The 121,896-nt window shown below is 42.3% G+C and overlaps 1 protein-coding gene across 7 annotated transcripts; it reads left to right on the forward strand.

Moving 5' to 3' along the window:
• Positions 1-52,145: 52,145 nt before the first annotated feature.
• ADCY4 (adenylate cyclase 4) lies at positions 52,146-120,988 on the forward strand. Of its 7 annotated transcripts, none has more exons than XM_056528215.1 (26): positions 52,146-52,194; positions 74,885-75,249; positions 89,543-89,740; positions 89,826-89,990; positions 90,117-90,266; positions 90,589-90,734; positions 90,867-90,978; positions 91,061-91,188; positions 97,563-97,721; positions 97,816-97,948; positions 98,443-98,622; positions 98,843-98,886; positions 100,881-100,961; positions 101,050-101,119; positions 106,918-107,015; positions 108,401-108,485; positions 109,115-109,252; positions 110,070-110,159; positions 110,581-110,765; positions 112,547-112,631; positions 113,982-114,140; positions 114,244-114,390; positions 117,056-117,163; positions 117,254-117,368; positions 117,466-117,590; positions 119,455-120,988. In XM_056528215.1, the coding sequence occupies exons 2-26, from the start codon at positions 75,070-75,072 to the stop codon at positions 119,605-119,607; spliced, it is 3,234 nt and encodes a 1,077-aa protein (XP_056384190.1). In that variant the 5' UTR covers positions 52,146-52,194; positions 74,885-75,069; the 3' UTR covers positions 119,608-120,988. The 7 variants fall into 7 exon arrangements, with proteins under 7 accessions (XP_056384190.1, XP_056384176.1, XP_056384171.1 ...); XM_056528201.1 differs by lacking the exon at positions 52,146-52,194 and adding an exon at positions 52,433-52,612; XM_056528196.1 differs by lacking the exon at positions 52,146-52,194 and adding an exon at positions 52,433-52,604.
• Positions 120,989-121,896: the final 908 nt, after the last annotated feature.

The raw sequence follows: 121,896 nt of genomic DNA on the forward strand, positions 1-121,896 counted from the left end.
CCACCTCCAGGCTGTCTTATTCAGCCACCATATATTCTCCTCATGCTGCCGCCACCTCCAGGCATTGTCTTTCAGCCACTATATGGTCTCCTCATGCTGCCGCCACCTCCAGGCTGTGTCATTCAGCCACCATTTGTTCTCCTCATGCTGCCGCAAACTCCAGGCTGTGTCATTCAGCCACCATATGTTCTCCTCATGCTGCCGCAATCTCCAGACTGTGTCATTCAGCCACTATATGGTCTCCTCATGCTGCAGCAAACTCCAGGCTGTGTCATTCAGCCACTATATGGTCGCCTCATGCTGCTTGTACATTACTTAACATTTTTTTAGGTAGCACTACCTACCATAACTCTTCAATTTAAATTTGAAAATTCATCTTTTAATCTTAGGGATTGTGAAGCCCTACTGTCTCCTTATGCTGTCGCCAACTCCAGGCTGTGTCATTCAGCCACTATATGGTCTCATCATGCTGCTGGGACATTACCTAAACATTTTTATGCAATCACTAGCTACCATAAATCTTCAATTTAAATTTGAAAATGTATTCTTTTACCTTAGGGACTGTGAGGCCCTATGGTCTCCTCATGCTGCTGCCTACTCCAGGCTGTGTCATTCCGCCACTATATGGTCTCCTCTTGCCGCCAACAATTCCAGGCTGTGTCGTTCTGCCAGATTATGGTCTCCTCATGCTGCTGCCACCTCTAGGCTCAGTCATTGTGCCGCCAGGTGACATGTGACTCCTTGTGGATTTTGTAACCACACATTTTATTATTAAATCTTAAATTTAAAAAAAATTGAACGATAACAATGAACCATAACAGATTAAATGAAACATTTGCACTTTCACAGTCAGAGGGGGCGCTGAGAGGCAGTGGCTGGAATAGGTGGAATCTCACCTGGCGGAGGACTGCCAGCTTGATGCTCACCAGAATGGGTTTTAAAAAAATGTAAATATATTCAAATAAAATGAAAATTACGTAACAATTCTCTTTATTCTCTTCAATTTTGACGCTATATGGTCTCCTTGCTTCCACATCCAGATGCTCTGCGGCAGTGATTCTAATAGCACTGCCTGTATTCTGCATGTCATACTGAATAACCATATTATTTCACTAACACAGCACTCTCGGTATGCGTGTTGGGACAAGGAAAAGTGTTCTACACTTCTACCCTATTGAGGCTATATGGTCTCCTCATGCTTCCGCCACCTCCACGATGTGTCATTCAGCTACTATATGGTCTTCTCATGCTGCCGCCACCTCCAGGCCCTGTCATTGTATCACTCTGCGACAGTGATTCTAATCGCAATGCCTCTGATCTGCATGTCATACTGAATAACAGTATTATTTCACTAACCAAGCACATATCATATGCGTGTTACAGCAAGGCAAAGTGTTCTACGCCCCTATTGAGTCTCTCTGTAGGCCAGAAATAGACGTTTTTAATAGCGATTTGACGCAAATAAATTTGGACCGAACTGGGGGGCATGGCATGGGCGCGCTGGTGATGAGCCGCACCTAGTGAGAGCTCTGTGCAGGACTCTGGGATTAGGGCTGTTTTACCCGGCTATGGGAGGCAAAAGACGGGGAATCAAGAAGAAAGCCACCCCTCTCACCTCAGAGCCCTCGCAGACATCAATTGTGGCCTTCCTCCAGCTGCCGCCCGCTCTGCGAGCTACAACGCAGCCTCTCTCTTCACCTCCGCCATCATCCCCTGTGAGCCGCGTTACTTTGCCCGCACTGACTCCTCTCCCTGCCCTGAAAGCAGTAATGGCGGGGACACAGGACTCTGGCAGTGAACGCCGCAATGACAGCGCTGCTGGTGCGCAGGCTCCTGATCCTTTGGTGCCCCAGACGTCCGGACCGCTGACTCCACTTCTACCAGGGGACTCACGATGCCCGGAGCTATTGGAGAGCGGGTTAGAAAGGTGTGTCTAGAGCCAGGGGAGAGTGACCTCCTCCCTTCTTGTACCACCCATGGCAGGGAGTGGAGGCCCCCCTGGCTCTTCATACTCACAAGCTTCTGCATCTACCTCTGCCTCTATTGATCTGAACACATCCACAAATCTCCCTCACCTGCTGCAAGGGGTACAGATGCTCCAAAGGAATATTCATATGAGCCATCCTTCTTCTTCTCTGCTACAAACTGCGGCTGCTGTATGCCACACTACCTTCTCCCCTCACAACTCATGCGCTGAGACACTTCTGAAGCCTCAGGCACCATCTTATGCCCAAACTGCCGGACTCCTCAGGAGACACGTCACAGTACACCTACTTCTTCTTCTACTATCCTGATATCAGCTGACCCCAATGAGGCAACTTCTCCGATATTCCTGCCACCAGTACCGGGCCCTCCTGCAAGAGATGTAACTGACTGGTCTGCAGATATGGACTCTAGGTCAGACGCAGACCCCAGAGACTCTAACGCTGACAGTGACTCCCCTGAATACTGGAGTGCTAGTCCTCCGGTCTCTCTTTAAGACCCCCCTCAAGAATGTTGGGGTCCCTTGCCCGGATCGAGTCACTCTTCCTCTGACGACACACTGACAGACACCAGACGTCCGCCACGTCGCCTGCAGACACCTGAGCGCAGCCAAGCCTTGCCTCTGACTCAACTTCTATCTGGCCTACCCACCCCTGAAGCGGCTGCTGACACGCTACAACGCTTCCCAGAGCTTCAAGCCCTGCTTGCTCTACTACCAACTAATGCAGATATACAAACGATGGCCTCTGACCTCAAATCGGCCTGGAGACAGGACCTCAAACCCGTGAAAGCTGAAGTATCTCATCTCCGTGACCGTGTTTGCAGCTTGAAAGAATTCCACACCTCAGTTACTTGCCAAATTCTCACGCTAAGGTAATCCACAACGGCCCTACAATCTCATCAGTTGCTGGAAACGGAACACTTGGACGATTTAGACAACAGAAACAGGCAAAATAATATTCGCATCAAGGGTCTGTCGGAATCCATTCCACCTTCAGACAAAACCAGTACTCTTCAGAGAATCTTTAATGAGATCCTCAAAAGACCACAAGACACCCCTCTTGAACTTGATAGAGGGCATCGTGCGCTCAAAGCAAAAGATCCTGATCCTAAAAAACCCTGTGACGTCATCTGCAGAGTTCATCACTTCCGCATAAAAGATGAAATCATGAGGAAGGCAAGAGATCTGAAACAGGCCTCCTACAATGGTTCACCGATTTTTCTGTATCCTGATCTGTCCCTGCGTACCCTGAAATTGAGGGCGGCCCTCAAACCTCTTCTTCAGCTACTCCAAAATGCTCGCATTGTTTACCATTGGGGGTTCCTCTTTTCCCTGACGGCCAGACACAGCAACACCTCTGCATCGATCAGACGCCCAGAAGACCTGACGGCCTTCTTACAGACTTTCAAACTGCCACCTGTCCCCCTCCCGGAATGGAATCGTCTGTTCTTCCTGATACCTGCCCCCCTACCAGTGTTCCCTGCACAGCCTCTGCAAGTCAGCGACAGCAAATCACCCCGAACGACCGACCTGACGACATCCACCTACATGCGCAAAACTTGAACAGGCCCCTGCCTGGCTTCCTTTTTTTCTTACCCGCTGTGCCTTGCCTCCCCGAGGCTGTACTCCCAACCATAGGTCCATGGACCTTGTGCCGGAACCTGGATTCTCCAAAGTTTACTGTTGCATTTAAGTGCTTGTTTTTTCTTCTTCTCTTCCATGCTACACTGTCTTGCACCCAAGTTTCGTAACTATACCCCTCATGTATGACACCATTACTGTTTCTTTTCTCCCTGCCATAGTTTAACAGCATAGCTACCCTCACCTCCTACTGACACCGCTGAAAGGTGGCCTTGTGGCTGCCTCTCTTTTCATTGCTCAAGCCCACAACCCTCATGCACCCCACTATCTAGGGGGGGACATGATATATACTGATACCTGTCTTATCTACCCATAGACCTGTACCGTCACTGTCACCGGTAGACTCTGACTTACTGCATGGCCAGTGCTCCTTCCATGTTTCCCCACTTAGAGTAATGATTGGGTTGGTCCTAATCCAGTCATTGGCCCTTATGGCCCTCTCTCTTAGACCCTTTGCAACCATTCTCTTACGGATGCTCTCCACTATTTATTTCCATGTCATTACACTGTTCTCATCTGTTCTCTTTCTCCCCTTCTCTTGTAGGATACTCACCTCCTCTGTTCCCGTACCGTGCGGTCCTGGGACCCCTCTCCTCGTGACGCCATTGGTAAGTTGACTCCATCACCCTCCCCTCTCCATGGCGGCTAGTATCAAATTAGCTTCCCTAAATGTTAAGGGACTCAACATCCCAGAAAAAAGTGCCAAACTCTTCTCTCTACATAAACCGAGAGCACAAGTCCTGTCACTCCAGGAAACCCATTTCAGGGAGGGTCACGTACTAAAGGTCTCCACTAAATATTACTAACAATGGGTTCATAGTGTTAATCCTGAAGCTAGGACGAAAGATGTATCGCTTGCCTTCCATAGATCCCTTCCGATATATATTCTGTCTACTCTGATTGACCCTCAGGCCCGCTTTGTTGCAGTGTACTGTGAGATGGCTGGACAACCCCTTTCATTTGCTGCCGTTTATTCTCCGGACCATGATCAAATCCCTTTTCTTCTCAGAACCCTAGACACGCTTGTGACGTTTTCTACTGGCCCTCTCCTTATTAGTGGGGATTTTAACCTCCTGCTCTTCCCTCAAATAGACACTTCCTCCGGTAGTTCCGGATTGTCACACAGCAAACTCAGAGCTCTGAGACGGAAACTTCATTCACTACAGCTATGTGACATCTGGCGAGCCCTCCACCCACAGGAGAGGGATTACACATTTTATTCCCTCCCGCGCCAAACGTACAGTAGACTTGACTACATTCTCTGCCCCCACCTCCTCCTCCCATCCATCTCTCACACAAGCATAGGCACTATCACTCTTTCCGATCACGCTCCAGTCTTTTGCTTGCTGACCCTTCCCAACTCCTCTAAACCCCATTCCACATGAATGACTCCCTTCTACATGATCCCCTCTGTCTTCAGGATATAAAGATTGACATCTCTCATTTTCAGCAGCATCATCTGGCGGATCCCTCCTCTCCCATGATTAAATGGGGAGCACTAAAATGTGTCCTTAGAGGTGTCCTGATGCAACATGGTTCCAGATTGAAAAGGGAACGGTCAGCGAAGTTGAAAGAACCGTAGGCATGTCTCCATGATCTGGAATCACTACATAAACGCTCCGAATTAGATAGCATTTTTCGGGATCTGATCCACACACATAGTGAAATCCTGGAATATCTCTCTGCTCAACACAGATATTTCACGCAACTGACTGGGAAACACTACTATGAGTGGGGGAACAAATCTGGAAAACTGCTCGCGAGGGCCCTCAAGGATCGGAAGACCTCTCTCTTCTCTTTTTATACAGTCTATCAAATCCCCTACGGGCCCCCCCTGTTCTCTCACACCAGACATTTTAGAAGTGTTCAGACGTTAATATCAGGACCTATATAACCTTCCCACACTCCACAACGTCTCCTCCTGCAATCCCTGTATCCCCTCACTACATGATTACATTGCAGAGACAGCACTCCCCACACTACCTGATAATGTCATTCAGGATTTGGAGAGACTGTTCACAGAGGTAGAACTTGAATGTGCGATAAGGTCAATGCCTCTTGGCCCAGAAGGATACACCTCTAGTCTCTACAAAACGCTTCGCCCTAAGCTGTCTCTCCCTCTCTTCAATGCCTTCAACAGAATCTCCTCGGACTCACCCCCCCCCCCCCCCCCCCCGACTTCCTACAGGCACACATTACAGTTATACCAAAAGAAGGCAAGGATCCTCTTGTATGTGCCAGCTACCATCTTATCTCACTCATTAATACAGATGCAAAGCTTTTCGCGAAAATGATTGCCCTAAGACTTGCCCCCCACATGTCATTCCTAGTTCACCCAGATCAAGTGGGATTTATCCCAGGTAGAGAAGCAAGGGATAACACCCTTAGGGCCTTCTCAACCATTCACTACGCAAAACAAACAGAATCCCCATTATTTCTACTATCCCTAGATGCGGAAAAGGCCTTTGACCGAGTGAACTGGGATTTCATGAGGGCCACCCTCTCACAGATTGGTTTAAGCCAGAGAACACTCACATGTATCATGTCCCTGTACTTCAAACCACGGGCCCGCATATGGATCAACGGCGGTCTATCATCCCCATTTGACATCCTTAACGGTATGAGACAGGGCTGCCCACTATCCCCCTTACTATATGCCCTTTGCATGGAACACCTCCTGGTCGCGATCCGCAAAAACCCTAACATTAAAGGATTGCTGACACCCACGGCCCATTATAAATGCTTGGCCTACGCAGATGACCTCCTCCTATACCTCTCCTCTCCCCTTACCTCCCTTCCTTCCCTGCTGGCTGACATTCGTCAATATTCCTCTTACAGTAATTATAAACACAACTCCACAAAATGCGAGGCGCTTAATGTTTCCCTCCCACACCACCTCTTGCATTTCCTCCAGGAATCCTACCCTTTTAAATGGCAATCTAAGGCACTCAAATATTTAGGAATTCAGGTCCCGACTAATCCAGCTGACACCTACAAACTGAAATTCCCGCCCCTCCTCCATGCCCTGAAGGCAGATCAGTATAAAGTGTGTGTTTGGTGTGACTGTATCATATAACTGTGTGTGATTAAGAATGACTGTATTATATGGGGGGGTGGAGAAAATCTGCAGCCAAAATAAAAATGGGGGGGGGGGGCAAATGCAGTGCCCTGAACCCATAATAGGGCCCGGGTCACGCTGAAAAATTGCGACGGACCCTTGGGGACCTCTTCGGGGGACAGGGGCGGGAATTTTTTTCTTTTACTTTCTCTGGCTTTTATTCTGTCCCTGCTCTATGGGGGCTTCTTCTCTTCTGAGGGGGCTCCGATCTTGGCAGAGGGGAGGTCCCTGGCTTCCTCCTGCAGCTCTGACCGCTGTCTGAACTCAGCCAGCCGGCAGAGCTGCGGGGAAATGCTGTTAACCCCTCCCCTGCCGGCTGCTATTGGCTGGACGATCGTCCAGCATATAGCAGCGCTCCTGGGGGGTGACGAAATCGCCACCTCCCCATAGATGCAGTGGGTGATTGGGGGTGTATCCTACACCCCCGATCACCATGTATCTCCGGTTCAGCGGGTCACGCGTGACCCGCATCACCGGAATCGCCACAAATCGCCGAAATGGGGGCGTCTGATGACCCCCTTGGGCATTTGCACGGGATGCCTGCTGAAATCATTCGCGGCAGGGACCGGAATTGCCCATGATGTAACTGTCAGTCATGGGTCCTTAAGACCCAGGGTGCCATGATTTAGTGGTACATCATGGGTTCTGTAAGGGTTAAAGAGGTACTCCAGTGGAAAACTTTTTATTTTTTTTAAATCAACTGGTGCCAGAAAGTTAAACAGATTTGTAATTGACTTCTATTAAAAAAATCTTTACCCTTCCAGTACTTTTTAGCAGCTGTATGCTGCAGAGAAAATTCTATACTTTTTGAATTTCTTTTTTGTCTTGTCCATAATGCTCTCTGCTGACACCTGCTACTAGTATCAGGAACTGTCAAGAGCAGCATAGGTTTGCAGGCAGCAGGTGTCAGCAGAGAGCACTGTGGACAAGACAAAAAAGAAATTCAAAAAGAACAGAATTTTCTCTGTAGCATACAGCTGCTAAAAAGTACTGGAAGGGTAAAGATTTTTTTTAATAGAAGTCATTTACAAATCTGGAAAGGCAATGTGCAGCTCACAAAAAAAAAAGTCGAGGTGTGTATATGGTATTGTACTTACACCAAAAAAAGTACAATAAAGACAGAGATAATGGAAACCAACACCTCAAGACTAATATCAGATAAACTGATACATGATGAATTTGTACAAAAATTAGGAACCATGCTTCAAATTAATGATGATAGCAGAATAGATTTATTAAAACATAAGAAATTTATATAAAAATTGTATAAAAACCTCCTTACAGAGGGCCCCTGTGGGGAGGCAAATAGCTGTTTAAAATATAATATAGTATAAAACAATAATACCGCTCTATAGGGATATCAGAAAGTCCACTAGTCCAGCATCTATTAGTCCGGAATTAATCACAGTCCGAAATTATGATGAATGTAAATGAATATATACTCAATGTCCCATATATAGACAACAGTGTCAGAAGTATATATTTACCAGCTGATGATAATCAAAGTATCAAAGTTGTTCAAAATTGAAGCCAGCTCCCATTTATGACTGGGACTTGTTGTACTGTACGTCTGAGACTTGGTGCACTGTAATGGGCACTGGCGAATGTTCCAGCGGCTAGTGTGCTTGCCACAGACCAGTTGTAAAGCTACTACTCACAGAGATGGAAAATACAGCTGATGAAAAACTTGGTACGCTGTAATAGGCACTGGCGTGCGCTCCTGCGGCTGGTCCACCTGCCACAGACAGGATGGAAAGCCGCTGTTCACGGGGATGGAGAATACAGCTGAGAGGATAATGCAGCCTCGTGGACAGTCTTGGCATCTGACGTCAGCCAGGTGGAAAAGGCTGGTAGAGATAGAAAGGCTGGTGGAAATGGATAGGGATGGAAGAAAGATGGGACCAAGCGGCTGGATTAGGGATCGGTGTCAATCTTTGTAGTCATGTAGAATAGAATCCCAATTATAGATGCGGTAATGTTGCGGTAATTCCCTTCTAGATGCGTTTCAGGGTACTGAAAAAAAATGACCCTTTCCTCAGTAGAGAACTCTCTACTGAGGAAAGGGTCATTTTATTCAGTACCCTGAAACTCAGGAAAAATTCGATTTGCAACAAATGCAAATATTGCCGCGATCACGCAAATCCTTCATTAAACTCCATTTAGTGCGGTCAAGCTCCAGGGCACCTAAAATGGCGGATCCACATGTGCGGACATGGGGCAAGGAATCCAGGGAAGGCAGGAACAAGGGTGAGTGGGATGACCCTGAATCCCATGCAGCCTATCAGAAGCCAGTCACCCCAGTGATGTCCCAGCCCTATATAATCTACAGCTATATTGCGGCCAATCACTTCAGCCTTTCATTGCAGAGAGATAGATAGGGACAGACAGTGCTGTGTGTTGCACAGAAAAGCATTTTTCCAGCAGCGATTCACCTCCTAGTCACGTCAATGTTCTGTTGCACAGAGAGAGAGGGACAGACAGCAGAGTGTGTTGCACAGAAAAGCATTTACTGCAGCGATTCACCTCCCAGTCACCACAGCATTCTACTACAGAGAAAGGGACAGAGACCAGTGTGTTGCACAGAACAGCAGCGATTCAGCTCAAGCCCAAATCCTGCCTAGAAGCACTTATAGGGAAGAGAGTGAGATTAAGAGAGAAAGTGCAATTTTGGGTGTAGTACACAATTTGGGTGTGCTGCAGCCCTGGTGTGTACTGGTGGTGTTGTACACAAATACTTTGTATACAAATCCTTTTTTTTTTTTTTTTTTTAAAGCTTACTGGAGCTCATTGTCCTCCCCTCAAAAGTGCATACCACATCCGTACATCTAAGTGGTGTACTATATTGTTCCTGTTAAAGTCTTAAGGGCCTAGATACTGTAAAAGGCCAGCCAAAAGGAAACACCAGCTGGTGTTGTACACAAATACTTTTTTAAGCATACTGGAGCGCAATGTCCTCCCCTCATAAGTGCATACCACATACGTACACCTAAGTGTTATACCATTTTGTTCCTGTTAAAGTTTTAAGGGCCTAGTTACTGTAAAAGGCCAGCCAAAAGTATACACCTGCCCAAGAGTATACACCTGCTGGTGTTGTGGACAAATACTGTTTTAAGCATAGTGAAGCGTATTGTTCTCCCCTCATATACGCACTAAATATGTTAGGCAGAGAAGTGCCAGGACATGGACAAAGGAGTGGCAGAGGCCTAAATTGATCAGGCACAGGCAGAGGTCGCAGCAGACTAGGGGCGAGTGTCAGCAGGAGTCGCAGCGAGAGGCCTGAGCTCCTGGTGTCAGCTAGTGGTCGTGTCTTGACCAGCAACCCATCTGCTGTCATTGATTGGTTAACCCAGTCATTCACTTCATCACAAGTGACATCTGAAACCCCCAGTCAACAGTTTGTGGGTTCCTCAGACACAACCATCAGTTGGCATGATGCGGGAGAAGTCCCTATCCTCCAATTGCTTCTGGCCTATGCTGTTCCCACCCCCATAGCGCATCCTATGCTGTGGGTTCAGCTCCATTTTAGTCAGGATGATCTACTAGAGGATAGTCAGCAGCCCAGCCCAGAAGTGAAGGAGACATCTGCCGCTTCCTTTGCTAGGCGGCAAGTAGTGATGAGGAGAGTGGCATGGTAGGTGGTGTTGGGATAGTTCAGGTTCCTGAAGCACACACTGTTGAGGAACCTGAGGAGGACATCAGTGACGTGCTGACACAACTCGATGATGATGAAGCTGATCGCACTTGGGAGTCAGGTGCAGAAGGGGCTTCATCATCAGGTAAAGAGGGTGGCAGGTTGCTCATGAGGAAGCAGTTGAGCCAGCAAGGTGGTAGCATGGTTGGGAGTCAGCATGATGGCAGCAGTGAGAAGTCTGGAGGCAAACGTGCCCAGGTTAGACCGCCTGCCCAGGAGATAGTGGAACAGGGGTCCCTGGAGTCAGCGGCAGTAGCAGTCAGTCAGTGCAGACTGATGAGGGGTAAATCAGCTACTCTGCGGTGTGGCAGTCTTTCATCAAGTATCCGGAGGATGTTAACATGGCCACATGCATTTAAAAAAAAATTCTTTAATCTTTTAAATTGTGAAGCCCTTTCAGGCTGCCGCCACCTCCAGGCTGTGTAATTCTGTCACCATATGGTCTACTCCTGCAGCTACCATCTAAAGGTTGGTCATTCTTCCACATTTTGGTCTCCTCATGCTGGTGCCACCTCCAGGCTGTGTCATTTTGCCGCCATGTGGTCTCCTCATGCTGCTTGGACATTACCTATACATTTTTGTGGTTACATAGTTACATAGTTACATAGTTAGTACGGTCGAAAAAAGACATATGTCCATCAAGTTGCACTAGCTATTTACAATATATACTATTTAACCCCTTGGGGACGGAGGTTTTCCAGTTTTTGCACTTTTGTTTTTTCCTCCTTACCTTTAAGAAATCATAACCCTTTAAATTTTGCACTTAAAAATCCATATGATGGCTTATCTTTGGCGCCACCAATTCTACTTTGTAATGACATCAGTCACTTTACACAAAAATCTACGGAGAAACGGAAAAAAATATAATTGTGCGACTAAATTGAAGAAAAAATGCAATTTTGACGAGCCCTGAGATAGATTAGCTAGTACCATCCCCCCACAGTAAGAAAACCTTATGAGGATGTAACCTACAAGACCGTGCATGACCAAGAAGGAGGCAGTCACTCCACCTATATGAAGTGCAAAAAACAAGAAGTTGGCCAGCATATCAAAAACTAGTGAGTTCTCCTAACTGTGGTGGAATGGTACACATAATTTGATGTAGTGATGCACCAAGAACCTCAATTTCACCTGTACAGTAAATACAGCAGTAATGACATTCAAAATGAGTCACATTTTACATATATCTAAGTACTGAAGTGTGCTGCTGTAATCTTTGAGCAAATAGACTAAATACGAGCATTCATGCTTTATTGACTAAGGTATAAATTTGTGAGATATTTTTCAGATATGCGAGCTGGCTCTGGCAGTGACATGGTGTTGGAATAAAAGATGATACTGTTAAAATACAAGCTTGAGCCTAGGAAATTGTTTTAGATCCAGCAGGAAGAACTGAAATATTAGTTTGGTAAATAATTGTCACTAAAGCAGCGCTTAAAAAAAAAAAATTATTATTGGGAATTGTTAGAAGAGAATATGACAATTTCACAAGAATAAATAAAAATATTCCTACCAATGTGTTAAATAGTCTTTTATTTTCTTACCTACAATTTTCATTTCATGTCCATAGGCACAATAAGTTAATGTTCTTGACCCCTTCCTTAAAAAAAGATGGTATGTTACTAGCAATAAAAAAACAATTAACACTAATTAGTCAATTAAGGTACCATATAAAATGAGAACCAAAGGAAAGGAGAATGAATAGTAAATAACAATAGCACAGAAAGCTTATGCTGCCTACCAATATTGAGGAAACAAAGATTTCAGGTAAGAAAGTTGTACACTTTCCTGTATGTCCTATAGCAGCGCACAATGGGACAATGTAACAATGAGCATGGCAGGGCTGTTATGAAATTATTGCCTGCTGAAGGATTCCTCTGCCAAAAACCGAACCCTCTGAGGACAGCCTCTGAGTTCCATCTGTAATACTGAGGCCTAAGTGGCTGCTCTGCAAATGTGGTCAAATTGAATGAAGTTACATTCTGCCCATGAGGCTGAAGTTAAACTAGAAAAAAAGTAGTCTTACTGTCAAAGGAAGTTCTTTCCCTTCTAAAGTAGTACTTTACATTATTTTTCATCCCCTTTAAAAGGCAGAAAACCTTTATATAACTTGTATACTAAAGATGATACATTTTACAAAAGCTACTCATTCCGGTTATGGGAAGGTGACTTAGGATTAGACATAGGAACAGAAGACTGGCAATACGCCTTTAAATATATACATAAATCCTTTCAATGCTCTTCTCATATAGAATCCGCGTACAAAACCATCCTCAGATGGTACTTTACTCCTGAAAAGATTGCGAAAGCTTATCCTGGTTCTTCAAAATTTTGTTGGAGGGGTTGCGGTCAAAAAGGTATTCTCCTTCACATACTATGGAACTGCCCAATCATCCAAATGATCTGGTTAGAATGCAAAAATCTCTTGACATCTATATTTAACTGTTCCATTCCGTGGAATCCCCAACTAGCCGCCCTTCTTTATATAGGTTTACAAACTATACCCCTCCACTAAGAGAATTATTTTGTATTATCACGATAATTGCTAAAAACACGTTCTTGAGTAACTGTAAAACTCCATTGGTCCCCTGTTTTGATATCATCCTGAATAAAATAAATACTACATATTCATTCGAAAAGGTTATAGCTAGGGGTTCTGGAAAGTTGGACAAATTTAACATCAGATGGTCTTCATGGTCTCTGTCCTCTCATTGTAGAGATATTTAGATTAAAAGTGATTTTTCCACTGACATGATATTTACAAAACGACATTAGGTTACATGGGGCACATTGACATCCATTATTAGAGTTAAACCTTTTCATCATCTTGTTCTATAAGTAAAAAAAATAATAATTATATATAACATTATTGGTACGCACGCATTCTACTACGTAAGTTATCTCGGAGATGTTATATTTCCTTTATTTTTATTTATTTTACTTTAGTCTTTTATCTGTTTTCCTTTTGGTTTGGTTAAACAACTGCCTATCTTATATGTAAGATTGAATCGACAATCAAGTCTTCCTATATGCAGTAAACAAATGTTTGCTGTTTTTGGTGTTGTAAAATAATAAGTTGACAGCTGCGCCTGTCCTTTATACATGTTTGTTTTTATATTTTGGTAAAATTCAATAAAAAAAACTATTGAAAGAAAAAAAATGGTACGTTCACACGAGCGGATTTACAGTGTATTTTACGCTGCCGGTGATGGCCCGCTCTATGGTGATGTGCCTGCTCATAGCGGCAATACACCGCAACGAGCAGACACACTGCAGCGATGTGCACGGCATACTTGCACATCTTGGCCAATCTCCCTGCTCTGAGCTAGGCAGAGAGCTCCTGCGATGTGCGAGTATACTGCAACTCGCACATCGCAGTGTGTCTGCTCATAGCAGCGTATTGCCGATAGGCATCGGCCAACTGACTACGTAGGATGTCTCTGTAATAGGTCAGTTTGTCCTGCCTCTCAGTGGGTGTAAATAAGGCCCCCATTTTGTGCAGGAAGCAAGGGTCCAATTAGGTGGAGAGCTGGAAGTCATTCCACTGCTGAATGGTGACAACTCGGCAGTCACTATGCAAGCAACTGAGTATGCATCGTGCCATTTGTGCAAGTGACTCGGAGGGACTCCCTGCCTCCATCTACACTGCATACTGCCACGGTGTGTCTGGGTCCTCTGTCTCACCTTCCTCATAACCCTCTAGCTCCTCTGGCTGCTCCTGCTCCTCCTCTCCCATCAGATGACTGGAAAAACCACCTATTTCACGTAATCTAAACTGTGCTCCACTGTGCCCCTCCCCCTCCACCGCCTCCAGTTCAGCCCCCACAGGGCTCCAGTGCCCTGACCAGCCATTGTTTCCAACATGTGTTGTAGGAAATGAAGCAGTGGAATGACGTCATTCATCCCGTAATGCTGGCCAGATTAAACACGTGTGCCATGCAAGGCGCATGGCTCAGCCTTCCTTGTCGCAGTGTGGCCAAGATGTTCTTCCCGAAGTCGGTCAACATGGTTTCCATTTCCAGTTTTTGTGGAGTAAGCCATGCTCCAATTTCTTTATGAATGACTTTTAGCAGTTCCTCTCCTTCGCCAAGGCAAACTATGTGAAGAACAGCGTGACTCCGCTGTGCCCTGCACACATGGTATGCTGGAGGGGCACTGAGACTTGTCCGTGCAGTGGAGGCTGAGGACATTGTGGAGGATGAGGAGGCGGAGTCGCACACTGTCACAGGACCAATGGCGTGGAGGAGGAAGCGGCATGACCTGTCCAAGTTGGTGTTGTGGCTCTGCAGGAACCACATTCACCAAGTTGGCCATAAAGGACATGTATTGTCCCTGACCATAGTTACAGCTCCAGATGTCGGTGCTGCCATGCACTTTGGTACACACTGACAGGCTCAAGGACTGGCCCACCTTCTCTTCCACAAAATTGTGCAGGGCTGGTACTGCCTTCTTCGCAAAGAAATGACTTCTTGAGACTCTCCAACTCTGCTCGGCACAAGCCATCAGTTCTCTGAAAGGAGCAGAACCCACCATTTGAAAAAGGAGGGGACTGCAGCACTACCATCTTAGATAGGAGCACATTCAGCTTCTGCACCATTGGATGAGTGGGCGCATACCGTTGTCTCTTGGACATGACTTTGCCAATGGATTGCTGGGGGAATGACAGACTCAAAGTAGGAGGAGCAGGAGCATCTGGAGCAAAGTGTATGACACACAGCTCCCTTCGGCTGAGGTGGTGGCGCCTTGGTTGGCTGAAACATGGAGCAGCGTGCCACTGAGTGATGCAGCAGGCTGGACCACTACATGAGAGTCACGGTTCTCCAAGGCCACTTGATGGTGGTGCAGAATATGTTGATGCAGGGCCGTGGTGCCAACATTGGGACCCTGGCCACACTCAACCTTCTTCCGACACATCTTGCATGTGGCTATGTTAACCTCCTCCAGATGCTTGATGAGAATCTGCCACACCGCCGAGTAACTGATTTTCCCACCAACAGACCGCACTTATTGACTGCTACTGCCATAGTCTCCAGGAACCCCTGTTCCACTACCTCCTGAGAAGGTAGGCTGCGGCAAAGCAGGTGGTCTCCCCCAAGCCTGTTTGGCTCAAGACTTTCCACTTCTGCCACCATGCTGAATGCCAACCATGCTACCACCTTGCTGGATCAGCTGCTGCCTCACAGGCAACCTGGAATTCTCTTCTCCTGATTATGATGAAGCCCCTTCTGCACCTGGCTCCCAATTGCGATCTGCTTCATCATCATTAACAAGTGTCTGCACGTCACTGATGTCCTCCTCAGGTTCCTCAACAATGTCTACTTCAGGACCCTGAAAGCTAACAACACCACCTCCCTTGTCACTCTCCTCATCACTACTTGACCGCCTAGCGTAGGAAGTGGCGGATGTCTCCTCCACTTCTTGGCTGGGCAGTAGCTACTGACTGTCCTCTAGTAGATTGTCCTCACTGAATAGTGGAGCTGAACCCACAGCATAAGATACTTCTGTAGGGGAGGGAACAGCATAGGACAGAGGGAATGGGAAAACAGGGACTGCTCCTGGGCCATGCCAACTGAGGGTTGTGTCTGAGGAACCCACCGACTGTTGACTGGGAGTATCAGATGTCACTTGTGAGGAAGTGGATGACCATGTTGACCAATTGATGACGGCAGATGGGTTGCTGGTCGAGACACGACCACTAGCTGATACCGGGACATCAGGCCTCTTGCTGTGACTCCTGCTGCCACTTGCCCCTAGTCTGCTGCAACCTCTGCCTGCACCTGATGAATTAAGACCTCTGCCACTTTTCTGTGCACATCCTGGAACTTCTCTGCCTGACATATTTAGTGCATATATGAGGGGAGTACAATACGCTTCACTACGCTTAAAACAGTATTTGTCTAGAACAGTAGCAGGTGTGTACTTTTGGCTGGCCTTTTACAGTAACTAGGCCCTTAAGACTTTATCAGGAAAAAAAAATGGTACAACACTTAGATGTACGTATGTGGTATGCACTTATGAGGGGAGAAAAATGCACTACAGTACACTTTAAAAAGTATTTGAGTACAACACCAGCTGGTGAGTAGTTTTGCCTGGCCTTTCAAAGTATCTAGGCCCTTGAGAGTTTAATAGGTACAAAATAGTACACCAATTAGATGTAGGTATATGGTATGCACTTCTGAGGGCAGAAAAATGCGCTACAGTACACATAAAAAGTATCTGTGCACAACACCAGCAGTACACACCAGTGCTTCAGCCCACAGTCGCTGTGTACTACACCTAAAATTGCACTCTGTCTCTCTCAATCTCACTCCCTTTCCTATCAGTGCTTCTAGGCAGGAGTTGTGCTTGAGCTTAATTGCTGCTGTTCTTCTGTGCAACACACTGCTCTCTGTAATAGAACACTGTGCTTTAGACAGTGACTGGGAGGTAAATCGCTGCAGTAAGAATGCTTTTCTGTGAAACACACACACTGCTCTCTGTCCCTCTGTGCAACAGAATGGTGACTTGACTAGGAGGAGAATAACTGCTGGAACAAGCTTTTCTGTGTAACACACAGCGCTGTCTGTCCCTATATATCTCTCTGCAGTGAAAGGATGAAGTGACTGGCCGCAATATGGCTGCCGATTATATAGGGCTGTGACATCACAGGGCTGACTGGCTGCTGATAGGCTGCATGCTGCATGTGATTCAGGGTCATCCCGCCTACCTTTGTTCCTGCCTTCCCAGGATTTCTTGCCCCATGTCCTCACATATAGATCCGCCCTTTTAGATGCCATGGAGCCTGGACCACACTAAATGGAGTTAAATTCGTAACAAATTCGGATTCATCAGATTCGGTATGCTTATCTCTAATAGTAACAAAAAAAATTGAGTTTGGAAGGAAATGAACTTTATGGGAGCTTGGTCACCTGGCTCAAACAGAGATGATATAAGATGGTTTAGATCTAAGGCAAGATCCTAAGAGGCTTGGAAAATGCTGGTCTCAAGTTCTTTACCACCATGAAGAATTTCCTAACTACAGGATGTCCTGAAAAGGTCCTGTGAACATTTGAATTAATAGCTGAAAACTAAAACTTAGTTTAAGATTGTTATTAAACTTTGTTGCCTAAACTGTAATACTGAAGATAAGGTGAGGTCGAAACCATGCCCTGCGTGGCCAAAAGGGTAGAATCACAATGGCCTCTGCTTGATCTAGAATGATCTTCTGTAGGATCTTCATTATTAATGGAATTTAAGGAAAATGTATATTAGAACTTTGTACAATAGAATTGAAAGACTGTTGAATGCCTACGGGTGGTCCACCCTGTTTAGTGAGAAGAACTTCTTTACTTTTGTATTGTCCCTAGTTGCCATTTATGTCTGGGACTCCCACTCTGTGAGTGACTAGATAAAGACATGAGGATTTAGTGGGCCCAACGTCAGGGAGGTACAGCCAGTAGCCCAGTAAAAAACAGCCAGTACCCCTGCTGCACCCCCAGCACAGAAGGAGAAGACCGCTGTTTAAACAGCTGCCTACTGCTTCTGTATGTACAGTAAGCAAACTGTGTTCTTAACCCCTTGGGGACGAAGCCCATTTTAACCTTAAGGACCAGGCCATTTTTTTGCAAATCTGACCACTGTCATTTTAAGCATTAATAACTCTGGAATGCTTTAACTTATAACTTTGATTTAGAGATAGTTTTATCGTGACATATTCTTTATGTTAGTGGTAAATTTTTGTCGATATTTGCATCATTTCTTGGTGAAAAAACTTTGAATCTCTCTGCTTGTAAAGAAAATGGAGATACCAAATAAATTATATATTGATTCACATATACAATATGTCTACATTATGTTGGCATCATAAAGTTGAAATATATTAACTTTTTGAAGACATTAGAGGGCTTCAAAGTTTAGCAGCAATTTTTCACAAAAGTTTCAAAATTTGAATTTTTTAGGGACCAGTTCAGTTTTTAAGTGAATTTGAGGATCTTTATGTTAGAAATACCCCATAATAGACCCCATTATGAAAACTGCACCCCTCAAAGTATTCAAAATGACATTCAGAAAGTTTGTTAACCCTTTAGGTGTTTCACAGGAATAGCAGCCATGTGGAGGAGAAACATTTTTTTTTACAAGGGGTAAAAGGGAGAAAAAGCCACCAAAATGTGTAACCTAATTTCTCTTGAGTAAGGAAATATCTCATATGTGGATGTGAAGTGCTCTGTGGAAGCACTAGAGGGCTCAGAAGGGAAGGAGCAACATTGGGCTTTTGGAGAGCAAATTTTACTGAAATGCTTTTTGGGGGGCATGTCACATTTAAGAAGCCCCCTTGGTGCAAGAACAGCAAAAAAAAAAAAAAAAAAAAACACATGGCACACTATTTGGGAAACCATACCCCTTACAGAACTTAACAAGGGGTATAGTGAGCCCTAACACTCCACAGGTGATTGACAAATTTTCACCAAAGTTGGACATGAAAATGAAAAATTAGATTTTTTTCCACTACATTGGTGTTGCCCCAAATTTTTCATTTTTACAAGGGGTAATAGGAAAAAAAGCCCCCCAAAATTTGTAACCCCATTTCTCTCGAGTAAGGAAATACCTAATATGTGGATGTAAAGTGCTCTGTGGGTACACGAGAGGGCTAAGAAGGGAAAAAGTGACATTGGGCTTTTGGAGAGAGAATTTTACTGAAATGGTTTTTGGGGGGCATGTCGCAGAACAGCAAAAAAAAAAAAAAAACACGGCACACTATTTGGAAAACTACATGCCTCAAGGAATGTAACAAGGGGTATAGTTAGCCTTAACACCCACAGGTGATTGACAAATTTCTCCAAATTTTTTTTCACTAAAATGCTGGTGCTACCCCAAATTTTTCTTTTTCACAAGGTGTAATAGGAGAAAATGCCCCCCAAAATTTGTAGCCCCACTTCTTCTGAGTATGGAAATACCCCATATGTGGATGTTAAGTGCTCTGCAGGTGCACTACAGGGCTCAGAAGAAAAGGAGCGCCATTGGGCTTTTGGAGAGAGAATTTGTTTTGAATGGAAGTCGGGGACCATGTGCGTTCACAAAGCTCCCAGTGCTACCAGAACAGTGGACCCCCCCCCCCCACATGTGACCATATTTCAGAAACTACATCCCTCACGGAATGTAAAAAGGGGTACAGTGAGCATTACCACACCACTGGCGTCTGACAGATCTTTGGAACAGTGGGCTGTGCAAATGAAGAATTAAATTTATCATTTTCATGGACCACTGTTAAAATATCTGTCAGACACCTGTGGGGTGTAAATGCTCACTGCACCCCTTATTACATTCTGTGAGGGGTGTAGTTTCCATAATGGGGTCACATGTGGGGTGGTCCACTGTTCTGGCACCAAGGGAGCTTTGTTAACGCACATGGCGTTCAATTCCAGCCAATTCTCTCTCCAAAACCCAAATTTTGCTCCTTCCCTTCTGAGCCCTGTAGTTTGCCCGCAGAGCACTTAACTTCCACATATTGGGTATTTCCATACTCACTATACCCCTTGTTACATTTTAAGGGGGGTGTCGTTTCCAAAATGGAGTCACATGTGGGTATTTTTTTTTTTGTGTTTATGTCAGAACCGCTGTAACTCTGCCATCCCTGTGCAAATCACCAATTTAGGCCTCAAATGTTCATCGTGCTCTTACTCCTGAGCCATGATGTGTGCCCCAAGAGCACTTTATGTCCACATGTGGGGTATATCCGTACTTAAGAGAAATTGCGTGAAAAATTTTGGGGGTCTCTTTTTCCTTTTATCTCTTGTGAAAATGAAAAGTATGGGGCAACACCAGCATGTTAGTGTAAAAAAATTTTTTTTTTTTACATTAACATGCTGGTGTAGACCCTGACTTTTCCTTTTCATAAGGGGTTAAAGGAGAAAAATCCCCCCAAAATTTGTAGTGCAATTTCTCCTGGCCCTAAACTTTTTCTTGAAATACGACAGGGCTCCGAAGTGAGAGAGAACCATGCACATTTGAGGCCAAAATTAGGGATTGGATCGGGACAGACCCCGATGCAAGTGTGGTAGGCCTCTGGGGTAGGGGTAGTGTAGTCAGGGTTTTGCTTCAGTATATCAGGGGTTAAGGTTATTGTTCGTGGCGCCAGGCTGAGGGCTAGTATGCTGAGGTAATTCTCCGGCCTATCACCGCCCTTCCCAGTAACGATAGGTGCATGCATAAAATGACTGAAGGTCCACAAGGTAGTTGAACTTGAACTTGGATAAACTTTACTTAAAGACTTGCGGTACATCCAATGAACAGTAACAGTCTCATTAATACAGTCTCTATATACTTCAGTGACTGACAGTTGTTGCGGACCTTGACTTTTGTTATAAGTCTCTGAATTTAGGGTTAATTGCGAAGATCCGTCCAGATTTAGGGGTTAGATAAGGTCCGGTGATCTTGCAGAGTGCTTAGGGATTGATTACACTCACGGTTTTGTAAAGATCAGCCGTCGCTCGGGCCTAACTCACTGATGACAGCAGCGCAGATCCTTCCCTGTAAACAGCCCACGAGGAAAGAGAGTGAGTAATAGCCGCCGCTCCCTTATATGGGCAGGGCCGTTCTGGATTGGTCCAAGTCAGCTGTCACTCACCGTTACATAGCCTGATGGGTAAACACCTGACTTCCTCCAAAGGTCCTTGAACTACAAACCATAGAGTCTTTGGAACACATCACACTACCCGCAGGTCCTGCGAAGCTAACTAGGCAAGTACACTTACTATATAAATATATACATTATATTTAAATAATTTTAATTACAAAATGGGTGACAAGGGGCTAACTAAGGATGAGGACCCCACCTACACCTAGGGACTCTGATTTGGGGACCTCACCACAAGGCAACGGATGCAATCCGGTGCCGGGACACCACAAACCTCCTTACTTAAAATAAGTCGACCCCGACGCCTGTCCCAAAAGGCAGAGGGACTAGGACAGACTGAAGCAGGATCTCTAACTAGACAGAATCTATATCCTGACAAACTTTTATACACATTAGGTACTTTTAAACCTACTAGACATTTTCTAGGCATTTTAAACATTTTGTAGACTAGTAATCCTACTAGACATCTAAGAAGGCTTCTAAGACATTTATGAAGCTATCTAGACCTTTAGTTTCTAGCTTCTAAAACATTTTTATTAAGCTTACTATACATTTTAAAGCTTACTAGACAATTAGGCAGCTATCTAACATGTAGTTTCTAGCTCTCCAGGCATTTTATTAGCTCTCTACACATCTTTATGAGGCTAACTAAACATTAGCACAGCTCTCTATATCTTTAGTTTCAAGCTGACTAAACAATTTTATTATCTCACATTTTATTCGCCAACAATGAGTTTCCTGTTAGTACACATAAGGTATACTGGCTAGCCAGAAGCTAGGTCACAGTAAGGTTAACTGCTAGGGTCTATCGGCTACACGCTACTTACCCCTAGAGCACTTAACATAACCTACCTAGGTTACTTTAAGAATTACGTGTTTCATCTGTTAGCTCGCAAGAGCACCTACTGGCCAGGTAGAGCATCTCACACACGCAAAGAAGGAGAAGAAGAAGTGTACCTAACAGTGGCAGGAATTGAATTTCAATAGGCTACAATCCCTAAAGTGTTTTCTTAAGTGAGATATTTACTTTGGTGTATGTACTAGAGAAACTTGAGGTAGTACATTTAAGTCAGTTAGTTAAGGTACCATGTGTGCAAGTACTATTTTAAGGGCAATCTTCCCTATTATTTTTGTTGAGACAGGTGCTAGCGATGGGCGACAGCAATAATACTACCCTCGGAGGAGCCGGGGTGTCACCTATTTAGCAACTACTAAACACCTTTAGCATTCTATACATTTGTATGTACAAGAATCATTTACGTTTTTAGTGTTGAGTATACACGTGCAGCACACCGACTTTTTCCGTGTACAGCTCTGACTCACTTTTTATGTACACAGATATTAGACTATCTTTCTATGTACACCCTTACCTATTTTTTATGTACACAGACACAAGGATACATTCCTGTGTACAAGAACCATATACATATTGTAACGCCAAGCGCTCCGGGTCCCGCGGCTTCCCCGGAGCGCTCTCAGTGTTATGCTAACAGCAGCGCTCCGGTCTCTGTCTCTGACCGCGAGTGCTGCTGTGTTCATGCCGGCAGGGACGCGATCCACGTAGCGGGTCAGACCCACTCGCGGATTGCGCCCCGTTCTACTCACCCTCCTCCTCCTGTGGCTGTCTCGTCCCGGCGCGCGCACGCCGACGTTCTAAGATTTAAAGGGCCAGCGCACCGCTAATTGGTGCCTGGCCCAATCAGTTCAATCACCTCCCTGCACATAAATACACACTTCCCCTCCCCGTTCTTGCCGGATCTTGTTGCCTTGTGCCCTGTGAAAGCGTAATAGTGTGTTCCCAAGCCTGTGTACCCAGACCTTCTGCTGTTGCCCCTGACTACGAACCTCTCTGCCTGCCCTGACCTTCTGCTACGTCTGACCTCGCCTCTGTCTAGTCATTGTGTACCGCGCCAGTCTCAGCTGCCAGAGAGGTCGAGTTGCTACTGGGGAACACGACCTGGTAGTTACCGCCGCAGCAAGTCCATCCCGCTTTGCGGCGGGCTCTGGTGAACATCAGTAACTGCTTAGAACCGATTCCCCAGTACGACCCGCGTCATCGCTTCTCTGGCACAGAGGATCCACCTCCAGTGTCCTCACCAGCCGCTAGTCCGGATCCTGACAGTAGATCCAGCCATGGATCCCGCTGAGGTGCCGCTGCCAAGCCTCGCTGACCTCACCTCCGTGGTTGCCCAGCAGTCCCAGCAGATTGCCCAACAAGGACTACAGCTGTCGCAGTTGACCGCCATGATTCAACAGCTTCTGCCTCCACAGCCTCAACCATCTCCTCCGCCAGCTCGCGCTTCCCCTCCTCTCCGAGCTGCCGCTACCACAGCTAGAGTCAGCTTGTCTCTCCCGGATAAGTTTGACGGGGACTCTAAGAAGTGCCAGGGATTCCTGTCCCAATGTTCCCTGCATCTGGAGATGTTGTCGGACCAATTCCCGACAGAACGGTCTAAGGTGGCGTTCGTGGTCAGTTTACTATCTGGGAAGGCCTGGGCCTGGGCCACGCCACTCTGGGACCGCAACGATCCTGCCACTGCCTCCGTCCTGTCCTTCTTTTCTGAAGTCCACAGTGTCTTTGAGGAACCTGCCTGTGCCTCATCCGCGGAAACAGCCTTGCTGAACCTTGTCCAAGGAGATTCTACAGTGGGCGAATATGCCATACAATTCCGTACTTTGGCCTCTGAGTTGGCCTGGAACAATGAGGGTCTCTGCGCGACCTTTAAAAAAGGTTTATCCAGCCACATTAAGGATTGTCTGGCCGCACGAGAGATACCCTCCTCCCTGACTGAACTCATCCAGTTGGCTACTCGCATTGATATGCGCTACATTGAAAGAAGTCAGGAGCTCCACGAGGAGAAAGATCTTGTTCGTACCAGGCGATACCCACGCCTGGCTCCTCTCTTCCAGCATCCTTTGCAGCCTGTTACTGTGCCTCCCGCTGAGGAGGTCATGCAAGTGGATCGGTCTCACCTGACCCAGTAAGAGAGGACTCGCTGGAGGAACAAGAACTTATGCTTATACTGAGCGAGCTCTGAACATTTCCTAAAGGACTGTCCCCTTCGTCCTCAGCGTCAGGGGAACGCTCGCACCTAGAGGCGTCACTGGGTGTAAATTCTTCCTTTCCCCGCCTGACTATTCCAGTGCGGATTTCTCCAGCCGCTATAGCCTCCTTCTCTCCTTCTCATTAAAGCCTCCTTCATCAACCGGTTTAACATCCCTTTTATCCATCTTGTTAAACCCTTCTTCATTTCCTCGGTTAACGGAGAGAAACTGAATTGCACCGTGAGCTACCGCACAGAACCCATGCACATGACCGTGGGGGTTCTTCATCAAGAAACTATTGAATTTTTTGTTCTGCCTAATTGCATCTCTGACATCCTTCTAGGCTTACCCTGGCTCCAGCCTCAATCTCCTACCCTCGACTGGACCACTGGGGACATTAAATCCTGGGGCTCTTCCTGCCACACACGCTGCCTTAAGTCGGTACCTACTAGCCAAGTCTCCATCGCTTCTCCATTGTTCGGCCTTCCTAAGGCCTATCAGGACTTTTCTGACGTCTTTTGCAAGAAACAGGCAGAGGCCTTACCACCACATAGGCCCTACGATTGTCCTATTGACTTGCTACCTGGTACCACACAGCCCCGTGGCAGGATTTACCCTCTCTCTGCTCCAGAAACTAAGGCTATGACAGAGTACATTCAGGAGAATCTCAAGAAAGGTTTCATCAGGAAGTTTTCGTCTCCGGCCGGAGCAGGATTCTTCTTTGTTGCCAAGAGGGACGGGTCACTACGCCCTTGCATTGACTACCGCGGCCTCAATAACATCACTGTAAAGAACCGCTACCCTCTGCCTCTCATCTCGGAACTCTTTGACTGTCTTGCCGGAGCTAAGATTTTTACTAAGCTTGACCTCAGGGGCGCATATAAAATCATCAGAATTCGTGAAGGAGATGAATGGAAAACCGCTTTTAACACCAGAGATGGTCACTTCGAATACCTGGTCATGCCATTTGGTCTTTGCAACGCCCCTGCAGTCTTCCAAGACTTTGTCAATGAAATTTTCCGGGACTTATTGTATACCTGCGTAGTGGTCTATCTTGATGACATACTAATCTTCTCCTCCAACCAAGAGGAACACCGCCTCCATGTTCGTCAAGTGCTCCAGCGCCTCCGTGTTAACCATCTCTATGCCAAAATTGAAAAATGCCTCTTTGAACGTAGCTGTCTTCCTTTCCTGGGATACCTGGTCTCAGGACAAGGTCTTCAAATGGACCTCCAACCAAGAGGAACACCGCCTCCATGTTCGTCAAGTGCTCCAGCGCCTCCGTGTTAACCATCTCTATGCCAAAATTGAAAAATGCCTCTTTGAACGTAGCTGTCTTCCTTTCCTGGGATACCTGGTCTCAGGACAAGGTCTTCAAATGGACCCCAACAAGCTCTCCGCGGTCTTGGATTGGCCATGCCCCTCAGGACTTCGTTCTATCCAGCGCTTCCTCGGATTCGCTAATTACTACCGTCAGTTCATCCCCCACTTCTCCACTATTGTATCTCACATTGTGGCACTGACAAAGAAAGATTTGAATCCGAGATCCTGGCCTCCCCAAGCGGAAGAAGCTTTTACTCGCCTTAAGGCCGCCTTTGCCTCTGCCCCCATCTTGATTAGGCCCGATCGTCTGAAACCATTCTTCCTTGAGGTAGACGCTTCTTCAGTAGGAGCCGGGCGGTTCTTCTTCAAAAAAACGCTAAAGGAAAAAACGTCACTTGCAGGGTTTTTTCTAAAACGTTTTCTCCTCCTGAAAGGAACTACGCTATTGGTGACCGTGAATTGTTGGCCATTAAGTTGGCTCTAGAGGAATGGAGACATCTCCTGGAAGGATCCCTTCACCCTATCCCCATCTACACTGACCACAAAAATCTGTCCTACCTACAGTCCACCCAGCACTTAAATCCTCGCCAGGCCAGGTGGTCGTTGTTCTTTGCTCGCTTCAATTTCCAGATCCATTTTCGACCTGCAGACAAGAATGTCAGGGCGGATGCCCTATCACGTTCCACCGATGCCACAGAAGCTGAAGCCTCTCCTCAACACATCATCCCTCCCGAGTGTCTGATCTTTGCTGCTCCTGCTTCTCTGGTGCCTGTACCTCCTGGGAAAATTTTTGTCCCTCCACGTCTTCGCCTTCGGCTTCTCAAATGGGGTCATTCCTCCCACTTGGCGGGTCACGCCAGAATCAAAAAATCCATTCAGTTGATTGCCAGACACTATTGGTGGACTGCCTTTGAAAAAGATGTGACTGAGTTCGTACGGTCCTGTACTGTCTGTGCACGTGACAAAACTCCTCACCAGAGGCCTGCGGGTCTTCTCCTTCCCCTGCCGGTGCCCGAACAGCCTTGGTCACATATAGCGATGGACTTCGTCACTGACCTTTCTGTATCCCATGGCAACACTATCATTTGGGTGGTCGTTGATCGATTCTCCAAGATGGCTCATTTTGTCCCGCTTCTTGGCCTCCCTTCTGCGCCACAGTTGGCGAAGCAATTCTTTTTGCATATTTTTCTTCTCCACGGACTGCCTACGCATATCGTCTTTGATAGAGGCGTTCAATTCATCTCAAAATTCTGGAGAGCACTCTGCACTCAATTGAAGATTAAATTGAAATTTTCCTCCGCTTACCACCCGCAGTGGAGAGAGTGAACCAGACCCTTGGTGACTACCTGAGACATTTTGTCTCCTCCCGCCAAGACGATTGGGTCGACCTGTTACCCTGGGCTGAATTCTTGTACAATTTCAAAGACTATGAGTCATCCTCCAAGTCTCCGTTGTTTGTGGTGTACGGCCGTCACCCGCTTCCCCCCCTCCCCATTCCCACTTCATCTGGAGTTTCTGCAGTTGGGATTGGTGAGAGTGGCTTCCCAGGTAATGGTTGAAGTACTCTGTGCATGTACTCGATCAGCTCCGGCTCATCTTCGAACACCCATTGCGGTAATTTTGGTGAGCCCGGTCATGCACTTGGCAAACTTGATCGAGGTATGACCTCAGGGCTGGAGGAGAAAGAATAAGCCACCACCTCTGGCGGTGTACTCACTGCAGACTCCTCCGATGGGATCTCGGCCCACGAGCCCCAAGTTCTGTGGTGAGGGGACAGTCTCACCTGCGATGCACCTCCAAGTGTCCCTGCGCTCTCCACTGGAGGTGTCTCTGGCCAATCATCGTCATCATCAGGCAGTGGGGGAATATTGCAGGCCCCATCTTCGTCTAATGACAACCGCTGCAGACGGTCAGCAAGTTCTTGGAAAAGTCGGGCTGCGACTGCCACAACTTTCTGCTTTTCCGGCGCCATTTTGCTAACTTCACCACGTGGAATGCTGCTCTCCGCCATGTCTTTACTCTCTGGCTCTCTGTACAGACTGAAGAGGTCGCTGTGCGTGGCGTCTTTTATAGTGGGCTTCCCCAAAATGGCGGCCGGCAGGAAGGACGTTATCGGTGCAGCCCCGACTTCCGGTCCCTCCAGAGACGACTCCTGTATCTCCAAGTACCCTTTCGGCTGTGACACAGTAACTTGGCAGCCACGCCCAGGGACGGGACGGGGCGCAGCGCGGGCTTTCTTTGTGCGCTTTTCTGGCAGCTGTTCGGGTCCGCCTGTGCCGACCGGACTAGAGGATCGCAGCATGAACTCATTGCGCAGTTTACACATCTTAGTTGCAGATTAATTTTCGCCTCCCCCCTTACTTTTCTCGTGGCCCCCTTGTATGGTGCACCACAAGCACCGCTCCTGTACACAGCAACACGGTTTACAGGACATGAATAAAGTTTGTTTTCTGGGGGGGGGGGGGGGGGGAGAGTACACTTTCACTAGTGGCGACTGTAGTAGGCACACACCCGAATCCTGTTCGTGACTTTAAAAAGGCTTTGTGGTAGGCCTCTGGGGTAGGGGTAGTGTAGTCAGGGTTTTGCTTCAGTATATCAGGGGTTAAGGTTAACCCTATTGTTCGTGACGCCAGGCTGAGGGCTAGTATGCTGAGGTAATTCTCCGGCCTATCGCCGCCCTTCCCACTAACGATAGGTGCATGCATAAAATGACTGAAGGTCCACAAGGTAGTTGAACTTGAACTTGGATAAACTTTACTTAAAGACTTGCAGGACATCCAATGAACAGTAACAGTCTCATTAATACAGTCTCTATACACTTCAGTGACTGACAGTTGTTGCGGACCTTGACTTTTGTTATAAGTCTCTGAATTTAGGGTTAATTGCGAAGATCCGTCCAGATTTAGGGGTTAGATAAGGTCCGGTGATCTTGCAGAGTGCTTAGGGATTGATTACACTCACAGTTTTGTAAAGATCAGCCGTCGCTCGGGCCTAACTCACTGATGACAGCAGCGCAGATCCTTCCCTGTAAACAGCCCATGAGGATGGAGAGTGAGTAATGGCCGCCGCTCCCTTATATGGGCAGGGCCGTTCTGGATTGGTCCAAGTCAGCTGTCACTCACCGTTACATAGCCTGATGGGTAAACACCTGACTTCCTCCAAAGGTCCTTGAACTACAAACCATAGAGTCTTTGGAACGCATCACGTGACCCACAGGTCCTGCGACGCTAACTAGGCAAGTAAACTTACTATATAAATATATACATTATATTTAAATAATTTTAATTACAAAAGGGGTGACAAGGGGCTAACTAAGGATGAGAACCCCACCTACACCTAGGGACTCTGACTTTGGGGACCTTGCATCCGGTGCCGGGACACCACACAAGCATAACACTTGCCTCCGCCGCCAAATTACGCTATGTCAGCGTTTCCCAAACAGGGTGAATCCAGCTGTTGCAAAATTCCCAGCATGCCTGGACAGTCAATGGCTGTCCGGCAATACCGGGAGTTATTTTGCAACAGCTGGAGGCTCTGTTTTTGAAGCAGTGTTTTGTTTTGTTTTTTGTTCATTTTTATTGGGGGGAGGGGGGGGGATCAGTGTAAGGGGTGTAGTGTTTTACTTTATATTTTGTGTAGTGTAGCATTTTTGGAGTACATGCACACGGTCGGGTGCACAGCAAGTTTCCCGCTGGGAGTTTGAGCTGCAGCAGAAAATTTTCCGCAGCTCAAACCTAAATCGTGTGAATGTACCCTGCACTTCTTGGGGGGAGTTTGCAAAACTACAACTCCCAGCATGCACTGACTGACCATGCATGCTGGGAGTTGTAGTTTTGCCTCAGCTGGAGGCCCAATGGTGGGGAAACATTGGGTTAGGTTACAGACTAATTCGGTGCTACCACACCAGTGTGCCTCCATTAGTTGCAATACTACAACTCCCAGCATGCCCAGACTGTCCAGGCATGTTGGGAGTTGTAGTTTGGCAACATCTGAAGGGCTAGATTTTGCAGAACTACTACTCCCAGCATGACTGACTGTCTAGGCATGCTGCATTGTAGTTTTACAACATCTGGGAGGGCCATAGTTTGGAGACCACTGCACAATTGTCTCCAAACTGTGACCCTCCATATTTTGTAAAACTACAACTCCCAGCATGCACTGACAGTCGAAGGGCAAGCTGAGAGTTGTAGTTATACAACAGCTGGAAGAGGCACAGTTTGGAACCTAGTGTAGTTGTCTCATAACAGTTTGGAACCCAGTGTAGTTGTGTCCCCCCAGATGTCCCAATACTACAACTCCCAGCAAGCCCAGGCTGTCCAGGCATGCTAAGAGTTGTAGTTCGGCAACATCTGAAGTCGTAGATGTTGCAGAACTACAACGCCCAGCATGCCTGGCTGTCTAGGCATGCTGGGAATTGTAGTTTTGTAACATCTGGAGGGACACAGTTTGGAAACCACTGCACCTCCAGGTGTTGCAAAACTACAACTACCAGCATGTCCTTGGTCCTTAAGCCCTTCGTGCCCAACAGGTTAATGTATGTACAAACTACAGCAGTCTCCTGCTTTTGTATTGTAGTGGCGGAATTGGGATAAAGCCTTGTGGGGGTGTAGGGTAGTTAGGATGTTGTTGTTCAGGATAGTTAAGGGCGCTGTTAACCCTTGTCACTCATGATGCCAGGGTGAGGGTTAAATGCTGTGTTCTTGATAGGCCTATTGTCACCCTTCCCAAGAGCAATAGGTGATGCAGAAATAAAGGATTATCCACAACCACTGTTAACTGAAAACTTGCTGGAACTTTTACTGAAGAATTTCTGTACATGATGCAATAGGAACAGTCCAGATAACAAAGTCTTTATGCATATAGCTGAGCAGCGATTTACAGTTGGTTGGGATCAGATAAGCTCAATTTAGCTTCTTAAGGATTGTATAGCAGAGATCCCCTGGATTTAGGGGTGCGTTTAGGTCCAGTGGTCTTGCTATGAGTAGCGGGGAATTACTTAGTCTATCCGCTATGTTAGAGGCCTAGGCCGCAAGGCTTTGGCCTAGTAAACCGTCTTGTAAGCTGCGGAGGTCCTACCTCTTCCAGAATCAGCAACCCAAGAGAGCGATCAAGATGGCGCAGGTCCCTTATATGGGCAGGGGTTGGCCATTTTGGATTGGTCCGTAACAACTGTCACTCACCGTTACAGTGCATTGTGGGTGAACACGTCACGGGAACCTCCAAAGGTTCTGTAGCAAAACCATAGAGTTCTAACCTAATCACGTGACCCGCAGGTCCTGCTGCGCTCGAACAGGTAGGCAATTAAATATACACATTTTTATATACTTATACTTATATTGATATGAACTTCCATATAGTCATTGACTAACTGAGGGGTGACAAGGGGAAAACTACAGAAGAGGGACCCCGACGTCCTAGGGACTCTGACTATGGGGACCTCTATAAAGGTAACGTATACAATATGATACCGGGACACCACAGTATGTTCATTGCGTAAATAGTATACAGAAGCGTAGACTTATGCTGGAGGCCGTATGATGATGTAATTTCATCACATGGCTTGCCAGAGAAATCCTGCACTGCTCTGAGGGATCCAGGGAGCCCAGCCTTAATGCAGGATCAGGGGGAAAAATGAGAGGGATTTTTTATTTTATTTTTTTAGAGGACATATGGGGGAATTAACTGGTGGGGGCACTACCTACCTGGAGGCACTATCTACCTGAGGGGCACCCTCTGCTAGGGGCATTACCTACTAGGGCACAATCTACCTGGGGGCACTACCTACTGGGGCCATTACCTACCTGGAGGCACTATCTACCTGAGGGGCACCATCTGCTAGGGGCATTACATACTGGAGGCACAATCTACCTGGGGGCACTACCTACTGGGGCCATTACCTATTACCCACATATTAAGGGCAATACCTACCTACTGGGGGCATTACCTACTACCTACCTACTGGGGGCATAACCTACCACCTACCTACCAACTGGGGGCATTACCAACCTACTGAGGGCTTCTACCTATAAGGGGGAATTCCTAATAGGGGAGGTGAAGTCACCTACCTACCACCACCCCCAAGACACTTAACTACTTCCTCATACAGCAGGCGGTGCAGAATGGCATTATTTGGGGTGCTGAGGGTAGGGAACAGGTGAACAATGTGCTGAAAAGGTGTGGAGCCTAATATTTTTGTTGTCTGGCAGATTCTGTGGAGATCAGTCATGGTTGGAAGAAGACTTCCTAACGATCTGAGCAAGACAAAGAAGAAAAGGGAAAGAGAACAGCTCCAAGAAGACACCCCCTGTGAGTCAGTAGATTTAACTGCACTGCATTCACTTTTATAGTCTACATAGCATGTGTTGAGCCGGGGTCACCACTATATGGGCTTCTGGATATTGTTCTATGTTCACTGGTTTTTATACAGTCACTATGTGGCGGTAATGGTAGTGGTTATTGTGTGGCCGTATTATTATGAATTATTATTCTCCCTCGTACTGGTATTTTTATTGGTAATATTGGTCTCAGTATACTGGATTTGGTCAGTAACAGTATAATGGAAATATGTATGGTGATAATATTCCTTTCTTCCTCATTGAACAAAATGGCTCTCGTTTTCTTTTTGTCCTGTATTTTAAAAATATTTTTAAAAATAGGGAAGATAGTGGGTGGACTCAGGGGTGTGGGCAGTCTAGACCTTGAGCTGTGCAAGGGGCCCCAAAATTTCTGATGGAAGTCCTGGGATGTAGTCTCCACCTGTTTGGGCGAATAACATTACGGCTCAATCGGACTGCCCTGAGGTTGAAAGTTCCCTGGCTATAAAATGCCGTAATGCTGCACAGGTTTCTTTCTGCCCAACTGAAAATCCCACCTATGCTCAACATATTACTCTTGGTCCTTCCTTGTTTGTTGATGTAATACACAACTGCTAGATTGTTAAATTGAAGTAATACTTCAATCTTGACTAAGCAGAAGTGCTCTGAAGTGAAAAGTGTCAGCTTCACTACCCTTAACACTCTGAGATTGAAAGATAGACATTTGCCTTGTGTTGACCATATGCCAAGTCTAGAGACATCAGAAATGCAAACCATAGCCTGAGTTTGAGGCATCAATGGGGAGCATTACAGGAGGACAATGATGAAGACTCTAGCCTAGGTGGAGGCAATCTGGAGAGAGCCATCATTTGAGATTTTGGGTTGTGGCTGGAAGACTTTTGATAGGAAGATCAAAGGAATAAGGACTGCTGTCCCAGGTCGTGTGGATGATGGATTTAAGGAGACAGAAATAGGCTTTTGCTGACAGAACAGCATCTGTAGTTGAGGTCAGGAGACCTAGGACCCTCATAGCATAGCACATCATGATCCACTTCCTCTGGATAAGAACGGAGATGGCAGATATGAGATTGGGAATTCTTTCTTCTGACAGGGAGATAACCGTATTGACAGTATCAATCTGATACCCCGCGATCCTCGTTAATGGTACCAGGTGAGACTTCATGTAGGACACTGACCCCTGTAGTACCCCACTACTAACAGTGACACGATCAGAATATGTACCATTAATAACCACCCTCTTTTTCCTATCACTGAGCCAGTTACCCACTTGCACACATTTTCCCCCAGCCCAATCCTCATTTCATGCACCAATCTTTTAGGTGGCACCGTATCAAATGCTTTGGAAAAATCCAGATACACGACATCCAGCGATTCCCCCTGGTCCAGTCTGGAGCTCACCTCCTCATAAAAGCTGATCGGGTTAGTTTGACAGGAACAATCTCTCAAATCAAGGCTGATATGGTGTCATACATTTATTATTATCAAGATACTCCAAAATAGTATCTCTTAGAAAACCCTCAAACAATTTACATGCAATGGAGGTTAAATTATCAGGTCTATAATTCCCGGGGTCACCTTTTGACCCCTTTTTAAATATTGGCACCAGATTTGCTATGCGCCAGTCCTGGGGAACCATGTCACCTTGTCACTATAGAGTCATTGAATATTAGAAATAGGGGGTCTGTCTTTTACTTTAATTAACTCCCTTAGAACACGGGGTGAATGCCATCTGGACCTGGTGATTTGTTTATTTTGATTTTTTTTAGGCAGCACTGTACTTCTTGGGTTAGACAGGTGACATGAACTTCTTCCTGGGTTAGACAGGTGACTTGTACTGTGGAGTTTACCTTATCTCGCTGTATTTCACCTGGCATTTCATTTTCCTCTGTGAATACAGTGAAGAAGATTGTGTTTAACTCCTCAAGGACGGAGGGTTTTTCAGTTTTTGCATTTTCGTTTTTTCCTCATCAGCTTCTAAAAATAATAACACTTTCAATTTTGCAGCTAAAAATCCATATTATGGCTTTTTTTTTGCACCACCAATTCTACTTTGTAATGACATCAGTCATTTTACCCCAAAATCTACGGCAAAACAGAAAAAAAAGTAATTGCAACAAAATGGAAGAAAAAACGCCATTTTGTAACTTTTGGGGGCTTCCATTTCTACGCAATAAATTTTTCGGTAAAAATAACATTATCTTTATTCTGTAGGTCCATACGGTTAAAATGATACCCTACTTATATAGGTTTGATTTTGTATTACTTCTGAAAAAAATCATAACTACATGCAGGAAAATGTATACGTTTAAAATTGTTCTATTCTGACCCCTATAACTTTTTTATTTTTCCATGTACGGGGCAGTATGAGGGCTCATTTTTTGCATCGTGATCTGAAGTTTTTAGCATTACTATTTTTGTTTTGGTCTGACTTTTTGATCGCTTTTTAAAAAAAAAATTATGGTCTAAAAAGTGACCAGAATTTTTTTTGCGCATACGCCATTGACCGTGCGGTTTAATTAATGATATATTTTTATAGTTCGGACATTTATGCACGCGGTGATACCACATATGTTTATTTTTATTTACACAGCTTTTTATTTTATTGGGAAAAGGGGGGTGATTTAAACTTTTATTAGAGAAGGGGTTAAATGATCTTTATTAACTTTTTTTTTTTTCACTTTTTTTTTGCAATGTTATAGTTCCCATAGGGGACTATAACATGCAGTACACTGATTCAATACACTGATCACTGCCATTGCATTGCAATGGCAGGGATCAGTGTTATTGGCGGGTGATTGCTTAAGCCTGGATTTCAGGCTTGGAGCAATCAATCGGAGATCAGACGCTCAGGAGGTAGGTAAGGCACCCTCCTGTTGCGTTCTAGCTGATCGGGACATCGCGATTTTACCGCGATGGTCCCAATCAGCCCGACTGAGCTGCCTGGAAGCTTTTACTTTCACTTTAGACGCGGCGATCAACTTTGATCACCGCGTCTAAAGAGTTAATGCCGGACATCAGCCTGATCGGCGAGGTCCTGCATTAGCCACGGGTCCTGGTTGCTTATAGCAACTGGGACCCACCGGGTATGACGCGCACTCACCTGCTGAGCGCGCTTCTTACATCGGGAGCAGCACATGGACGTTTATAAACGTCCAGATGCGTTAAGGGGTTAATATATTTGCTTTTTCCTGATCCCCATCATATTTTTATGGGCTAACACTTTTTTAATTTTTTGGCTACTAAAGTAGTTAAAGGGGTACTCTGGCGATAAACCTCTTATCCCCTATCTAAAGGATAGGGAATAAGATGTCTGATCACGGGGTGTCCCGTTGCTGGGGACCCCCGCGATCTCTGAAGCGGCACCCCAGTCATCCATGCACGGAGCGAGTTTTGCGCCGGATGACTGATTACTACATCCGCCACGCCCCCTCCATTCATGCTCACGCCCCCTCCCTTAGACATGAATGGAGGGGGTGTGGCGTGATGTCATGAACATGGAAGCTCCAAGCTGCCTGCCCAGAGATTGCGATAGTCCCCAACGGTGGGACCCCCGTAATCAGGCATTTTTTCCCCTACCCTTTGGATAGGGGATAAGATGTTTATCACCAGAGTACCCCTTTAACCCCTTAAGGATGCAGGGTTTTTCAGTTTTTTCACTTTCGTTTTTTTTTCCTCCTTACCTTTTAAAAATCCTAACCCTTTCAATTTTCCACCTAAAAATCCATATTATGGCTTATTTTTTGCATCACCAATTCTACTTTGCAGGGAGATTAGTCATTTTACCCAAAAATTCACGGCGAAACGGAAAAATAATCATTGTGTGACAAAATCGAAGAAAAAACGCCATTTTGTAAATTTTGGGGGCTTCCATTTCTACGCAGTGCATAGTTCGGTAAAAATGACACCTTATCATTATTCTGTAGGTCCTTACGGTTAAAATGGTACCCTACTTATATAGGTTTGATTTTGTCATACTTCTGGAAAAAATCATAACTACATGCAGGAAAATTTATACGTTTGAAAATGTCATCTTCTGACCCCTATAACTTTTTTATTTTTCCACGTACAGGGCGGTATGAGGACTCATTTTTTGCGCCCTGATCTTAAGTTTTTATCGGTACCATTTTGTTTTGATTGGACTTTTCGATCACTTTTTATTAATTTTTTAATGGTATAAAAAGTGACCAAAAATACGCTTTTTTGGACTTTGAATTTTTTTACGTGTACGCCATTCTCCGTGCGGTTTAATTATATATTTTTATAGTTCGGACATTTACACACACGGCGATACCACATATGTTTATTTTTATTTACACTGTTTTATTTTTTTATGGGAAAAGGGGGGTGATTCAAACTTTTATTAGGGAAGGGGTTAAATGACCTTTATTAACACTTTTTTTTTACACAGTGTTATAGCTCCCATAGGGACCTATAACACTGCACACACTGATCTCTTATGCTGATCACTGGCGTGTATTAACACGCCTGTGATCAGTGTTTTCGGCGATTGACTGCTCCTGCCTGGATCTCAGGCACGGAGCAGTCATTCGTCGATCGGACACCGAGGAGGCAGGTAAGGGCCCTCCCGGTGTCCTGTAAGCAGTTCGGGACGCCGTGATTTCACCGCAGCGGTCCCGAACAGCCCGACTGAGCAGCCTGGTCACTTTCACTTTCACTTCAGACGCAGCGGTCAGCTTTGATCGCTGCGTCTGAAGGGTTAATACAGGGCATCACCGCGATCGGTGATGTCCTGTATTAGCCGTGGGTCCCGGCCGTTGATAGCCGCCGGGACCGACCCGATATGCCGCGGGGACACTGCGTGACCCCGCGGCATATCGTGGGAGCCAGCGGAGGACGTAAATATACGTCCTTGGTCGTTAAGGGGTTAAAGAACATTTTGGGTTTAGTTATACTCTGCTTGGCATTGAGTCTGTCTGTCTCCACTTTTGTGGCTTTTATCTGTTTTTTTCAACTACATTTTTCTCTATAGTTTTTTAACGCTTCTTCACTGCCATCCTGTTTTAGTAGCATAAATGCTTTATTTTTGTCATTTACTGCCCCCTTAAAATTTTTATTCATCCGCATTGGTTTTCTCCTATTTCTGGCTTTTATTCCAATAAGGTATGTACCTCTTGCAGTGAGAATTTAGAATATTTATAAAAGTCTCCCATTTAGTGTCAGTATTCCTGTTTTTGAGGACATTATCCAATTTTATATTATTAAAGGGCCTCCCTGAGTGGATAAAACTTTACCTTCCTAAAGTTCATTGTTTTTGTGTCCCCTCAAGAGATTCCCTTATTTCAGAACAAGTTATATTGTATTATATTATGATCACTATTTGCTAGGTGTCCTTTTACCTGCACATTAGTTACACTGTCAGGTCTGTTGGTTAATATTAAGTCTAGTAGGGCGCCCCCTCTGGTCAGGCCCTGCACCATTTGGGACAGATAATTGTCTTTAGCTATAGTCAGAAACCTGTTTCCTTTATGAGATTCACAGGACTCAGTCTCCCAGTTTATATCAGGATAGTTAAAGTCCCCCATTATTATCACCTCATTCTGATTTGCTGCCTTGTTTATTTGCCTCAATAATTGATCTTCTGCCTCTTCCATCCTATTTGAGATATTTTTATTTCCATATATTTCTACCCATAATGTCTCCACATTATCGTTTCCCACCCAAATATCCTCCCGCAATGCGGCCTTCAGACTGAATTTTACATAAAGACAAGCTCCTCCCCCTTTCTGTTTTGTCCGATCCTTCCAGAATAGACTATAACCCTGTATGTTGACCGCCCAGTCATAGCTATCGTCCAACCAAGTCTGTTATACCCGCTATGTCATAATTTTCAGATATTATCAACTCCAGTTCATGAGTTTTATTGGTCAAACTTCTGGCATTAGTCAACATGCAATTCAAAGGTGTATGTTTTTTGTTTTTTTTTTCCTATAAAGCCTATCCTTATTCTAACCCCTCCCTCTAACCGGTGACCAAAAAGACTAGATGGCTGAAAAGGCAAATTACAAACATTTATAAACTGTACATCTCCAGACCACAGCTTGATCCGCAAGGAGCTTCTTCAGAATTAGACAGAGTAAGGACTTTAGAGGCACAGTCTGCCGGATTTCCTCCCTGGAAATTCCATCTTGTAAATCTGGCATAGACATAGCTGAGGGCTCTGGCTACTAGTACTGGCGGAAGCGCAATTTTTGGTGTTGATTCCGGCTGCAGAAAAAGTTCTCCTAAGAAAGTATTTGACTCTTCGGTCTAAATGATTTTTTAATAGCGATGCCTCCTGCAAAGGAAAGATTTTCCGGAGAGTTTATTCACTACTAGATAAACTTTAGGTGCTTCCCAAGGAGAAAATGGCTTATGATCCACTTTATCCAGAATCTTCAACCTATGCACCAAATACAGTTTCTTGTCGGGCTTCTGCCATTCATTTTGTGTATACTACTGCAAAAGCTAATGTCCTGAAAAAACCTTTTCTTTGTTTAGAAGGAAACAGAATAAACAATCCTTATTTGATTTGTTCTCAGTATGTTTGTCGCATTCAAGTGTGTACTTACCTGCCTTAAGCAGAGAAGAAATCTTATCATTCTGAAACAAATACACATACCCAATAGAAAGATCATCAAAAGCCATCTCTCCATCATAAGAGACATAGGAGGAAGATAGAGAGCAATAGCCAGAGAGGGATCCCTACAAACCATTTTCGATTTCTTTTCATGGCTAGATGACAACTCCTTAAAGAGTATTCTGGTTTCAGAAAATTGTATTGAAATAAGACTATCATCCCAAGATTTATAACTCACAAATGTAGCGTTATCACAAATTGTACTGGCTTCAGCATGTTTACACATGATTCACCCCTGACAAGAAGTTGTGTAGTTCTTTCATTTTCCATGTGGTATTGTCTCCAGCTTCTCCCCGTCTCTGAAGACATCACATCATCCTTTGCGGTCTCTGAAGGTATGGCTGAATCTTGTCTCTGAGCTCCATCCCTGAGTGATGTCACCACTTCGGACCAGCCCCTACAGCTTACTTTACTATTTTCCTGCTATACACGCATACATCTTTATTTGGACATTGAGGACATTAGGAATGAGATGCGTTTCTAGCATGCTGCCTTGTGAAGAACGATGCCACGGGCAGAGATGCAGACAGGAAATGAATAGTAGGTGCTGCAATTTCACTGATGCAATACTCTGTTGTGAATGAAGATGTTCTGGGCATAGTACTGTGATAGGAGAGTAGGCAGGGTGGGAGGACTGTGATGAAGAGCAGGGTAAAAGCGATGCATCTTGGGATTTGTATTACTGAACGACTGCTATACCAGGAAGTACTCCCCGGAAGTACAGGATTATGACCAAAAACTCATCAAACCTTGGTGAGAAGCAATGTTATATGCCGCTAATGCATTTTTACACCTGATGTCAGAATACCCCTTTGAAGGTATCAGGCCAGGGATTAATGAGCTTCGGACTGCACATGCGCATTTAATTCACTAGGCACACATCCTGCACAGACATCTCCATCACCCCTCAGCTAGCGGCTGCTGCCTCACAATGCACACTCTGATGGGGAGATTTATCAAAACTTGTCCAGAGGAAAAGTTGCTGAGTTGCCCATAGCAACCAATCAGATTGCTTCTTTCATTTTTCAAAGGCCTGCTCAAAAATGAAAGAAGCGATCTGATTGGTTGTTATGGGTAACTCAGCAACTTTTCCTCTGGACAGGCCTTGATAAATCTCCCCCTCTGTGTCTGGCCTGGTGCTTTCTCTTTCCAGTAGACATTTCAAGAGCACAATTGAAAACCCCCAGACTACCGTTATACCAATGTTTAGCATATCTGTGGAGCACAGAATACCTCTACTACAGAGGGATCGAGAACTCTACAGCATCAACCTATGACAAAAGTGCTGAAACCTCACGATATCGAGCTGCTTCCGACCAGGCAATCCATCACATAAGTCAGATGGTGGCATGTAGCCAAGGACACCTATGTCCCAAACACTTACCACTGTGCAGTAGACCGGGAGCTGGGTCCAGTGTATACACAATCAAGTGTATACAGGCCCCATACATAGACTCACAGCTTCTATGCTGGGAAGCAGAAACAATTTAAACAAATAGGGGAGAATTTGTCATTGCATTTACACAGATTTTTGTGTATTTTTGCACTAAAATAAACTAAAAAAAATTAGCAAAACTCAGAACTCACAACTGAGAAATTAAGTCAAACGTGCTTTAACTTACAGTAGTAGCTGATTTATCAAATGAGACCATTCAAAATTGTTGAAAATGTTTGACCAATCTCATTACAGCCTGGACCACATTTCAAAACTTTTAATAAATTTAGGGGGAGGGGGGGAGCTACGAATGGCGGTAAAAAAATCACTTCAAACACACAGCGATAAATGTCCCCCATTCCCCTGTCCTTTGGTTACCCAATTATATGGTGCCATAATTGACTTATTGACTAGTATTAATAGTTTTTATATTGATATTAATATGTCATCAGTTTTCGGAAGGGGTCAAAACATTAACCAATTTTGTGCTGCCGTAGGACATTCGGGACCCAATATTTTTTTGGTGAATGTCATTGTTAGGGTGCATTGACACGCTCTTTGTTTTTCCGGGTTTTCTGCTGCGTATTTGAAAGGGGCAGGCTCTTCTCGGCTGTCCATAGCAGATTTTGTGCAGCGGAATTTACGCTGCGCAAAATCCGCCGCAGTCCCTACCGACTTCAATAGGGCTTGCGGCAGATTTTCCGCAGCATAAATTCCTCCGTGGAAAATCTGCTATGGACAGCCGAGAAGAGCCTGCCCACTTTCAAATCCGCAGCAAAAACAAGGAGCGTGTGAACACACCCTTAAGGTGCCAGCAGAAGATGCAGTAGCTGCATTGTAACTAGGCTAGCTGCGATGTTGTTCGGCACTGGTTTCACTTGCACAGCAGAACTGTGTCTTCAGTGGAAAGTCAGTTTCTTCTATTCATTAGTAAGGAACATACTGTTTCTTCATGGCCTGTTAGCTTCATCTATGACTATCAGAGCATACAGAATCAGAAAACATAACCCATGCAGCAAAATATGCAATGACCATATTATTAAGCACAAGGATATACAGTAACTATGCCTTGAGTGTTCGGAGCTGCCTGGCATCTTTCCTCGGAAGCAAAATATTTTATTCTGTCAAGGTCTTAGAAATTCCTAGGTGTTTGTTTCCCGCAGTATAAGAAATGTTGTATTGATTATTAACTGGGGACTTATTCTACGGTATTTAGCTCCAGTCTAGTAAGTAGAAGAAAACTCTATGCATGACATGCTAGACAAATACCGTTAAGGACCAACACAGAAGAGGAAGCTTGTCCTATGCTGCCAGCGTTCAAACAAAAACGGTGAGTATTTTCAAACAGGATATGTTCTATAAGTACACACAACAAGTTTCTGGGCTATATCAGCCCTTTCATGAGGTGCCTGATGAAAGGGCTGATACAGTGTGAGGGTGCATGCACACCACGTTTTTGCTATACAGTTTCCGTATATGGTTTTAAGTGAAAAACCGCACTGAGCCGTGTAGCAAACCGTATGCATTGACTTAAAGGGGTTATCCAGGAAAAAACTTTTTTTATATATATCAACTGGCTCCAGAAAGTTAAACAGATTTGCAAATGACTTCTATTAAAAAATCTTCATCCTTTCAGTACTTGTGAGCTTCTGAAGTTAAGGTTGTTCTTTTCTGTCTAAATCCTCTCTGATGACACGTGTCTCGGGAACCGCCCAGTTTAGAAGTAAATCCCCATAGCAAACCTCTTCTAAACTGGGCGGTTCCCGAGACACGTGTCATCAGAGAGCACTTAGACAGAAAAGAACAACCTTAACTTCCGAAGCTCATAAGTACTGAACGAATTAAGATTTTTTAATAGAAGTAATTTACAAATCTGTTTAACTTTCTGGAGCCAGTTGATATATTAAAAAAAAGTTTTTTCCTATATAACCCCTTTAAAGGGGTACTTTTTTCTTTAAATCAACTGGTGCCAGAAAGTTGAACAGATTTGTAAATTACATCTATTAAAAAATCTTAATCATTCCAGTACTTAGCTGCTGAATACTACAGAGGAAATTATTTTCTTTTTGGAACACAGTGCTCTCTGCTGACATCTCTGTCCATTTTAGGAACTGTCCAGAGCAGCAAATGTTTGCTATGGGGATTTTCTCCTACTCTGGACAGTTCCTAAAATGGACAGAGGTGTCAGCAGAGAGCACTGTGGTCATGATGTGAGCACAGATCTCTGTGTTCCAAAAATAAAAGAATTTCCTCTGTAGTTTTTAGCAGCTAATGAGTACTGGAATGATTAAGATTTTTTAATAAAAGTCATTTACAAATCTGTTTAAAGGGGTTCTCCACCATAAGGGGATTTTTGTACGTACCTGACAGGCAGTAATGGACATGCTTAGGAAGGATCTGCACTTGTCTTCGGGCTAAATGGCTATGTTATGAGATTACCATAACATTGTGGCTAACTTTTTGTGAACTGGTATTTCCTGTTTGATTTTTCTTTTTTTGACTACAAATCCCACAATTCCATTTTCCTCCCTCCCACACATCATCCACCCCACCCATTGAAATATAAATGAGCTGCATCCATTCAAAGACCTGTGGTTTTCAATCAGGGTGCCTACAGCTGTTGCATTAGTTGCAGATTGATCTCTCTCCCACCAAGCGATCCCTCCACCCATTGAAGCAGACAGGGTCCCTGTCATCAGCTGACTAGTGATGTCAGGTCTCGGCCGCATTGCAAGCTGGGAAAAATCAGGGACAACAGTCATTTTGTATGCTGATAAAAATATTGGGGTGAAAAATCACAGAAGAATTGAGAGTAAACTGTCACATACAGATACAGACACTATATTATGAACTACACTAACTTTACAGCCCCTGTAACATAGTCAAATAAAAAAAATCCTGGAATACCCCTTTAACTTTCTGGCACCAGTTGATAAAAAAAAAAAAAAAAAAAGTTTTCCACCGGAGTACCCCTTTAATATTGTAAACGTATGTCGAACGCATCATCAGGTTTACTCCTTTTTGCGTCTTATATAGTTTTGTCCGTTTTTTTACCCATACCCAAAACCATAGTCTACTACGTTTTTTTGTACAGGTAAAATCCGTATTAAACAATATACTTTTTTAACTTGGGAGTCAATGGGAATAGTATTTGCGTACGTTCCATCCAGTTTGCACCATACGGCTTTTGACTTTGCACAGTTTTTTTTCTTGAAATTTCAATGAAACTTTATTCAAAATGAAGTGAAAAGTTAAAAACATACTTTTTTTTCTTAAAAAATGGATGCAACCGGACATCATTTTTCAAACTGTATACGGGTTGAAATTTGTACACTCGTTTTGATACAGTTTAGTCAGGTTTTGAGGAATCCGTTTTTCATGAAAAACCTGATATGGTAGCTGTATTGTAAAAACGTGGTGTGCATGCACCCTTAGAGGACACATCACTACTTCATTGAGTCACACATTTTCTATAGACCTAGCACGATAACTCCACAATAAGTCAGCTCAGCATCTAGCTCAACCCCTGGTCAGAAACCACAATACATAAAATAGCAGTGCTGAAGAGTGTCCTATGGCTTTAACTGAAAATAGGAAACTCACAATCTTACTAGTATTTTATGTCTGATTTCTGATAAGTGCGTTATGGTTAATAGAACATTGCAACTTTTCTATGGTTTAAATACTTGCAGAGGAATGCAGTTTCAATCCTTTTAAATATCTGCAGATTATTCTAAATATCCCACTTAAGAATTCCATTGTTCTTTTCATTCTTTATATCTCATTGTGTAACAGTTCTGTATATTTCTGACTACACTAAGCATCAATACCTCATCATTACATGTACAATTCACTACAAAACAGGCAATCGAAAGCAGCGGGGAGGGCACCCTCACAATTTAGTACTGAAAAAGAATACATAAAATAGGTTTAGTACTGAAAGCTCTAGTAGTGCAAAGGTTAATGAGTGCTGGCAGGGGAAGCGGCAGTGATGCAGGACAGGCGTGTACTGATCACACACAATGACAGGAAGGACATAGGAGTCCACAAACCCCCACTCCCTGCTGAACCATCATTTATAGTTTGGGGGGGGGGGGGGGGGAGTTCAGAATATGCAGATCATTGCACCTTTTCTATCTTTTTTTATAGTTTTTATTTTCACTACCAGTCTACACTAAAATTCATACAGAATTCACTATTTTATGCTGGAGACGTGCAAGACCTTTTTTGACATTCATATGAGAAAAAAAATTATAGAAAAATTGAACCAAAAATAATTAGATAAGTTTGTACAATACCTGTAGGACAGTTTTTAGTACACGGCTTGAGACTATCAGTATCACTTTTTGAGATGAAATGGTTAAAGTACTTAGTGAAATGAAGGACTAAGCACATTTACATTCTGGTTTCAAAGACAGATCCAAACCACGAGGGCTTTTTCTCTCTCCACAGTGCTGGCACATTATAAATGATGCCAATTATCCCACTATTGTTCTGCTGATACCAGACTTGGCATACTAATAATAGCTTTCACAATCAATGTTACCATCTTAGCCTGTTGTCTGATGTTCCTTTAAACAGGAAAGAACCCCCCTCCACCCTGCCACATACTTTAATCCTTGTGAAACAGGGGTAAAGGTCAGATCCCACCTTTAGTAGGAGATCGCTGGGCGAGACGGAGAAATGCCACAAGTACTGTGCCATGAAGTCTTCACAGTTCTACTAGGAGTTCCTACATGAACATAAAAGTGTAAGCGATGTTAGTCTACACAGTCCTCCATGGTAACATGACTCTTTTGTACAAGCTTCCCTTTGGCAAAAATAGCTAAAACTATATTTACCAGATTATTTTTGTTCGGCTACAAAACTGAGTCTGCAGGTGACCATCAACTGCTAGTTACATGTGTCATGTTCCATATACAGTGACAAGCTATGTTGCTCCACATGACTTCACTTGGATGCCTCTAATGTAGTTAACTTGAGAAAAATTCCGAGTGACATTATTTACCAGCAGAGTTAAAAGGGGTTATCACCCATAAGGTGATTTTAGTATGTACCTGGCAGACAGTAATGGACAAGCTTAGGAAGGATCTGTGCTTGTCTTGGGGATAAATGGCTATGTTGTGAGATTACCAGAACACTGTGGCCAGCTTTTTGTGAACTGGTATTTCCTTTTTTTGAGTTTTCTTCTTTTGCCTACAAATCCCATAATTCCATTTTCCTCCCTCCCACACATCAGCCACCCCACCCATTGAAACATAAATGAGCTGCATCCATTCAAAAGACCTGTGGCTTTCAATCAGGGTGCCTACAGCTGTTGCATTAGTTGCAGATTGATCCCTCCACCCATTGAAGTAGATAGGCTCCCTGTCATCAGCTGACTAGTGAGTCAGGTCTCGGCCGCATTGCAACCTGGGAAAAATCTGACACAACAATCCTTTTGTATGCTGTTAAAAATAAATACTGGGTTGAAAATCACAGAAGAATTGTGAGAAAACCGTTACACACAGGTGCAGACACTATATTATGAACTACACTAACTTTACAGCCCCTGTAGTATAGTCAAAATTTAAAAAAAAAAATCTGCAATACCCCTTTAAGGAGAGATCATGCTGCAATGTTTGTATGGCCTCTACATCAATAAAGTAAATATTAAGAGTTAAATGCCAAAATAATAATAAACGTGTTTCAGGAACAATGAGTGCGCTGCATGTGTTGAAAGTCAAAAATAGATTTTTTGCTCTACCTCCTGTCATCACCTTCCCTTACTAGGAACTAACCCCCACCCACCTACACCGTGGGCCTCAGTGTGCCCTCTTCTCTCCCTGTACCATACAGTTACCGCTGTTTCTATATTCATTAGCAGATGGAGCCTGGCACAGCCTTCTGGGAAAATTCTCAGGCCTCCATTTGTGGAGGGACTTTAATTAGAGACAATTCCAGCAGTGAAAGAATAGAAAAGCAAACTCCCATGGCGAGTGGAATGAAACAGAAACGTCAGGGATAGAGGTGGCTAAGAGCTTTTTTGCGGTTTAGGCTGACATGACATGAACTAGTTAGATGAATTATTACAGATTATGTACATAAATCAAGTCTACAAGTAGTAATGCACATTTTCTATCTACTCCACACCTCAGATGTGACTTGGACATGGTAGTATAACTGTCCTCAGAGTAACTCACTTCTTCAGTGATAAGATAGAATTCCATTCCAGCAAAAATTTACGGACTCGCAAAATGAAATTATTTTTTTGTGCACCTTTATCGCTGAAAATCCAGTCTTCTTCAGACTCCACGGACAGGTAGGTACCTAAATATGTGTGATGCACACTTGTGGCTTCTGCTGTAAATTCCTAGAAATCATCTTAAAGCTATTTTGCAAACTATATTAAGGAAATGAAAGCTAACATAGAAAAGTCAACTGTAGAGCAGTAGAGGCAATTCCAATTTTTCCAACAGATCTCATTGTATCCTTCAACAGGAATGGATACAAAGAGATGGTTTGCAGTTTAGCACTCTGCAGCATGGGAAGTAATGGAAGACGTAAATCTGTGTTCACACTTTGTATTTATAACGCATTTTATTATTTTGCTGCCATTTTTTTTTTAAACTGTGCTATTACAGCAACATGTGAACAAAGCTTTAATTTCATCACATCAAGAAATGTTACACTAACACTGCTATGCATTTTGAGAAGGCCACCCACATTTTCATTAAAAAGTGGTCTTTTATAAGAGTGGTCTTCTTATAGATAATAGCAATTATGCATATTTTATGATGGACTAAAAATCTGTCACACAAAATCTGGTCTGGATAAAGGAGGTTATATATATATATATACACACACACAGTGGGACAAAAAAGTGTTTAGTCAGCTACCAATTATGCAAGTTCTCACACTTAAAAAGATGAGAGAGGCCTGTAATTTTCATCATAGGTATACCTCAACTAAGAGAGATGATGAGAAAAAAAATCCATACAATCACATTGAATTTATTTGCAAATTATGGTGGAAAATAAGTATTGGTCACCTACAAACAAGCAAGATTTCTGGCTCTCACAGACCTGTAACTTCTTAGTTAGAGAGTCTCCTCTGTCCTCCACTTGTTACCTGTATTAATGGCACCTGTTTGAACCTGTTATCAGTATAAAAGAATCCTGTCCACAACCTCAGTCACACTCCAAACTCCACTATGGCCAAGACCAAAGAGCTGTCGAAGGACACCAGAAACAAAACTGTAGACCTGCACCAGGCTGGGAAGACTGAATCTGCAAATGTGGGAGCAATTATTAGAAAATGGAAGACATACAAGACCACTGGTAATCTCCCTTGATCTGGGGCTCCACGCAAGATCTCACCCCGTGGTGTCAAAATGATCACAAGAACGGTGAGAAAAAATGCCAGAACCACACGGGGAGACCTAGTGAATGACCTGCAGAGAGCTGGGATCAAAGTAACAAAGGCTTCCCATCAGTAACACAATACGCAGATAGGGACTCAAATAATGCAGTGTCAGATGTGTCCTCCTGCTTAAGCCAGTACGTGTCTAAAGTTTACTAGATAGCATTTGGATGATCCAGAAGAGTATTGGGAGAATGTCATATGGTCAGATAAAACCAAAGTAGAACTATTTGGTAAAAACTCAACTCGTCGTGTTTGGATGAGAAAGAATGCTGCCTTGTATCCAAAGAACACCATACCTACTGTGAAGCATGGGGATGGAAACATTATGCTTTGGAGCTGTTTTTCTTATAAGGGACCAGGACGACTGATCCGTGTAAAGGAAAGAATGAATGGGGCCATGATATTTTGAGTGAAAACCTCCTTCCATCAGCAAGGGCATTGAAGATGAAAGGTGTCTGGGTCTTTCAGCATGACAATCTTCCCAAACACACTGTCTGGGCAATGAAGGAGTGGCTTCGTAAGAAGCATTTCAAGGTCTTGGAGTGGCCTAGCCAGACTCCAGATCTCAACCCCATAGAAAACCTTTGGAGGGAGTTGAAAGTCCGTGTTGCCCAGTGACAGCCCCAAAACATCACTGTTCTAGAGGAGATCTGCATGGAGGAATGGGCCAAAATACCAGCAACAGTGTGTGAAAACCTTGTGAAGACTTACAGAAAACATTTGACCTTTGTCATTGCCAACAAAGGGTATAAAACAAAGTATTGAGATGAACTTTTGTTATTGGCCAAACACTTATTTTCCACAATAATTTGCAAATCAATTCTTTTAAAATCAGACAATGTGTAGAGACAAGCTTTCGGGATTCCTCCCTTTATCAAGTCCAAAGCAAATCTAAGCAGAAGACACAGGTTACATCTCACAAATATGCAGGGGTTAAGACAATAGATGTGGAGAATTCACACTAAAATGGGCCATAAATTGTCCTGCTATGGGAACATAGACTAAATAGATAACAATGAGAAAAAGGGGGAGGGAGGGGGGAGCAGGGGAGAGACTGGTAATTAGCAGGACATAGTGAGATGTAAAAGAGAACACAGTGCAGATTATAAGAGAATACATTACAGCACAGGTTCTAAGAAATTTTGATATTACAGTGTTTGATATTACAATGTTGCAGTATTACAAGATACTGCAACATTTTATGATTTGCATCTGCACCACTGGACTAATATGGCTACTCAAATTTACTATATATATATATATATATATATATATATATATATATGCGCAACCATCTTTTTTTTTGTTTTGTATTTATGGTACGGTATGCATTACGGTATGCACCTGTGCGTTTGGTTGTTGCGCTTGCTATTCCTGTGGCTCTTGTATTCCAAGTGCCATGAACCTCTCCCTATCCACAAGGAGGTATTAAAAGTGATAGTGGATCCTGCATACACCAAGTTAGAGGTTTAATACCTGAAAAAGGCGAGTAGAGTGAGCATGTTAGGGTCCCATCCGAAATGAGGCCACCTCCGCTTGATGGATGGGGGACAGATTTTGATCAAAAAGTGCACTAAGGGCTTTAATTTTGGGATTAAATATACAGTGCCACTGTATTTCTCTGTTGAAAAGTAGTACCTGTACTATCAGATATCTTTTTAGTTCAGGATAGCTATGGTGTGTTTACATACAGTAAAGAAAAGTTCTATTTATGTCTTTTATATAACTTGTATATGACATTTTTCACCAGTTTTCCCCTCTGCATGCTCTGTCTCTAATTTTCAGATGTTTACAAGCTAGTGGGTTATGATGTCTACCATATACTATACACCTACAGAGGAGGAGGTTCTGCTTCAATATAACTCACATTCTGTCAGAAGCAGCAGCAGCATAGAGGACAATAAAAAGCAGTACTGAGCAGTGTAATCCTGCACTGGGGTGAGAATGAACACTCACTACAAGCTGCAGCCTTATCTCTGCTTTTGTTGTTCTCCAGTACACTGCCTGCTTCCCCTCTCCATATAGGCAGCTATAACGTGCACTTCAGTGAGATGATACATCTAGAGATGGATTTAATCAGTTTTTGTAGATTCCCATTACATTTTCAAATTAACTTTAATACCAAGTCTACATACTAGTTGTAATAGAGCCTGATGTTTAATATAGGATATGATATTTTGTAGGCACTACCGCAATAAAGTGAATTTCTGGACTGCAGAATGCTAATGCAAGCATTATCTTAAGGACACAATGTTTATCATACATTATTTATTAATTTTTTTATATGTCACTTCAATCTATTCTATCATGAGTTAAGTGTTTTAACAATTCAATCACCAGAAGAAATTATATATATATATATATATATATATAACATACAAGCTGTGTTCACATACTGCAGGTGTACTGAATGTTTTGCGACAGTCAAAAGTATCAAAACAAAAAGCACATCATTTAAATGGGCACTGTCAGATACAAAAACTTTTGATATGTTGTAAAGCATACATAACCAATAGGTTTTGCAATTGCTTTCATTAGAAAATGTTCAGTATTTTATACTGAAAAAGCCAGTCAAAACTGCCCTCCCTGCCTGCTTGGACACATACTAGTCCTGCTGTGTCCATGCATCCTCACCTACAACATGGACACACTTCCTTGATTGACAGCTGTGAGCACAGGGCTCACAACCGGAGGAAAAATCCTCCCACTGTCAGCTTGTGTCCCGCTACTGTCAGTGAGGACAAGCTGGGAGTTGTAGTTTTGCTAATGCTAGGGGAGATGTGAGCAGACAGCATACTGAGGGAGGGGGCGGAGAACTGCACAGTGAGGCCACGCCCCCTCCCTTTGAGAGGAATTCAGACTAGTGAGCTAAATTAAAAGTGTAATAAAAAAAAATGTGCTAGACACATAAAAGTTAGATGTGCATGGTCAGGATTAGGTACCGAGTGATATATAAAAAAAATGTTTTTTGGTTGGATATGACGGGTACGCTTTAAGTCTGTCACACATGTATCATGCTTATGTTTACAAAACAACTGCACATTTTATTTTATCAGTAGCCAAAATCCGGCCAATGCTCGATTTCGTTTCATGCAGGCGTTGTCAGATGTGAGGGTAGAAGGTTAAAAGGCAATACATAATCCTATAAGAGAGTTGCCCTCTTCTTTGTATACAGGATCACATGTATCTGCAAGGTAACAATTGAACACTGCAGATAGAAAGGAATTAACTGTGCTTACGACATCCTCTTCATCACTGAAGCAGCTCCACCTGTAATCTGTGGTAACCCAACACTCACCGTTCCTTGTTGCCTCACCACAACTGCTGACCTTTTCATGAATTCTTCTTGTCTGACAAAGGGTTAAAAATAGATACCAGAGAGGCGCTATAGTCTGTCTTCTCTAAAGCAGCGACTGGTTTTACCTCATTCCATAGGCGTCTGGCTGTCAGGTGTAGAGCAGATGATTTTTCTGACACCCTCACACAAACTTCTGAATTTAGACTGACTTTTTTCGTCCTGCGTAGACTAGACTGCGAGCTGGAAACCTGCAGAGAAAGACGGTGAATAGTGAAGAATAGCCTTATTCTCCATGGAAGGTAATCATAAAAGAACCCAACATATCAAACTAGAACAGGGCAGGGATTGAAGAGAAGAAAAGAACAGGGTATAGACGTGTGAAGAGTAATGGAGACCGGCGAAGAGACACATTCAAGTGCAAATAGTTCCATAAAGTGTTAGGACAGGCAAGCAGAGACAAGACGGTGGGAAGGAGGGAACAGAGTAGAGAATAGGAGGGAGATAACAGAAAGACAGGGAGCTCTCGTCATTCTCCTTTGGGATTGTATCCAAATGAATCTGGTAATTAAAAATCAGCAGAGATAGACTGGCTCTTCATGTGGCGCTCTGCCACCACCGTCTCTTCAGCACATGCTTGTAGTCATCAGCTCGCACCTCAGCCTGTTAGTCCCTTCTCCCTCCCATGCTCATACATGTCTTTGAAGTTTGCGGCACTCTTGTCTGTCTCTTTTTAGTTTTTTTCCTCCCTCGTGTGGCATTTTGTCTAATCCCCAATGTTTTACCTAGGTTAGCTTCTCCATTCCTCCGCCTCTTACCTGTCTCTCTGCCTTGCCTCTGTTAAGCTTCTGCGGTTCCTTGTCTGCCTTTATGTCTTCTGCGTTTCATGACATCTAATTAAAATGAAATCAAATGCCCCAGATAGGAAGATAATTATGGATTCCTATTGAGGAGCCTGCACAGTATCACACCTTCATTACTTTTAAGCACATGACCGCACAAAACTGGGCTGCATTGCTTTTTTTTTAACAAATGTCCTTTTTTTAACCCTTTCCATCCTAGGGACACATATCACATAACAATTTCCCAGCCAGTTTCCCTGGCAATTAACGGATTTTCTTACTGGCGTCACTGAGCGCCATGACTTGATGTTCTGCTGCCATGCCAGCTGTAGCACATCTGCTGACATTGTGTGCATACAAAACAATATAATTATTATTTGTGCTTTTCTGTTTTGCCATGCCAATGCCTAGCTGTAGCCAGCTTTTCGGAACTTGTGCTTGAACACCAGGGAGAGGGATTCTCGGCTGAAATTGTGGTTGAGGATAGTAAACTGAGAGAAGAAAGGGCAGGAAGAGTATAGGTGAGCTTGATAAAACTTTGCTAATGCCATAGAATGTATGGGGGGGGGGGGGCTACAATTAGTACAAAGGGCCTGTTTACAAGCATACAAAAGTAGATAGTATAGAAAGTGCTTGGCAGGATGAAGGTGTCATTCAGCACTGGAATAGATTGTGATGTGAGGCAGGAAGAAGGCGTCTGTCAACACACAAATAGCAGATTGGACTTCGAAACGCAATGGAGGTACATCAACCGAGCCCTGATTGCAACAGATTAGAGTGTTCTCCTGGACTCGCAGCAGGAAGAGTTAAAGGATACACAGGAAACCACAGGGTGGGTCAAACATCAGACAACAAGAAACAAAGATGGAAAATACTAATAAACTCTGCTAATGACAACTAATTAGCTGTGGAAGGGAAGAGGAGGGGGTGGCAAAGCAAGGAAGGGAGACAGAGACTGACAGGGACACACCAACTGAGACACACAGACAAGAGCCATACAGGAAAGGAAAAGAGAGTTGACACCCAGAGCAATGTGAGAGCGAAGGTTTAGTAAGGCAGAAGGAGGGATGAGGATTAGGGAGGGACTCTGAGCTTTGAAGATTCAGTCTAGAGGCAACCTGGAGGCAATCTCGGAAGAGAGGGAAGGAGAAAGAGAAAGCATTTGACTGAGATCTATTACCTAGCTGGTGTAAGAGGGACCAAGCAGATGCTGGGAGGACAAGGGCTGACAGCGCCTAACCGGTGAGAAGGTGTTGACAACTAATGAAGCTCTGTGGTGTTTGTGGGAAATGAGGATTCGTATGGGGTCCTGCACCGGTCTGTGGATGACAGTTTATTAGTTCATGCCACACAGTGGACTTCCCTGTAAAAGGGACCGCATGCTATTAGATTGTAAGCTCTTGCAAACAGGATCTTCGTTACCTTCTATCCTTCCTTTCACTCTACTTTTAGAGTTTGTTTTCCCCTCCTGACTGTAAAGTATTTGGAATATGTTGGTGCTGTATAAATAAAAGGTATGAAAAGAACAAGAAGGAAGGGTAGAAGACTATATGAACAGGACATGTGATGTGTGGGTCTGATGGTGGAGCAAGATAAGTGCTGAATGGATGAATCTACACGTCCATCAGCAGAGATTATGTCCTGTTCTTCTGTGCCACTCCATTTTTTTCTGCAACAGTTTCTAGCTACTCAATTACTAGGCTAAATAGCTAAAGCAAAAGGAGTCGTTCTTTTTAGAGTATGTTCACACGTTCAGGTTTTCATGTTTCTAATCCAAGATCAGGATGATAAAGGAGGACACATATAAAGGAAACACTAAGGACTTATCTTTTCATATCTATTTTGCGCTTTGTGTGAAATAATTGCAATTAAAACCTGAACAAGATTTTTTTGGCTCAGGGCTGGTTATTTGAGTTTGACAAAGACGATGTGAAGTGTTTCTGGCACCAAGGTGGGGACATAGTTTTTCGTTTCAGCCATGTAACATATGTGTAAGAATGTCTCATGGTGGATCAGGAATATCTCGCACATGAGGCAACTATTTGCTGTTGTACTTCTGTGTACTTGACAGTGTTGCAAAATGTTCAATGAATGTGTCACTCAATGACCAACACCTGTTAAAAAGCTTTTTGTTTGTTTGTTTTTGCTTGGAAGTGTCAGAGCAAGGTTACAATGTACATTAATGATAGTACTTTAGTGTTATAGTGTATCTTACCAAACTTTGTTTACTGTATCTAGTTTTGATAGCTGGTCACATCAGTCAACTCCAGAATGACTCCTGACTCCTAGACAGATGCATCAGGGGTGCTTACTCTAAGACTGTGTTCACATGATGCAGTAATGTGTCACATAAACATAAGCCGCATGATAAAACCTGCATAGTCAGTCATTGGCCACTCTGTACAGATGAAACCTGTTTCTTTAACCCCTTAATGCCACAAGTGTTTTTCTCCTGAATGACCAAGCAACTTTACATTTTTCCTAAACTTTATTATTTTTTTTTACTTTTTCCTCAACATATCTGTAGCTTGTTTTTGGCAAAATTAGTTGTATTTTTCAGTGGCACCATTTTTCTGATACATATACTAAAGTCTTTTTTTTTTTGTTTGTTTGTGTGTGTGTGTGTTTTCATTGCGGTAAATCTAAGATGTCAACTGGGGAGATTTATCAAAACCGGTGCAGAGTAAAAGTTGACCATAGCAACCAATCAGATTGCCTCTGAAAAATGAAAGAAGCGATCTGATTGGTTGCTAGTGGCAACTGATAGACTTTTCCTCTGCACAGGTTTTGATAAATCTCCACCAATGGTTATCTTTACTCAATGGGAATGTTATGGTTGTGGTATCAAATGTATTTCTTTTTTATGGGGAACTATATATATATATATATATATATATATATATTATATATATATATTTTTTTTTATAGAATACTTTGCTATACATACACTGCTCAAAAAAATAAATAAAAGGGAACATTTAAACAACACAATGTAACTCCAAGTCAATCACACTTCTGTGAAATCACACTGTCCACTCAGGAAGCAACACTGATTGACAATCAATTTCACATGTTATTGTGCAAATGGAACAGACAACAGGTGGAAATTATAGGCAATTAGCAAGAGACCCCCAATAAAGAAGTGGTTCTGAAGGTGGTGACCACAGACCACTTCTCAATTCTTATGCTTTCTGGCTGATGTTTTGGTCACTTTTGAATGCTGGCAGTGCTTTCACTCGAGTGGTAGCATGAATCGGAGTCTTCAACCCACATAAGTGGCTCAGGTAATGCAGCTCATCCAGGATGGCACATTAATGCGAGCTGTGGCAAGGAGGTTTGCTGTGTCTGTCAGCATAATGTTCAGAGCATGGGGGCGCTACCAGGAGACAGGCCAGTACATCAGGAGACGTGGAGGAGGCCGTAGGAGGGCAACAACCCAGCAGCAGGACCGCTACCTCCGCCTTTGTGCAAGGAGGAGTAGGAGGAGCACTGCCAGAGCCCTGCGAAATGACTTCCGGCAGACCATAAATGTGCATGTGTCCAATCAAACGGTCAGAAACAGACTCCATGAGGGTGGTATGAGGGACCAACGTCCACAGGTGGGGGTTGTGCTTACAGCCCAACACAGTGCAGGACATTTGGCATTTGCCAGAGAACACCAAGATTGGCAAATTCGCCACTGGTGTCCTGTGCTCTTCACGGATGAAAGCAGGTTCACACTGAGCACATGTGACAGACGTGACAGAGTCTAAAGATGCAGTGGAGAATGTTCTCCTGCCTGCAACATCCTCCAGCATGACCGATTTGGTGGTGGGTCAGTAATGGTGTGGGGTGGCATTTCTTTCGGGGGCCGCACAGCCCTCCATGTGCTTGCCAGAGGTAGCCTGACTGCCATTAGGTACGGAGATGAGATCCTCAGACCCCTTGTGAGACCATATGCTGGTGCGGTTTGCCATGGGTTCCTCCTAATGCAAGACAATGCTAGACCTCATGTGGCTGGAGTGTGTCAGCAGTTCCTGCAAGAGGAAGGCATTGATGCTATGGACTGGCCCGCCCGGTCCCCAGACCTGAATCCAGACCTTAATGCACATCTGGGACATCATGTCTCGCTCCATCCACCAACGCCACGTTGAACCACAGACTGTCCAGGAGTTGGCAGATGCTTTAGTCTAGATCTGGGAGGACATCCCTCAAAAGACCATCCGTTACCTCATCAGGGGCATGTCCAGGCATTGTAGGGAGGTTACATAGAGTCACACACACTACTGAGCCTCATTTTGACTTGTTTTAGGGACATTACATCAAAGTTGGATCAGCCTGTAGTGTGGTTTTCCACTTTGATTTTGAGTGTGACTCCATATCCAGACCTCCATGGGTTGATAAATTTGATTTCCATTGATAATTTGTGTGATTTTGTTGTCAGCACATTCAACTATGTAAAGATGAAAGTATTTCATATGATTAGTTCATTCATTCAGATCTAGGATGTGTTATCTTAGTGTTCACTTTATTTTTTTTGAGCAGTGTAGTATTTCAGAGCATTACTGCCTTTCAGTGTTATATTGACAGGCCTACCGAAAGGCCTCTAAAGTATGGGTTCAAACAAAGTATTTTGGAAAGTCTTCTTTGGCTGAACACACGGACCAAAATACTGTGTGTGAACCCAGCCTAAATGTTACTGTCTCATTTGACTTTGGGATCTAAGGCCCCCTTCACAAATGTCATCTGGCAGCATTTCCCTCCTGTGCTGTAGAAAAAGCATCAGAGGAAAACTGATGATAGAACTTATCCCATTTATTTGGATGGGAGAGTTAACATTCATCAAGTGGGACACCGGATAGTAGGAAACACCACAATGGCATCAGAGGGGGAGGGGCACGCATCTTGCTGCGAGTTTATTGTCAGCTTTGCAACATAATTTTGGCACACATTTTCATGTGCCAAAATTTCTGCATAATGCAGCACTTTACAGTAAGAAACATGAACCCTACAAATGACATTTTTAATGAAGTGGACGTGTCAACAGGTTTCTCTCAGAACCCTGAAGATTTATTATTAAAACCTCCCAAAAAAAAAAAAAAGTGCAGTTTTCTTAACAAATGTTAATGTGGTCAGAATAATCCAACAGAATTAAGTAAGTAGGAAAACTTACTGGGGGGTTATTTTTTTATTATAATTTTTCTGGTAAAGGTTTGTTTAAACCTAATTGTAGCGCAAATTAATAATCCTGGTGAAAATAACCCAGGTACATAAAATCCAAATAATAAAAAACACCAAAAACAATAGTAAATCAGGGGCCTTTGTCTTCAATCAGTGTCCTGTTGCCTAAAGCTGCTGGTAACAGCCCAGGCACTGCCAGTATACAGCGTATAGCACTGCAATCTTCTTCCAAAGCACCACCATAACAAGGTAGCGCATCAGAAGTCGTCCCCTGAATGGCCACCTTTAAAGCACTATGGGGGACATTTATCATTGTTGTTTTGGAAAGTGAGTTTTACATTTTTTTTATTTTTTTTGCTTTGATTTTGCTTATGTGCGACATATTTATCATACTATCACAGGGGGTTGAAAGATGTGGTGCACATAAGCAAAGAACAATAAATCCCTTTCAGAACTCCATTTTGTATGATTCCTTCTCTCCTCTGTGAGACTGTTCTGCACAAAAAAAAAAAAAAATCAGTTACAACCTTTTGTGTGACTTTTTATAAGTGCTCTCCAAAGGCAGTTTTGCAAGCCAGGTCTGACGTGGCCTAGGTTTGAGACTTTTTGGAGGGGTTTGAGACTTTTTGGCATGTCTATGTGCAACATTTGCACTTCATAAATTCAGGACCACTGCAAAGTAAAAAACAGAAAGTAAGGCTGTTTGGTACTTTCTGCCTTACCCACAAAAGTTGCAAAAAAAAAGTGCTTAGACGCATGCGCAACATTTTGTGTGCCCAGTTTAAAGGGTACCTCTCATCAAATAAACTTTTGATATATTTTAGATTAATGAATGTTGAATAACTTTCCAATAGCATGTTAATGAAAAATACGCTTCTTTCTATTGTATTTTTCCCGATCAGTCCTGTCAGCAAGCATTTCTGACTCATGCTGGAGTCCTAAACACTCAGAGCTGCCAGCCTGCTTTGTTCACAGCCAAACAGGCTGTGAACAAAGCAGGCTGGCAGCTCTGAGTGTTCTCCTTTGTGAACAAAGCAGATTGGCAGCTCTAAGTGTTTAGGACTCCAGCATGAGTCTGAAATGCTTACTGCCAGGACTGGTAGGGAGACCCCTAGTGGTCATTTCTTCAAAGTGGAAAATTAAATAGAAAGAAGCATATTTTTTAATAACATGCAATTGTAAAGTTATTCTGCATACATTAATCTATAATATATCAAAGTTTTTTTGATGAGAGGTACCCTTTAAGCAAAAAAAGAACAGCTCTAAATGCAATGATAAATCTTAAAAGCACACGTCTTAAAACTATGTCACAAAACTGCAGCAATTTGCAGGAAAATGGGTGTGGTTTAAATGCAGGATTTTTGACCACCCAGAATACTACCACAGTACTAGAATGCAGTCTAATAAAGGGAGACAAAGGGTATGACAGGTGAAATCAAGTTATTCTCCAGCTGCCACATATTACATTTTATATAAAAATTAAATTTTTATTATTTTTTTTAATCAATTGTCAAAAATCTAATGTCTATGGCCAATTGCAAATATAAAACCCTCATTGATTTTACACACATGAGATGAGATGAAATAGTAAAGATTATCTTACATGATAGCATTCCTAAGCTCGGCTATCCAAAGAAACTAGGACAGCAGATGACAGAAGAGCTGGAAATTGGGTTAGGAGACAAAATTACCTTGGAGGTAGCGTAAAGAATGTAACAAATGTGTGTGAAATTGAACATGAAGCTAAGAGATGGGCTATATCACAAATAGAAAAAATAAAATGGCTACATTTGATCTCACAGCTGGGATCACGGGGCCACAGCACACATAGCAGCTTAGATTTCCTAGCCCCTGTTACTTTACATAATGCTTCCTAATTTGTTTAGATGTCTGAGGGTTTTTTGCATTGGCTCAGTTTTATGGCGTGTAATTATATGGCGGTCAATTTAATGCTTGCTCTCCAGGATGAATGGACTATGGAACTCTGGCATTTAGTGTAAAATGACATGTTTGCACTAGCAAAAAAGAGGGCAAGCGCCTGACTGAAGGTCATGTGTCGAGAGAATTTATTTTGGGGGAGCCCTGTGTGGAGATATGGAGTGGAGGATATTCTATGGAGCATTTTTTATAACTTTGGAAAACCAGACCATCTACGAACAGCATGTTTGTTTCCTAGGTAGCAGAAATGCACACTGTGGGATATTGATTGTGAGATACTGTAAATGATGTCAGAGTAAACATAGCTGACACGCTATCCTGTATAGTTTATGCATCATATCAGAGTTGCTGCTTGGAGCCAGAGTATGTTTATTGAGACAAAGGCATCTGGAGATTATGCTAAATGCCTTGGTCTCCAAACTGTGGACCTCCTACTGTTGCAAAACTACAACTCCCAGCATGCTCGGACAGCCATTGTGTCTCCAGAGCAAGCTAGATTCCAAGCATATCAAAAGTTGCTGGGAAATTTCAACAGAAATCCTTGCCCCAGGGCAGTCATTAGAGGTAGCCTTTGAAGAAGATGTCCAGCAAAATAAAATTTATGCTAATGCCCGTTCCAGCACATCAGCTGGTCGAAACACACAACCGCTCCATTCATCTCAATGGAAGAGGCGGAGACACATGAATGCTGTCTCTCTGCCTCTTCCATACAGATTAATGGAGGGGGCATGTTCCGACCAGCTGATGTGCTGGGTGCCAAAAGTAATTTCCTTGAGCAGCTCCCCTGCGTCCAGACACTGCGCATAGGGGATAAATTATGTTTTGCTGGACATCTTCTTTAATGTAAATTACTAGGTCATGCAGATGCTTTACATGTTTTTTTTAGTGGTCTAGTTTCTGTAATTGGCTCACAAATCTTTATGTTTTGATGCTTACTCATTGTAACATCCACTGCTTAGGGAGGGACATGTCCAAAGCAAGCACTGAGCCCACCCTCACTCGTTATGCATTCACCTCCTCCCTGATTCTGCTGTGCTGTGCTGGGTCCCTTTATCCAATCACTGCATACTGCTCTATAACCCCCTCCTCTCTGTTCTCAGACAGGAGTGAGCACAGAGGGATGCTAGGTCCACCCTTACTTATTGGTCTTTGTCCCAGCCCATGTTTCAGCTGGGACAAAGATGATGCTACAATCAGACAGGATTATATTCTGGATGGGATAGGGAACCCTAGTGGTTTTTTATAAGCCATGATTTCTATAAAAAATTTCTTACGAAGTATATGAGAAAGGTTAATGTTTGGCCATGATGTTCTGCAGGTTACCTAGCCGCATAGGCATAGGTAACCCTGACTACAGGGGACTTAAGGGTTAAGAGCAATAGTACAGTCAGTTAACCCTCCCACTTTAGTTTCCTGGGAGGTGCTTTGGTAAGTACGACCATGGGATATATGAGTCTGCTTCCCCGGATGCTCCCCCCTCTTGTTCTCCAGCATCTCGAGGTCCCGCCCGCCCTCCCTGGTTTTTTCTTTATTTGTGTTTATGTTGTCTTTGGCCAGGCGTCCTGTTGTGGGACGTGTAGGTTTTTGTTACCCCTTTATAAAAAAAAAAAAAAAAAAAAAGAGGTTTCATCAACCTTGGCCACGGGGTGGTAGGATTCCTCGCTGGTCGTGGTGCTGATCTTTCTTTTCGTTACTGGAGTTTTTGAAGTCCCAGCTGGCGTGAAGGTATAACATTATGGGAGTTTTCAAGGTGCCGAAGGCATTTCATGCACGCAGTGGAGACGGCGGGGCATACTGCTTCGGATGAAGCAGTACTTCGGCAAGCTGATTAGTTCATGGTTACTGCTCTGCAGTGTTATATTTATTTACAGATTTGTTATATATATTTTAATAAATGAGCTGTGACCACCACCCAGCCCACTTAAAAGGTTACTTATGTGTCATTATTAGAGTGGGAGAATGCATAGTGATAAGACTCCGGTAAAAGGTTTGTCCAAGCAGTCAACATAGAAATGGGCACTATCAGAATCAAAAACATTTTATATCTATAACCCCTCAAGAGTCATAGAAAGATTTATTTTTTGTCACTTTGCTGGACCCCCATGATATTGGTGCAGCACCCAGCATTCTGTGCCGGGTGCCGCCTCCGAGACGGGGATGTGACATCACAGCCACGCCCTCTAGTGATGCCATGCCCCCTCCCATAGACATGAATGGAGGGGGCATGGCATGAAATCACTAGGTGTTGTGGCTGTGACATCACGTCCCCGTCTTTGAGGCAGCACCCGACACCCCATCTTGGTTTTATAACCATTACCTAGGTCAGCAATAGTAGCGGTCACAGGATTACTTATTCTGTCACTTGGTGACCTACAGAATCCTTCCCCTACCTTTACAGTTTGTCTATACTTTCGCCTTCCTTCACTGAACCCTAATTTATAGCCAATTTGGGTAGAAGACAGGCAATAAGAAATGTTGAGAAGTATCATATCATGGCGATATTAGTAACAGAAGTAGTAACTACCTTCTCTACTAAACTAGGTCTAATAAGGATGAATAATGAGGGATATAACTGCATTAAAAGCAATGTCCATTTTCAATGGACACATGAAGCAGGTTTAGTGTATATCTAATACAGATACCCTGAACAATTATGCTAAGCTTTCTGGTAATGAAATTCAATCATATACATAAATAATGAAAGTAGGAAGGAAGCTCTCTGTACTTCTGAATTTCATTACAATATTTTCTTCGTCTGCATTATGTACCTGCTGCAGAAATACCAAAGTTTGTTGTTGCAAAGACCAAATCATTTCTTTGCTGGTTCTATGCTGCTTGAACCTCAACCGAAGTGACTAGGAATTAATTTTGTATTCTCTACGAAAAGCCGAAGGCCAATGAATGAATGAAGGATTAGGAGCGTTCTGGATTATACAGGAGGCGATGTAAATGCCACCTCATATGAACGTGTTTCCCTGCCAGCCTGGAGGCATAACTGTCTTAACACCAAAGCTATTTAACTTGACGCTGACAGATAATTTGCACAGCACAATATGAACAGTGGATAATGTAAGCCACAAGATTGTTTGATTGTGACACTGTATATTACAGGAACTGCTGTGGCACTTCAGCGGTTAAACCCTGCTTGGGCTCTACAATAGCTGGAATGTCGCTACGACAATGATCTCGCATTGTAGTGACACAATGGTGTCAGTTTATTCCTGGAATGGTTCATTTACAGAACTGGCTTCCGTGGGTACAGGGTCGGTATAGTAATGAAGTCTAGTTTCGGACTGACTCGGTAAGTGGGCCACCATTTAATTGCTTGTTAGTTGAAGGAAAAGCTAATGCAAATAAAAAGTGTCTTATTAGAATAATTTAGCGATGATGGTGGGGGTGCTGGAAGTGTACTGTGACAGCTCTGCTGCAAGGAATGTGCTGGTTGTGGTATGGTTCAATAACCATGAGAAAAGTCCTCTAGCAATGCTACGCAGAAGTCTCTCATTAGTGACGGGGGAAGAGTAGGCACCCAGATCTCATTAGCTGGATAATATCACCGGACAGAGCCTGAATACATCCTTACACGTAACAGGGAACACCAACAGCTTTGGAAGCTTGCAGAACTACACAATGGGGGCCAGGCACTTCTACAATCGCTTGGAACGTTTTCAAGCAATTGCATTTACATATGGCACAAGAATGAGCGTGGAATATGATGAAGCTTGAATCTAACCACCTTAAAACTGCTGAGCATAAGGATAATCAAGACCGCACATGCTTAAAATATTAGGGCAGTGGTTAAAGGGGTATTCCGGCTTTATACATCTTATCCCCTATCAGCATTCTGTGCCGGGCGCTGCCTCCAAGACGGGGAGGGGACATCACGACTACATCCCTAGTGATGTCACACCACGCCCCATCCATTCATGTCTATGGGAGGGGGCGTGACAGGGTCTGTTTTACTGAGCAGAATAGCAGAACATAGCCTTAGATGCTGCACTCAGTAGGGACTGTGGCATCAATACAATTACACAAAAGAAAGTGACTCCTTCTGTCACAATGTCACTCCCATCCCAAATAGGTCGTTTTTGTAGTCAGTGGCTTAACAGTGTCCTCCAAGCCTGTACAGTGATCCCTCAACTTACAATGGCCTCAACATACAATAGTTTCAACACACAATGGTCTTTTCTGGACCATTGTAACTTGAAACCAGACTCAACATACAATGCTACGGACAGTCCAGATCTGTGATACCTGTCACAACTGGAGGAACGGATCAATCAGAATGGGCATTTTACTGGTAAATCACCTGTATTACTGAAGTGCATGCACTGACTGGCTGTATGGTAGTGCCCCCTACAGTACAGGGAAGAACTACAATTTCTGTACTACTCCTTACCTGTACCAGGGTTAGCTGCTCCTTTGGCCACCAAGTAAGAGTGGCTCCATTTGGGACACTGTGTGTCCTGTATAGGATCCTGAAGAAGAAGCTCCTGTCCTCTACATAAACCATTGTTTCCCAACCAGGGTGTCTCCAGCTGTTGCAAAACTACAACTCCCAGCATGGCCGGACAGCCAACGGCTGTCCGGGCATGCTGGGAGTTGTAGTTTTGCAATAGCCGGAGGCACCCTGGTTGGGAAACACTGACATAGACAGTGATTTACAGCAGCTCTTTCTTACTTTTCTATGTATGGAAAAGCTTTATCTCTATTAGTTATCTACTTTTTCTTTAATCCTCACTTTTGCCTTTTTTTCGGATGACATTTTGGGGCTTCAGAGCCAATTACCAAGTTTCCATAGAGTTATGGTCTCAACATACAATGGTTTCAACATACAATGGTCGTCCCAGAACCAATTAATATTGTAACTTGAGGGACCACAGTATCTTGTACATCTAAAAGACCCTGACATTATTAGAGCATAAAATAAAAAGCTAGAAAAAAAATGTAAAAGTGAAAAAGATTTGTAGATTTCCTCTTTTATGTGAAAAAAAGAATAATAATAAAACATGGGGAAAAAAACTATATAAATTTGGTATTGCTGTAATCGTACTAAAATGAAGAATAAATTTACCATAATATTTAATTTATACCACACAGTGAAGGCCATTCTAAAAAAAGAAAGTGTTGTATCAACTGATGGTGGCACAAGAGCAATAGATTTCTTTTCTTTTTGCAGAACTGCTGTCTTTTCCCATTCCACCCCCCCCCCCCCCCCCAGAAAGTGTAAAGTCAATCAATAACTTTTATCTACACCAAAAATGTTCCACTGATTGAACTGATTCTGCAGAAAAGAAGCCCTACAGCAAAGTCAATACTAAAATGAGAAATAAGAAGTTGGGGGTGGACAAACTAAAAAGATCTGCTTCATTATAAAGGCCAAAATTGGCTACACGCACTCCCAATACTGACCAAAATACTATGGGGGACATTCATCATTGGTTGTACACTTTTTTCCTTGTTTATTTTAGGCGCAAACATTTTGTGCAGTTGCCGTGGATGCGTTTTTTTTTTTTTTTAATGAAACATTTCCTCACCAGGTATACTGTTAGAGGCACCACGGAACACTTTATGCAATGAACATGAAGTTATTGGGGGAGATTTATCGAAACCTGTGTAGAGGAAGGGTGGTGCAGTTGCCCATGGCAACCAATCAGATCGCTTCTTTCATTTTTCACAGGTCTCTTTAAAAATGAAAGAAGCACTTACAGTAAAATCGATTCGTCACGAACTTCTCGGCTCGGCAGTTGATGTTATTCCTGCATAAATGAGTTCAGCTTTCAGGTGCTCCGGTGGGCTGGAAAAGGTGGATACAGTCCTAGGAGACTCTTTCCTAGGAATGTATCCACCTTTTCCAGCCCACCGGAGCACCTGAAGGCTGAACTCATTTACGCAGGATAAGTCATCAACTGCCAAGCCGAGAAGTTCGTGACAAATCGAATTTACTGTAAGTTCGCTCAACTCTAGTGTGAACCCAGCCTTAGGCATTTCTCCTGATACAAATAATGTGATTCATTGATCATGTGATTCAATGATTCTTCTTTGAACAGCATGGTTTGTAATGTGAAAAACCACATGCAGCAAAAACACCATACATTACATCACACAAAAAAATGCTACTGACCTCACAATCCCACAAAAATAACTATTGCTTGTTAAGTGCTTTATAGTTCATTATGTAGTTTCTGCTAATATCTGGCCACCACATTATTCATACATTGTGTTCACAGACAGTATTTTTGTGATAGTTTTTGTTCAGTTTTTAGAGTCAAAACCAAAATTTTGGGAAAATGGAATGAGACGTATAAAGGATGAATTTATACTTCTGTTTTTAAAAGTTGCAGCATGCTCAGACTATGGCATTTTTTTCAAGGAATTTGGGCATTTTTTTTCTCCTATAGACTTCTAAAGGAGGAAGATTCCGCCATGAAAAACACAATATGGGTTTAACATTGGCCTTTTTTTGTGGCATTTTTTTTCTATAAAAATCCTAGAGTCATATGAGAAGAAATAGATTCAATAGAACTGAGAAATATAAAGGAACAACTTAAACTTCTGCTGAATCCACTTCTGGCTTTGGCTCAAAAACTGTAGTGGTAAGAAAAAAATAAAATAAAAAACTTCCAAGTGGAAAGTGAGCTTTAGGGTACGTTCACATGAGTGAGATCTACTGAAAGTTTCCCTATGCAGGCTTGAGTTGTGGCAGATTTTCCGCAGTGGAATTTCTGCAGCATAAAATTTGCAGTGGAAAACTAGCAGTAGATTCTGACCATGTGAACGGCTGATTTCTTTATTTGTTTTTAAAGATCCGTTTGAACCCAATTCAGACTCTAGCTTAAAAAACTAAATGAACCACCCCCACCTATCTATGATGGCTGGGGTCACACACAGCAGTGTGGATTCAGTAGAAAAGAGACGTAAAACTCCTTCCTTTATATTTCTTATTCCTTTTGCATCCACTTATTAAAAAAAAAAAATGCTGTGTGTCACAGTACCCTATTCTTATTAGACTTAGTTTGGTTCCTGCACCAAAAAATAATAATAATCAAGTTGGGGGATCTGCTCAGCCTGGGGGGTTGGGGGAACCATATACCTACAAAAAAAAAAAAAAAAAAGACATATACTTACCTTCCCTGCTCCCGCTGCCACTACTGTTCTCCCACAGCTAGTCCCATTGCACAGCGCTTGCTGTGTTTGGGGTCGGAGTTCAGCTAGAAAGGTTCATGGTGTGTGAAGAAAGCCTAGTGAGGGGTGTTCAGATGTTGTATAGCTTTAGGTCTGTTGGGGGTAACCTCTGAGCTGTCCCAGTACCCTCAGTGATCCGCTTTGAATACAGCTGTGGGGCAGAGTTGTTCAGATCAAAGTTCCCTCCCAGAACCTGATCACTAGAAAGACAAAGCCCTGGGCCATGTAGGTGCGGTCATTACACAATGTGTGACTTGTTCTACATCAGAGGTAATTTATCTCCAGTGTACAATGGGGACAAAAGATAATACAGCTATGCTGTAAAATACAGAGGCCTATGGAGGATATTACCCATAGATTCTATACACCAACTGAAAATCATTTTTGGCAAAAACATAGAAAAAGTACCATAAGTTTAGCTGTTCTAGTGTAGCCTACATCATGTAAATATGGGATTACTGACCTCAGGATGAGCACTACAGCATGATCACTTATTTTGTTAGGCTGTGTTCACACTGCAGCCAATTATCAGTGCTGCAACTAACTACTGCATACTGTTTCCCCACAAAAGGTCCTTTTACCGGCATTATGCAAATTATGCGTCATTTGTACAAAGATATGTGCCAATTAGCTGCGTTACACAACTGCAGTGTGTGAACACAGCCTTAGCGGGGTAGGAGATGTTACAGTATTTTTATGTATCATGCAATTGCTAAGTAACTGCATTAAAGTTCTTCCATTACACGTGCACCATGGTATGAATATACCTCTGTGGTATTAGCAGGATGCATTTAGGTAAAGTGCGGATCACTGCGGGCTGAGTTGACTCTGTGTCGTTACCTTTTTGGCAGTCAGGTTGCTTGTATACTTTTGGCAGTGCTCCACAATTGTAGCCATCATCAGGCTTATATTGATGTGATATCTGTGAGAGGCGGCATGATGAGCATATAAGTTTATTACGGTTAGTTACATTGTCAAGATGATTATCCCCTGGGGAGTATAGTGCACCCTAGTAAAACGGGAGCTTCTAGGGGCGATGGTGGTGTTAAGTGGGGTAAGAGATAATGACACCTTATGTTGTGCATTAGTATATATTGTGCAACTGCTGGTTAAGCAATTTTCTTCAACTTATTCCTTCATTCACAAATCTATCAATAGTTTCCTATATATCTTTATGTTTGAATCGGTGCAGGTCTATGATGAAATACTGGGTAAATCCGGTTTTCTTAATTTTTTGCTTATATAGTGCAGCTTAGACTATAATATAAAGGTTGTGTATGAGCTTACCTCTTTAAGCTGACGTGGCAGGCATGAGAGTGAAGGTGTATATCAATTATATATCTTGACCCTCTCCCCCTAGAGATATCAGTATACCAATACAGATGGGTGGTGGCAGAGGTATAGAGGGTACAGAGGTAGCAGTCGCAGCCTGGTGCCTAAGGGGGGCCCCAAAGCACATCTGCCCCATAACCAGTATTATAATTGGCACATTGGGCCCAGAGGCTACAAGTTACTCTTTTGGGTGATGGAGATATCTTAGAGCAGCCAGGAGTGATCTGATAGGTAATAATGTCATGCTGTGGTTCACAGGAAGTCAGGTGACCCAGAACAGAGCACTTCCTCTGGCATAATGAAGAGAAAAACAGATCTGATTTTCAGGGGAAAAAAGCAGCTCCACACCTGTCCTCAGATGTGGCATTGGAGCCCTTTTCCATTGAAGTGAATGGAGCCAAGTTGTAATACCACACATAACCTGAGGGCAGGTGTGGTGCTGTTTTTGGAAGAAATTGGGCCAATTTTTCTCATCCTGAAAACCCTTTTAAAGACACTTGGTGAGGCTGGTGATCACATGACCCAAGTACAGTAATGAAATATACGGATGCAGCTGTCCTGTTATAAACCGGATGCGGATGCTGTAGGGCTGGTCATGGTGAGTGTGCATTATACTGGCAAAACAAAACTAAAAATCTGTAGTTTTGAATGTAGACAAGTATTTTGTTTGTGTAGTCTATCTCTATTAAGTGAAGCTGATGACACTTAGGCTAGGTTCACACTGTGGAATTTCTGCCGGAGATCGAGCCGGCGGCACTAGGACCACGCGGACTACATTGTCATCCCCATAGATGGCAATGCATTTCTGAGCAGATCTTCCAAAAGATCCACCCAGAAATGCATTGCAGTCTATGGGGGCAGCAGTCTGCTCGGTCCTAGTGCCGCCGGCTCGATCTCCGGCAGAAATTCTGCCCAGAAATTCTGCAGTGTGAACCCAGCCTTATCAGCCCCCGCCGCCGTCATAATGGTTGCTTTGTATGACAACATAGACAGGCATGTCCTGGGCTGATAGGTGTGTGCAGTGTTTTAAACAGTCTGCTGAGAGGCAACAGGCCACAACTGGCATCAGTGCCATGTGGACGTTACCATGACATGATCTGCTGTAATATTGCCACTGATTATTACTGTGTTGGGCATGGTAAGAATTGGTTTAGGCTTCCTAATAAATGTCTATGAGTCCTGCAATGGGACAGATGTGGCAGCCTGAGATTTGTCCATGGGACTATGGACTGTCAACTAGCCATCAATATGTCACTGTGCTATTATAGACTATGCATGGCTGATATTGTAAGAGTATCTCCGTGTGGACACTATCTTTAGCTGCACAAGTCAGCAACAATTGAAGGGATCTGGAGTACATGAGTGTTTTCTTGGGTTGGTTTCACACAGTAGTATGGGGGAGATTTATCAAAACCTGTCCAGAGGAAAAGCATAGCAACCAATCAGATCGCTTCTTTCATTTTGCAGAGGCCTTGTAAAAAAGGAAAGAAGCAATCTGATTGGTTGCTCTGGACAACTCGTCAACTTTTCCTCTGACCAGGTTTTGACAAATCTTCCCTATTTGACTATTTGTTGGCACCAGTATTTGTAAGCCAAGAGCAGGAGTGAGCCCAAAACTTGGAAAAGGTCCAAATCTTTCCATTCTGTTTTTTCTCTGCAGGTTTGATTTGTGATTTTGGCTTACAACAAATACTGATGCAAAATACTAAGCCAAATACTGCCATGTGAAACCAGCCTTAGACTGAGATAAACACACTTACCATGTGCCTAAAATAACTTGCAGAAAATAGTCTTGGCGCTGAACTATTTTGTGTATTTTTCATGCTCTCGTAGGCGTAATAATAGGAAGCAAATAATTTCGATGGTATTGGGATTTTGCTTATATTATTGCACATGAAAGGTGGACTTTTATTATGAAAATAGTGGTTTTAAAAAATACATATACGGTATCTTTACCATATCTTGGGGAAGAATACTACTCTAGGAAACACTTAGTTTAGAGTTTATCAAAGTCTGTGCACTGAATGTTATACAGTCACAAAGGTTTGCGCAGACCACATATATTGCTGCAGGGAGTATGGATTTGTGGGCCATATGTGAATGCTTGGATCTTCTAGCCAATCGGAGTGGACATTTCAATGATAAAGTCTGTATGGCTGAACTGCATGCACTGATTGGCTGTCTCATAGTACCTCTACTACATGTTTGGGCACTTGTGCCAGGATAAGGCTAGGTTTACATAGTGCACTCATTAGCGGTATCCGCTGGCATCTCTCTGAAAACAGGAGCATAGGACCCCATTCAAGGCCGCCATCAGGGGGGTACAACCAGTACTCCAGTAAGGGGCACTGGCTCCCAGGGAGCCCGGGGCCCCGCTGCTGCAGCCCCAGCACAGAGGCAGAAGATTGCTGTTAAAACGGCAGCCTCCTGCTTCTACAGGCAGCTACAACCTAATACTTACTGCATCTGTCCTCTCCTCCCTGTACGAGCAGAGGTTTCAGGCAGCAGCAGCACAGTGGAGCGATTTACTGCCGAACATCGGGCTGTGTATGGGATGGTAGAGGACCTTAGATGATGTGATTACCATGTGATCAGTCACATGGGTGGTAGGAGCCTCACTGCTGTGCTGTGGAGGCCCAGAAAGAAGTTGCTGTATAGGGGAATGTGTTTATGATGCATAGGTAACCTATAGTACATTCACACTTACACACAAATAACTACGGTATATCTGTGTTTTTCAAACAGTGTGCTTCCAGTTGTTACAAACTACAACTCCCAGCATGCACAGAGATCCAACGGCTGTCTGGGCATGCTGGGAGTTGTACTTTTGCAACAGCTGGAGGTACATTGTTTGGAAAACACTGCACTATAAAATTCACACACACTGCATTTAACACACCCACCACACATCCCCTTTTTTTTTTTTTTCCATTTTTTAAAATAAAATAAAAATCATGTGGTATCGCCGCGTGCGTAAATATCCAAACTATTACAATATAAGCCCACAATTACTAATTAAGTCATTTCATATACGATAAAAAAAATTATAAAAAATGATCGAACAGTCCCATCAAATATAAAAGATGGTACCAGTAAAAAGTACAGATCAAAGCGCAAAAGGTGAGCCCTCACACATTCCAGTATATGGAAAAATTCTAAAGTTATAGGGGTCAGAAGAGGATGATTTTAAGTATACAAATTTTTGTACAAAAAGCTATTTAAAAAAAAAAGTAAAATAAAACAAAGCCTATATTGGTGTAATCCTATGGAATTACAAAATAAAGATATCATTTTTACTGAAAAGTGCACAGGGTAGAAACGGAATTAAGTGGCACGGGGGGATCATAGGGGTTATATAAAGTGGCAAGGGGGGAATCAGAGGGGGGATATAAAGTGGCACAGGGGGATCAGAGGGGGATATAAAGTGGCACAGGGGGGATCAGAGGGGGATATAAAGTGGCACAGGGGGGATCAGAGGGGGGATATAAAGTGGCACAGGGGGATCAGAGGGGGATATAAAGTGGCACAGGGGGATCAGAGGGGGGATATAAAGTGGCACAGGGGGATCAGAGGGGGGATATAAAGTGGCACAGGGGGGATCAGAGGGGGGATATAAAGTGGCACAGGGGGGATCAGAGGGGGGATATAAAGTGGCACAGGGGGATCAGAGGGGGGATATAAAGTGGCACAGGGGGATATAAAGTGGCACGGGGGGATCAGAGGGGGGATATAAAGTGGCACGGGGGGATCAGAGGGGGGATATAAAGTGGCACGTGTGGGATCAGAGGGGGATATAAAGTGGCACAGGGGGATCAGAGGGGGGGGATATAAAGTGGCACAGGGAGGATCAGAGAGGGGGCAAATGATATAGCACAGGGGGATGATCAAGTGGGGAGGGGATAAAAATGCATGGGGGTAGCAGCCCGATTTGTTATGCTAATACTGGTAATCATGTTGTACGTCGTAGGGGTGAGGGGTGTCCAGGGGTGCCAGGACTGAGCTGTGTAAGGGGCCCCAAAATTTCTGATGGCAGCCCTGACCCCATTGATTCTAATAGCCCAAACTCCATTCGGAATGTATGTGCTATTTTAATCAGACTTAAAAGTGCAGCAGGCCGCTTAAAAGACTGCATATGGAGTCACTAGGTCACTCGGGCCATTGAAATGGGGTCCACTGCTCCTGTTTACTTCAATATTTGTTGGCATCCTTTTTTCGGAAGGATGCCGACAGATACAACTAATAGGAGCACTAACTTGTCTTAACTGCTTCTTTTGTACACCAGTTAACGGTGGATCCATTTTTCTGTTCTAGCACTTTGTATGTACTATACAGGACCCTTAAAGGGGTAATCTGCCCCTAGACATCTTATCCTCTATCCAGTATCACGGCCCCACCCCCTTTCTCTGTGCACCAGATGACAGGGGTACTGCTGGAGAGATTGCAAGGGCTCCCAGCAGCGGGACCCCCACGATCAGACATCTTGTCCCCTATCCTTTGGATAGGGGATAAGATGTCTAAGCACCGGAGTACCCCTTTAAAGGATCTGTTGCTGGTGCCACATACCTCAGACCATTTTGTTATGCTATAAGACTGATGTCTGAAGTCGGAGATGGTGACAGTAGGTGGGCTATTTTATTATACTCGCTATGGGTGTGGTATGTCTGTAGGGATCTATAACAAAGTACACAGCTGCAGCCCCCAAGATCATTGTTGTTTTGGAACAGATTGAAGTGACTATGTTATAAAGTGTGAGCACATTTTCTAGTGCCAGTTGTTTGGTCAGTACATAATGCACTAGAGAAACGGAAATGTAAAGCAAAGATACTGTTTATGATAAAACTTATGGCATATCTTGCTAACAAATCTCTATCTTACATATACTAAGTTGAAGCTATCCTCCAGTTGCAGTGGCAATAGAATTAACCGCTGGCATTGTATTATATTTCTATACACAATAGGCAGCAGTAGTCAATCACTTTGTTACACGCACCACCTCCGTATACTGTGCTGACGCCTATGATTAGACTGCAGAACACATCAAGAAAAGAAAGACATGTATAATAGTCGGCACCTCTCAATATAAATAGAAAGCCTTTTATTGAGGAGTTACACTATATAGAATTAATGAAAGGCAAGACTTTAAAAGGGTATTCCAGTCTAAAGCATTTTGTACCTATAAGCTGCTAGACAGGTGTGAGTCTGACTGCTGAAACCCCCACTATTCAGCAGAATGGGGGACTCTGGTCTATTTCCCTAGCTACAAGACATGTGATAGGAGTCTGAATAGAAGGGCAGTTGAGTATGTGCCCTGATAAAAAATAGCTGGGCTGGCAATTGGTGGGCTTCCCAGGGGTCGGACCCCCATGTAACTACCATTTATCACCTATTCAGTAAATAGGTAAAACATCCCTTAAGCTAGAATATTTCTTTAAAAATTGCTTGGATCATAAGCCCCCAAATGATGGTGATAAATATGACAGATATAAGGACACATTCATATGGTGTAACAGTCTACAGTTTAAGGATAAGTGCAATATATAGTGTATATGAGTGATACTATATTTATTGTAGCATTTGATGTATTACCAAACACTACGAATGGCTCATTTGAAAATAAAACACACAAAACAGATATGGTGTACCTATGGACTCGTGGGTTCAGCTGTTCATAGTTAATGGAAGTCTCTTCAGCACATGTACATCAGCCAACCTTTAACATAGCTCCACGTATTTAATGGAGACTGAACACGATTGCACAGACAGCAGAGGACCAGGTTTCCCAATTCCTAGGCTTGGTAAGGATCCCACCAGTCAGACCCACCAGTGTGCCATAAATGTTAATTGCAGAAGAAACCTATTAATGTATTACCAAATAGACATTCACCAGAATGAAAATCACAGATGCCCATAGGAGGAACATAACTGAGGGAAAGAAGTCTTAATCAGTCTAGCACCAAATGTTTACTAGATGCCAAGGATCCACTGGGTATTCCTCAACTAGACAAGTATCTTGAGATTTCAGCCGTAACCCTCCTAACGTTCTTCCCTCTTCTTTAAGTGACAGCCCTAGCAGTGTCATTGCTTGGGAATTGAAAGGGTCTACTACTGAATGCACAAGACACTTGCTTTGTTACTAATTAAAATTGGATACTGACACACACTCTTTATCTAATGTTTTTATTTGTTGATTCTATTTGCTGTAAATCATGAAGGGAGCAGCTGTTTTGAATGCATTTAATGGGGTTATCCAGGAATAGAAAAGCAGAACAAATTTCTTCCAAAAACATCACCATACCTGTCCTCAGGTTGTGTGTGGTATTACAACTTGGCTGTTTTTGTTTTGTTTTTTTAAACCAGGTCTGTTTCTAATCTTGCATAACCCCTTTAACAATAAGCTTTTTAGCTACATAACCATAGGAATCTGTAGTCTGGAGCTGACTTATTGACTTCTATGAGAGAGTGTTCTTGGCATGCTCAGTGACCTGTGCAGGGAGGGAGGGGGGGGGAGGAGAACTGTGACCATCATTGTCATACTCACCTCCCTTAGTACCCAGCAGCTCTCAGTTTCTTGCTTGTCACTGCTATTTCCTGCCCACTTAGCCAATCACTGGCTGCAGCGGTGTTCCCCCTCAGTTAGAGTTCGGCTGAGCGGCAAGCAGAGTGGGGACTAGATGACATCAGACAAGAAACTGTGAAGTATCAGGGCAGGAGAGTGTGAAAAAAAAAGTGTATATCAAACAAATTAGTGTATCCCACATTGTGAGTGCTGTCTATAGAAATCTCATGTATCAAAAATTTTCTACTATACAGTCAATTATGTTACTAAACCATGAAGTGCTGCAATCATAGAATACTTATTCACTTCTGTAAACCCACCCAACAATTAGGAAATGCCTACTTAATGTGTATTGTACCCATTTTAGCTTGTAAACTTAGCCTCCTTTCACACTGCCGTTAGGACACGTCAGGGGAGCCGGGGAGAATAGCAGTAGAAAAAATACTGCTTGGCTGCCTTCTTCTCCTGCTTTTCCTGACGGACGCCATAATAGTAAATGGGAGCCATCGGGACCCGTTGTTGGCCGTTAAAGTCTCTTTTTTTTTGTGGGCCTTTAAGGGCCGTTCTTGACAGGACGCAACAGCAGTGTGAAAGGGGCCTTACAATGGAATACACCTAAAAATACACTGTGTACACATAGCCTAAAAACTGAAAATATAAAACACTGGCCCTGAAACCAAAACTGGTCTTGACCATAACAACCAATCACAGCACAATTTTCATATCTTAGTGAACTCTGGTAAAATGAAAGCCGATCTGCTGTTATAGGCAACTATCACCAGTTTTTGTCTCCAACAGATTAATATATCTGCGCCATTGTGTGTGTACATAGCCTTACAGTTTAAGATGCTAGATCGGCCTTTGGAGAGCCAAGAAATAGCATCCACTCCTGAATAGCCATATTAGATTGTCCAGATCTTGGGTCAAATTGCTGGATTGCTGCTTCTTGTTTACACTGTGGAGGTCCTAATAAAACATGCTGCCCGATTGCATAGGAAAATAACAAATAAGATTATATTACAGGGTAGAAATTTAAATTGCACTGGAATAAAGTGAGGCGCTAGCGATCTTCAGGTTTCTAAAATACCATGACGCCTTCCACGTGTAGAACGTGTAAGCAGAAAATGGCAAAACTATATCTTACAAATTTTTTGCTGCTGCCTAGAAAAAAAATGCTGTCAAACGTGTTAATTTGATCCTATTCATTTTTCACTGGATAGATTGTATGAGGAAGGCGGAAGACCTTAGAAAGGTTAGACGAGTTGTTTCTTAGAAGGTGCAGTAGACTTTGTAATAGAGGGTTAAGAAACAAGGACATAGTTTAATTATTTTCTATTTTCTTTTCTTCTAGATCCTGTTTTTCTGTGTAGCTATATCCCGTGGAATCAGTGCAACATCATGTGCCATCTATGGAGATTATACAGCTCTGTTCTGAGAACTTTATAAAAGAACCTTAAACTATGTTTCATGTCCTTCTGCCGATTTTACTCTGCGCCTACTTTTTCCTGGAGCAAAAGACAAAACTAGTTGATACAGATGACAGAGAATAGCAGAGCTCACCTGGGCCCTCCACCACCAAGGAAAAGTGGAAAAGACGGTCTTTCCTACGAATCCCACTATCGTCTGAGCCAGCAGTACCCAGTGATCCTTCTCCTGCTGCTCATCGTTTTGGCAATATGCTGTGCACTTATAGCTGTTACCTTTGGCACTGGCCGGGTGAGTAGAGCATAAGACTTTCTATCAATAGTACTAAGTCATTGCCTTGGAATGAGCAAACACTTGATTCCTATGTGTGCATTGATTTCCCAGGGATTTTACCTTCAAAGAACTCATTCAGGACCAACTGCATCCCCCTTATTTATTTATAAGCCTATTAGAATGAGGTTTTAGGAAATTCATTTAAAGAAGTTGTGACTTCTCAAATGTTCCCTATGAATATATTGTATGTATTGTCTGATTTATCGGCCAGAAATTGCTTTGCGATATAAGATGTGTTATTTATGAAGTGCTTGTCACTGGTAGCGTTAGCTGACTTGCAGGGCTGGTGCAATGATTTTTGCCAACCTAGGCAAAAGTTAATTTTGCCGCCCCTTGACCCTGCCCATTGGCTCCGCCCTTTGTCATGCCCCACCTTACTACTAGGGTGACACACTGTAACATACCTCCTCCTTAATAAATCACCTTACTACTGGGGTGACACACTGCAACAAAACCACTCCTTATGTAATCTCCTTATTACTGGTGTGACAAACTGTTACAAACCCCCTCCCCCCCCACACACACACACACAACGGTATTCTGGCAGGGCAGGTGCTTCGGATGCTGGCTGGTTACTAACTTTCTTGCAGTGGGCAGAGCGGCGCCCCCATTAAGAGGGCGCTCAAGGCGGCAGCCTATTTTGCCTATGGGCTGAAAAGGCCCTGCTGACTTGCCAGCACCAGCACTGAGCCTCTTGAATAAAATGTTCTAAGAAAAAGGGATTTCTTAGAACTTTGACTTACGAATACTGATCCAAATTCTGACCCAACTACTGCCGTGTGAAAGTGACCTTAGCCAGTATTGTAAGTTTATGTAAAAGAAAACATAATGACAGCTTGGTGACTGTGTACAAAACATGAATAATACAAGGTTGTATACTACACCAACAAGTACAGTGGAGTTGTAACCCTTTAATGATATAGTAGCGGATTTATGAGTGGAGATATGCAGTTGCATTACTAGAGTTGCATGGGCCTTGCTACAGCATATGTTTATACATACAGTCATGGCCGTAAATGTTGGCACCCCTGAAATTTTTCTAGAAAATGAAGTATTTCTCACAGAAAAGGATTGCAGTAACACGTGTTTTGCTATACACATGTTTATTCCCTTTGTGTGTATTGGAACTAAACCAAAAAAGGGAGGAAAAAAAGCTAATTGGACATAATGTCACACCAAACCCCAAAAATGGTCTGGACAAAATTATTGGCACCCTTAACTTAATATTTGGTTGCACACCCTTTGGAAAAAATAACTGAAATCAGTGGCTTCCTATAACCATCAATAAGCTTCTTACACCTCTCAGCCGGAATGTTGGACCACTCTTCCTTTGCAAACTGCTCCAGGTCTCTCTTATTGGAAGGGCGCCTTTTCCCAACAGCAATTTTAAGATCTCTCCACAGGTGTTCAATGAGATTTAGATCTGGACTCATTGCTGGCCACTTCAGAACTCTCCAGTGCTTTGTTGCCATCCATTTCTGGGGGCTTTTTGACATATGTTTGGGGTCATTGTCCTGCTGGAAGACCCAAGATCTCGGACACAAACCCAGCTTTCTGACACTGGGCTGTACAGTGCGACCCAAAATCCGTTGGTAATCCTCAGGTTTCACGATGCCTTGAACACATTCAAGGCACCCAGTGCCAGAGGCAGCAAAACAACCCCAGACATAATTGAACCTCCACCATATTTCACTGTAGGCACTGTGTTCTTTTCTTTGTAGGCCTCATTCCGTTTTCGGTAAACAGTAGAATGATGTTTCACAAGGAGGAAAGAAAGAGGCTGCACTCACCATAGAAACTTGAACTGTGCTTTATTTGTGGCAGATCATGGGGTACATTCGGCGGGTGCGTTCAAGGAGAGCGACATATGTTTTGCGCTAATCCTCTGGCTCTTAGAATGCTTTGAATGCACCCCCTTTTCTGTGCTACTGTAGTTGCTGTTTGCTGCATCTTGCCACAGTGCTCCTTGGGAATTATTCTGGACTGTACTTATAGTAGAAGGGATAGATAGTAGTGCCAGTTCACCGTCTCCAACTTGTTATAAGTAGAATGATGTGCTTCACCAAAAAGCTCTATCTTGGTCTCATCTGTCCACAAGAGGTTTTCCCAGAAGTATTTTGATTTACTCAAGTTCATTTTGGCAAAATGTAGTCTTGCTTTTTTATGTCTCTGTGTCAGCAGTGGGGTCTTCTTGGGTCTCCTGCCATAGCGTTTCAATTCATTTTAATGTCCACAGATAGTTCACACTGACTCTGATACTCCCTGAGCTTGCAGGACAGGTTGAATATCTTTGGAACCTGTTTGGGGATGCTTATCAACTATCCGGACTATCCTGCATTGACACCTTTCATCAATTTTTCTCTTCCGTCCACGCCAAGGGAGATTAGCTACAGTGCCATGGGTTGTAAACTTCTTGATAATGTTGTGCACTGTGGACAAAGGCAAATCTAGATCTCTGGAGATGGACTTGTAACCTTGAGATTGTTGATATTTTTCCATAATTTCAGTTCTCAAGTCCTCAGACAGTTCTCTTCTCCTCTTTCTGTTGTCCATGCTTGGTGTGGCACACACAGATACACAATACAAAGACTAAGTGAACGTCTCTCCTTTTTATCTGCTTTCATGTGTGATTTTTATATTGCCCGCACCTGTTACTTGCCCCGGGTGAGTTTAAAGGAGCATCACATGCTTGAAACAATCTTATTTATCCACAATTTTGAAAGGGTGCCAATCATTTTGTCCAGCCCATTTTTGGAGTTTGGTGTGACATTATGTCCAATTTGCTTTTTTTCCTCCCTTTTTTTGGTTTAGTTCCAACACAATGTGAATAAACATGTGTATAGCAAAACATGCGATACTGCAATCCTTTTCTGTGAGAAATATTTCATTTTCTTGAAAAATTTCAGGGGTGCCAATATTTACGGCCATGACTGTATGTATGTGTATGTATATATATATATTAAATCATCTTTTTATATATAACTTTTTTTATCGTGAGTATAAATATATAATATTCATTGACAAACAAAAAAAGAATGCAACCAGATTTAAATGTCAGATTGATGCACAACTCCCCATGCAGTTATCTCTCAAACATATATGTAAATGAAAGTGGGAGACTACTTTAGGATAGTGTACTTCCTGGGGAGAGATCAGTGACCATTACACATGCCTCTACACACATTTAAAAGCATTTTTACCAGTTGGCAGAATTTGTGAGGGGGGACAACCCTGGACTGAGTGAAGCAGAATTGCCTTTTCAAAAAATTATTCACAACCAATAGTGTCGCACTCAGCACTGCCCACGTCTCCTCGGTAAACACCTGTATACACAGCTAGTGGTGCACTATATAATGGGAAGTCTGTAAGTGAGGGTCCGGGCGATGTGGTAATATGACAAGTCCATGTAGATCCAAATAACAAGAATAAAGGAAAAACGCACTCACCCTAGGTAGATAGTTAATTAGCAATTTCTTTATTCATCTCACGTCTTGTGTGAACAGAGAGCATAAGGTCACAACATCCCCGGAGTGCAGCGTGTAGAGCCATCTAGGCAGTTCTGACCAAGCTGTTTGGGGGTGTTGGGAGCAGTGGTTGTGTGAGGTCATGCATACCTGGAGAACAGGCTCCAGAAGGACCATACGGACCACCAATACAGAGAATCGTTTGATTTACCAACAAGCAGGTCCCACAGTTTCTTTGTTCACCATCAAGACACAGAAGGCCCCATCATACCCTGTATCGGCCCAAATAATTTCCAGGTGCTTAGCATGTCACACTACTTGCATCTGGAAGTGGATAACCCTGGCCATTCTGATTTCTTATAAGTCATAGGCCTAAAGTAGCCTGCAGACTATAGGAGCCAGTGACTGAACAGGAAGCTGATGTCTCTTTTTCTATTGTACTTTCTAAGTGCATGTGTGTCCTAGGGACACACACACAGTTGAGAGCAGTGCTCACAAGGTGGTCCGGAACATGTGCCCTGGATCACTGGACAGGTTCCCCATATGACATGTCTGTGAAATGATGGAATCCTAAAGACCTGAAATTATCTGTAGATGTTCTTGCATATGTAACATATTTAGTTCTATTTGCTACCATTAAAGATAAAGTTCATATTATGGTGTAATAGTATTGCAGCTATATATACATAAATGGTGCAGTAACACTGGTGTCAAATGATTAATAACATAAATTATGCTCCAATAAGAAATTCTGGGACATGCTAGCAGTTAAAGGAAAAATAAGTATCCCTGTTTACAGGTAAGGTTTCATAAGTTTGTAAACCTTGACCTTTACAGCTGCTGGGAGATTGTAATTGGTTTACTTACTTGGCTTCATCAATATAAAGAGAATGCTGGTGTAATATAACACAGAGGGATGAAGGCCAGGCTAAAGATGACAACAATCCTGGCAGAGAGAGTTCACAGTCCGTATTAGTCTACTTGGGCAAATTTCCTTCTGATGCAATAAATGACCCAGCATATTTTGTATGTGGACGGTGCTCGAACCTTCCTGTTATGTGTGTGTACAAAACGCTGGTGTGAATAGCTGCATTAAAGGGAAAATCTGGTGGAAAACAAAAAACTGGCTCCAGAAAGTTAAACAGATTTGTAAATTACGTCTATTAAAAAATCTTAAGCTTTCCAGTATTTATCAGCTGCTGTATACTACAGAGAAAGTTGTGTAGTTCTTTCCAGTCTGACCAAAGTGTTCCCTGCTGCCACCTCTGTCCATGTCAGGAACTATCCAGAGTGGAAGCAAATGCCCCATAGCAAACCTCTCCTGCTCTGGACAGTTCCAGACATGGAAAAAGGTGTCAGCAAAGAGCACTGTGGTGCAACTGGAAATAACTACACAACTTCCTGCGGCTACGCTCCGTACAGGTAATTAACCAATTATATACATTTGTAGAATTACATTTATATAAATCCTGAATAAACTGTTAGATTACTAATACCTAGATGAGAGGTGACAAGGGGCGGACTAAATAAGAAGGACCCTGACGTCCTAGGGACTCTGGCTATGGGGACCTCTATACAGGTACCGTATAGGATGCGGTACCGGGATACCACAGTATCACCTGCATATCATGTATAATTGTGCAAACTTCACCCAAGTCCAAAATTGCTCATTTTTGGTAACAACAAATGGAATAAAAAGTGACCAAAAAGTCACATATATGCCAACATGTTACCAATAATGACAAAGATCAAGGTGTAAAAAATGGGCCCTCAGCCCCATAGAAATGTAGGTGGCAAAGTAGGGCAATACATTTTAGGCATACTCCATGATTATTTTGTTCAAAATAAAAAAGGTAGATTTTTTTTTAAAGTAATACAATAATGTAAATATGGGTAGTGTTATAACTGTATTGACCCACAAAACAGATATGTCAGTTTTACTGTTAGGTTCACCTCCAAAAGTTGCAAAGTTGCTTTTTTTTTACTTACCCTATATAGATACATTTTAAAAGCATGCCTTTATATGGCTCTGTGGATTGAAAAATAAAAAAGTTATGGCTCTTAACCCCTTAACGACGCAGGACGTATATTTACGTCCTGCGCCGGCTCCCGCGATATGAAGCGGGATCGCGCCGCGATCCTGCATCATATCGCTTCGGTCCCGGCGCTCATCAGCAGCCAGGACCCGCGGCTAATACCACACATCGCCGATCGCGGCGATGTGCGGTATTAACCCTTTAGAAGCGGCGGTCAGCTTCTAAAGTGAAACTGACCGCCGCTTCTAAAGTGAAACTGAAAGTGACCCGGCTGTTCGGGACCGCCGCAGTGAAATCGCGGCGTTCCGAACAGCTGACCGGACACCGGGAGGGCCCTTACCTGCCTCCTCGGTGTCCGATCGACGAATGACTGCTCCGTGCCTGAGATCCAGGCAGGAGCAGTCAAGCGCCGATAATGCTGATCACAGGCGTGTTAATACACGCCAGTGATCAGCATAGGAGATCAGTGTGTGCAGTGTTATAGGTCCCTATGGGACCTATAACACTGCAAAAAAAATGTAAAAAAAAAGTGTTAATAAAGGTCATTTAACCCCTTCCCTAATAAAAGTTTGAATCACCCCCTTTTTCCCATAAAAAAAATAACTGTGTAAAAAAATAAACATATGTGGTATCGCCGCGTGCGTAAATGTCCGAACTATAAAAATATATCATTAATTAAACCGCACGGTCAATGGCGTACGCGCAAAAAAATTCCAACATCCAAAAAAGCGTATTTTGGTCACTTTTTATACCATTAAAAAAATGAATAAAAAGTGATCAAAAAGTCTGATCAAAACAAAAATCATACCGATAAAAACTTCAGATCACGGCGCAAAAAAATGATTCCTCTTACCGCCCTGTACATGGAAAAATAAAAAAGTTATAGGGGTCAGAAGATGACATTTTTAAACGTATAAATTTTCCTGCATGTAGTTTTGATTTTTTCCAGAAGTGCGACAAAATCAAACCTATATAAGTAGGGTATCATTTTAACCGTATGGACCTACAGAATAATGATAAGGTGTAATTTTTACCGAAATATGCACTGCGTAGAAACGGAAGCCCCCAAAATTTACAAAATGGCGTATTTTTTTTTATTTTGTCGCACAATGATTTTTTTTTTCGTTTCGCCGTGCATTTTTGGGTAAAATGACTAATGTCACTGCAAAGTAGAATTGGCAACACAAAAAATAAGCCATAATATGGATTTTTAGGTGGAAAATTGAAAGGGTTATGATTTTTAAAAGGTAAGGAGGAAGAAACGAAAGTGCAAAAACGGAAAAACCCTGAGTCCCTAAGGGGTTAAAAGGGGGGGGGGAATTAAAACTCAAAAATGAAAATTGGCTGTGTCCTCAAGGCCAAAATAGGTGGTGTCCTAAATGGGTAAAGTTAGCTTGTGGAGTCTCTGCCCATTTCATTCTTCACCCCTTCCATCTACATAGACTTGTATGGGTAGCATGTAATTTGATCTCCCAGTGATCTTTTAGTAGTCTTGAAAACAGACTGAATTGAGCTGTTTTTTTTTTTTTTTTTTTTTCATTTTTTACAGGTAATATACTTTTAGTAAAAGGGAGAGGAAAGAAGCTTGATATGATTAGAAAGAAGCATGCACTGCAAACTCTTATAATCTTTTGTATTATTGATTTATGGAAAGGTTGTTGAGGAGATGGTGACCATTCATGGATTGAAAAAATAAATGACTGCTTCCATTCTATAGAATAGCTTTTTTTTCTCTCTATTATGAATGCCATCACCCAAGCCTTTGACTCCAAGGAATGTGAATGTTGCTGCTTGTATATGAGATATAAATGGATTTTGTATTCCTCTGCCAGTTGCTATTGCTGACAATATGAGCGTACTGGAGAAAGCTGCTCAATTAGCTTCTAATTAGTTCCTTGTATAGAATAAGATGCTGCATCTGCAGCTCTGGAAGGGGCAGTTCAGCAAATACATGTCTACGGCTGTGTAAAGCTCTTAGTAACGAATCCTTGTAAATGATAGAAAATAGCTGTAATTGCTGCCGCTGTAATATTTCATACTCTTCAATAAACCCCTGGTTATCAGATTTAGAAAAAACTTGGGTTTAAACAAAGGCATATATTCATATTTAGTTGTGAAGTTGTCTTGCTGCTTTTCAGTTCGGCAGTTGAATCCCTCATTTGACTTGTGTAATGGCCTGGAGAGTTACCCTGGAACCTGCTAAGCTTACAAGAACTGCATGTATGGATTTAACATGCTAACATGTGGCTTATTTACTAAGTTCACTGAACATGTATAGTGCTCTGCTTTGTATGAAGGCTTGTGTTACAAAGTGGTCCCTGAGGGGAGGTTTCTGGAATGCTACTTGCAGAATGAGTTTGTTTACATACGCATGAGCAATTTGCTTCTGAGCATATGGAAACTAACTGTGCTGAAAGTAACAATCCTCAGATCTACCTTCAGGGAACACTTTACATTTAGTCATTTTATTATTGTAAAATTACAGCCAAATTGGCAAGTGTTTGCAGGATATGAGCAGAGGTACTTTTAATGCATTGACCCCATAGATGGCTACATTTTTCCTTTTTGAGTTATGTTTCAAATAAACTGACATAATAACGAAGAAAGGTATGAACAGAGCACTCACCAGGAATCAAGGTAGTGGTACAAGAAGGTATCTTTGTTCATCCTTCATGTGGAGCACATGGGGAGGTAGGAGATGGACCGGGTGGGGGAGCAGACGCAGACAGGCTCATCTGCGTTTGCTCCCCCACCCGGTTCATCTCCTACCTCCCCATGTGCTCCACATGAAGGATGAATAAAGATACCTTCTTGTTCCACTACCTTGTTCCCTGGTGAGTGCTCTGTTCATACCTTTCTTCGCTGCTATGTTGGATTTACCTGTATGTGTGCTCAGTGTAGTAGCACCACCACTTCAGCACATCAGCTTCCTCATATTGCCGGATTATTAGGATCGGCTGTGTAGAGCCGGATGGCTGCGCTTCCCCTCGCTGGTGCCATTGCTGGGTTTACTTAATCTTACTTATTCAAGTGCTGTGTGTTTCAAATAAACTGATGTGTCGAATATATTCTTCATGTTTCACCATTTAGTGTTGGAAAACTTGAAGAGATCTATTGAAGAGGAAGGACAATTCTAGCAAACATTTATGTCTTAGATCTAATAAAAAAAAAAAGGGGGGAAAATGTGTTGATTTTCATATTCTACTATACTATTATTATACTATCAATTTAATATAAAGTATTTTTCATTTAATTCAGGGCATCATTTAAAATATGTCAAGTCGACAGTAAACGGACCGTTTTTTTCATTGAGTTCCTAGAAGAAAGGAGTGTTAGGGAGTGTGAAAATCTATCTAGTGGAATGGCTATAGATTTTTCTCAATTGATCTTCACATCCGCACGATGCAAAATTCGGGAAATGTTTTCAAAGACCCTGAGGAGTTATTCAGGTTTTTTTTTTTTTTTTTTTCAGTATTAAATATTTTGTATTTTCAGTATAAAATCCTTTCACATGTTCTAACCCAGGGGTTCTCAACCGGTGGTACACGTACCCCCAGGGGTGCGCCACCGGTTTTGCAGGGTTATGCCGATGCACTGACAAATACCGGCTATACATTGGCCAGTATTTGTCAGCGCACAGCGGAGAATGGCCACAGCAGCTCCCTTTATAGTATCACGGATGGAGCTGCGGCTACTGTATGGGAGCTGCGTGGTTGCTGGGGAGACATATGACCTCCCCTGACATTGCGCAGGAGGACGTCAGTGCGGCCCCGCCGAACAGGATTCTGGGACGCGCTGTATACCCATACAGGCCACACGGGATGCGCTGTATACCTGAACAGGCCGAGTAATATAAAAAAAATAAAAAATAAGTGTATGGGAGGGAGGGAGGAAGGGAGGGAAGGTTTTTGTATGTGTATAGCTATACATATATAAAACTCTGTGTGTGTGTGTATGTTCCAGCATCACGTCCAAATGGCTGAAGATATTAACATGAAACTTGGCACACATGTTACTTATATGACAACAACAAAGATAGGATAGGTTAATTAACCCTTACTCACCCCTATTTGCCAGGATCGGGGTTTTTTGTTTAAAGTCCCATACAAGTCTATGGGAAATATATATTACTGCATAACTTCCAAACGGCTGGAGATATTTCGATAATACTTGGTCACATGTTACTTATATGTCCACTTAAAATATAGGATAGTTAAAGGGGTATTCCAGGAGAAAACTTTTTTATATATATATCAACTGGCTCCAGAAAGTTGAACAGATTTGTAAATTACTTCTATTAAAAAATCTTAATCCTTTCAGTACTTATGAGCTTCTGAAGTTAAAGTTGTTCTTTTCTGTCTAAATCCTCTCTGATGACACCTGTCTCGGGAAACGCCCAGTTTAGAAGAGGTTTGCTATGGGGATTTGCTTCTAAACTGGGCGTTTCCCCGAGACAGGTGTCATCAGAGAGGATTTAGACAGAAAAGAACAACCTTAACTTCAGAAGCTCATAAATACTGAAAGGATTAAGATTTTTTAATAGAAGTAATTTGCAAATCTGTTTAACTTTCTGGAGCCAGTTGATATATAAAAAAAGTTTTTTCCTGGAATACCCCTTTAATTTAACCCTTCACTACCCCCATTTGTGAGGGTCGGGGTTTTTGTTTAAAGTCCCATGTAAATCAATGGGAAATGTATGTACCCACATAACTTCCGTACGGCTGGAGATATTTTAATAATACCTGGTACACATATTACTTATATGTCAAATAAAAAGATATGATAGTTAAATTAACCCTTACCTACACCCTTATATAAAAGATGGGTTTTTGTTTCAAGTCCCATGCAAGTATATTGGACTTCCAGTACCCTACTCCACAAGCTCCGCTCTGCATCTCCTGATGAATGTGTCAATCCGGTTTGGATGCCACACTCCATCTCACAAAGAGAGGAGGTCAGGATAGGAGGTTGGGATAGGAGGTCGAGATATGAGGACTGTATATGAGGTCAAGATAGGAGATCATGATAGGATGACGGGATAGGAGGTCAGGATATGAGGATGGCATATGAGGTCGGGATAGGAGGTCAGGATAGGAGGTCAGGAAATTAGGATGGGATAGGAGGACAGGATATGAGGTCAAGATAGGAGAATGGGATATGAGGATGAGATGAGTATGGCATATATGAGGACGGGATATGGGGTCGAGATAGGAGGACAGGATTTGAGGTTGAGATAGGAGGATGGGATAGGACAGTATAGGAGGTTGGGATATGAGGATAGCATATGAGGACGGGATAGGAGGTCGGGATATGAGGAAGGGATAGGAGGTCGGGATATGAGGACGGGATAAGAGATCGAGATATGAGGTCGAGATATAAGGATGGGATAGGAGGTCGGGATATCACGCCCAGTCCCACAAAGCCCCGTCCCTTCTATTTTCAGCTTACAATACCTTCATCACAATTCAGTCCCACCTGAGGACGGGACGTGAGGACAGGACTTGAGGTCGGGATATGAGGTTGAGATATAAGAACGGAATATGAGGACGGGATAGGAGGTCGGGATATGAGGATGGGATAGGAGGTCGAGATAGGTCAGATTATGAGGACTGGATATGAGGTTGGGATATGACAGGATATGGGGTTGGGATATGACAACAATATACAGTGGGGATCAAAAGTTTGGGCACCCCAGGTAAAAATTTGTATTAATATGCATAAAGAAGCCAAGATAAGATAGAAAAATCTCCAAAAGGCATCAAATTACAGATTAGACATTCTTATAATATGTCAACAAAAGTTAATTTTATTTCCATCATTTACACTTTCAAAATAACAGAAAACAAAACAATGGCGTCTGCAAAAGTTTGGGCACCCTGCAGAATTTATAGCATGACTGCCCCCTTTGAAAAGCTGAGACCTGCCAGTGTCATGGATTGTTCTCAATCATCATCTGGGAAGACCAGGTGATGTCACTCTCAAAGGTTATAAATGCCCAGACTCATCTGACCTTGCCCCAACAATCAGCACCATGGGTTCTTCTAAGCAGTTGTCTAGAAATCTGAAACTGAAAATAGTTGACGCTCACAAAGCTGGAGAAGGCTATAAGAAGATAGCAAAACATTTTTCAGATGTCAACATCCTCTGTTCGAAATGTAATTAAGAAATGGCAGTCATCAGGAACAGTGGAAGTTAAAGCAAGATCTGGAAGACCAAGAAAATATCAGATAGAACAGCTCGCAGGATTGTGAGAAAAACAATTCAAAACCCACGTTTGACTGCCCAATCCCTCCAGAAAGATCTGGCAGACACTGGAGTTGTGGTACACTATTCCACTATAAAGAGATACTTGTACAAATATGGTCTTCATGAAAGAGTCATCAGAAGAAATCCTCTTCTACGTCCTCACCACAAAAATCAGTGTTTGAACATATAGACAAACCTGATGCATTTTGGAAACAAGTTCTGTGGACCGATGAGGTTAAAGTTTTACTTTTTGCCCGGAATGAGCAAAGGTACATTTGGAGAAGAAGGGGAACAGAATTTAATGAAAAGAACCTCTGTCCAACTGTTAAGCATGCAGGTGGATCAATCAAGCTTTGGGGTTGTATTGCAGCCAGTGGCACAGGGAACATCTCACGAGTAGAAGGAAAAATGGATTCAATAAAATTTCAGCAAATTTTGGATGCTAACTTGATGCCATCTGTGAAAAAGCTGAAGTAAAAGAGAGGATGGCTTCTACAAATGGATAATGATCCTAAATACACCTCGAAATCCACGGGGGATTACATCGAGGCGTAAACTGAAGGTTTTCCCATGGCCTTCACAATCTCCTGACCTCAACATAATTGAAAATATATGGATAGACCTTAAAAGAGCAGTGCATGACAGACAGCCCAGAAATCTCAAAGAACTGGAAGACTTTTGTAAGGAACAATGGGCAAAGATACCTCAAACAAGAATTGAAAGACTCTTGGCTGGATACAAAAAGCGTTTACAAGCTGTGATACTTGCCAAAGGGGGCAGTACAAGATATTAACTCTGCAGGGTGCCCAAACTTTTGCAGATGTCATTTTTTTGTTTTCTGTTATTTTAAAAGTGTAAATGATGGAAATAAAATCTAACTTTTGTTGACATATTATAAGAATGTCTAATCTGTAATTTGATGCCTTTTGGAGATTTTTTCATCTTTCCTTGGTTTCTTTATGCACATTAATACAAATTTTTACCTGGGGTGCCCGAACTTTTGATCCCCATTGTATGAGGACGGGATATGAAGTCAAAAGCTTCCTCCTTTGTTGATTTTCTTCCCCCAACAAGGATTAGGAAGGAAAAAACGGGCAATGCCGGGAACTCAGCTAGTTATATATATATATATATATATATATTAGCCCGGGGGGGGATGAGGGGGGGGGGGGGAGAGAAATTATGGCACAAGGGCATTAAGATGGAGAGGGGGGGAGGGATAATGGCAAAAGTGGATTAAGATGGAGGGGGGGGGGGGAGGGGGGCGAGTAATGATGATTCCCCCCCCCCCTCCATCTTAATCCACTTGTGCTGTTATTCCCCCCTCCCTCTGGTCCCTTTTTGCCATTATTCCCCCCTTCCTCTGATCCCCTTTTGCCATATTGAATAATAATGGCACAAGGGGATTAAGATGGAGGGGGGGGATAATGGAAAAAGAGGAACAGAGGGAGGAGGGAATAATGGCACAATGGGATTAAGCATTGCATTAGTATAAAGGTAAGCACATACCATTGTGAAATAAGTAATTTTATGACTTTTTTTGCCTGCGGGTACCCCTCGCGCTCAAGTTCCGCACGAGGGATACCCGCAGACAAACTTACACCCTTTTGGGGGTGCAGTCACGAAAAAAGGTTGAAAACCACAGTTCTTACCAATTGGGTTAGAGATTCTGACCCTTCTATTTGCTGCATCACTCAGTTCTGGAAGTGCAGCAATGATGTCCCATATGCTGAGCTCATGACACTGCAGCATGTCACTGTGTTGGCAGTCACGTGCAGGAAGACCTCGCTGAAACCAGTGATTTGTTGAACAATACAGGAAATTGTTGCAGCACTTGTGATAATGGACACTGAAGCACAGTTTTTTCCTATTTTGTCACAATGGTTCTTACCTGTAGACATGTTTTTTTTTTTTAAACTTACTTTTTTATTGTTAAGTATTTGCTGTATATCCAGTGGGCATGTATGGACTAGTAATACTTTTACTAGAAAAGGGAGCAGTTAATCTCACACATAAACAGATGTATGTCAAGTAGTTGTCACATGATGATGGGTAAACCTACTTTTATTACTAACTTAACATCCCCAGGCTGGAGCACTTTCCTCTGCTTGGTGCAGCTTGAGGCTCTTGTGAACGCTGTTTGTTATACCTGTACTTTGGATAAGGCACTAAATTAGAGAAACGTGGCAACCCTTATTATTGTTCCATAACAGCACGTGGAATGTTTCCCTGCAACTTGTATTATGAAAGCAATGAGCAAGAGTGACATGTCCACTAATCTACCTATCCAGATTTCCATTGCAGTTATAAAATAGTAACCTAAATATTGATGTGTGTTCATTTAAAGGCTAAATCTACTAAATCCTTATCAGTACAGTATGAACTGGGAAAGGGCACTATTTGGCCCTTCGTTATATATTTCCAGTCTACTATATAATAGGACAACATGGAGAATGTTTTTCGATGGGTATGGTTATATGACTCTCTTTTGTATTTACTCTGTAGACCTTCTCGGACAACCTGGGCTTCCTGATAAGTGTTTTCTGTGCCCTGGGAGTGTTTGCTTTACTCTTCATTCTGGTGTGCATAAAAAGCGTGCTACAGAAGGGTATGAAACTGCTGGCTGTTATCATCTGGGGATGCCTAGTCGCCATGGGCTATGCATTTATATTCACTAGCCACATTGTGACTCCATGGGATCAGGTAATTAGGACAATCTACAATATTTGGCAGCATATTATAAATATTGTCTACTTCTGCCTATTCAAATATGCTTTGTTCTGTTAAGGTTTATTGGACGCTGTTTGTGACTATCAGCCTGTACACCATGTTACCTTTAAGTATGAAAGGGGCAATCTTTGCTGGACTTAGCTGTTCCCTATCACATATCATTGTACTCAGTGTTTACGTATCTTCATCAAGTCATCAACCTGCTGGAGAATTTGCCTTGCAGGTAGGAATCTCTCCAGTCCATAGCTGATCATTCCCCTTGTACTGACTATGATAAAACGTTTCTATATTATGTAATCTTATGTAATTTGTTTATTGAAAACTTACTGGTTGTCATAATTTTTGGCAGATTATAGCAGATGTGGTCATCTTGCTGTGCGGTAATGTAGTTGGAGGTTATCACAAACGCGTCACGGAAAGTGCATTGAAGGACACCTACCACGAAGCTATCAATTTTATTCATTCCCGACGCAAATTGTACTCGCAAGAGAGGCAGCAGGTATGGTAACATTTTGTTCCATGAGTGTAAGCTAAGGTACATGGTATTCTTCCGTCTCCAGTAGTAGACTTGCCTTTTGGTTTCTATTGAATGCATGTATGTTTTGCTATACTGGAATTTTTTATCGGGACGTGTTTTGACTAACAAAATATGATTATTAGATTAATCTATTTATCAATATTTCTTCATTGATATGCTTCCATAATAGAGGTTCTTAGTACATTCTACATAATAGTTGAGTTGGACCATGCTTATTAGATTCAGTACATTTGTCGGTATCTAGGTTCTTTTGTGTCTTACACTCTATTTTCCTGCCTTCCAGGAGCAGCTGCTGCTTTCAATTCTGCCACAGTACATTGCAACAGAGATGAAAGAAGAGATCATAGCGAGATTAAAAGAAAAGCGACCACAGCAAGAAAGTACCAACAACTTTCATAATCTTTATATAAAGCGGCACAAAGATGTAAGGTGTGTAAATGCGAATCTTGGTCTTGAACCTCACATGAATGACATTGAGATACATCACTGTAATGTCTGCAATTTTTTTTTTTGGGCTCATGACGAGTCACTGTTCAGATAAATTGTATCCTTGTCTTACAGCATCCTGTATGCAGACATTGTCGGCTTTACACTTCTTTCCAGTGAGTGCTCCCCCAAAGAGTTGGTACTCATGTTGAATGAGCTTTTTGGGAAGTTTGACCAGATTGCTAAGGTGAATACTGAAGGAATAGATGAAGTTTTTTTACACAAAACAGAAGGATGTGAAGACTTAGGTGATGTTTTGTCTTATGCAGGAAAATAACTGCATGCGTATCAAGATTTTGGGTGACTGCTATTACTGTGTGTCTGGGCTACCCGAATGTTTGCCAGACCATGCCAAGAACTGCGTACAGATGGGCTTAGATATGTGCCAAGCTATAAGGTGAGAGACCTAATGACATTCTTTTATTGTTCTATATTGTGTTTGAAAGTCAAAAATCTTATAGGCTTAGTAATGTTGGTGTGAGCTGCCATATTGCTTCTTTCTAAAAATCATGAATAGTCTAAACTGATTCTGCAATGGTCACAAAACGTTTGTGACAATGGTGGATATTTTTTAAAATCTGTGCAGAGGAAAAGTTGACCTGTTGCCTATGGTAACCAATTAGATTGTCTTTGTTTGTTTTTTAAAGCCTGTAAAAAATAGCAAAATGGTTGGTTGCTATGGGCAACTGATCAATTTTTCCTCTGCACAAGTTTTGATAAGTCTCCCCCCCCCCCCCCCCATGACTTTTTAACAATGAGTCAGTGAACATAATTGCAATTAGTAAAAAATTATTCTCTAAGAAAGAAAAAAAAACGATAAGGTGGAAATTGTCATTGTCTTCAGGATTTTTTTCTGAGCTACTTAGCGGTTTATGAAAAACATGCACCTCTTTGTTATATTTGTGAGAAAAACAAAAGACGTATGCCCAGTAAAACGGTGGTAAAAAGAACTTAGTCAGATAATGATACGTTCCCCCAGTGGTATTGAAGACTTGCCTGTCTAAAAACTTTGCTATGGTAATGTCTGATAGTAGAGGAGGCTATTTTCATCCAGTGTCTGCTTAGTTGCCAGTTTCTTTCACGATGCAAAGTCCTACCAACATGTAATTTACGATAACTGAATTTCTAGTAATAAATGTATTTATTTTATTCTGTCATTTCTTTGAAAAAGAAAAAAAATACAAACTATCTTCCCCCAAACTAGGAAATGCATAGCCTCTTCAGTTTATACTTTTGTCATTATGGAACTGTACTTAAATCCACCAATTTGCACAGGTCAGATGTGTTTCCTAGGCAACTACAAAGTAGCAGGTACTGAATAATTCCTTGTATTTCCCTTCCTTTCTCCCATGCTTCACAGTATTGGAAAATAAAGAGAATTTTCTCACTTAAAGATTTTTTTTTTAATCATAGTTAGAACTCCAATAATTTCCACACACACAAAATCAAACTGGATATACAAGTTATCTAATACCAGGAATTTTTATTCCAAGAATGTATTTATTTTTTTCACAAAAATGCTGTTATTACCCCAAATTTTTCATTTGCACAAGGGGTAATAAGAGAAAATGTCCATTTGTAACCCCATTGCTTCTAAGTATCGAAATACCCGATATGTGGACGTAATGTTCTGTGCGGGCACAAAACAGGGCTCAAGAGTCAAAGAGCTATGTTTGCATTTGAGGCCTATAACATATCGGTAGCTGGTTGCATACATTCAGAGGAAAATAAAAAAAAAAGAAACACCCACATGTGACCCCATTACAGACATTACACCCCTGAGGAAGGTGTATAGGGGTGAAGTGGACATTTTGAATAGACGGGTGTTTCCTAAATTTAGTTTCCAAGAATGGGTGAAGTGTAGTTTGGGAAAAATGAAAATTGCAATTTTCCTATTGATATGCCAACTATGTACCCAGAATGATGACCAACGCATAGCCAAAAGTAAAACGTGTGCCCGATACAAACCTTATGCTCTACTTTATCATTCTGGGAATGTTTTGTGTGTGGCCGTCCTAAAATTGTTACCTGAAAATGTGCACACCGCTCAGGTGGGGAGAATGCACTGTGCATTTGAGGCAACATGCAAACCCCCAATGCAAGTGACTCGGTGACCCATTTTTGGAAAAAATTCCCAAAGAGGTGTTATCAGGGGTATTTTGTCAAGGTTTTTTAGGGGGCAATTTTGTGGTTTGTGGGTTTAAAATTTGGAGGACAATGTACTGTGGACAGATACATTGGGGTCAAATTATGGGAAATTAAAATGGGGTAAGAGGATTAAGAATGTAGTACTACATGGAAGTGTGGTACTCCCTAAAGCAATCTTAAAGCAATCTTTAATGCAGAGGCACACACTGCAACCGTCCCTTCTTTCCAGAGTGGGGGACCTCACCTGGAAAGTATTGGCCTGGGATAATCCTGGCACCTACTGTTCTAGTTCCAAGGGAACTCAGGTCTGCTCTTTCCCGGTCCCCGAAGATCAGGGCCTTGAGGACCTCCTCTTGGAACTGAATATATGTCCCTGTGTTGCCAGCGTACTGGGACAGTACAGAAGAGTTGTACATGGCAACCTGGACCTGGACCTTTTAGACAGCAACTTTTTTTTACTATGCCTGGGTTTTCCACATGGCATTATGTGGCTTGAGGACTTGATCAGAGAGATCAACTCCCCCCCCCCCCATATACTGATTGTACGCCACTATACAATCAGGCTTGAAGACCGGTATCATGGTACCTCGCACAGGGACAGGAGTGCTGCTGTTACCATGAATTGTGGTCAGCATAAGGACATCCCCTTTGTCCTTCACTGGTAAGGGCCCTGCTCTCACTCCTGGGGATAGGTGTTTAGAAGGGATAGGTTGGGAGGCCTCTCTGATTCTTCCACAAGGTCCCACAAGTGGATGTGGATATGGCAGCGAGGGATTTGAATAGAGGGATACTGGTATAAAAATTATCCACATAAAGATGGTAACCCCTATCCAGCAGTGAGTGCAAAATGTCCCACACGAGTTTCCCGCTAACACCCAGAGTGGGGGGACATTCTGCTTGTTCAATACGGGAATCCCGTCCCCCGTACACTCTAAACTTTTAAGTGTGCCCTGGGGTACTCTCACAAAGTTTGTAGAGTTTCACACTATTCCTCGTCCGCTTAGTGGGAATGTATTGGAGGAAGATGAGTCTCCCCTTAAAACTAATTAGAGACTCCTCAATAGAGACCTCCCTTTGGGGTACTTAGGCCTCTAAAAATTATTACCCAAAGTGATCAATGAACAGCCTGATTTTGTACAGGCGGTCATACGCAGGATCACCTTGGGAGGATATGCTGCATTATCGGCGTAATGCAGGCATTTCTGTATGGCCTCCAAACGTTCCGTGTCATGGCCATACTGTAGAGTGGGGTCTGGTAAAGGACGTCCCCACTCCAGTATTGCCTGACACAGGATTTTTTGGGAGGCGGAGTTAGTGGTGTGTGTGTGTGTGTGCATGCACTAGATAACAGTGTGCGATCCACGATCACACACCGTTAGGGGGCAAAAAAAATGGTCTGCGCCCCAAACGTGGGGGGCAGACCACAGCTCTCGAACAGGGCTTGGGTCATGAAACTAAAGGTGTTGCAGACCGTACACTGTTCACTGTAGGGGAACATTAACGTTATATTTTTGATAGTTTGGGCATTTAAACACGCGGCGATACCAGATATGTGTGGTGAGGGTGTGATGAGGACAGATGAAATTACCCTAGGGGCAGATAGCATCAACCCCTTGTGTTCTTGATGCAAGTGGGTTGTTTATCCTCTACACCACCTGAAGGAATCCTGGGCTAGGCACGGGGGCAAATAATGACTCTGACGCCAAGTTACCGTACAACGGCAGCTTTAGGGAGTCAGACAGATGGAATAGACTATACAGCTTGGCTAGGCCCATGGAGGTGACCAGTGAATTCAGAGACCACAGGGCTTGCTGGGACTTTATGGTGGACTGGGACAATTTGATGCAGGCCACGCTGACTTGAGACAGGTTGACTTTGACTAACTTGACTGAGACTGACTATACCCCGTTTGTAGCTTAACAGGTTTTGACTTGGACCTGGGGGGTAGTGGACTTGTGGATCCATGGCTGCGTGGTAGAATTTTGGCTTCCTCTGGACTCCAGACACACACCTAGGACTTGACCTCACTGTAGTTCAGCAAAGACTTCAAGAGCTAAGAGAGCGAGCTAGCTCCACCCAGGGCTTATATGGGGGAGACAAGGAGGGGTCCCATAGGTCACCCTTAGGTCACATGGTCACTGATACCTCACTGGGTTACAATCACGTGACAAAAGGTTAATCACATGACAACAGGTCTTAAAGCTATAACACATTTTATGTACATCATACTGCATAACATAGGTATTTAAGGGAGTAGGTAGAACAAAAAAACAGGGAGGGGCCTGGGGTCACTGTATGGAGTCTGCCGGACAGGGAAGCTAGGGTACAGGGGTGCAACTCCTGTACTGGGCCACCACATATCTAATTCTTTTTTTTACGCTTTTTAGGATAAAAGGGGAAAAGGGGCCATTAGAACTTTTATTGGGGGGAGGGGCTGTTTCACATTTAAAAAAAAACTTTTTTTAATTTTATTTTTTAATGCTTTTTATGTCCCCTCAGGGGACTATTTATAGCAATCCTTAGATTACATATACTGAACAGTGCTATGCATAGGCATAGCACTGATCAGTACTATCGGCGATCTTCAGCTCTGGTCTGCTCAATCTCAGACCAGAGCAGAAGACCCAGGAATGACAGCTGGAGCAGGTAAGGGGACCTCCGGCCACGGGCGATCCGATCATTCAGTTTAAAAACTGCATTGCCATAGATCCAGTGATCTGTGTTGATCACGGCATCTGAGGGGTTAATGGGGGACATTAGCGCAATTGCTGATGTCCGCCATTACCGGCGGGTCCCTGGCTGCTGATAGCAGCCAGGACCTGCTGTGCATGATGCGAGCACCAGTGCGGTGCTCGTGTCATGTACAGGACGTAAATGTACATCCTGGTGCGTTAGGGCATACATTCACGTCCTATGTCATTAAGGGGTTAAGTAACAGGGTGCAAGTGCGTACCTGTATGCCCTTCGACCTGGAGGGGTTAAAAATCTACATGTGTAAACCCACTCTTAAACTCTTAAGGTGCGTTAGGGTGTACATTCACGTCCTATGTCATTAAGGGGTTAAGTAACAGGGTGCAAGTGCGTACCTATATGCCCTTCGTCCTGGAGGGGTTAAAAATCTACATGTGTAAACCCACCCTTAAGGTGGCTCCTGTTACTCCTGGAGGAAGGAAGTGCTATTATTACTGGAGTTTCCTTTATAAAAAAAAGATTTCCCACTAGTTCACATCATTTTAATACTGTACATGAAGTTTAGCTTGTGGCGTGCGTATGTGTTTTTAGTACACAGCAACCCTCTGCAAGCAAATGCTTTTCCAAGATTAAATCGCTCAAATAACAAAAGAAAAACAGATCTATTCAGCTGTTGTCTTCATAAATGTAACAACTAAAGAAAATAGGGCTTAAAGGGGTACTCCAGCCCTAAGACATCTTATCCCCTATCCATAGACTTGCATTGAGGGGGTGGGGTGTGACGTCACACGGGGCGGAGTCATGACGTCACAATACTCTGTCCCCGTCGTAGGTAGGCATAAGACTTGGAGCCACCGGCGCTTCCTGCAGTGCTCACAGGTGGGTCCTGCATGCTAGATTGCGGGACCCCCGCGATCAGACATCTTATTCCCTATCCTTTTGGAAAGAGGATAAGATGTCTTAGAGCCGGAGTACCCCTTTAAGTGATCGCAAAAAAAAAATCTTAAGAGTCCAGATGGGTTCTGCAGTACCGGTAAAAGATATAGGCCCCCATTCTACAACTCGTTGCCATAGACCAATGCAGACATGAATCTTTACCTCATAGTAATCTTGAGTCTGAAGCGCTCGACATTTATCTCCTAGAACCAACCATGTAACTTGATTTTAGTTGGGGCTCAGATAAATTTGTCATACCTTGTCTATGAAAATCTTCTTTACAGCAAATTATCAACCGTTACTTTTAACTAAATAGAAAGATTTGACACAGCGGTCCAATAATACCAAAAAGGGAGGCATCCATGAAATAAATGTGCAACCACAATTACCAAATTATGAAGATTTATTGGAAGGAAAAAGTAAAGTAGGTTACAGAGAATTCTAAACCAGAATCATATAAATTAGGATAAATATAGGATGACCTGAGGAACAAATCTATTTTTTCAGACTCATCATCAACCAACTGGAAACTTCCACTTAGGATTCACATAGAGTAATATGATCGGTTTTCATAAAAAAAAAATGTTTTTCATTTAAGACTTTCAGCTAAACATAATATTCAATGGTGGAATCAAACACTTTACTTCACTTTCCCATGGGCGTTGCTAGGTTGAGAAGAATTTACCTTTACCTACAGTAGACTTTATTATGCCTCGAAGTTTAAGTACAGTGTTCCACACTGTTTTATGGTAAAATAATTGTTGCACACGGTTTACTCATTTTCCCCATGCTTTTGGAGTTGAAACCCAGAAATATCAGACCAGAAGGCAGTTTCCTGCAGATAGTTACATACATATGGAACATTTTTATAAAATGTATTCATTTATTTGTTTCTGTAACCAAAATAAATATGCAAAGTTGGAATTTCAACTACAGTACAGTTTCTAACTACAGTACATTTCACTAACTGAACACTTGTTTTCACCATTTCTCCAGGAAATTGCGCAAAGCCACCGGTGTGGATATTAATATGCGTGTTGGAGTGCATTCGGGAAATGTGTTGTGTGGGGTGATTGGGCTCCAGAAATGGCAGTATGATGTCTGGTCACATGATGTAACCCTTGCCAATCACATGGAAGCAGGAGGAGTGCCGGGGTAAGATTGGATTTCTACTATATTACTTCTTTTTTAATGAATGTTCTGTTTGCACCAACAACTCAATCCTATTGGTTTGTCCATAATTCTTTAGGAGAGTGCACATCACACAGGACACTCTGTCGCACCTTGGAGGTGACTATGAAGTTGAAGACGTGACATACAGCCAGAGAGACCAGTATCTTAAAGATAATAACATAAAAACATACTTGGTCATTGACCCCAGAGTGAGTCCAAACAGATAAGTCTAGAAGTTAACTGTTTAATTTTAAACTTTCATGATCCATATTCCTGATGTGATACATGCCCTGTAATTAAAGGGGTTCTCTGCTTTGTACAATACCTACTTGTTAGAAAAGTCCCTTGATAAAAAGCTCATTACAAACTATCCCCTGGCAGGACCTGCAGCACCACCACAGGTGAAATTTAAGGATTGTACATATCATCAGTGGTTTGTGTGTTAAATACAGGAGAGGACATTCTACCCAGCCTTTCTACCCACCCTTTAGTCTGAGCAAGGTGTGATGATTTTCACTTTGGGGACCCCCTTTTATTAATTTAGGATTTTATTACTAGTGTATATGAAGATGGTTTTACTATGCAAGGCAACCAATAATCAATGTTTCCCATGTGTTGTTAGGAACTATGTACCTGCTTTATTAACAGGGTGGGAAAAACATTTTACTGATATTTTGGTAAACTTGTATGTCCATTCTGTCAGGTTAGTGACAACAGTGAGGAAGATGACATACTGCCTACAAAGTCTGCTGAGGTCACCAAGACAAGGGCATCTGTCCGTATGACACGCTACCTGGAATCTTGGGGAGCTGCTAAACCATTTGCTCATCTAAATCATAGAGACAGCCTTATACCTGAAAGCCTCAGCACCTCCCGCATTATGGTAAGTTTCCATACATCTATTATTTGTTAATGATATCTTTCTTTCTGTACAGAGGAGTGTGCTAGGGCTGAGATAATTAAGCTGGCCCAAGGAAATTGCTAGTGGTTTTAAGACAAATATTGCTACACAATGAATAAACCATAGATGCATTCTTAATTCAATGACTGATTGATTTATGTTTAGCATTTTCTTTAATACACCTTTGTTTTATTGTTTCCAGGATCTGCCAATGTCTGCTATGCCTCAATACAGAAATACGGACAAGTAGGAGCAGGAATCTTCTTGTCCCTTGCTGCTTTATGCTTTCTACATGCCCTTGTGATGTCTTATGAACTTATATACTCTTTAAAGAATGTGCTACATGTTCTCCTGCTTGGCCCTTCTGTCCTGTGGCTTCCATGTGTCTGATGTCAGCACAGCTTCTTGTGAGAAGAGACTATCTGTCTGTGTCCTCCTTTGTCTCCATAGTGTTTGTTCTACGTGTTTTAGTACCTTTAGTCCCCATTTCTCGCTTGTTTTTATTTCATGTTTATTAAAATCATAGTGAATGTGTTGTGGCCAACTGGGGTGATGTGACTGGAATAAAGGTTGTGACACCAGGATAGTGTTGACCTCCACATTCCAAGGATAGTAGCTTCCTGGGCCAAGCGATGGAGTAATAACAGCAACAGATGCAGGGTTAATGAAACTACAAAATTTTACTCAGGAACTTGCAAAAATATGCAGGAACAGTTCAACAGTCGCTGAAGTTTTCTTCAGGGAGCACAGTTGCTTCAGGGCACTATGCGACTTGTAGTCCTCACTGACTATTTAGCCGCTTGCTTGCTGAATCAGGTTTAGACGGATCTGGATTTGATTGTATAACTTGTATAAGACTTGGGAGCTAACCAACACTGACTCTGCTCTCCACTTAGGAATCATGTATCAGGGCTTACCACCAGGTTTAGGCTGTAGATTTGTGGAGTTGTCCGAGGCTTTCTATGTTCTGTATTCCTCTTCTTTGCTAATAGGGTTAGTGGCATCTTTGTGTAGACCTTAAAGTGTAATTTAGGACTCTGGTCCCAGTTTATTGCATGGTAAAGAGTAGTGATTGGATCCAGTTTCAAGCCAATTGATATTACTTTGATGAGCCCTATAGACATGGCAAATGTGCCAGCTTACTGAAAATAGATGGCTCTGGCAATGTCTTTCTGATTTCTGGTTATCAGCTCATTTAGCTGACAGCTTTTTCCTTCAAACACTATATAAATGTGGAGACAAGTCGCTGCTAGATACTTACATGTACAGTATGCCAGTGGATTAGGGGTGCATTCACATCATGATAAGTGCCTCCAAAACAGGGATAAATTAGCAGAAGTTTAAAATTGCCTACTGATATATCCTTGTTTGGATCAGCACAGGCCCTATTCAAACCAATTACCTAAATATAGTCTCCTAGTGACTATATTTTGGTCCTCTTTTAAGCATATCCATGTTTTGGCTTGGACTCGAAAACACAGCTGACCAAGCAAGAACTGTAAGGCTCCTTTCACACTATGAATTTCTCCGTTTACAAACTTCCGTCACCAGTTCCGTCACTACAGTTGCAAAACCCCTGACGGCCATGACTAAATTGCATTGCAGCCTATGGGGTTTTGTAACTGCCCGTTTGCACCCGTATATGCCAGTAATTCATTACGGGCGTTATACAGTGACGGATCGTGGCGGAAAAGTTACTGCATGCAACTGCATTTGTAACGGACGGGTTTTGCAGCTGTAGTGACGGAACTGGTGACGGAAGTTTGTAAACGGAGAGATTCATAGTGTGAAAGGAGCCTAATACACTCGGAAAATGACCAGAGTTTAGTCACCTAGAGTTACTGGTTTGAATGAGGCCCGTGACAATCCAAGCACAGATACTCTGGCAGACGATTTTGAGCTTCAGCTGACGTAGCCATGCCTCGGAAACACTACTGGTGGTGTGAACCCAGCCTTATCCCCAGTATAGCAAAGGACAGTCTGTTGTATTCCAACATCTGTTTTAAGGGGACAGTCTAGAGGATCCCATGTACCTTAGCTTTTCTGTGTAGTCTTTAATGTGTGGTTGGGCAGCTATAGACCTGTTTGGAAATGCATCTACTCGGAGCGTCTGTATATAAAGATATTTGTAAAAAACATGTTTCCAATCCACATTTTCATTGTATTTGGTTTTCTGGTTGTTTTTCATCCACTGGTTTCCCCTGCTTCCATTTTTTTTTCATTGAGTTTTTTTCTTTAAGGTTTCGTTCTCCAAAAGAGGCAAATGAGTCTACAAATGATAACAGTATCTCCAGTATTTTGGAAGAACTTAAATCCTTGAGGTACTTATTATTTATAAATTGTCTTTTATTGTGTCTCTGTACAATAATAACTGTCTCTAACCATATAATATGGATTTGTCTCCATCAGACAATGGAAGAAGTCTGAAGATTTTAACCGAGTCACTCTGTATTTCAACCAGAAAGCCATAGAAAAAGAGGTACAGTATGATTTTATACTGTACTGTTTATTTCTGATGTCTGTTATGAGCATCTAGCAGACCAGATATTTAAAAGGGTACTCTGGTGGAAAACATTTTTTTTTATTAACTTGTGCCAGAAAGTTATACAGATTTGTAAATTACTTCTATATAAAAATCTTAATCCTTCCAGTACTTATAAGCTGCTGTATCCTCCAGAGGAAGTTCTTTTATTTTTAATTTCCTTTCTTCCTGACCACAGTGCTGTTTGCTGACACCTCTGTTCATTTTAGGAACTGTCCAGAGTAGGAGGCAAATCCCCATAGCAAACCTCTCCTGCTCTGGACAATTCCTGACATGGACAGAGGTGTCAGCAGAGAGCACTGTGGTCAGACAGAAAATAAATTCAAAAAGAAAAGAACTTCCTCTGGAGCATACAGCAGCTGATAAGTACTGGAAGGATTAAGAAATGTACAAAGTAATTTACAAATCTGTAGAACTTTCTGGTACAAGTTGATTAAAAAAAAAAAGGGGATAAGCCTCTGATCCAGGGGTCTGACTTCTGAGAACAACCTCCCCCCCCCCCTTCCCCTGTACGATCTTCAGATCATAGCCCCTTCTCGCCCTGTGCATGCAGTGGCATTCCATGAGCTCCACTGCATTCTGTTCTCAAGCACTAAAGATATGCGATCGCTGTACTCTGGACTCCCTCGCGCTACTATAGACAGTGCATGGAGCAAGTATGCAAGTTGGGATGGGGCCCCAATCTGGAGATGGGGGAGGGGTGCAACCTCTGAGATCAGGTATAAGTTTTGAAGTACTGGAGTAACCCTTTTTAATTTCATTAAGGTCAACAGGGCTGAGCTTCAATATCAAACACAACCTGTAGCCAGATGTGGTGCTGGTTTTTGGGGGGAAAACTGCCTTTTTTTAAAATCCTGGATAACCCCCTTAATATCTCTGTGTAGACCTCAAAAATTGCAGCAGGCGGTATTGTCTTGTTACATTACTTTCCTACTGAAAGAAAGAGCCAGTGTTTGAGAGAGGAAAAAACTTGTAATAAATTATTCACATGTAGTAGAGTCATCTGAAGGAACAGTTTAGGAATGAATGTTTGCTAAATCTCTTTCTTGATATAATGTTCCAGATTTATAATACCGTACTGTCATATTCTTAGTCCGGGCAGACTTAGACTAGATCAGTGATCCCTGAGTTGTAAATCTGCAGCTTTCAGAATGGTAAGAGTTGTAATTCTGCTTTAACTGTAAATTTAGCCAACAAAAAAAAACAGCTGTGTGAAACTATTCTTATTCATTCTAAAATGTTACCCAGCAGTTTTCATTGCCATATATGGTTCATGGATTAAAGGGGTTATCCAGGAATTTATTTTTTATATATATATATCAACTGGCTCCAGAGAGTTAAAGGGGTACTCCGGTGAAAAACTTTTTTTTTTTTTTTTTTTTATCAACTGGTGCCATAAAGTTAAACAGATTTGTAAATTACTTCTATTAAAAAATATTAATCCTTCCTGTACTTATTAGCTGCTGAATACTACAGCGGAAATTATTTTCTTTTTGAAACACAGAACTGTCTGTTGACATCACAAGCACAGTGCTCTCTGCTGACATCTCTGTCCATTTTTGGAACTGTCCAGAACAGAATAGGTTTTCCATGTTTCCTTTTACCTTGGACAGTACCTAAAATGGACAGAGATGTCAGCAGAGAGCACTGTGCTCATGATATCAGCAGACAGCTCTGTGTTTCAAACGGAAAAGAATTTCCACTGTAGTATTCAGCAGCTAATAAGTATATGAAGGAAGTAATTTACAAATCTGTTTAACTTTCTGGCACCAGTTGATTTAAAAAAAAAAAATAATAATAATAATAATGTTTTTCACCGGAGTACCCCTTTAAGCAGATATGTAAATTACTTCTATTAAAAAATCTTAATCCTTTCAGTACTTATGATCTGCTGAAGTTGAGTTGTTCTTTTCTGTCTAAATGCTCTCTCATGACATCTGTCTCGGGAACCACCCAGTTTAGAAGCAAATCCCGATAGTAAACCTATCCTAGGTTCTGTGCAGTTCCCGAGACTAGCAGAGATGTCAGCAGAGAGCACTGTTGCCAGACAGAAAAGAACAACTCAACTTCAGCAGCTGATAATTATTGGAAGGAGTAAGATTTTTTAATAGAAGTAATTTAAAAATCTTATAGGGAATGGAGAGGCTCCTGTGGGAAGGTATGCAAAGGTGACCCGAGCTACTCAATTTGGCACCTGTACCCAAGGTTACTAAATGATTACTAAAGGTTACTAAATGATAAAAAAAAATATTGAGGCTCAGGGTCAGTAGATAATGTACATACTTGTTTTATTAGATAATAGATAATAAATATCAACCTGGGATCACAGGGCCCTTGTGAATCCACAGGTTCAGAGTGATTTAATGGTAAAATAGGGTTAAAAGGTAATAATTAAATGATAAAAAAAATATATAAAAAAATAAAATAAAAAATACAGATATATATATATATATATATATATATATATATATATAACAATGTATATAGCAAGACCACTAATAAATAATGCACAGCTTAATGGTACTATATAGTTAAATTGTAGCAGCTAATCTCTGTCAGGCTGTCAAATAACCGATCATTAATGCGCTGTGGCAGTCAGAAGAATTGTCTATATAGCTATTTGCACATAGAGTTGCTGTTTCTTGCAGTGTGACAATGTTTCACAATATAGCAGTTATGGTAATCATGTATCCATATGCTAGATGATAGTTCATTAGAAAGTAGCGATCGGGGCAGTCTCTGAACACTTTCACTTTTCAATTAAGTATCGTAGGTTATAAACTATGCGCATAGTAAGGAATATGAAGGTAGAATATGAAGGTAGCTCACCTTCCTATTCCTTACTATGCGCATAGTTTTTTTTTCAATTGCCGGCATATACTGTTATATCAAGGGACCTATATCAATTAAAGGGTACCTCTCATCAAAAAAACTTTTGATATATTATAGATTAATGTATGCAGAATAACTTTACAATTGCATGTTATTAAAAGAAATATGCTTCTTTCTATTTAATTTTTCCACTTTGAAGAAATGACCACTAGGGGTCTCCCTACCAGTCCTGTCAGCAAGCATTTCAGACTCATGCTGGAGTCCTAAACACTACGAGCTGCCAGTCTGCTTTGTTCACAAAGGAGAACACTCAGAGCTGCCAGCCTGCTTTGTTCACAGCCTGTTTGGCTGTGAACAAAGCAGGCTGGCAGCTCTGAGTGTTTAGGACTCCAGCATGAGTCAGAAATGTTTGCTGACAGGACTGATCGGGAAAAATACAATAGAAAGAAGCATATTTTTCATTAACATGCTATTGGAAAGTTATTCAACATTCATTAATCTAAAATATATCAAAAGTTTATTTGATGAGAGGTACCCTTTAATGTGCGGTTTTCACTTCAGTTATTGTTGAGGGGTACAGACATGGGCTCAAACATGTGTAAACCTAGGTGAAATTCTCAAGCCGCATGAAGTAATTGCTGACTGTAATTTACCTCTATGAATAAACCTTGACTAAAAAAAAAAAAATACAACTCCGTTTCGAGATGCAATCTAAAACCCAAAATGCCTGAACTAACCTAAAATACCCAAAATAACCTAAGATGCCCAAAAATCTCTCCAGCTGGCAGTAGTCTTAGCGATTTTGATTCTTTGCCAGTTGTTACTTTGTGCAGCTGTTCCTAAGGATTAACAGTACATATGGTGCCAGTGAGTAAACTTAAATCCTCTCAACTAAAGTCATTTGACACAGGAAGCTAGAAAAATATCTCTTTGAAACGACTGTGAGTAGTGATTTACAGCTGAGATTCGTATAATCACTTTTGGAAAAAAAAATATGAATGGTTTTGCAGAAATGTGGAAAATGTCTTAGGCCACTTATAACTACAGCAGCTATGCCATGCTAAGACCAGCTATCACATACTCCCTGCACAGACTAGGAATATTTTAAACCTCACATTTTTCTACTGAATTTCCATAGAGATATGTTATACATGTATTTTATGCTATTTTGGATGATGATCCACCATTCAGCAGTTGTCCAGGATTATAGAGAAGGATCTGCTTTTTTCTGTCCGTGGGATTTGTCAGGCATTGCAGTCCAGCTCCTTTCATTTAACCCCTTAAGGACCGGGGTTTTTTCCGTTTTTGCACTTTTGTTTTTTGCTCCTTGCCTTTAAAAAATCATAACTCTTTCAATTTTGCACCTAAAAATTCATATGATGGCTTATTTTTTGCGCCACCAATTCTACTTTGTAATGACGTCAGTCATTTTGCCCAAAAATCTACGGTGAAATGGATAATAAAAATCATTGTGAGACAAAATTGAAAAAAAAAAAAACGCTGTTTTGTAACTTTTGGGGGCTTCCGTTTCTACGCAGTAAATTTTTCGGTAAAAATGAAACCTTATCTTTATTCTGTAGGTCCATATGATTAACCCCTTAAGGAAGCAGGACGTAAATGTACGTCCTGGTGAGGTGGTACTTAACGCACCAGGACGTACATTTACGTCCTGTGCATAACCGCGGGCATCGGAGCGATGCCCGTGTCATGCGCGGCTGATCCTGGCTGCTGATCGCAGCCAGGGACCCGCCGGCAATGGCCGACGCCCGCGATCTCGCGGGCGTCCGCCATTAACCCCTCAGGTGCCGGGATCAATACAGATCCCGGCATCTGCGGCAGTGCGCGATTTGAATGAATGATCGGATCGCCCGCAGCGCTGCTGCGGGGATCCGATCATTCATAACGCCGCACGGAGGTCCCCTCTCCTTCCTCCGTCCGGCTCCCGGCGTCTCCTGCTCTGGTCTGTGATCGAGCAGACCAGAGCAGAAGATAGCCGATAACACTGATCCGTTCTATGTCCTATACATAGAACAGATCAGTATTAGCAATCATGGTATTGCTATGAATAGTCCCCTATGGGGACTATTCAAGTGTAAAAAAAATGAAAAAAAAATGTAAAAGTAACAGTAAAAAAAAAGTGAAAAATCAGGAGGCAGATAGGGACCCTCCGGCTGTCCTGTAAGGGTAGGGACCCTCCGGCTGTCCCTGAGCTAACCGGCATGCTTTCACTTTCACTTAATAGCGCGTAGCACCGCGATCAATGCCGCGCGCTATTAGCCACGGGTCCCGGCCGTTGTTAGAGGCCGGGCCTGACCCGCTATGGGCCGTGGCCCTGCGTTATAGATCAGGAGTGGACATATGACGTTCCAGTACATCATGTGTCCTTAAGAGGTTAAATAGGGATAAACTGCATTACCAGACAAAGCCAATGGACTGATGTTGCACTGTTTATGGGGAAAAGGAAGATGCTTATCTCAAATTCTGGACAGCTCCTTTTAACAGAAAGATGCAGCTATAATCTATGGGTATGTTTGCATTACGGAATTTCTGCGTGCAGAAGTGCGCTGAAACATTCTGCAGCACGAATCCATTAACCCACTCACATTGCGGAATTTCATCAGCGGAAAATTGTGCTGCAGAAATGTATCCGTGAAAACATGTTTATTCCCTTTTGTTTAGAGAATCCCTTTTGTTTAGAGAGAAAGTGACAGAGCAAAATGTGTTGACACTGTTCCTTTATTCAGCGCTTATTTCCACTGCAAATTGCCATGGAAATAAGTGCCAATTCTGCATAATTTACAATGGAACACAAAGTTGGGAGTCCCTAGAGGAACAAGGGAAATGTTTAAATGTGTAGAACGCTGATGACATACAGTAGTAATCTCCTTTATTATTTCCTACAGTACCGCCTCTCAGATTTGCCATCCTTCAAGTATTACACTGCCTGCTGCTTCTTCATCTTTATTTGTAACTTTATAGTCCAGATGTTGGTGTCTCCCAAGTAAGTGAGCATTGCAATGTTAGAATGTTATACTAAGCTACAGTGTAAAAATAAGGAGATAGATTTGATGAATACGAGAAGACCTTTCAATGATATTGTGGTGTGCCACTGCGGTGAATGGCAAGACCACAGGTGTTGCAGTGTGAGTGGTTGGATCTGATGTTATTAACCCCGGGGGTCGGATGGTATTAACCCTTATGTGTTCGTGACGTCAGTGTGGGTTTCGGAACACCACACGCCCGGATTCTTCCCTATCCCACAGGCTAGTAGTGAATAAAGAGTCCACAACCAGTTATGGGTAAACAGAGGCATTACTGAATAGAAGACAGGTGCAATTATCTTCACAGCTAAGGTCAGATTTCCCAGAGAGGTGGCCAGTACCCAGAGGACCTTGCAGCTTGCTGGACCAATACTTGTAATAGACCTGACTTTGACTTGTTATTAGACTTGACTTGACTGTGCAGGACTTGACTTGACTATGTGCAGGACATGACTAGTTTCAGTGACAGCAGATATAGACTTGTAGACGTACTGGAGAGACTTGTAGCTTTTGGGGTACTTCAGATGCTTATCACTTGACTCTAAGGCCACTGGTGCTTGCTACCTCAGCAAAGACTTTGATGTTACTCTCAGAAGAGTCTGAGGAAAGAGAGCTAATTAAAGATGGCCACCCCTTTATATAGTGGGGGCTGGAATAAAGCCCATTGATCAAGCTGTGGGTCATAGGTTAAAGCTGGTGCTCTCTGGGAGTACATGTGACAACAAATCACTGCATAACATAACATGAGACAGGCTTACTCACAGGTTATGAGACCTCCACAGGTCCTGTATGCTATCTAGACATAAGGATCCTGTCTAAGCATTAAAGGATTATACACCACATTTATTAAACCAACAGGAGAACAAAGGGAGACAATGCTGGGGAGACCCCAGGTCACTGAGGGACTCAACCTGACAGGGCCTATAGGTAGTACAGGGCCATGTACCTGTACTGGGACATTACAAAATCACTCAGTAAATGCGAACATTGCACTTTTGAAGTACTTCATCACTTTCATGCCACCTGAACCACGAGTCATTGGTGTGGTCCCCATTGACTTCTGCCAGACTTGCCGGATTTGATAGATCTATCCTTGTACCAAACTGGAAGAGATCTGTCAATCAACGCTGGTGGGGTGGGGAGAAGCCACCCATCAATGACTCTCAGTTCAAGCGGCATAAAAGTGATGACAGGTTCCCTTTGAATATGAGGTCCATAGCACACTGTTTTATCCATTTGTGAGGTGTCACATGAAGCATTCATTATTTAGCAAATTTTTGCAAAATAATTCTGAACCGTGACCAATATTACACCTTAAATGCCCTAATCCATGTTTTCTTTCTAGGAATACAGCCCTTGGCATCTCATATGGCATTTCATTCTTCTTATTTATACTTTTCCTCTTTGCCTGCTTTGCTGGACATCTATCTGTAAGTGACCTTTTTATATTTTATTTTTTTATTTTTTTTATTTATTCACACTATTTATGTTGTTCAGTTGTGTATCTGAGTGTTTTTGTTTGCATAGGGATGGCAGCCTCAAGGCTCATAGTATAGTATAAATCTGTTTAAAGGAATTTTGTGGACTCAACGATCAGTGTTACTTTTAGCTATACATAAATTTGTAGAATGTAGAAGAGGCTCATTTGTTACTATAGGTAACAATGTTGATTTTTTTGCCAACGGAGTTTAGTATGTTAGGCCTGATGTGTTTTAGCTTTATAAGATGCCTCATCTTTTAGTGGCATTTCAACAAATGAGTTATATACACAACAAAGCATGGGGCATGGTAAAATCCCAATATGCCAGATGTAGAATTAGGAAGGAGGAATACCATGAAAATGAGTAAACTTATAATGACTGATAAAGCCATCAGTTGAGATACCCCAGTCTGCAGTTCTATTTTAATGAAAAATACAGCTTTTACATATAAAAACATTCATGCTTAGTTAGTCCATGTCCAGCATTGCTAGACGCCCACCTAAGTTGCCAGTCAATATTTAACTTGTCGTGTTTTATATGTAAGTCGTCTTGTTTAATCAGATTTATTACTCCAACAGAAATGTATCCTTAAAGGACCACAGATACTCCATTGGGTTCCTTCTCTCTCCTCTGCTCTCTCCAGCCGGCCCTGGTTAAGAGTACCCTTTGGGATCCTGACAGTTGTCACTGTGTTGTTTATGGCAGTTTTTAACTTGGTAAGTCAAAATAATAATTTGAAGTTAAAGAGTAGGAAAATGACCTCATGGATCAAGAGTAAAACTGCTTTTATATTTTGACTTTTATTTAAGGCTATGACAGAAAGGGCATCAACTTTTTAGTGTAAACACAATGGCCGGCATTTATCATTGTAGGTGTAAGTGAAGTATTTTTCAACACCTTTTTTTTTGTGTGCTGGTAATGTGTAGGAGCACCAAATGTATTAAATGTTCACAGAGCATTTAATACATTTTGTGCAGGTCACATTTTCTGAAATTTCTCTCTTTACATACACCAAAAAGCTAAGCTAAGTCTGGGCTGGTGTAGTTTTAGAGATTTTTCAGTGGCTTTGCACCTTTTTTAAGCCTTTTCACAAAAAAAAAGCAGTTCGTAAAACCCTGTCACGTGTATTGCCAAAATCAGTGGATTGCAACTCAAAATCAGCAGAAATGTGTAAACCAAAAGGCGCAAATAAACCCTGCTTGCGCCTTTTCTAGACACAAAAAACAGTCTAAAGACCATGATAAATGTTGACCTATTTGAGTGCTAACTAAACATGTAGTAGACGGACAGTTTTCATAGAGTCTGTTCAGATCTTCTGTACTTGGGAATTTGTATTTAAATTATGAAAATATCCAGGCCAATTGTGGTCATTTTAAAATATTTCCCAGTATTCCCAGTAATTAGGGCAACTCATTTTGTGGGTGCGCTGGAAGTTGTACTTTTGTAACAGTGCTTTACAGGCTATATGTATACATATTGCAGTTTTTTTTTGTATTCCATAAAGATGCTAACTGATGGAACATTTTCATTCAGTTCTTTTTACCAGAAGAAGCATGTCCCGGTTTCTCCATGAATACATCAATAACTTCAACCACCGAAGCTCAAACGTTGTACAGTTTTCCGGTTAGTAGATAAATGGTTCAGTGACTTATGCACCTGATACTTAGAGATATGTCTATACACTGTATACACATTCAGTAAATTTCAGTCTAGTTAATTATAAACTCATTGCGTTTTTGAATGTATATCACAGGTTAAAGTGCATCTTGAAAATGCAGCTTGATGTGTTTTTTTTTTTTTTTTTTTTTTATGTTTTCTGTTGGAAAAACAACAAAGCTTATGAGAATGAATGCAGAGACCATTATACCATATATTGCAAGGGTGTTATTTTATTATTTAATGTTAATATGAGTTTTAGATAGATTTAGAAGAGAATGTTACTCATGTTAATTAATAACATTAATATTTTTATACAGTAACGTTATTATATTCACAATTCTGAAGCCTACCTCAGTAATAAGATGCTTTTTTCCCCTCTCTCCAGTATTACATGTACTGCTGTATTCTGGGGCTGCTGTCTTGCTCTGCCTTACTCCTCATGAACTTTGAAGTGAAGCTGATCCTGCTGAGTATTGCCCTGGTGATATACAATATAATCTTCTTGCACACTCACAGCTGGCTATCTGACTGTTACATTGATTGGCTGTCTGTGAACCAGAACATTTCCAGGTACGCTCACACCGCCAACCTTATGATACAACAGTCTGCCATTCTAACTATTGATCTAGTACACAACTTACAGAACAATTCAGATTTTTTTTTACCTTTCAAACAAGAGATGTTAAGACATGCTGGGAGTTTAGTTTAGCAAGCTATGAAAAACATGTTAGGCTACATTCACATCATGGTTTTTGCACCTACCAAGTGCATAGGATTCTAACCTTTTAGGGGGTTATCAAAGGTATAACCTCTTTAGCCTACAATGTAGTGTGTGAAGTTTCTACTGGTGAAATGTATTTTTCCTTCATAGTCTCTATAGACCCCTGACTTTTGGCTTCAGCAGCTCTGTATGCTGCCATGTGCCTACTGCCCCCATAATCCATATAGAGTTGTCTCTTGGTGGTGGTGAGACATGCTCGGCCAGTCACAGCTAAGCACACCCACATAAAATAAATATGCAATAAGTGGGACGGCCTGACTATAGTCATGGGAAAACAGCCTAAGCCATGTAAAGTAGTGATATGTTGGCCAAAATAGCCACTGAAACGGGGCCTAAGCATTTTCAGACTACTATACTTCCGACACTACATGTTTGTTTTGTTTTTTTTCTAGAAATCCACAGTAGCTTAGGAATAGGGTAGAAAGATTGAGAAACCTAAAAACAGGATATTAAATAAAACAGGCAAACAAATGTGTTAAAACGTACTACAGTGAAATCTCTCTTAGTGGACACCTCCCAATAGGGGACACCTCCCAATAGTGGACAGTTTTTAATTCCCTGGCAGAGTCCCATAGGACTTAATGTATTTGCCCCCTCCGAATAGGGCACATTCCCATTAATGGTCGTGGGCACTCCCAATAAGGGACAAAACACACCCATTAGGGCACAAAACACTCCCAATGGGGACAACTAGGCTTATGTGCCTCCCTACCTTGTATTTAGGTCTGCCGACATGGGGGGTGCAGCCAATACCCCAGTAAGTGGCTCGGGTTCCCAGGGGGCCCTGGCCCCTGCTTGACCCTGCATCATTCTCCTCCCCATGCCAAATCATTCTTCTCCCCATACCAAATCATTCCCTCATCCCAATGACAAATCATTCCCCCATCCCCATGACAAATCATTCCCCCACTCCCTCATGCCCCTGTTCTTCTTACTTCTTACCTGGCCAGGCAGTGACGAGTGACATGACGAGTGACATGGAACGTTACTCGTCACTGCTGGCAGCCGCCGTTGCCCTCATTGAGTGAAGCACAGAGGTGCTGGCCAGGTAAGAAGTAAGAAGAACAGAGGGAATGTGGGAATGATTTGGCATTGCTGGGGGAATGATATGGCATGAATGATTTGGCATTACTTTTCCTTATTAATTATATTGTTTTTTTTAAAGCCTTATTACAGTGCAAAATTATTTATTTATATTTAGCTTTTTGGCATGTTTTGTAGGTAATTACATTCTGGAGTGAGTACAGAACAGTATTCCGTCATTTAGATAGATTTTTAAGCCTTTTTTCCCAATAGGGGATATCTCTCAATATTGGACACTTTTTTTATTCCCCGTGAGTGCCCGCTATTGGAGGATTCTACTGTACATACATCAGGCAAATGCAATTTTTAGAGGCAACTGATTTTTTTTTTTCTTTTAGCCATTTTAGGCCATCAATTTCAGATAAACGTTTGACAGATATAAACATTGGGATGTCAATGCGGCCTTATTGTTCACTTACATTTTTCAAACTGTGTTCCTCTCAATTGTGCTTCACCTTATGTTAAATGTATGGTTTTCTTACATTAGCCTAGGAGTTCTGAAGGAGCCAAAAATCATGGGCAGCATTTCATTATTCATCTTCTTCTTAACCCTCTTGGCACTGGCCAGACAGGTGAGTCCTATTCTTATGTAGAGGATTTACATTCCCAGGAGAAAAGTATAAAAACACAAGCCACTCCTGTTACCTGTCACGATTGTCAGTGCTACAGAAAAGCTTAAACTTAAATGTTTGAACTTTCTCAACCACATTGGCATGCTGGGGTGCTGTATAGTAACCAATACCATAGCTGGCCTTAAATAGTACTTGTCATGATCTTGATAATTTTTTTGAATCCTCCCAGTTCACTTCCCACATCATGATAAATCACTCCCTGCCCTTTATTTTTATAATTTTGTAGTTTTCTACTTTGATATTGTGCTGTATATTCTGCTCAGTCAGCTCCACAGACTGGGAAGGGGCCTTACCCAGCAGGCGTGACATCAACTGAAGCCCTGCTGGGGAAAATTTCTTCCTCCCTTACTCTGCTTGTCTGCTGTGAACACACAGCCTAGAGCAGTTCAATGTGTGATGGGCTGTGATTGGAGACCACACCCCCCCCCCCCCCCTCCTCCAGCTCCATGCACTGAACTCTACTGTGTGTGTCAGCTCTGCCCAGCAGCTGCAAAAGGGAGCAGAAATACCCAGCTAAATGTTTAGCACAATATTTAGCACTATGCACTGAAGGCATCATGACTCTACAGCAGTGTTTCCCAACCAGGGTGCCTCAAACTTTTGCCAAACTACAACTCCCAGCATGCCTGGACATCCTTTGGCTGTGCAGGCATGCTGGGAGTTGTAGGTTTGCATCAGATGGAGGCATCTTGGTTGGGAAACCCTGCTCTACAGTCTAGCTCAGCTCAAATGAAAAGGGAGCTGAAATACTCAGCTCTATACACTCTATACACTGTTCTAAGCTGAGGTTCCACCTGCATTTCCGGACTTTTTTTTTCTGCCAGGCTGCTACAGGAGACAATTTGCTAGCAGGACTGCAGGCAGGACCAGAAGGAGGACCCCTGATGGACAACATTTTAGGGGTTAATTTAACACATACAGTTACAAAATTGTATTAAGAAGTATAATCTATGATATATTACATTTCATTGAAGTGACAGGTACCATTTAATGTCTTATTGCATCAAGTCTTCTTGGCCTATTTGAATACTAATATAGCTAATTTTTTTTAATTAAATTATAGTAATTGAGTTAATAAATGTAACTCTGAGGTTTAAAAGCCATATAGACTATTAAAAAAATGAATTGTGCTTAATATGCACCTTTCTATGTGTATGCATTTTTAGGGAATGTAAGTTCACTGCATCATTGAATAGCATAGACATTTTTTCCTAGTAACCAGTAGTATTATGTGGGTTTTACTTACTTTGTTTTTACATTTCCAAAAGCTATCATTTTATCATTTTACAGAACGAATTTTACTGTCGGCTTGACTTTCTTTGGAAAAGGAAGTTCAAAATGGAGCATGAACGTATTGAGACCATGGAGAATCTTAATCGTGTTCTGCTTGAAAATGTCCTTCCGGCTGATGTAGCCCAGCAGTTTATCGGGCAGAACCTTAGGAATGAGGTAACTTTGCTTATTCGCAGTAAACAATGCGTGCAAAAATACTATCAAAATTCCTAATCTCTATAGTGGATTATTGTAATATGTATGCCTTCTATACTTGCAGGACCTGTATTACCAGTCTTATGACTGTGTCTGTGTCATGTTTGCATCAATACCTGACTTCAAGGAATTTTACACAGAATGTGATGAAAACCACGAAGGCCTGGAGTGTTTGCGCCTGCTTAATGAGATCATCGCTGATTTTGACGAGGTGAAATTAATTTTTTAGTGTATTGAGTCTTTTTAACAAAAATCTGAATTTAGTAACCAGTTTAAAGGGGTACTCCGGCCCTAATACATCTTGTTCCCTATCCAAAGCATAGGGGATAAGATATCTGATCGCGGCGGTCAAGCTGCTGGGGACCGCCGCAATCTGTCATTCAGCACCCATGCAAGCTCTCTGCAGCACTAGAGGCTCCAAGTGTGCAGCGTGACAACCACGGGGCCGGAGTATTGTGATGTCATGACTCTGCCCCCGTGACGGCCATCACGCCCCCTCCCATAGACTTGCATTGAGGGCTAAATTTATTGAATTGATTGGCTAAATTCACACAGTGTAAAATAAAAACAAAACAAAGACTGAGTGCAAAAGGTTTAAAAAGCCACAGTTTTTTAAATCTATTAATGTGTTCCATTTAAGAATCGAAAAGTTACTATCAGTACACATGTTGGGAGAGATGTATTAAAACCTGTGTAGAGGAGGAATTTGGCAGTTGCCCAATCAGATTGCTTCTTTCCTTGTTGCTATGGACAACTGCACCACTCTTCCGCTACACAGGTTTTGATAAATCTCCCCAATTTTTTTTCAAATTCAAAATTGGTCTTACCTGTAATTTTACTTTCTTCAAGTCCGAAGGCAGCAGAGATGGGTCATTTTGTCCCCCAGACTTCACCCTAGGACCATTCACCTAGCATGATAAATCAAGAAATTAGCCCTCTCAATCACTCAATTCCCTGTAAAAGTAGCTTATTGGGAAGGTTTGACTGTGCTGCCTTCGGACTCGAAAAAAGCTAAATTACAGGTAAGACCAATTTTGTCATTCTTCTTTATCCTCAGGCAGCACAGATAGGATTTTACTAGCAAAACAAAAAAGGGAGGGTACATTTTAACAAGCGGTAAGGACACCCATAACCTAAACTCTTAACAGGGAAATAGCATTGACTAGAATGCTGTATTGCCGACTTCAGGTAGAGAATTGATCCCTCTCTGTCAGCACAAGCAAGCCGAACTGGCGGAATAACAGAATGACTGACTCATACTGGAAAAAAAAAGAGGAAGGTTAAAGTATATTCACTGTGCGGCTTTTGTTCCCCCATTAGGGTTTGAAGCCAGCTCCCCACTGCTGAGCTTCCATTTATTGCCAGCAGCTATAGCCCTAGAGCCATAGGCTACTCAGAGAAGGGTATAACAGGCACCTGACAGCAGAGGGAGGCCAAGGAGGAATAGAGCAGGTGAGCGATACTCTCCTGCTGTGGAGGGAGGATAAAATTAAACACAGGTGTGAACTCTGGGAGAGGGTTTTTATGGGATCACCAATTATGTGTGCTAATTTCTTGATTTATCATGCTAGGTGAGTGGTCCTAGAGGGGAGTCTGGGGGGACAGAACAACCCATCTGTGCTGCCTGAGGATGAAGAAGAAAGCTACTTTTCTATAGACTTTAATGGAACACTTTTAGATTTTTTTTTTAAAAAGTGTTATTGCTGCTTTTTGATATTTATTTTACTGACTTTCAGTCTGATTTTCAGTGTGAACCCAGTCTTCATATGTGATATTGCTGTTGTACGATTACCAAGTGCAAGTGTGATTGTTGACAGCTTGGTTTCAGGTTAAGAATCACAACAAGTCAAGTTTTTTGAACCTAATAGATTCTGGCTTCACATATTATCCCTGATTGTGTTATAAGGCTCTATAAGGGTTAGACATTAATTATAAGGGAAGCCATCTCCAGGAGGTGGCACTGTAGAGCAAGTTCTTTCCTTCTAGAAATGAGCTACTATGCATTATTTTCCCATGTAGAATTGAACGTCTTGTATGACTCCATACGCTAGTTTGGTGGTCTCCTAAGGCTAAGTTTCCACTTGTTTTTTTTCTGGCAGTTTTTGGAAAACTGCTACTGTAATTTTTGAGCCAAAGCCAGAAGTGTATTCAAAAGGACTTACACTTCTCCTCCCTTATGGATCCACTTCTGACTTTGACTCAAAAACTGCAGTGACAGTTTTCCAAAAAATTTAGCCTCAGGGAGACACACTACTCTTCCAGAACCTAAAAGCAGAATAGAAGATGTCCCCTCTCATGCTGCATACTGTATGTTATACCTATCTCAAGTCCCCTGATCCTCTGAGTAAATAAAAACACTCAGTGACTAAATTAGATCTGCTGACAAAATTGCAGATAAACAACCTTAGTATTCATGTTTAGGAGATATGTGTGCATTTAGGGTGTTCACAGAATTTGTAGTCATTAAAAGCATGTGGACCTAAAAAGTAAAATGGGTAAAACAACTGCCAGTTCTCCCCTTCTCATCAATTTTAGACATTGCAATATGGATCGTTGAAAAAAAGATTAAATTTTTAATGAAAATTTTGGTGTGTTCTGCTTCTACTTATATACTTTCTTGATATGCACTTTTGTATTGGACAGTTTTCTGCCCAAAATACTTAGTCCAGCTGAGCAGCTTCATTTTCTACCATTCCCGACACTCACTTATTACTCCTCATATATATCAGTGGAGGCTGTGCCTGCTAACTCCCTCTATTTTTTGCACAATATAAAAAGCATGTGAACTTGCTTTAAAAAGCTAAGAGTTTTCAGGTGTAAATTTATAGGTATAAAATATCAATGATCAGCATTTTATTTGCTTACTTCTTTTCCAGCTGCTTTCAAAGCCAAAATTCAGCAGTGTTGAAAAGATAAAGACAATCGGCAGTGCATATATGGCAGCAACAGGATTAAATGCAACATCGGGACAAGAAAACCTACAGGTCTCCTATTTACTATAATTTATCCCCTGTGTCATGATATATTATTGATTTATTTTCCTGAAACATTTCTTATTTATATGTTTCCTTTAGGATGGAGATAGGAATTATAATCATATTGGCATAATGGTAGAGTTTGCAACTGCCCTTATAGGAAAGTTGGACTTGATCAATAAACACTCTTTTAACAATTTCAAGCTGCGTGTAGGTGAGTCAAGCATTTTACGCTCTATACGTTCTTTGCTATTCATATACACTTTACACCCATTTATTTCCCTAATCATCCTTTTTTCACTTTCATAAAGGTATTAATCATGGACCTGTAGTTGCTGGGGTTATAGGAGCCCAAAAGCCTCAATATGACATCTGGGGTAACACAGTCAACGTGGCAAGCCGAATGGATAGCACTGGTGTACTAGGAAAAATTCAGGTAAACCTGCCATTAAAAGTATTGATGAGCTTAAAAATTGAATAAAAAGTAATCCATAAAATAAAAGTGTTGGTAATAACAGTAGTATATTTTCAAATCCAAAATGTAAGAAATTTGAGTCAATTTTGGTTAACCTACCTAATGTGACTTTTGTAAATATTATTTATTTTATTTTGCAAATGGCACAGCAAAGGGGGTTTCTGAAATTCACCTAAACCTCATCTTGGGGGGGAGGTCTTCTGGTGGAATATATTATCCTTTTATTATAGATTTCTGATGTCTAAAAGTTGAAAATTTTTGCAAAAATTATTGAGCGATGACACCTGTTAAAAAGGCGGGTGAGACTTAGTGGGTGAGAGCCTAGCCTTTACAGCCCATTTCATTTTGAGCGAAGACCGGCATGTAAAACACTTGCTTTCCCCTATTTGTTTAAAGAAAGGAAGATGCATTTAACTACAACAAATTCTTCTACTGAATTCTTATAAATACATTTACTTGAGGGTTTACTGCCTTAGACATTGTCAGAATTGAGCCCACATATTGGTAGCCACAGTAGTGCCCTACACTTTTCCTCTAAATTGTGTGGGTCACCCCCCCCCCCCTCTTCTCCTCTCCAGCATGCAGTCGCAGTAGAGGACTCCCCTCACTCACACTGGCGTCCCAACAGTTCCTCTTAGTCTGTAAATTGCATCATACTAATAAAAGTTTAATTGTTGATGTGCTATTGTCATTTGGTTCTAACTTTGCTTACCAGAGCAGTTCGTGTTTATGATCCATAGAGTTTTGGCCATTTAGGAGTGCTAAAAAGCATGCTGCATTATTAAACGCTGCTCTTTTACTCTGTCAGTGCATTGTGTTCTGTTCTCCCATTACTGTAGATTGCACTTTATGAGCAGACAGGGAATTAAGATCTAGGCCAATAGTTCTTTATTATCTCATGATATTATTAGTTTTTAGTTTTATGTTAGTGCAGCATTTATTTTATGCATATTTATTTTTATAACTGATAAGTTTTCATTGGCTTACACTGGATCAAATTTCCACTGGTCACAATGAAATGTTTTTACAACAAATTTAGAAAGAAAGTCATGGCCATATATTTACATGTTATATGTTGATCTATTACTTCTCAGCACTATGTTCACAACTGATATCAGGTAGTTTGTATACATTTAGACCAAAATGTAGAAGCCCACTTGCCACTTCTCAGCCACCTGATTCAAGTGGGTCCCTAACTTGACAGGCATAGAGAAAGGTGGCAACCACTACCACAGCAACACCAGTGTCCATATGGGGAATGACCCAGTAGTCCAGCAGCACCACTAATGACAGATCTAGTACTATGGCTCTGGACCATCCCACCACAGTAACACAGCAACAATGGCCCACAGCCGGGGGGGGGCTAAGTCTCAAAGTGTGACTTCTGGGCTACTGAGTCCTTCCACCTGTGGGAACTGGCGTTGCGGTGGTCGCCACCCAGCTTCACAACACCAGTGCCCATAGCTAGAACAATCCATTGGTGCAGAAGTCACTACTGTGAGACCTAGCACCCCCTCTGGCTCTGGGCCATTGTTGATGTTTCTCTGGGGTGGCATGGCCCAGAGCCATGGTACTAGGTCTGTCAGTAGTGGTTCTGCTCTGAGAACTGGTGTTGTTTTGGTCGTCTCCTCGCCTGTCATATTAGGGACCCTCTTGAATAATGTGGCTGTGAAACGGAAAGTGGGCTTCTACATTTTAATCAAAATATATAGTAACTACCTGGTGTTTGTGTGCTGAGAAGCAATAGATCAAAGTATAACAAAATAGATGTGCAAACACTATGCAGGTTCCTTTCTTGCTCAGATTAACACACTTGTTTTCTCAGGTCACTGAAGAAACGAGCAAAGTACTTCAGAAACTAGGATACACGTGTGAACGCAGAGGAGTCATCAAAGTTAAAGGCAAAGGACAACTGTGCACTTATTTTGTATCCACTGATATGGCACGTTCAGGTTCCCAGGGAAATGTTCTGAACTAAGTTTTACAATGGCAGCCTGAATTGCACATTGGATATTCTACAGGAACTTCCATAGGATGTTTTGTTTTATCAGTTACCAGAAGATAACAACATAACTAAACTGAACAAGCCTAACTGTAACCAAAACACATAGGACAATCGTGCCAGGCATTGGAAGACTCATCCAGTTGTTAGCTGTGGTTCAGGCAAGATGAATATTTGTGCATTGAGCCAACTTGAGGAAATAAGCACAAATTCTGCAGACACTGCCATACAGCACAAACCAAGAACCACTAGGCCTTTGTTGTGTTCTTGCAATTACATGGACATCAAAGTTGAATTATGTTGTGTAATTTTGAGTGAAACATGACACAGAAACTGCTAGAAACCTGCCAAAGGACAGTGTCATTACTCCCCCCCTGTGGGGACTCAGTGTAACTGCATCAGAGTAAATAGATGTTCTGCTTCTGATACAACTCAGAGTAAACTAACTGAAAATGTGAAAGAATATAAGCGAGCTGGGACTGTCCCAAAACTGACTACTAGAGATGTTTCCTGAATTGTAATGACATTCAGTACAGCACTGAACATATCGCTATGTACATAGATATATTTATATACCGCATCATCACTCCCATTGTATTTATTCATTGTAATAAACTCTTGTTAATAAACTCTTGTTTTGTATGTTTAAAAGCAGCCAAAAGAACAAAACCCTATTACTTCAGGATAGTCAATGGAGGCGATCAGAAAAGTCGGCAAACTGGCTTGAATGCAGTAATGCATGAATGTAGAGAGCCACGTAGGGATAAATCAGTTACTGCCCCATATACTTTATATTTAGCTGTAGATCTATAAGCTGTTCCCATTGAGAAAGGTAAGGATATATTCACTCAAAGCAGACTGTCCCTTCCATCTAAATGACAGCAGACTGTCCCTTCCATCTAAATGGAGCTCATAGAAACAGACTACAGAAACAACTCCCCATTTGAATGTATGGCATAGATTTTTTTGGTCCGTGAAATTTCTGCAATAAATAAATCTGCTATGTGTCAAGAATTCCATAAGGGTAGGTTCATATAGTTACAAAAAATATCTGCTTAAAATCCAACTGCAAAAAATGCTTCAAAAACATCCTCTGATTTCGGCACTACTTCTGATGTGTTTTTTCATGTGGCATTTCAGGCATTTTTTTTCAAGCTCCCATTGATTTCAAAGTAAACTCCAAGCAGAACTGCTCAGAAAAAAGTAATGTCCCTTCTTTTTTCAGTGCTGTTTTCATGCTTTGTTTAACATCCCCCCACTACTGTCACAGGGAGCTGAAAATCGCTTGTTTTTGAAGCTTTGTTTTAAAGGGGTACTCCCATGGAAAACTTTTTTTTTTAAATCAACTGGAGCCAAAAAGTTAAACAGATTTGCAAATTACTTCTATTAAAAATCTTACTCCTTCCAGCACTTTTTGGGGGCTGTGTATAAAGAGAAATCCAAAAAAGAAATGCATTTCCTCTGATGTCATAACCACAGTGCTCTCTGCTGACCTCTGCTGTCCATTTTAGGAACTGTCCAGAGCAGCATATGTTTGCTAGGGGGATTTAGGTCAGCAGAGAGCACTGTGGTCATGACATCAGAGGAAATGCATTTCTTTTTTGGATTTCTCTTTAGTATACAGCCCCTAAAAAGTACTGGAAAGATTAAGATTTTTTTTTATAGAAGTGATTTACAAATCTGTAACTTTTTGGCACCAGTTGATTTAAAAAAAAAAAAAAGTTTTCCATGGGAGTACCCCTTTAATGTCACAACCGTACAGAGTTCACACACAGCTTTTTGTGGCCACTATTTATCCAGAATACCTTGCAGACAATCTAGCTTATCTGTTTTATTTGTATATTAAAATGTGTGTCCATGTCTCCTAAATTATTGTGCCAATGCCTGTTCTCATGGCATCACATGTTCCAGGGGGCAATGTTTACAATATATTAACACAAAATCTACCTAAATTGTAAGGACCATAATTGTTTACAGTTTTATTTACATTCTTGCAGAGTTGTTCATGATGCATTGCCAATATCCTGTTCATCATATTTTACAATAAAGCACTGTATTTTCCTACGTGTGGAAGTTATAACAATGGAATTAAAAGCCGCAGTTTCATGAGTGTTTTGAAAGACCTGTCTAGTTGGCTTTTATTGCTCTTTGTAAATTAGATACTAAAACAAATCCAGAGAGATGTTCAGTTATCCCCAATAGCTCCCCCAACACACAAAATATTTATCTCCTATGTCATATTTTCAAGGGTCCAAAGCTGAGAAA

Source organism: Hyla sarda, chromosome 1 (assembly GCF_029499605.1).
Source record: "Hyla sarda isolate aHylSar1 chromosome 1, aHylSar1.hap1, whole genome shotgun sequence".
Lineage (NCBI taxonomy): Eukaryota > Metazoa > Chordata > Amphibia > Anura > Hylidae > Hyla > Hyla sarda.

Excerpts from the sequence above, each read along its gene's own strand:
- ADCY4 (XM_056528215.1), top strand. The coding sequence starts at position 75,070 with ATGACAGAGAATAGCAGAGCTCACCTGGGCCCTCCACCACCAAGGAAA. Across the intron at positions 114,391-117,055 it reads TCATCGCTGATTTTGACGAG|CTGCTTTCAAAGCCAAAATT; the intron begins GTGAAATTAATT and ends CTTCTTTTCCAG. Across the intron at positions 117,164-117,253 it reads CGGGACAAGAAAACCTACAG|GATGGAGATAGGAATTATAA; the intron begins GTCTCCTATTTA and ends TGTTTCCTTTAG.